The sequence below is a fragment of the Odontesthes bonariensis genome, chromosome 11, assembly GCF_027942865.1.
Source record: "Odontesthes bonariensis isolate fOdoBon6 chromosome 11, fOdoBon6.hap1, whole genome shotgun sequence".
NCBI classification, from domain to species: Eukaryota; Metazoa; Chordata; class Actinopteri; order Atheriniformes; family Atherinopsidae; genus Odontesthes; species Odontesthes bonariensis.
In genome coordinates this window covers 15412948-15537786 of record NC_134516.1, presented here as the reverse complement: position 1 = coordinate 15537786, position 124839 = coordinate 15412948, and the positions used below count along the sequence as shown (strand labels likewise).

The 124839-nt window shown below is 43.6% G+C and overlaps 2 protein-coding genes across 3 annotated transcripts in view; both read left to right on the top strand.

The window, feature by feature from the left end:
* Positions 1 to 13127: 13127 nt before the first annotated feature.
* On the top strand, positions 13128 to 81223 carry xirp2a (xin actin binding repeat containing 2a). 2 transcript variants are annotated; one of them, XM_075477668.1, is made up of 10 exons: positions 13128 to 13346; positions 35643 to 35748; positions 48201 to 48358; positions 66928 to 67065; positions 68950 to 69030; positions 69205 to 69274; positions 69647 to 69750; positions 70322 to 79529; positions 80908 to 81041; positions 81134 to 81223. In XM_075477668.1, exons 1-9 carry the CDS (start codon positions 13143 to 13145, stop codon positions 81000 to 81002), a joined length of 10164 nt encoding a protein of 3387 aa, XP_075333783.1. In that variant the 5' UTR covers positions 13128 to 13142; the 3' UTR covers positions 81003 to 81041; positions 81134 to 81223. The 2 variants fall into 2 exon arrangements, with proteins under 2 accessions (XP_075333783.1, XP_075333784.1); XM_075477669.1 differs by lacking the exons at positions 13128 to 13346; positions 35643 to 35748 and adding an exon at positions 43980 to 44192.
* A 6353-nt stretch (positions 81224 to 87576) lies between these two features.
* Positions 87577 to 124839, top strand: part of LOC142391371 (beta-1,3-galactosyltransferase 1-like) — a 115589-nt gene continuing 78326 nt past the window's right edge. The window contains exon 1 of the mRNA XM_075477142.1: positions 87577 to 87682. The gene's annotated coding sequence lies outside the window, so the exon portion shown is untranslated. The remainder of the gene's footprint in view (positions 87683 to 124839) is intronic.

The following is a 124839-nucleotide window of genomic DNA, read 5'->3' as shown; positions in this document are numbered from 1 at the left end:
GCTTAAGGAAGGGGAAATATGGTAGAACTGTGAAGTGGGGTTCACTGGAAAGTTAATCGTCCCAGGTGTATTACATCTGGTCCATTTGGTTGACTGCTGTGACAATATTGTGAAATCTTACAAAGAGGCCTGTTGGATATCTTTGAAGACTGTGTCATTATCAATCGTGTTGTTTTGAATTTCTAAAAGTCTCATCGGGTTACTGGCCAACAACATTTTCATGATTGCGCTCTGTTGTTCTTGTGGAAATATGGATTTCCTTCCTACTTGGCGTTCTTGACCCTCAAACCTGTGTAGACTGGACTAAATATATCAAACATATAGTAAAATCCCACAGGAATGGGTAGAACCAAAATCAGCTCATGAAATGAACACAGTAAGCTACTGAGTTAGACAGAAGACATGTTTGTGGTTTATTACCTGGTCGACTGGTGGAGCACAAATGTCATTTGATAAATTTCTTCCCATTCTTCTTAGCACTTGTCCTCCCCCTCTTGCAGGTCTTCCTCTGCCTTAACCGTGTCCTTGGCTTCTCCCCCCTTCTCCTCCTCGACGGACTCCCCCTTTCATTCTCTCTCCCTCTTCCTCTGATGCTTTCCATTTTTCGCTGATGACAGGTTCAGTTAAATTCATTTGCTCATCCCTCCCCGGGGACAACTTATTAAGATGCTGTGGTATGAATTATTATTAAAGATGTGCTGTTGTTGTAGATGGATAATTACTGATTAGATCACCTAAAACTCATCTATCTGACAAACATTTAGAAAGTTGACACTAAAGACATTCATCTAGACCCATCATCCAGCTTTGAAAGCTTTGATTTTCCACAATTTCAATGTTTACATGTACTCTTAAAGCATAGTTTTGGCCTCAATAACAAAACAAGCAGTTCTTTTTCAAGTGTCATGCGAACTTGCTCTGTGTCTAAGGTATTCTGCAAAGAGTTTAAGGCTCGGCTTTCAGTCATGTGCTACTTGGACCTCTGCAGCCACTGCCATTCATCTGTTTCAGATCATTCAGAAACTTGCTTTCTGTGGTACTGGCATGTAGCTTTTAAATCAAACATGCCTCAAACACATATTGCAGTAAGACTGGCCATTTTTGTTTGAACTCAGATCTCCTGATTGCTTGTGCATCTTTCTTCTGAGGACATTGTTTTAGAAAGCAGAAATAGATGTGCACATATTCTCCAATTCGAGATAAACTACTTATTGTTTGTGTGTACATATCGAGCCGAGCAGAACGTAAGGAAAATTAGGCAGGACAGATGCGTACATATTTTTTAAGAGAACTGCATGAAGCGATAGTGAGCGCCATCAGTTTAATTGGACACCATGCCAGTGACCAGTGGGGGGAGATCTTGATCAGTGACGCCATCTTTTTTTTTTTTTTTTTAACACTGGAAGTTTTTGCTTAGGTTAAAGCAAGGAGCCCATCCTTAACTTCCAATCCCTGTCCAACTCCGCTGTCTGGCCGGGTGTAATTGTTTCCCCAGGGACTCAGACAAATGGCTCAGCTGTCTATCTGCACCGGGACCCACAGAGCCGTGTGTGTGGGGGGGGGTGTTTTTGTGTGTCAGAGGGAGAGGAACAGAGCTCAAGATTTCTTTTAACCTGAGGTCAGAGAAAAGAAAAGAAAAAGAATAGATAATCTTGGATACATCTTTGCAATTTTCTACTTCTTTAAAGAGGTGTTTCCAAAAAGTGTTTAATGTGCAGATTTCCTATTAATGTCGGTAAAGGGTGATATTAAAGGGATTTTGAGATGGAAATCTGTTGAACGCCATGTGTATAAGTGTATTTTGCCACTTGTATTCGTGCCATGCAGACATCCTCTCATGTTATTCGTCTCAGCTGTGAACAATGATTCATTGTCCTCCTTTTGGCAACGCGTAAGGAGCAATAATGAGATGTTAAACCAAACAAAACTGAGCCAAATGTTACCAATTTTTTCTTTTTTCTTTTCAGAATGATTGTCAAGGCAGTAAAAATCGTGTGCAGCTGAAACTACAAACCAACGGGATTTTTAGAAATGTATTTTTAGTAGAGTCTGCAGGGCACAAGTAGGTTTCTGCAGTTACAAGCATCACAATCCTGTTGATGTGGGGTTGCTGAGCCACAGAAAGACTTGTTTACAAGCAGAAATTTAAAGATGATTTCTGAGTGACACATAATCAGCGTGAGGTTTGCAGAACTTCTGTGACTGGTCAGTTTTGATGTTCAAACGTTTCAGAAATTGAGCTTGTTACACCACATAAAAGAAAACAAGTTGGCAGATCTGATCATAATGGAGGGGGTAATACATGGAGTTCAACTAAAACCTAACTAACCGAGCTTAAATGTATGATACATGAGCAGCTGATATGAAAAACACGTCTCTGTGGGAATGGTGATTTTAATCATAACACATTTCATTACAAGTAAACTCAATTTGCTGAACAAACTAACTTTTCAAACCTTTCGAGATATTTTTTGCAAAAGGTAAAAGAGTGACTGTTTAGGTCAATGACAAATATTCTGCTCATGTCTTTGATTGGTTCTAACACATTTCTGGAAGATCAAAGAAGAATGTAATCAGAACCGTTTGGCATGTCTGAACAGAAGTCAGATCGTCAGAAGAAAATTATCAATTCAAATGGGATTTTATGATGATGCCAAACAGGACCGCCTTGGGTTTGGCTCATTAATCAAAGACTCAAAAAAAATCTTTTTTTTTTTTTTCAGAAGGAACCATATCACCTTCAGCTAAAAGATTGCATGATGTACTTCTTGTAAGTGAACAGCAGAGGGCAGACTTGGCATTGCTAACAAATCGCAAGCTTGTCACCACAGTTCAAGCCTCCGGATAGACGGGCAAAGAACCTCACGTCAACCTCAAGTCCAGGAAGCCATGTACAGTTCATATGGAGGGCATTTTTTTCAATGTTTTTTATTTATTTATGATAAAATGAATAAATTCACATTTCTGTTCAAATAGTGTCGTGAAGGCACAGAATTTGCTTATTATTTATTGAGTTTTGCAAGAGGCCGCAAAGTACCCGTCTAAAGGATCCACATCTGGCTGTTGAAGCTCTGTAAAAGCTTGCTGTACATGTTGCACATAGTTTTATCTGAAATGGAATATGTTTCACCATCGAAGAGACAAGTTAAATGAGAACATACGCAGCACAGAACACTGTAAACCAGACTAGAAGTCCCGCAACCAGCTGTGATGAATGTGACCAAGCGAAGGCAGTCAGTTTTTCCAAGAAGAGGAAAAGAAAGAGGAGGCTGAGAGCTGGTCAGTGGAGCAGATGGCATCTCCGTCTGCCTGGTCTGTTTTTAAAAAAGCACCGCAGGCAAAGCCCCAAGTTAACAGAAGCCAGCTCCATGGCCCAGTATGATCTCAGAGCTTCCACTAAAGCTATGCACTCTGAAGCCATCAAGACTGGCTCTATTCTCTTTACTCCAAATCACCACCAATTTAAGTGTAACCCACCCTAACAAACATTCCAGGAATCGACTGATTTGTCCCACAAATTTGATCTGTTCATTTGTCGGTAAACCAGCGTATGCTCAAGCTGCATGCATGTGTCCAACATAGGAGCTGTTTCTAACAATTAAAGTGTTTAACTTTACATGTAGGCCTTTGATATTCCATGTTGCGACCCTCTGGTTCTATCAGCTGCTCTGCTGTGCTCTAATGAAGGTGAAACATGAGGTTTAAACCTCTGTAACTTGAGCAGTGTTGCTGTCATCTGATCCTGGCTGTTTGCATCCATATCCTAAAGAGTTAATAGAGGGTATTACAGTCTGGACAGTAAGAAGTGGGATGTACAGTATTCCAGGAATTCTGTCTTAAGAAAGTGGAAACAATTTACAGGCTTTCAAATGCTGACGGCTGAAATGTGGTCAAGTGAAGCTGTTCTGAGATATGAGGATGTTACTCTTTAATGACTCGGTAAAACATTTCATGTTTGTATTGTGGCATTTGATGGGGAGAATTATCGTCAGCGATGCTCTGATAATTAGAAAAATAAATGGTAGTACATTCTTAGTCTTCCATTAACAATCTAAATAAGACGAAAAAAAAGGGCCGACATCTTTGTGTCATGTCCATGGGGTTTTCCCCATGTTTTGAGTTCTTAGTTTTGTGTTTTATCATGTTTTAGTTGATTTCATGCCTTAGTTGTCTTAGTTCAGGTCTTGTATTTAGTTTTGCCATTCTTTTCCCCACAGCTTCTGTTTTCTCAGTCCCCATGTTCAGGTTATTAGTTCATTCACTTCACCTGTTGATTTTCTCAGCTGCATCCAGTCACTCATCAGTTCCCACAGTATTGAGGCTCTCTGGTTTCTCAAAGTCAGGTGTGAGATCCTTTCACCATACTCCCTTCACCATGTTCACAGCCAAGCTAAGTATTGTCATGTTTTTCCAAGTCATGTTCTTTGTTTTGTCTTGGTCATGTTGTGTTTTCATAGTTCAGTTTTTGTCATCCGGCTCAGCCGCGCTTTATCTTGACCTTGTTTTGAAATAAATAATTAAGTCTTGTTTTTGAAAGTCTGCATCCGTGTCCTTCCACGCCTCGCATACACGAGTCGTAACACCATGTAAAAAAAAAAAAAAAATTTGGTTTCTTATTGGTTGCAGTTACAGTCCTTTAACAATGACAAAGATCTATGAGAAAAATCTGCATCATGTTTCCATTACCTTATAATAAGACATTTATGTCCATTTTTCCTTCGACATGGTGGAGCTGCTACATTACCTCCATAAAAGGCACGTAGGAGAAGAGTGTACTGTTTAGAGGGTGGCAAAGAAAATGAGAGCATGAAATTCACAGTTAGAGATGCTGATTTGTGAGATTTTCACATATACATCGTCGAAATGGAGGATCATACTTACCACGGTTTATATGAACAACAGGCAGAACGTGCATTTCAATTTCAGGACAATTGCAGGCAAAAATCAAGAATAAACATTTTATTGGGAAAAGCCACTAATGACCAATAACTGTTACTGATTCTTTTTGCTGCACAATAATTTTCTCATTTGGGATCAATAATGTATCATTCAGTTCAATTAGAATCTCTGACAAAGAGCTTCTGAGTGATGCGAAAGCCAAAAAGAGGTAAATTAGCCGACCGATGTAGATTAAATTGACTGGGTGGATGGTTATCTCCAACTTGACCGATAGATTTCAGTAATTGTTATTCTTCTGACATTTTCTGGCTTGAGATAATGATGCTATTGATTGCTGCAGAAAATTTACCTGCAACAACAATCATTTTGAATGATACCACTTCCCAGTCATGGAGTTGGTAAAAGAAATATATAATTCCTTATGAAAGAAAATGAATGAATAAGTCACTCAATTCTATAAATGATTAAAATAAACGATTGGCATCAGTTGAAATTTTTGCATTGGCCCAAAATGACAGGCAAAGAATCTCAAATAAAAAATATCAAATTTATTTGAGATATATACATTATATTTGCAAATGGGCAGAATGAGAAATTGACTCAAATCCTTTATTGTAACTGGTATTCTCAAGGTTTATTCAATTATTGCTGATATGCAGATGCAAAACAGTGGACATTTAAGATGAATGCACTCCACAAACAAACTGAGAAATACACTCTGAGCTTTCTGCACAGAATCAATGGCCGTTGTAAATGTATTGTTCAATCAATTTTTATGTATGTGGTTGATTGTGGAGACGATCTGAAGTGTCACACTACACCTTCTTTATTCCTGCAGTCCAATCTTCTTTATCCACTTTATTACAAAGTGGACACTTTATATTGTTCTTGTGATTGATTAAGATATGACCAATTTAATTAATTAGCTTACATTCTACTGCATATCTTTTGTGTTCACTAATGTTTTTAAACGTGGACCATGCGAATGCAGCTCACCGACGTTGATGTACAATTTTTACATTATTGAGGAGAAGTTTTAACATGGTTTGTTTTTAACGTAAAGTATTACAATGATTATCATGAAAAATGTCTTCTTACGCACAAACAATTGACAAATAAATAAGAATTACAGAGAGGTTACGAAAGATTAAACATGAAAACATTTGTATTAACATCTGTGCTGTGTTGAAAGCTTGTAAAGCACTTTGTGGAACCTACACAAGGTTGAAAAGGTGCTAAATATGGGACCACTTTGCATCTTATCCACGGCAACGCATGAAAAGATATGTGTGAAAAAGTTTACGAACTGACAACTTGTGTCAATAATTGTTTGCTGATTGTTAGCAGAAACCTCTTACATCTGGAAACGGGCTAAATGGTGGGGAAAAAACTGCATGAAGATGCCAAATCCAAACAGCTGAAAGATGCTAAAAACTCTCTAAATTAATCCATATTGGAGTTTAAAGATCAGCTCACCAAAGCATGAGTTAAGTTAGCTAGTTGCTAGCTTTGCTAGTCTGCTGTTTGATGCTGGGCTGTAAGTGTTAAGTGAGCTTTATCAGGTTAAACTTCAATATGTTTTTGTGTGCAAAAAGCTGTATGACAGAACAAAAACATTTTAAAGGCAAAAATCAGAGCGGTCGTCTGAAGTCTAGAACACTCAGCAGAGTAAAGAGGGCAACCTCAGGTGATGGTTCTCTTTAGGGTTTCTTGCACAAGTGTTTGACACCACAGCAGTCTTTTGATGCACCGGGGATGTAACTGTGTGCAGTTTCAAGTTCCAGTCTGAAAAAGTCAGATCTATGGGGAGAAATGAAATGTATTCTGTGGTATTCATAACTATGTATAAGTGGCTGGCATGTCTGCCATGTTACTACTGAAGCCCAAAACTAACAAACCAAATTGTCTGAGGAGTGAGACCCTTGGTTTTTTCACAGCCACTGACGTTTCTCCCTCCCACTTGGAAGAGGTTGTTAAAGTGAGGAATGTTCAGTTGGATGCAATTTGTAACTTGGTCCCCACATCCTGAATCGTGTTTTTTAGGGATCTAACCAGGAGATTAAAGACGCATTTTGATGGGCCGAGCTTCTAAAAGGCCAAAGTGGACTAAAGAACTTCTCTCATCATCGTCTCAAACAAGAAATCCCATCATGTCACCCACTGTAATATCAACAAATCAACATGAGGGAAAGATGTGCTGTGAGCTGTGAGGTTTTCCTGGCAGGGAGCTGCATCAGGACTGGGAGATGTTGATATATTTTCTCTGTATTTCCAGATGTTTTCCTGGGAACCAGACAAGCTCTTTGGCTCAGTAAGTACACATCATGTTCAATTATGTTAAGTGGGGATAGTTAGTGACAGCATCTTTCAGTGGTTGGAAAATTTGACATCTGTGTACTCTTTGGCACCGTCCCAAAAATTAAAACAAGTGTTATTTCTGCGTTCTTATCATATCAGAGGGACCATACTTTTATTTAAAGTCCTAGTCTAGTAACTGGAAGATACACAGAACCTGCTTTACCCTCTTGAATCTTCACCAGAACGTCTCTGTAACCTCTTTAACTCTGAAATATTGTCCTGTTGTATTATTAAGGAGTAGAGGCCCCAGAGATTGGGTTTGGGAGGCTTTGTGCTTACTCATGCCTAATTTCATTCAGCCCTGCACTTCAAACTGCGAATACAGTGTGTGCATGTGTGTGTAGGTGCTTTCCCTAAGCTACAAATCAACATGCATATCGCAGAAAATCGTTATTATTCCATTAGCCAATGTCCTTAGCAGCCTATTTCCACTCAAGATTGACCTTCTTCAGTGGCTGAAAAGAATCAGCTCTGGAAAAAGTTAATAAGCATTCAAAGTGCCATAATCTGATCTAAAACTCCTCTTGTGTTTTCTTTTTCTTTAATTCTTCTTTGTTCGAGAGAATAAGTGCTGTAAGCTGAGTGGCCTCAGTTGACACAGGATCCAGCTGAAAGTGACACACATACCTCTGGCCCTCTCTGAATAATGTATCTGTGGCTGCTATGAATGGAGCGATACCGTGTCTGCCACATCCTCTAAAGCACTATCAGACGTATATATCATTACCATTCATTACCACAACAGTTCATTAACACTAGATTTAGTATGCTTTTGCGTCTGCTTTCTCTTGGTCCCAGTTTAGTCATGTCTCTGTTGCTGCATTGTGACTGCTGTTTTTACTCGACGGAGCTAAGCTGCCAGTAATTCTTGGCTGCCTCTGTCATCCTCTCTTATTTTTACTCTCCATCATTTGACCCCCCCCTCCCTGCTCCTCTTTGTAATGCACATGACTGGCGAAGGCCCTGACTCCACCTTCACCCCCTGTTCTCTTTTCCAAAGAGTTGACATGTGGCATGAAATGGAGAGAATCACACTTTGACCTGTGACAGGATGAGCCAGCTTAAATGTGAGTCACGCAGGAAATTGAGTAAACGTGTTAATTCATCTTTTTCTGGCCAAGACTCGTTACAGGAAAACACTCCCTCAGAAGGGCTGTGTACGGCTGGTGACAAATGAACAATATATTACCCATTATGGCTGCTGCACAGGCCACTGGGGTTAGTTGTCGGGAGCCTTTCCTTGATTTGTTTGGGAATAATACACTTTCCTACCCATCCCAGACTGGGTGTTATAGAAAGGATGGGTGAGGCAAAAAGCTGTTAACCCATTTCCTGGAGGCCTGCTGAGGTTCACATGTGACCAGTTGCACTCCCACAGTCTATTTATGCATTTATGATCAATGCAAAATTAATCAATTGTCCTGCCACTTGCTTCCTTTACTCTTCACTAATCAAAGAATTGTGCAGAAATTACTGGGGTGGAAACACTCACTTTTGCCTTAAACCTACACATTTAATGGTGGATTTGACATAAAGTATTAAGTTCTGTGGCCATGTTTTACAGTTATTTTTGGCATGTCGTTAGGCACTAAATGGAGTCGCCGCATACGGCTGACATGGTTTCATAAAATAAATGAATACACGGCAACAGAACTCCATGAACCTGGAGACTGGAAAGAAACTGGAGGGGGGGGCGACCTCCTGCAGAACCAGACTCAGGGAAGAATGCCGGCCACCTTAACTGGTTGGCGGCAACAAGTCATATATAACCTGAAAAATGGTCATTTATTCAGACCTTTAATTTAAACCTATGGGATGAGCCTTCTAAACTAACCTTTTCTATAAGGCGACAAAAGGTATACATCTCAAAACTAAAATATGATATACTGAGGATGTCCGTTACTCTGCTCAGTCCAACGTGTATGAGCGTTTCCTCATCAATGCAAACAAAACTCTCTTGTGTTTCCATAAACAAGCTGGAAAAAAAAAAAAACTCTGAACCACTTGATGTTGCATGGTCTTCAAACAAGGAGGAAGGAGGACAGTTTTGTTGGTTGTGAGGGGACAGGAATTGTAAAAGATTTACTGAAATGCAAACTTGTCAACGTAGCAAAGTATTACTGACATCAATGACTAATGTAATGACTGAACTTTGACCTTATCTTACTTGTAAGTGGAAAAGGTAACGACTGAGCCACATTATTTCTGTCAGCGTGGTGTAGAAGGGGAGGACACGGATGCGGACTTTCAAAGAAAAGGGTGATTTATTAACAAAAAACAAAGTATCAACATAAAACGCGGCAGAGCCGGAGAAAAACTGAGCTATAACCAAAAACAAAAGAACAAGGACATGGCATGGAATAAATACTTAGCTTTGACGAATATGGCGTGGAAACATGGCGTGGAAACATGGCGTGGAAACTAACAGCAACAGCAGTAACAGTACCAGTGACATCAACAACAACAAAGATCCGGCAAACTGAAAGGGGAGGCAGGAAACTAAATAGGGATTGAGTGATTAAGTGAGTGGGTGCAGCTGGTGGGGAATGAACAGGTGAGGGGAATGAACTAATGGCCTGAGTGAGGGAAGTGAAGGGAAACCTAAACATGGACTGAAAAGAAACATAACCTAAACATGAAAACTAAAAACATGAGTCTCTGGGCGTGACAGAGCCCCCCCCTCAAGGGGTGGATCCCAGACATCCCAAAAAAGTCCAAGGGTGGGAGGGAGGGGCTCGAAGCCGGTCGGGGAACCAGAAACGGGCGTGGTACCGGCTTCGGGCAGCAGGAGGCAGTGGTCTGGCGGACGCCCAGACCACAGACGGCGTAGCCGGAGCAGGCGGTGGTCTGGCGGACGCCCAGACCGCAGACGGCGTAGCCGGAACAGGCGGTGGTCTGGCGGACGCCCAGACCGCAGACGGCGTAGCCGGAACAGGCGGTGGTCTGGCGGACGCCCAGACCGCAGACGGCGTAGCAGGAGACGGCGGTGGTCTGGCGGACGCCCAGACTTCCGTCGGCGTGGCGGCAGGAGACGGCGGTGGTCTGGCGGACGCCCAGACTTCCGTCGGCGTGGCGGCAGGAGACGGCGGTGGTCTGGCGGACGCCCAGACTTCCGTCGGCGTGGCGGCAGGAGACGGCGGTGGTCTGGCGGACGCCCAGACTTCCGTCGGCGTGGCGGCAGGAGACGGCGGTGGTCTGGCGGACGCCCAGACTTCCGTCGGCGTGGCGGCAGGAGACGGCGGTGGTCTGGCGGACGCCCAGACTTCCGTCGGCGTGGCAGCAGGCGGTGGTCTGGCGGGCGGCCAGACATCCCGTGGCGTGGCAGCAGGAAGCGGTGGTCTGGCGGGCGGCCAGACATCCCGTGGCGTGGCAGCAGGAAGCGGTGGTCTGGCGGGCGGCCAGACATCCCGTGGCGTGGCAGCAGGAAGCGGTGGTCTGGCGGGCGGCCAGACATCCCGTGGCGTGGCAGCAGGAAGCGGTGGTCTGGCGGGCGGCCAGACATCCCGTGGCGTGGCAGCAGGAGGTGGTGGTCTGGCGGGCGGCCAGACATCCCGTGGCGTGGCAGCAGGAGGCGAAGACCGTCCCCCGGTCGGACGGACCTCCGACGGGGGGGGAGCCCCCCCTTTAAGGGATGGATCCCAGACATCCCCAAAGTCTGGGGGTGGGAGGGAGGGGCTCGAACCGGTGAGTCCATGTCGGGCTCTGCCGCCTTATGGTCAGGCCCGGAGGCCTCTTGGTCGTGGTCAGGCCCTGTGGCCTCTTGGTCAGGCCCTGTGGCCTCTTGGTCAGGCCCTAAAGCCCCTTGGTCAGGCCCTAAAGCCTCGTGGTCAGGCCCTAAAGCCTCGTGGTCATGGTCAGGCCCTGTGGCCTCTTGGTCATGGTCAGGCCCTGTGGCCTCGTGGTCAGGCCCTGTGGCCTCGTGGTCAGGCCCTGTGGCCTCGTGGTCATGGTCAGGCCCTAAAGCCTCGTGGTCAGGCCCTGAAGCCCCTTGGTCAGGCCCTAAAGCCTCGTGGTCAGGCCCTGTGGCCTCTTGGTCATGGTCAGGCCCTGTGGCCTCTTGGTCAGGCCCTATAGCCTCTTGGTCGTGGTCAGGCTCTAAAGCCTCGTGGTCAGGCTCTAAAGCCTCGTGGTCAGGCTCTAAAGCCTCGTGGTCAGGCCCTGTGGCCTCTTGGTCGTGGTCAGGCTCTAAAGCCTCGGGAACGGCTGGGGCCGGGGCCAGCTCTGGGACGGCTGGGGCCGGGGCCAGCTCTGGGACGGCTGGGGCCGGGGCCAGCTCTGGGACGGCTGGGGCCGGGGCCAGCTCTGGGACGGCTGGGGCCGGGGCCAGCTCTGGGACGGCTGGGGCCGGGGCCAGCTCTGGGACGGCTGGGGCCGGGGCCAGCTCTGGGACGGCTGGGGCCGGGGCCAGCTCTGGGACCGCTGGGGCTGGGGCCTGGGATGCTGGAGTGGTGAGGGAGGGTGTGTACAGCGCGGCTACCTTCTGTGGCTCCATGCCAAAGATATCCAGCATAGCAGCGCGCTGTACACCCCTCACCTCTGCCCAGATGTGCGTCACTCCTGACATGTGCCTGAGAACCTGCTTTCGTACAAAAAAGTCAATTAGTTCATTGGCAGAGTTCAGTTTCTCCCAGGAGGTGCAGCTCGATGAGAGGCAACAGAAGTCCCCAGCCAGCTCCCAGAAGGTTGTGTAGTCCGCCGCGTCCATTTCTGGCCGGATCTTTTTGTCAGCGTGGTGTAGAAGGGGAGGACACGGATGCGGACTTTCAAAGAAAAGGGTGATTTATTAACAAAAAACAAAGTATCAACATAAAACGCGGCAGAGCCGGAGAAAAACTGAGCTATAACCAAAAACAAAAGAACAAGGACATGGCATGGAATAAATACTTAGCTTTGACGAATATGGCGTGGAAACATGGCGTGGAAACATGGCGTGGAAACTAACAGCAACAGCAGTAACAGTACCAGTGACATCAACAACAACAAAGATCCGGCAAACTGAAAGGGGAGGCAGGAAACTAAATAGGGATTGAGTGATTAAGTGAGTGGGTGCAGCTGGTGGGGAATGAACAGGTGAGGGGAATGAACTAATGGCCTGAGTGAGGGAAGTGAAGGGAAACCTAAACATGGACTGAAAAGAAACATAACCTAAACATGAAAACTAAAAACATGAGTCTCTGGGCGTGACAATTTCTGTTCAGACTGCAGGATCTGCAGGTGCAGACCATTCTTACGGATCCTGAAAACCATTTTCTAAACATAGAGTCTAGCATGTTAGATCTGTTACTGTTTTAAGGTGTCTGAAAGGCCTTTTTTTCACTGAACATTATGAGGACAGTCAGACAATGAGTCGAGTAGCATACTTTCTTTTTTCTGGATTTTGAAATGAAATCTGTGAATCATTGTTTGTTAACATGTTATTCTAAAGGTGCAATTAGGCTTCAAGGAAACAGGACACGAGGGCCCACTTCTCTTTCCTCCTTTATTCTTAGGCAGCTCTCTTCCCCTCCTCTCCCTCTCTTATCCTTTCTAGACTGTCGTCACTTCTTTGGGCTGTCTTAAAACTCACATCTCAATTCGCTTTTCTAAGCCCACATGTGAGTTTACATATGCCTCAGTGTATGAGTAATTACAGGGCAGAGGAAAGAGGGAAGAAAAGGGGGAAAAAAAGGAAAAACCCTTTCCCCTGTGAACTTTTTCATTCTCTCCTCCTCTTCTCCCCCCCCCCCCCAAGCCTCTCAGAACCTCCGTACAAGGCCAGAGAGCTTCTCAGATAGAGAAGGACTCCAGCAACATCGCCCCGTCTCTCTGATTCACCTTACATAATAGACTTCCTCTGCAAGCACAGTCTGAAGGGAAAAGCGGGGGTGTACAGTTTCTCTTCAACAATGGAAATTCAATCAGGAAATGGAGAGGAGGTGGCGAGCATGACCTCGGGCTTCGTTTCCTGCGGTCCCTCCAGGCCACAGGTAGGGGCATCAGACGATCCAGTGCTCAGAGAAGACCTGCAGGCTCCTAAGAGGATCGAGCGCTTTGATATCCCACTTAGTAGCCTGAAGAGGATGTTTGAGAAGCCTGCTGTGACAAGCACTGTGAGTACCGCCCTTGTTCATTTTTTGATTTTAGATTTTGAATTGAATTGTACAAAGTTCTTCAGCTCTTATGGTAAATGGAGTGCTTTGTGTGGCTTAAATGGATGGCTTTAGAAAAAATTAAGCAACCCTCAAAGACTTAAAAGCCAACAGTGGTGGCCGTGATTCTGAGGTTGTCCCTGAAGAAATATAGATCTAGTTTAGAAGTAGTGAAACTTTACATTCTGTAGATTTCCCTGTTGCAACGTAGGTCAGAGACCCCAGTCTTTCAGGTGACTTGTGTTTGGATAGAAAAGGGAAAACCGAAAGCACAAGTCTGAAACAAAGATGGCAAAGATATTATTCACTTGCCTTGAGTCGGGGTTTTTCCATCATTTTGTTAATTCCAAAAAGTGCTTACAGGACACGTTTCCTTTCCGTAGAGGAGAGTGGCCTTCTCTCTCCTGCTTTGTGTTTTTTCCATCCCAGCTGGCTTCTATGAGAGGAAAATCTAAGTCTTTTGGAACCGAAGCGTTCCGTTACAAAACAACTACACATTTGTCCAACGTCTGTCATATGAGGAGACGTATGACCTACTTTTTGCTCCGTACATGGTTAGAGCATCAAATCAAACCCCTCTGAATCTTTCAAGGATTATGAGCCCTATTCAGGTGCATGGGAACCTCTCAGCTCATAGCATAGCACCTCAAGATCCAATGAATTATGGGGAATGTAGTTGTAAGTATGTGTCTGTGCCAACTGGTGGCAGAGATGCAGAGGGTTTGCGGACACTTGACACCCTGTTATTTAAGACCTATTTTGGGGGGCTTTATGGTTAAGCAGGACTTCAAAAATAAACCTGTAATTGCTATGCTGGCTGCTGGAAGCAGCGAGAAGCTTCTGTGTCAGACTAGATACTCGGTAGAGAGAGACGTGGCTCCGTCACAAGCACATCTGGCTCCAGAGATGAAAACATTTGATGAATTACTGCGGTTAATGAAGCACATCACTGAGGCCTGGATTAAATGTCTGCTTCTTTTGATGTTTGCTTTGGCTTTTTGCTCCAGCTTTTAAGGTTAATTCATGCAGTGTCTTATCAGACATGTGACTGGGCTACAGCGGAATGACCCAGAACAAGCTCAAGGGATAACATCTCTGCTTTGCTTATGTTGTGGCTGCTCCACTGAAGGTTGGGTATTTTTAAAACTTGTTAGACAGATTTAGACTGCAGTCTTGAAAATTTCACCGGCTTCTTCGTAAGCACAGGATCACTGAGACGTGTGTTTTGTTGTGACCTGTTACCAGTCTATCGTCTAGTAACTGTCTCACTGGCATCATTTCTAGCCGTGGCGGGCAATCTTTTTCTGTGAAAAAGCTCTCAAAGTCACTACTTTCTCAGGGATCAAACAGCACAGAGGTAAACTCCATCCCAGTTTCCCAGGAAAAGGTGTGTTTAATGTTTTTGTGCACAAAGGAATTGTGACAAATTAATATAAAAACGTGTAAGCTGAAACATGTAGACCTTTGTAAATGTCTAACCATGAGTCTCAGCCCAGCGGCCCCCTGCACAAAAGTGTACAGAAGGTCACAAAGGTCTGGATTAGCACCTCCTGTCCTTCCCTGCTTCCTTTATAGAGCATTTTGACCAAGTACACACTAGTAAGACCTGGAAAGTTGACTTATTATGTAGAAACAGGAACAGAGACGCAGGAAGTCAAGATGCTACTGAATGGAGACTTAAGCCGTGTCTGTGTAGAGAACTAAACAAGGTAAACGTAGTAATTGTCCAACTTTTGACGCTTTGTTGTGAAAACGCATCATTTTGTGCCGTGGATCGCTGTAGCTATTTCACATTCCGATATGAGATCAGGTTGAAGACGAGTGCAAACCAGCATGTAGCTGGAGCCCAGAAAACAAACTCCAAATGATTGTTCAAGATCTGCCTCATATTATGAATGTGTAGCCTACAGCAGTAGATTAGAAGTTTAGCTAACATGAAAACGTGCTAAACTTAGGAGGTTTCTTTAAATTTCCATCAGTATGAGGCACATATGTATATTAAAGTTATGGTTTCAGTAACTCAGTAACCAATCCACCCTGATCTCTGTGGACAAAGAGTAGATATTTAATTTATTTTCTTTAAAAAAAATAATAAGTTGTCCAGCTGGCCACCATGTCTGTGTTTCACAAGGCAACAACACATGCTGTGTCTTGGCGTTGTTTCATAAGTGCTTCATTAATCTTTGCTTGAAAAACTTTCGTAATCAGTGTCAACAGAGCATACAGGCAACGTTCCCAGACTCCCAGAGACAGAAGAGGACAGGCTCTCTGCATCTTACTGGTTATAAAACCTGACCTTGCTGCCAACTCATCTGTATTGCTGAGCTTAATATGTGATGACGCATGGTATTTTTTTGTCCGTGCTCCATTTAGTTTATCTAAACAGGACAATGTTATTGGACGGCCAGCCATAACAATGACTGATGGAGTCCCTGGTGGTTGCTCAGCTGAGGCCAAAATCCTAAGTGTGAGCGGTCTGGGGGGGGGGGCAGTCTGAGTTTCTCAATCGCTGAGAGGAGAAGCAATATATTATGAGCAAAAAGCATGCCTTTTTTCCCCACTCGTGTAAGTCGAATGCTCCTCAAGGGACGCTGGCTTGTGTTTAGAGCATCTGTCTGACCTTCTGGTCAACATTGAGAACACAGGAAGGAATGCACACATGGGGAAGCACACGGCTGAGACAGATGACAATGTAATTTCTTATCATGCAAGAGCCAAACACTCAGAATGAACACAGAAAAGATGAACTGATTCAGAGTCAGTGATGTTTTTTTTAATTACATTTCCTGCTTTTTAGGTATTTTGGCCTTACCTGGCTCACCTTCATTATGTGATGGTACCCATTGGCCAGTGGGTGGCAGTATAAGATCTATTGGACTAACATGATATCAAAACATATCACTGAACAACTGACTATATGAAAAGGCATCTAAATGATATATCTTTATCATAGTGAGACAACTGCTTCTTCTCCATGCCAGAAAGAATTTTAAAATGGCCTTTTAGAGTTCTTCAGGACTGACATTATTCGTAAGGCATTAAAATTCTGACATTTTGGAGAAATGTAAAACGCAGCAGAAAATATTTGAACAGGATGTCATACGGTGGGATAATGTGAGTATCACCTGAGTAACAGGATAACATGCCACGGTTTAAAATGGAGACAGGGGCTTTTTTTAGGCGGAGCACTCATGCTCTCTCGTTTCTGACCGACTGAGGCGTCTACATAAACTCGAGTAGCAGCACAAGAGGTCTGGAATGTTCCCTCAGTTTATTTTCATGATATGAATCATCACCTCAACTAGTGGACTCGTGTCCACTTGAATGGATTGGGGCGATAGGTGTCAATATTTCCTCCAAAGAGCCTTTGTGAAACGATCTCAAAGCATGGTCTTCTGATCCAAATGGCAGTGAATGAAGCAATGCTTCAGGCTTTTCATACAGTTCATTTCCGTGGCATTTTAAAGTCACCCTTCTCTAGCTTTTAAGCAAGCGAGTGTTGTCACTCTGCCACTTTGAATGATCTCACTTTAAAGTGTCAAATTTATTAGATAAACGTAAGCCCTGTGGCTAAGTGTAAACCCTTTTCCCCTAAGTTAAAAAAAAAAGAGGAAATCAATATTAAACACTGTATCCAAATCAAGTCAATTAAATGTTAAATAAACTAAAAGCCACAATATGTCTGCTAGACATTGATTTAGACTACATGAGGGCACCAGTGTCCTCATTAAGTCTATTGAGCTTGTAAAAATTCCATTAACTCTTCCCTGTAGTCTCAGTTTCACACATTAATGGAGCTGGCAGCAGATGCACGTTTACGTTGCTCATCTGCTGTTTGATGCTGACCTGTTGCTCGCTTGGAAATAATAAGAGTTACACTGTTGTTTGTTTTGGCAGAGAAACACAGCAATGACACACACCTGCGTCGTTTGCTAACTCTAATTTGCCTATCTGCCCTTTGTTTACAGATAAAAGCATATGTGGGAAACAAATCTGTTTTTCCCAGAGGTATTGGGTAGCACGCGCTTCTTCGCTCCAACGAAAAATAATCTATTCCCATAGCAGAGTGATGAATGCATATCTCTGGGCCTCAGATGGTCTTTTCTCTAATGCAGGTCGACACCCACCGTCCCACAAGAGCATATGTGTTCTACAATTAGCCAAAGACTCCAAAGGCTGTTTCAGTCATTCATTATGACATTATGTCATTGCGGGGTACCTCCACGCCATCTCTCATCTCTGCCACTCATCGCTGCGATAACGGAGAAATAAGAGGAAGGAGTCTTGGGGAAAATGGGCACAGTGGCTGTAAATCTTTCGACTGGAGCTGAGAAAGTTGAGAGGTCGTATGCTGTGCTTACACAGTGTTGCTTTGAGTTAAAAAAGAAAACTGAGCTCACAGCGGCAATACTGAGTATTAGTTTTACTTGCTACATAGAATTCACAAGCAATCCCTTAGCAAAGTCAAAGTCACATGTACAAGACGTACAGAAAGAACCAAAATAATGTTTCCGTCAGCCTTTGCGGTGTAACAAACAAGCTGTGTCGTGTATTAGGGGTGTTTTTGCACAACATCCTTGGCAGAACTTAATCCACATTTCTTCACAACCTGCAACAGTTAGAAACACAGGAAAACAGTCATACTCATGAGTAGAAGCAAATCTAGTTTATAACGGGGACAAAAATGCTGACGTGAGTTTAAAAGCGGGAGGTAATTCGACGGTAATTATTAGCTAAGAAGGGCGTTGAGACTAATAAAGGAAACTGGATTTATATCTACAACGAGGGCAGGTAACGCCACATCCCTGGAGAAATATAGGCCGTCTGCATTGGGCTTTGTTGAGAGTCCGTTCAACATACAGTATTAGCAAGTTCGCTCACCTGCATGAGCTTGTATTACACACTCACATAATTATAGACTAAAAATCCCCACAATATGAACTAGGTATGCAGTATGCCAGCTGATGTCAGTTCTATGGCTTGGTGTATATATTTGGAGAGGCTGAAAACAGAGCCGCAGGAGCAGTCACTTTAGAGTCGTCATGTAAAAATAGTAGTGCCTGGTGATGTTGGCATTGCTCAGTGAACATTTAGAGGGAAGGAGGCCTGATGAAAGAGACTGAAATATAATTTATATTCAGCCAGCACAGGACTTTATTGTGAAAGAGAGTTCTGAGAGTGAACGGGAGGGAAAGGCTGATGGCAGTGAAGACGAAGACAGATAAGAAGTGATAGAGATTCAGAGTGAATGAAGGGGGAAGATGGAAGGGTGGTGCTTATAAGAAAATCAACGTGAGGCGGTGTAGGTGGTAGGCTGATAAAGAAATGATATTGGTTTGTCCTTGGGCATGTGCAGAACAGATGAAACGGTGCTTAATGAAAATTAAAAGAAAAACCCACGGGAGCAGAAAATCACAAGCAAAAATGTTTGCGTTAAAGTTTGCATTTCTGTTGCAATTATACTCTGCTTTGCAGAGACAAACTCACAGGGCAAGCTCTATAATTGGTAAACTGATCTCTTGTCCCACAGGTAAAGCAGACCTTCTCTTTCCTGAGTGAACGGTGTGCAGTCATCTAAAGATGAAACAATTCAGAGCGTTTGATCTATGTCAGAGCATTCCATGTTGGTTCACCGCCGTTTGTGTCGCAGTTATGCAAAAATGTTGTGGGCATTCAAACAACAAGCAATTACAAAGATAGAAATCAGCTTTGAGCAATGCCCTTGCTTTCAACAAACGTAAACGTGCTTGACATCGACCTTTTATCTTCATTTTCTTTGAGCTATGAAGAAAAAGAGCAGTGGGAGTGTAAAACCATCAGTCACTCCCACTTTACTCAAAGCTTTACTCGGGTAGAATTTGATGATTTGTTCAAGTCTAAAGCAAATGTGTTGCTTAAGTAAAAGTATGTACTTAAGAATGAAATGTATTCACAAGGGAAAAGAAGCTCCGGTGACTATTGCGCTACCAAGAGTTATTTACCGCACAATGAATAAAAACATATAGGCTATCTTAACTCCAACTATTTCATATCAGCGAGATCTGCTTATTGTTATCACATAATTATCACATAGTTTGCTTTGTCCAAACCTCTGACTGAACAAATTTACTGAAAACAGCTAATTGACTTAAAAGACTTTATATTGTTTATGCTGTAAAATTATGTAAATGATAAGCTGTGCAACAGAATTATCTTCTAGGTAAAGGATTCCCCGGGAATCCCTCATAGCTTTCAGGTCCGCAGTTATAAATTTCATAGGCTGCTTCAATCATCAGCTACTTTAGATATTCAGCATATTCTATTTTTATTTATTGCATAGCAAGTTCACATACTTGTCCTCACCCTCTTAAAATACATGATTTAGTCGTCTTGCAGTATTTTATCATACTGCCTTTAAATAAACATTCTATAAGTGTGTGACAAATGCCAAGTGTCTATATCTGACATCTGGTGTAAAGACATAAATGTCTTATATCGGTTGGTACAGACGACCAAGTGAAAGTGCTGATTGAACCTCCCATTCCAGCACCAGTGGCCTGATATCGTTCCCTTTAGTTTTCAGTGGTCAGTACACACAGGGTTTTTTTTTAGCAGTCAAGCTTCGAAACGGAGAGTCACTGGACATCTGTCAAGCTTAAAATTTTCTGCTGCTGGGTCAAGATCTGGGTCAAATTTGTCATTTGCAAATTGACTTAGTTGGGCCAGCTTAATCACTCCCCTCCCCTATCAAAACTTCCATCCAACAGTGTCCCTGAGCAAGGCACTTAACGCTGTACAAATTCAGCGTGAAGTGTTGAGAGACGTGCACCTGAATGAATGTGCAATTCCAACTTGATTCATGTTTATACATTAGACATAAAGGAATTTTTCAGTCAGCAGTCCAGGAAATACTTTTGCTAATCTTGTAATGCCACTAAGGGGCCTTTCTGTATATAGCAGTTTGTGCTCTATCTACTTTTCCTTGTGGCAGTGTGTGTGTGTCAGGGGTGGGGGCGGGGACGACGACAACTCTAGGCTGACCCACCGCAAAGTGTTTAAAATCTTTGCCATCTGGACAACTTTCAGCATAGCCATCACAGCCACATTTTATCCAAATGTGGGCTACTTTTGGAGGTTTTGGCTCAGTTGCAGCACTAACATTTTGCAGCTGCAGAAGATAGATGTGGTGCAGAGCTCATAAACTGGGTTTAAATGTGTCATGGCAAGTATTGTGAGAGTCAGGCCAAAAGAGGAGGCCAAAAGAGGATGTAGATTTGGGAAATGTCCAGCGGATAAGCTTTGGAAGTCATACTTGCCCTGAGTTAATGCCGGCTCACTTCAGATACGGGCCATGTTTAGGGAACACAAACAATCTTTGATATGTCAGAGCACAGGACACATTGGCTGAGTGTTGCAGCAGACTCAGGACTCCGCTGCTCTTATCCGAAAATACTAACTGTAAAACAGTTGCAATAAATTTGTGTGAAATTCACAGTGTGAAATTCCCTAAAGCTGTCTCTTCTGTGGCCCCAATCGGAGCAGCTCTAAGCTTTAGCTGTCCCATCAAAATTCTTTGATCGTTCTCTAAACTGAGTTCACTCTGATCATTGACTAGACAGGTAAAACACGAGCAAACCCCACTAAAAAGAAAATCCCTTCTGAGTGAGGCAGGAATCACCAAAAAAAGAGTCCAAGCTAAGCTAACAAGCTAATGAGTTCACTTTACCAACACAGCAGTTTGCGCACTGATGAAACGAAAAAACATAGCCAACAGTGGACGGTGAATAGAGGTGTTGCCCAATGTTACAATATAATGCTATGAAAGCCCAGAAGAACATTAGAAAAACTTAGAAATAGGCACCTATTTTCTGTCATGGTTTCCTCATCACACAAAGCAACAGTGGGCATGTGCGAAGAAAGCCCAAAATGCCCAAAACCTCCATTGGTCCACACGGACTTATGTGTCCAGAGACAAAGTGCTCTTTATGATAATATCAACCTAGGTTTCTATCTCGCTCCATGCTGTGCTGTTTAAAAGAATGACGGATTTAGAATTTACTGCACATCGAGCAGACGCAGGGGAGGAGAATTTTGACAGGACAGAACCACAAATATTGCCAAAGGAAAACTCTTGACTAAATGTTGCATCATGGTCCCATGGTACCACTGCATCCAAACGTAATGTGTCAAAAACCTGCCAAAAGGATGTATGAGGCAGAAGTTGTGACCAGAGGAGCAGCATACACAAATGACTACTTTGCTCATATATCAAGACAGGTTTTTGTACAGGTGAGTTCTGACATGACGGTAGCAGACTTCTTTTCCTTCATAAATGTGAATCACACAATCCAGGTTTTCTTTATTATGTTTGTGTATCCGTCTTACTTTTTGCTGATTTAGCTGCTCTGTTTTGCTGCTCCACAGCTTTTCACTGCAACACTGTCTGCATGTTTGGTCTTTAATTCATCCATTCGGTCGCTGCTGGCCGTGGTAGAAAAACTCTGATCACTACTAAAGACGAAATTCCATCCATCACAATTTTTCTGCTGTTCGTCAGACTTTTTATTCCACCTGCTGTAGTCATTCTCTGTCCATTTACTTTTTCACTTGCTACGTCTCTGTCACCTCCCTCGCTGCTTCTGAACCAAATCTCCTTTGAGCCCATGGGTGTCTCACTGGCCTCTGTTCAGTCATAATGAGAACAGCCGATGGATATTAAATCAAATTTTTTTCATGCTTCCTTTGGATTGCACAAGGAAGCATCAGACGATGCAGAGAGAGGGTTGCATGTACACTGGGATGACCTTCCAATGAACAACGCACACAGTTGCATATCCATTTGCATTGTTCATTAACCTTCAAGAAAGAGGTGATGGAAGATGGTTGCCTTGAGAACCCGATACAGATATTACACGTATCCATTCAATTTTTTTTGATGATGTTGTTTTATGGAGCTACAAACAGCTTAACACCCCAAAAATATACTGAAATAGATCAAATAATCTGTATCAATATTAAGATTCAAATTTAACATCAGACACCTTGAGTATGAAAAATATATATTTGCTTTTAGGGGTCTTTAAGGACACATTTTCCCTACACAAAAAAATCCCAAAAGAAACAAGTGTGATCAACAAGTACACTTAAGATTGTACATGCTGTTATCATTATGACTACAAGAGGTCACTTTTTAACATATAGTAATGATAGGTCATGGTAGACATTTGGACAAACAGCCTATGGCGTTGTTTTTATCCCCTTCCTGGACATTTATCAATGCATCACGTAGCGCTATAACATCACTAATGTCTCACTAACTTAATTTAATTATATTCCTTCTCTCTTTTCTTGAGTGTGTTTTCCACTTACACCTGATGGTAAGTGCAGTAAGTAGGATACAAGTCGGTTCTTTAATTCTAAATCATTAGGGTTGAAGTTTAGGCTTTTTCTCAGTTTTTTTTTTTTTTAGCTATACGCCACAAAAATGGGTAATCACTTACCAAAGTCTTTCTGCAAATGTTCTTAGCCTTGGTGGGTCAGGATATTCTCATTCCGAAATCATCACATTCCGCCGCTTGGTCAAAAGCCCTATATGTCAGATTTCAGTGGACAGAGTACCTTTTTTACTGTCACTTTCAGATATACAAGGAACTGACCAACTGCTCTTTATTGCTAGTCATCCTTCTGTGGTGGTAAGTGATGCATCAGCAGTTAATCGAGACAGGGAAACATCATTATATAGTGCTGGGTTGCCAACAAGTAACACAAATCATCTGGAGGAGAATAAAGTCCTGACTGCTATCTTGAAAATAATCAGTTCAGTTATTTTTTCACTACTGCACTGCACATCAAAAGTACTTTGTTAAGGGTAGAAAACATGGCTTTCAAACATAGATGGGTCTCGGGGTCGGGCCAGAGAGGCATTGGTTCCTGCTGAAATCTGATTGGCCCAGTCCAGTCACTGGTTTCACTTTTTAATCGATGAACAAAAGCTATGTCACTTCTTAGAACTACAGTGATGCGGTTTTTGTATCTTGTGTGAAAAAAAAAAGACATTTTGATAAAAGAAAATCAACTGCAATTTTGTCGTAGACAGTATTTATAAGTTATAAACTTTTAATGAGTGGTAAATCCCAAATGAACCTGAAGGTAGTGTAATGGTGCGTTCCATTTGAAATTAGAGGCAAATTCCAGGCAAATAAGAACTTGCAAATTGTATTCAAAGGTCACCTAAACATACAGCCATCAGCAGACAACGAATGGCTGATGAAATGTATGTAACGTAGTCTAGATCTAATTTGGCCCCTGTATGGGCCCTGACTTTGACAAATCTTAGATCCACTATTGTGCTTGAATGTACAATAAAATTCACTTAATCACAGAAAGCATTGCCAACATAGTTTCCATGGAGACACGTCCTGCAACTGTTTCCGTACCAGATGCACGTCCAAAAGTGATGCTTTGGGGGTACCCTCTGCACTCAAAACAGATGGAGCAGGATCTGACTGTGTCAGAATGTGCCGAGTTGCGCAGGTTGGGTGGTTCTGATTAAGGAAGGTCTCAAATTCCAGGATGGCGTCCAAAAGCTCTATTAATGACAGATGGCACACATTAATTGTTCAACAAATGCCTAAAGGCACCAGAGATGTGATAGCTAGACATCCTTGTGTAAGAGAGTTTTCTAAATGTTGTCAGAATTGAATATTCTCATTCTCATCATCATCATGTTCACTAGTTCCTTCATTCTCTCACATTGGTTGAACAGCGGCTAGTATCAAGGATATAAGTGCAGTCCTGTGTTTTCTTTTTATTGCGAGTATTGAATTCCAGCTGATGACAACAAGCTTGCTTAATGTGTCTATAAAGTCTGAAAAATGAGGCTTGACTGTCATTTGCAAGCACTGAGGCACCGTTTTAATAAAATGATCTGGATTATGTTGTATTTGAATCCGTATGTGGTCTCCAGCACCATCACAGATTTGTGAAGCTACGTACAATACATCAGCAACGAGTTGATGAATTACCCACAAAAGGAAGCATTAGGCTGCACTTTTACAACTAAACTTTGGAAATTTTCTAATTTTGTGACATGTCACTGTCAGCATTACGGAGAGGAGCCCCCACTCCAGAACTAATCACCCAACTTTGTTGGAGGGGAAAGAAAATCCATCCATAGTTCTTTAATTTAAGCCTCTCTTAAGCCTGACTTTTCCGATTTTTCCCTCTGAACTGTATATTTATTGTTGGTGTGTTTGCACAGAATAGCTGCAGGTGCAAGGTTTTATCTCGCAACTGTACAGCACACTCTGGCAGTGACTGATAATCCATCACATTGGGCTTGAAAAAGGGATTTCTATCAGTCAAATGTTATTCTTTTAAATCTTTAGGATTTCATGATGCTCAAATTGGGTATATCCATCCCCAGCTGTCATTGGGCGAGAGGCAGGCTACACCCTGGACAGGGCGCTAGTGCATCACAGGCCCACATAGTGAAAAAACAAGAAAAACAACCATCCACACTCACACTCACTCCCAGGGACAATTTAGAGTAACATTGGGTATATATTTTTCATATAGATACTTATTATCTACAGCTTACCTGAGACCTAGTAGAAGAAATGGAACTGACCCAGGGAGTCTGTAATAGAATTTTTTCGTATTGAAAAAGTTTCTCTCAGAAACGCGCTTTCATATTCGTCGTGTTTTTTGTTTGGACATATTTACTGTGTAAATGGATCTTACTCTCAACATCACTACAGGTTGAATGGGTTGGTGTTTAAAGACAACGGCAAGCATATCTAAGATATGAAGAGCTGTTCGACGAAAGTGGACGAGCTGCAGCATGTAAATTCGTCACTTTATCTTTTTTTTGTGCAAATCAGTCTCTCTTTGCAACAGCTGCGTCTTTCAGGATGACAATTACAGAATTACCTAATGCCCTCACGCAGGTCCTCATTTATTCATTCACCCATCTATTTAGTCGCACAGTCTGAATGACTGAGCCCCACAGGACAAGGCAGCGTGGGCTAAGCAGGTCTCAACATACACCTGCAACCTAACAGAAGCCGGTCTTTGAATTAGGGTGCACGACTCCTGCGTGCTTCAAACAGGGATGCTTCAAGGTGGGGGCAGCAAATCCTGACTTTCAGCATGTAGTAAGTGTTTGTGTTTTTATTCCTGTAATGCAGCACTGACCTATGACATTTCCAAGCATAAAGAACCTCCACCTAATTTAAGAGATGAACCAGTGCTGCGTTCGCACGTTACAGACGTGTTAACGAAGAACCACTTTAAAAGTGGTATTCTTAGATGTTTTTTCAGGGCAGCCTTTTGAAAGCACACAATTTTTTTTAACCTATGAAAAATGCCAAAGATAACACAGTTTGACAGAAATGAAACAGTGTTTTTGCACCAACAATGCGATTCCCCGAAGAGCTATTAGGCTGTTAGATTGGCATATCTCTGGATGTCCTTAAAAAAAACTGAGGAAACTGGACATAATAAGAATAGAAAAAAAAAACTCCCCTAAAAGTGTCAGTCCTAAACAAATCTATGTCTAGTATCTGAAGGTGATTAATCATGAGCCAAATAAAAAGTAAAATAAAAAATTAGTTGACAAACTTTCGGAAAACTAAGGTGTAGCACAGAAGGAGGTTTGGCTGTAAAAGCACCATGAATGGACAGGGGTGTTCTTTTTGTAGTTTGGCAGCTACTTAGCTGAAGATGTCACACACATCGGCAGGTAACACAGGGGAACTCTCTTGGTGGATGAAATAGACAGAAACTCATACCGAACAGTTAAACATCTGATATGTTGAAATGCACCTTCTCAATTACATGTCCAGGACTACATCATCTGTTGTTAACAAGCACTGCAGTACATCCTCCTCTACTGCTACCAAGATTTTTCTTAGGGTTCTTCTTAAGAAGAGAATATAGAATATAATTGTATAAAATCATACTTTAAGCTCCTCCTAAGCTACGTACATTAAGTTACGGTCATTAAAGTTAAGTACACATATCAAAAGATTAGGAAAGCAGGGCAAAGGTTACTGACATATTGAATGTCCAAATATATATATATATATATATTTGATCTAATTCCACCTCTTTTCTTTTTCATATTCAACTGCTAGCTAATTCACATTAAATATGAACTACCTGTGCAGTTGCATAGTTGCACATATCTACATGAAAGATTTACAATCTACTAATCGGTTGCTATGAAGAGGTTTTGGTACATCTATAGGGACACTGCTTTTCTTTTCATTGGTTTAGTCTGTAAAGTGCTTTGGTTTACACCACGATTTTTACACGTATTTAAGTGTACACAAAATATATGAAATGATCAGTATGACAGTTGCTTTTAACTGTATCAACATCAGTATGTAGTTTTGATTAGGGTAAAATTGTTAGGATTTATTTCTATTCAGGCTCCTCGTTATTCCTCCTTTCATCTTATCATTTGATAACTGAATACACTTTTTCTTTTATTGCTTTAGGGGAATGGGAATGTCTAACTAGCAAATGAATGCCCTAGAATAATTCAGCCTGATTGGGTAATATACACCTGTGAATTGCTTTTCTAATATCCTTATGAGCTCTTTAATGAGTAGTAAATGACTTTCGAACATATACCTGAATTCAAATCTCTGGTTACATTTTCATGGCGGTGAAGCAGCTTTATGGCTATTTATGGTTGCTGTTACACTTGCCGCACTGGAATCTATCCACTTGCATAATAGACTCTTCACATAGAAGCCATTTTGTCATGAAAAAGCAGGTATACCCAGAGAGTCTCTATTATGAGATTATAATCTGTAAAAGGGCTGTGGTATACCCCACCGTTGCTAATAGGCTTTACTTCAGATCATGCTGCATTATTCGCACCTTGGAAATTGGGAATCGAATCTCTTTTGCTCCTGTTTAATTTCACCATAAGTCATATAGTTCACCTAACTCAATAATAAACGAGGAAATTAAGCTCTACCAAAACTTTGCTAAGAGCTTCATATCCTGCCAAGGACACGTGACTCGTAACTGGCGTTATGTGATTATTGTACCACTTGAAAGTTAGAAATCCGATTTTTTCTATTTGTCGATGAATGCACCGGAACCGGCAACAGCAATCACAAAAACAAACAAAGACTTTTTGCCCATTAACAGCAACAGTTCCTAATGTTAGCCACTTAAAACACAGAGAAATTGAGCCATAGTGAAGGTCAGAGTTTGTGGAGCCAATATGTGACGGAGGAATAATCACTTTAGTCCTTTTATTTTTTTTTACTCTTTCTGGTCCAATTTGAGCTGTTCATCCCGCGCGACGAGATTATTCCCCAGAGACGTGCCGCAGCCCACCAGCTGTCCATGTGCGAATTACAGACGAAGCAAGTGTGAGTATTTGAGAGTGATATGTGGTCTGAGCTCTCGGGCTGTTTGCTATCTGCTCTCTCATACCAAAACAACATGCCCCAAGGTTATTAATAAGAACTACAAATCTCAAAAAAGCCTGAACCCCGTGGACCATTTGGCCCTAAAATGATAGAGGCATAGATTGATGGACAAAGGAGGTCGTTGCACTTGATGTCACCTTTTTTTTAATAACTCAGTAAATTGGGGCAAGTCTCCTGTAAGAATGTCACAAAAAACCGGCTGCTGCGGCCTACCTATGCTTTGCATAAAGGCTGGGCCAGCAGCTCTCCCTGCTTTTTAAATGCCAGTGACAGCCAAAGTCCACGTCCCCAGTCAAACAAAGGCTTTCTGTGGACAAGTTGTAGTTTCAAATCTCTGTATAGACATAGACACGGAAGCCATTTTTTTTTTCACAGGCTGGGAAGGAATCCCTGCAACTTTTTTTTTTTTTTTTTTTAGTAAAGCAGCTTTCATACCTGACAGGTTTCCTTGCAGTCTCCTTGGTTTTTCACACTTATTATCTTCCTTCAGCCCAGAACTGCCAGCCCAGTTTCATCAGAAAACTTGACAAAGGTGAGTTTGTCCATCACTAAAACATACCTTCGTAGCATCACAAGTTGTGCTTTTAAGAAGTGGGATAGCAGAGTGTCCTCCGGCATCACATCGCGTGATGGAAATGAATAAAATGTGTCGGTCCTAGCCGTGTATTTTGTGGCATCTAAACGTAACCACGTTTTTTTTTTTTAACCCCTGGACATGGCGCAATCATTTCCGGTCATTTATTTCTTAATTTTGGGTACCCCTTTGGCGCGGCACACTTCACTATAGCAGGACATCTCTGTTTGATAAGTCTGCCCAGTACCTGCTTGTGTGAGTAACTCCATGTTTCTGAACGGTTGTCGGAGCAACAAATGGATACGTTTAGTTGTCTCATGAATAAATTTATGAACACAAAGTAATGAAAACCCCCGTAGCTGCTTTTTCACTCAGTGTAACATGTTGCTTATCCTAAAACCAGTTCATACATCTAGTACCAACACAACACAGACCTTTGAAACAGTTTTACTCACAGCTGGCGATTCAGATTGGTGCACTTTTAGTGACGGAGCAGTCCGGACTGTTGGCATCAGTCTCTCTGCAAAGCTACCGTCATACTGGGCTCTGTTCTTGGACCTTTTCTGGGTCTTTTGGGGAAGCTTAAAAAAGCGGCCAACTTGCCCTCACAACTGAAAGCACCATTTTATTGAAGTCACCTCTGAACCAAACTCAAAGTACGGTGCTCTGAAAAATAGTAGCGGATCACTTGTCACTTGTGGTGCGATAACGTGCACGCATCTAGTCAGTATAACAGTGTTCTGCAGAAGCAACCCAGTGTAAGAATCCACAATGCAACTACTTTGGTTTCCAGCTGCATCCAGTCCTATTAAGCAGCTCAAACGGGGTGACCCCACTTTGAATCTTTGGTTTGAACTGTCCAAATTGTAGTGTTTGCAGCTGAGACCACCTACACTGAGGCCGACGTCTGACCGAGCCAAAAAGGGTTTTTAGACTCCCACACGACCAGAAAAACACTAAACGTACAGTCACGTATTTTCTGTTGCATTTATTTAATCACAGATGTACTGTTGGTAGCTGAATTTTATTATGTTTTCAAAACTCATTACACCCCAAACAATTAATTTACATAGAAATAGATGGATAGAAATTAAACTAAAGCAAACGGAAGACTGAAGCTTTTGGACACATTTTTCTCTTCCCTCTCGGTCTCTGTTTCAAATTTGAACTTTCCTCTTAAGACCTTCGGTCCAGTGCTCCATTTGCCTTGGTTAAAGCCAGTGATTTGTTTTCTGTACTCGAGTCTCCAGAGTCATGTTTGAGAGCAGCCACTTGTATGTTATTCCAGCAAACGCATAAGGGAGCTTTCGCTCGAAATCTTGCAATTCAGACGGTGGTGGAAGTAGCCAAACAGTAAGTCACGCGTGTGTGACTTAATTTCTCGGCTCACTATTTGCCGGGCCGCAGAGCAGTGCTACTACAAAGACATGAACGGTTTCGGCTACTTTACATGAAGTATGTCAATTTGGAGGCTTTTATAGATGCAGGAGCATTGGTCCCAGGTGTGACGGCACAAAGCGGCCTGACATTCACCCACAAGACAATCATGATAACAAGCATCCTTCAGACACTCTCAAGCGGATCAGAGAGCTTTTCCCAATACAAAAGGGAAAATGGAGGAAGAAAGGGGGGAGGGGACAAGGTGCAGAGGAAAGGTAATGAGATATGGAAGGGAAAGGAAAGCAGATAGCAAAAGCAGTGTGAGGCGGTGGCAATCGGTTATCAGCTCGCGCAAACGTGGTTTTAACTCCCCATATGATGCGTCTTGTGGTTGATCAAATTAGAGGCCAAATTTTCGAAAGATCATTTCCTTTTTCTGCATGTAATTTCACGGGATCTCAAACACCCACGGTGTCAAAGGTCATCCACCTAGATTACGAGGACGAAAGGTTAATTACAGTTATTGTACATACTGTGTTTACGAGTGGTTGAAGTAATGCAAAGGGCTGCCTTGGCTGAAACGTGGGGTTTCACATACTAGTGAGCAAATGATGTGTAATCCGCAAAGTCCAAAGAAACAGGTCTGTGATTTTTAAAGCCTTAGCTGCAGGCCAAACAATCAGGAGTGGCAGGTTATGGTGCTCGATCAATTAAGCGTTCACTGGCTTTTTTACAGCTTGGCTTGGTAATTAATGCCATTTTGAGGTCATCAGTCAATCATCTAATGGCATCTGTCAGTGATTATTTCCCAAGGCCGGTAAACAAAGAATTTATTCGGACAGTAGTTTTGAATAAATGTTCATTTAACTTGAGCAGTTACGTGTGTCATATGTTATCAACAACCGGTGCATAGGAGCAATCACCCATCCTGCTATCGAAATAATTGGTGCTATTGACGAGCCCATTTTTGTCAGCCACTAGTATGAGATATCATTAGACAGGATTTCGCTGCTCTTGAAGTGTAATTACTCTGCTTGTCATTTCGTCCTTGCTCCCGATGATTGAGAGACAGCAGAATTGGATGAGAGCTTAAAAAAAAAAAAAAAAAATACAAGAAAAAGGCAGCCTAACGCTGTGGCAGCCGTTGCTCAGGGGAAGAACAGGCATCTGCCAATAGGTAGGCCGGAGGTTAAATCCCCAGCTTCCCCCGGATCACATGTCCAAGTGTGTACATGTATGTAACACCGTGTAGACTAAGAAGTGCTTCATCAGTGTGTCCATGTGGGGCTTTTTATTTTACCTGAACCGATGGAGCTTTTTGCAATGAGAAAAATGGCTGCACGCAAAGTGCTGCTTCTAGTGTTCGTATGGGTGAAATGGGGTCCAATTCAGCTACAGACAGTGTAGGCCAACATTGGCATTCTGGGGAAATTGAATTCAATTTGAAAATCAAGAAATTGTATTTTCTATGGAGCATGCTTCATCTAATTAAATCCTTGGTTCAGCAGTACCAAATTATTCCTCGAATTCAATCCATAGTTGATGTGGACGGAGGTCAAGGATAGAGCCTTGAGAAAAAAGAGAAACTAAAAGAAGTGACATGAAATATTGAACTTAATTCTTCAGTAACTGTCCAATTAAGTATGACCCCCCCCCCCCCATTTTTTTTCTTTCTTTTTTTTTTAAAATTTAAACGGAGGATGACAATGGCGGACAGACACGGAGCTGGTGAGGAAAGGGAGGCAATCAGCTCTCCACAGTGACCCTCTGTGTGCCTCGGTGTGTCATTAAAGTGCTGCTTGGAGCACGGCTTGTTAACGGACGTAGATGTCAACAGCTGAGACAATCGGTGAACATGGAAAACATGGATGTGGCTCACAGTTTCCCAGACAGGTCTGTGGGTCTGTGAAACTGACAGCATAGGCCGGCAAAGGTGATATCTCCTTCTAATAGGCACCGGCATGAAGGTGGAGGATGTGACAGCTAGTTTCACCTCTTCCAGCTCGCAGTGCATGTCGTAGGTATTTCCAGTTTCCATGGTTTCACCATCACGGATCTGACCGTCTCCTATGTAGGCGTCTGTCACACATGTCTGTCATAGTCCCAGATGGCCAGAACTGATTGTATTAGCGGAGCTTCTTTTAAGCGAATCCAGTGATTGAAACATTTTTTTCCCATGTTCATGGGGATTATATTTTGTGACAGAGCAGCCAGCAGTGTTGGACAGATTTCACCGACCACTGTCCCTTATTAACTCCGTCGCTCTGTTGGAGATGTGCAGACGTCCCTCCCTGCACCCTCCCACCCACCACTGTTGGCCAGGCTCTCCTTCTCCTTCCTCTGTGGCGGCCTGTGCCAACAGAGCATATGGCAGGGGCTCCGAGCTAAATAACACTTTGTAACATTTGCATGATCTGGAGCTCTGCTGCTGTTCAAGTTGCCGGTTTTTGTATCTCATTAGGCCAAAAATCAATATTTTGAAGAGTTGTTCATGTTTTACAGATTTCAGTTGATTTAGTTTTGTTCTTAAATTAGGCGTAAACATGAGTTTACTGAGGGACTTCGTCTGGCCTTTTCTGTCGGACTTGAGTATTTGTACCCACAGACTATCCACATATGTGTTGCAGGGTCCCCATATATTTCACAGTCCACAAATATATAGTCTTGTATGCACATAAACATATTTGCAAATTGTGCTGTACTTAGCTATTGCAGCAGTTAATGTACATATTCAACTTTCAGAATGACGTTACAGAGCGTTTGGTGACACAGCTGACTTCATACCAGTGTAGCAAAAGGCTGCCACTTCTAGCTTTATATGAAGAGGAGGAAAGAGCGCTAATTAATCGGAAAAAATATCACAATCTCGAGTCGCACACGCATGCGGTCTCATTTCTAATTCCTGGCCGTTCACTTGCATTTATGTGTCGCTGCGATCAAAGCATGCTGCATTCACGTGTTCGCGTAAATAAAGCAATCCCAGACACGTTCTTTGATCTCGGACACACATTGGAAACCAAAAATTCGCCGATCGTGTCAAGGATTGTAACTCCTCATTCCACCATTGCTCATGTAACCATGGCGATAGTTGTGGTTTTTTTTAAGGCTTTGGCCGACAGTAAAGAGCAACTTTTGTACCACCTGGCTGTCATTGTGCATGGAACATAGTGCTTTTGATTGATTTGCTCTTATTTAATTTCATCTCGGGATCAGCTATAATTCTGCTGTCTCCTGCGTTGGAGCTCAGTGTTCTAATTGGCTGAAGAGAGGCAGTTGATTTTGCTGATTAACACATAAGACTGAGTTACGCTACCGTGACTTAATTATCTCATTCCCATCCGTAACTAACCACCGTTGTGAATAACTGCATTCAAATGAGCACGGCCCTATTTTCAGTCAACTTTGAGCTGCACTCTGCTGTTTTTCACTGAAAGATGTGAGGTGAGCACTGGTCACTCTTGCAACCTTGACTAACATTCTTTCTAGCGTCAATGATGGAAATAACACACAGGTATAACTACTGTATATGAAAATAATGCAACCGCATTTGGGCCCACATGACCAGATAATAGCTGTAAAGTTGTTGTATTTTTCCTCAAAGTAAGATGCTTTTTTGGATGAAAATAATCATTTTTAATCTCCTGATGGTAAGTAGTTAAAACATATAAACACAAGGATGTGAATGCATCTGTTCACATGACCGTGGTGCCCATGATCCATACTCCTTTGCACTTTTAGGAGGATAAATGAAGAGAGATCATGAAAGACATGCGAGAATTGATGTGAACTCTTAAATTAACTTTGAACCTGTATTTTGACGCATGAACTGGCATGAGCTCTAGTACTAACCCGCCATGAACCTAAAATATTTCCTTATTTATTTGTATATTTTCTCCAATGTCAACATAGGGATATTCAGCCAACGATACGATTCGAAACGATTTGATACACTTACACCATTTTCTGGGGGGGGGGGGAGGGACAGTGTGATTTGACATGAATCGTCGCTGATTGGACTGGTGGTCCAACCTTTGAACCGGAAGGACAACACAGCCAGACAAACGGAAACAAACGAACATGTCGCAAATGTGAGAGCTGTGCACTTTATACAACATTTTTATGAACTAATTTATCAGTGTTTGGTATAATGTGACCCCCTGGCATTGTATTGTATTACCTTAACGTTCTGTGTTTTCACTAATTGTAACGTCTGACTTTTGAATAGAGTTTGCTATAAAAAAAAAAAAAAAAAATCAATACTCGCGGCTGAAAAAGCGATACTTTATTGGGAAACGAAATATCGATATATATCGCAGTATCGATGAAATTGCTCAGCCCTACTGTAGGCCTACTTAAACCCTGAATGAGAGAAAATACCTCAGGATTCCTCATGATAGTTAATCACACAATTTGGTGCGGTGGTACGTGTCTTCCTTTGTAGCATTGAGCCTATTCCTCAGTGAGAATCAATGTAGCTCCATCTGATGTAACTGAATGGTGCCTTTTAAATATACAGAACGAGTCCTTCATAATGTATTCACACCCACACACCATATGTATTCATAATTCACTACACACACACTGTGGGCAAAGACTAAACAAACCCATCAGACACCCTAAGAAGGATAAATGTTTAAATCCCCGTAATTGTTCTGTCAGTGACTTTGTCTTGTGCTGTAATGAGCTCCCACCACCTCCAACGCATGCTCAGACATTCCTCAAACACTGGCCTTTCAAATACCCTCACCGCTCATGCAGTCAATCATCCACCGAGCCAAAGAAAATACCTGTTCTAGATAAACTACTCGGTTTAATATCAACTGTCAGACGCGAAGCACTGCGGCGCTTTGCTCCAGATTTGAACTTCATTCGATGTGAGTGCTACTACATTCGGAGAGAGTGAGGAGCAGTGACGGAAAGACACAGATTATGTTTACATCCCTGTTTCCCACAGTGTGTACAAGGGTGTGTGTGTGGTGGTGAGTGTGCATATGGCTCTTCATGTCTTTGAGGGATTTGCTAAATGGGATTTTTGAGGATGGCGTTTTGTCCTCTGCTGCATGGTTGACACCATCATCAGAGTAACAGTCACCAAACTAGACAGACGCAGGTCTGCTCTACGCGCACTGTGTGGTTTCGCCGTGTGCAGAGCTGAAAGCTTATTTTTTGTCACTCGTGTTGACACCCAGCTAGACGCTGTCGTAAAGGCAGAACGGGGAAGCATTTGATTTGCAAATTTGGGGGGAAAAACACTGCGCGCACAAACACACAGACTCGCACAGACGGAGGTGTGTTTGTTCCCCGCGCCTATGATTTGCAGCTGAATAGGCTTGTTGTGCTGGCTGAGTTTTGACAGAATGTTTTCAGGGGGGAGGTTTGTGTACGCTCCAAGGACGTTGTTCTTTTTATCAACAGAAGCGAATGAAAACGCTTCTGGTTACGGCCAGCGTGGCTCTGTTAAAATTCAGCCAAGTGCTGTTTACTCTAACTTTCCAGTCAATGCCTAATGCTCACATTGTGCTCAAGGTCGTCTCTCGTTACACTCAGTGTGTGTGTGTGTGTGTGTGTGTGTAGTTGCGGCCATGTGTGCGTGCAAGTCTTGTATGTGCACACCAGGCGACAACAACAAGGTCTCAGTGGATTCCAGGGCTTAAATGCCACGAGATGCTCCACTATATCATTTTTCATAGTCGAGGAATGTCTGGTATAATGTTTATCCTGTTTTTCTATGCATGTGTGTGTGTTGTGTGTTTGTCAGAGAGCGTGCACAGCCAGCTGGTTTTGATGGCCCGTGGCGTCATCTGACCATTCCCTGTTGAAAAAGCACAGGTGTTTCCTCTGATAGCGCTCTGTCCCTCCCTCTCTGACCAGGAAGTGGCAACCGTCCCCTTGTCCAAACGAGTGACGTCCAGTAACCTCACTCAGGCTGATCCGTCAACACGCCACACCATGGCCTCACCTCAGGATGCCACTCTCTGTGAGTACTTTCTCATTCTTTCCGTTTTGGGAATTGCATTTTCAAAAACTGGGTTTGAAAAGTTATCTTGTTTTATTGTTTGTTAGTTTTTTCCCCTGCAAAAGGTTTGATGCAACATCAGATAAGTTGTAACGTGTGAGAGGGGAGCGAGCACTGTGATTTCATCATGCTTACACTGCTCTCTCAGCCAAACAACCAAGGCTGCAGGATGGTTAATGCAATGTTTTTGTTTTCCCATTTGTTCTACGAGATAAACATTTGGCAGAGAGCTGCTTCTGAAAACCAGATTGTTCATTTCCAGATAAGGCTGCTTTTTTCCTGCCAGCTTTTTTTTTTTTAATGGGAAGCTGGAGGCTTGCTAGATACTGGGCTTCCATTACGGCGATAGCAACGCCATGTTGGTTACCTCCACTTTGTTTTCCACCGCCGTTGATAGCATGAGTGCACAAATGGAACTCGCACTGTGAGGTACAGTCCAATTTTTTTCCCCAACTCTGCAAGGATCACAAGGTAACAAAAGAAAGCGGGTTCTCACACAGAAGGTAGGTTATTGAACAAATGCTGCTTTAGTTCATATGTCAGGATGTATATGCAAATAATGTTTGTTTAAAAAAAAAAAACATGTAAAAATAGTGTATGCTCCTACTTATTGTACAAAATAAGATGAGACTAAAGGCCCCATTTTGATGGCACTGATGTAGATGAGCTGCGACATGCAAAGCTACTCAGGAAGGTAGCTGATAAACTGCTAAATGAATAAATAAATAAATCCATAAATGCTCCTGTGACTCAGTAAATTTACATTTATAAAAAAAAAAAAAAAAAAAAAAACATTCGGTACTGGCTGGACTGTTATCACACTTATGAATGTTCTTTAGTGAAAAAAAGTAATCGAGTAATTCCAGTAAATTCTGTCTGCTTTACAGTCGGTGCCTTTTAATAAAAAAGTAAAGAAATGCAGGCTAATCTTGCAGCATTAAACGGGTAGATTTTTCTTTTCCTTTTTAAGATTGCTCCGTAAGACGATGAACTGATTCTTCTTTTGAGCATGAAAATGGTTGAAGTCTCATTAATCTGGCCCCATAGAATCTTTTTGATTTAAATCCTGGGGTCCAAAGGTTCTGGGTGTTGCATTTTTCCATATCAAGTTGTTCTCAGTCTTACCTGTGGCTTAAAAATGTAACCCAACTCTTGAGCCATGCCTTTATGACTCAAGAGTTATGCTTGTTTATCTAGAGCCGCGGTATGTTTGCGATGACATTTATTTGGGGAATGGATGACATCAAGTACGTGACACCATGAAGCATAGATGGTACATTACAGAGTACTATAAATACTGTTTACATGACAACAGCAGTAGTTGTAAATTCTAAATGTCACCGGTAAAATGCATGTTTTTCCTCGTTATTACAATGGATTGATCTCTTGAGCTGTTAAAAAAGGGTGGGGGTGGCTTTCTAAGAGAGCTGCATCACTTTCCAGCCTTTGGTGGTGCAGATGGCGGATATGAGATAACCAGATTAAAGGTTGACAAAGTTGATAGTAGATATTCAGTTCCAAGAGTACAGGAAACTGGTAAACCGCTTTGTGGCCCGGTGTGGGAACAATCACTTCCTCATGACAGGATTTACGATGGTAGGAGTTATCTAAGTTAGCCAAACTATCTTTCTGTCTCGTCATCAAGATGGTGCATTTCTTCTGTTGAGATAGTAAAATGATAGTGTCTTTGCTGCCATTTTGTCAGAGCAACAGCGTCCAAACCTGTGACTCAAGGACACTGGACTAAATGAAAAAGAAGGCTGGCTCAGTGCTGGGGACTGCTCTGGAGCCCCTGGAGCTATTTGTGTAAAGATACTGCAGCCAGCTTCTTTTTTTTTTTTTTTTTTTTTCCTTTTTCCTTTTTCCTTCTGGATGAAATGTCAGACAGAAAACAATCAGAAAAGTCTATTTGTGGGAGTTGGTCAGCCGGAGAGTAAATGTTGGCGGTGACATTGATAATGTGTTGGCGAAAAAGCTCAAACGGACAGTTAGAAATAAAATGAGCTGCAATCCGATTACACAGATCACACAGAAACTGTGGGGATGACCGTCTTCCTGGACCCTCTGAAATTGTCCCCTCGTTTATCCTCAACCAGCCCTGAAACTGGGCTCCCAACATCAGTGTCACTTGTATTAGGCTGTGACTTTCTGACCTGATAGCACTTCGCAGTCCTTGTCCAGGTATTTATCCCCCGAAAACTCATCTGTGTTTGTCAAAACACATCTCAAGCCAATAAAACCTGGGCTCCCCGCCCCAGATCTCTCAGTAAACAGAGGTGCTGCCTGAGTGCAGAAGATTGTTAACAAGCGGGTCTTTTCTCCCAAATAAAGTGAATCCACTTCTTTTTTTCTTTTTTCTTTTGTATAATCTGTAAAGACACCAGTTAAAAATGTTCAGGCTGCTCCATCTTAATGCTGTTGCCTTATTGTCACAGAGTGACATTCGAATTCATTTGAATCAGAGTTCTCTTTGTTTTCGCTTATTTTCGGACCTGACCATCTATTACACTGTGTTATAATCACCATTGTTATTTTCTTGCCTATTATTTAGCGGTATTATTATTGTGCTTGTCACAGCATTATGAAACGATAACAAGAAATAGCAATTCGGTGATTGTTGAGGGAAAGAATCTGAAGTGATGGATGTGTTGATGGACCTCAAACTGGAATGAAGACGCGTGCACTCACGGTCTTAAATTCAGCCACGTATGCAGACACTCGGCATACTCGCACACGTCGACAGAGGTCCGTCCCATCTCCACCTGAGATCCACCAGGCTCTCGTGTGGAGCTGCGAGTCGCTAAATCTCTGCGTTGTGTCTAAACTTGGAGGCTGTTGACGACCCCCGGCGTTGTCCCGACTGAGCGACAGCTTGTGTTTCGGCTGACAAGTCGACAGTGACAACAATGCACGGCCAGGTTTAGTGACTGACAGCAGGAGCAAAGGATGCAACAGGAATCGCTCCCTGCAAAGCCACAGGGTTTAAATAAAGCCCAGGAGTGGAGTAACTGCACTTTAAACAGATGCAAAGCTCACCTCTAAATCTGCACTCTGTGGCATCCCTGTTTACATGTTCCCTTTCGTATTACACCAGTTTCACTGCCATCGAACTGTGGCTTTTTGGTGCAGGCAGTGGTATAAAGTCGATCAGGGTTGTGTACGTAATTTCTAGATAAGACTTGCATCTAAAGTAAAAATACGTAGCTGATTTGAACTCAACCCAAAAATACTCTTTTTGTTTTGATTATTCTGCAAGATAATCCTGCCAAATGATGACGTCTTTTATGATGTGTTGCAGTGAAAGAGGGGAAAAAAAACCTCAAAAAAACCCATCCGAGATTATCTTGCTATTAATTTCAGTTTTGATCCTCTTAGCGACTATTATGGGAAACAAATTATCGCTTAGCGCTCGCATCACGTTTGGGGAAGTGAAAATTGAGGTTTACCATGTTTGACTACGTGTGAGCTCTTGAAAGAATCAGTCCTTCACATCTCCAGCGAGCATCATCGCACAAGTCATTTGTCCCACAGGATTTCAGAGTCTCTAAAATGATGTACATAAAGGACTATAGGCGCTTTGAATAGGAAGGGTATCTAGAAATGAAAAATACAAATCGTAGCTATGGCAATAAACTGAACTACCCCCCCAAGCTATAGTAACCTCGGCACAGGACGAGGAAGGTGACCCATGGCATCTTTTAATATAATGGGCTCATTCCAAAATAAACAAAACGGAACAGTTCTTATCTCCTGTTGTTCTACACTAATAGTTCTTCATGCTTCCCTCTTTGGATCCAGCATTGATTACTGTGACCACCAAAGGGGTTTATCCCAGTGCAACGTGACTGTGGGTCCAGTTAAGCAACAGCTGGCACAGGTGTATATATATATAGCAGCCCGTCTCTGTTTGAAATAACCCCCCAGCTCCACTAAAACTCACTAACTAATGTAATGTTTGTTTAATGTGTCCAAAAAAAATCTATGACTGAGTTAATCTTTTTTTTTTTTTTTTTTTTTAGTCGGAGCTTTGTTGGCACCTAGTGTGTTTGCCACTGTCTATGAAGACATTGGGTTGTTTTCCTCCAAACATTTCCTGGTTTTCCTTTAAAGTTTAAAGGATTCGAGTTATTCTTTAAACTGTTGTGATTGTCCTCGTAACCGTGACGAGGATTTTCATGTCCTTCCACATGAACGTGTATATGTAAATGTAAATGTATTTTATTTATACAGCCCTTTACAAACAATCATTACTATGTACCAAAGTGCTTCACAGTAGGTAATAAATAAAGAAAAGAATAAGTAAAAACAATAAAAGAACAGTGAAAGCAATGAAATACAACAAAAACGAATAAGATAAAATATGAAATGTGTATATGAAAGAAATACCACATTAGCCTGAACATGAGACCTTTCTGATTAGTCCGCACCGCCCCTCTTTCAGATGCCGTTTATCGACAAATATAAACACATTACCAGTTCAGCCAGGTATGTTTTAAAGCTAAGCTGCATTGACATTGTGTTCTCATAAGCCAAAATACCAGGTAACTGCACACGTAATCACTCGTATTGATCAGCCCAATCCTATCCAATCCAACTTACAGTGTGTGTTAGTCTTATGTTTGAACAGAAAATCTATTTATTGGCATCTTACTGTCACAAATTAGAGATGCAAATCTGCAGCCCCTAGATTTTCTGGGGGTTATTCAACTGTGAAAGTTTAGTGAGTGTGGACCGTCTGAATTTCAGTTTGGGGATATACACAGGCCCCCTTCATCAGGTATTCTCTGAGAGTGTTGTTTATTTTCCACTTTAGGAACAGGAAATCTATGTGCAATTTCAGTGGGATTATCAGCAGAGTGCAGCCTCTCATGCCTGATGATCACGCTTTCCTCCAGTCAATGCGCTGCCAGGGGCTCCTCGTAGGGTGGGCTCCTGGAGAACACCTAGTGTTTGTGGGGTGGGGAGACGCTCGTGATCGCAGTGTATTATACAGAGAGAAACGGAATGATTGGTAACGGAATCAGACAGGGGGACCTGTTATTTCTTTGGGTTGAGAAAGAATGAATGAAAAAAAAGAAAGAAAGAAAGGGGGTGAAAAGAAGCAAATGAAAGGGAGAAGATGGTCTTGATAGTTGAAGAGGTTTTTTTTGCTCTGTTCTTTCTGGGCTTTTGCTCAGCAGACGTCGCATTGACATCCCGAGAAGCTGTCTTTGAAAAAGGTTCAAAGATGTCTGGATGGCAAGAAAGGAGGATTTTTTATTTATTTATTTTTTAAGGTGGAACAAAGGTTTCATCCAGAAAGGCACTCGAAAATCACGCTGGCTGAATGTTTTAAATCATTCACCACACTGAAAACATTCAAGGTTAAACAGCTTATGCAAACAATATTCAATGCATCAAGCGTGTGTATCACAGACCTGTATAAAAAGTGGACTTTCAACTAACTGAGCTCAGATCAGGACCTCAGTTATGAAGTACCACCTCTCTAAAAGTAGAGGCAATTTCTTAGCATGTAAGTGATATGAATCAGCAATCAATAATTCACACAGACAGCCAAGGCTTTCTTAGAAAAAGGTATTGTGTTCACACTGAACGTGACCTTAATTCACAAACATCCAATATTATTCAAAAGGTAGAAGGCATTCTTTGAGGTACACACATTGTGAACTGTGTTGTTGCTTTGATGTACCAGCCGTGCCATTTAATGCAGGAGTGGTCCCTTCATCAACGAGCAAAGAAAATTTCTCTCAGGAAGATGTGAGGGGTGGTGACTGAGTAAATTCCTGATCGTTCTTGAGTTCCATGTGAGATCGTTGTTTTTTTTTTTCTTCTTGCTCTCATTGCTCTCAATTCCTGTTTGATAACCATTCGTCAGCCAAAACTTGGTTAGGTTTAGGAACTAAAACTAGGTTGGGGATGCAGAAAAGTTATGGCTTGGCTCAGAATTCGCCCTTTCACATGTATGTAGGTATGTAACGAGATGAGAGTGAGACGAGGCTCCAACAAAGAATTATCAGTTACGTCATGACGCATTGCACCCTGGGTATTTCTGCTTTATTTAAGGAAACATCCTTGTTTACACTGCCTTCTGCTTTTTCTTTTCTCGTGGATGTCTCCAGCAGATTATGCTTTAGAACTGCTTCTTCTACTGAATTACAACCACTTCCACAGTTGCCTGTACCGCCACCCTGTGGCAACACTCAACAGCCAATTATATTCCCTTCAGTCCAGTTAATGGAAACCTGTCATACTCAAATTTCTGTTTTGCAGCCTCTGAAAAGCTCACTTCATATTTACCTCAACAGGGAGTGGAAGCCCAGCGAGAGACGATGATTGCATGTCAACAGAGAAAAGTAACAATAGAAAGCATGGAAGGGCTTTCTCACGATAATTCAGCAAGTTGATGATTTTACACGGGCTATGTAAAAGCCACAGCTGCTGAACTAGTTAGTGTGTTTTCATTGATCCTCAGTCAGCCAGTGTGAGTGCCCACCTTTTCATTGTGTTTTCTGAACTTGAAAGACAAAAACGTCACTGGAAGGGTTAACTCCAGAGCTATTATTACACATTCCACCCCAGATCTGGTGTCCTGAAATTTTCAATTAGGCTTACGTCGCAATTACATTCTTATAATAATTAGATTCTCCAGCTAAGAGTCAGATAAAAACATCAATGCCAGTAATGCCAGTCGTGTGTGTGTGTGTGTGTGTGTGTGTTAAATGTGAAACTAGAGCTACTTATCAGATTAGCTTAGCGTATTGGAGCATAAAGTCTAGTCTAGTTTATTCTCGGGTTCTGAAGTACACATACAAGCACATCTTAGCGTTGTCAGGTTGTCACTTAATTTTAACAGAGATTGTAAACTTCATGCAATTCCTGAAGAACAGAAGCTACAATTTCCTGTGCCCTTTATTAAGAAATGATGATTAATGGACTGTAGACTAGGGCTGGGTATCACCGCCAAGTTCCTGGATCGATTCGATTTCGATTCTTAGGGCTTTAAATCGATTAATCACGATTCGATTCGATTCGATTCGATCCGAATCGGTTCCATCTGCTTCTCTTGGCGCCAGGATTTAACCTCAAAATGTTGCATTTTGACATCAATATTTCAAAGGGCTGTGGCTTGACAGTGTTAACAGATTGTTACATTATATTAGTAACACCTGAAGCCACCCAGTGGAAAGAAGTATTAGCAAGATTTTACACTATATTCAACGTGACAGCCTACTTAATTAAATACATTTGTAGGAGCCATTTTAGTCTCACCTATAGGTAGGTTTTAGTGTAGTTTTAGATTTAGCCACTTGGGGGAGCACTTCTTTTATGGTAGCTAACTTAGTTCTAGGTATAATTACAGGTGCCCAGAATTAGTGGGTTGATGACTGCTTGGACTGGGGAACACATGGTTCTTACCGTAGCCGTGTGGATTGGAACCAGTAACTTCATGAAAAAAAATCATTCATGAAAAAAAAAAAAAAATAATTAAAAAAAAAAAAAAAAAAAAAAAAAAAAAAAAAAAAATCGATCTCATGCCCTACAAATCGATTATGCAAATTTTAAATGAAATCGATCCAAAATCGATTTAATCGATTTTTTTACCCAGCCCTACTGTAGACAGTTCCTCTATTGGTAGGTCGCAGCACAAGCGGTTGTTATTTTGTGTAGCAAGCCGTTTTAGATGCTCCGGAGTGTATATTTAACTCTTTTCTTCAACTGATCTCTTCAAAACATGAGTGTAGTGTAGTCTTCCCATGTAATAAGCTGAGAGCGAAAACACGGGCTGTTTCTCAGACGGTGTGATGTTGGAACCGATTCTTCTCATTTTGATTGGTTTGAGCCCTGCAACTTTTTTCAGCGTTGTGCGTGTGTATATGTGCATATGCTTCAAAGAGCAGCGCGTATGTGCTCAGAATGTACTCGGTCTTGAAATGCCACGATACTTAGCTTGCTAACAAGAAATTACTGCAAATGCCAAATATATCACCAGTGTAAATGAAAGATGCAGGTGTGTGTGTGCTTTTCTGACTCACTGTGCAGGACATCTGTCCATAAGACTACTGTGACATAAGGTTGAGGGAATGTAGGGTACCTCTATACTTGATGCTAAAAAAAGCCCGCCCACCTCCGCTTACCCTCTCCCCGAAGTCCACCCCATTTTTTATGAAGGGGCCTTCTAAAATAAAATCAGCTGTCACTGGATGCCTGGGCCTCACTTAGCTGTACAGAGCACTGCTGGAGCTGGTCTCCAAGCCTCACTGTCTATCCTGGACTGGCTTTCCTTGTTGAGCTGAAGTAGGGGTGACTAAAAGCTTTTCTTTTACTGGAAGTTCCAAGGCCCCCTTTTTTCTTTTGTTCCACTGGATTCTATTATCGTTTTACTTAAAGAACGACCTACACAGAAGGTAAGCAATGTTTATAGAGTTATCAGCACGCCAAGGCTGATTCTGTTATCAACAAAAGCCCACTCTTAGAAAAGCTTCTAAAGGGATTTTCCACTGCAGCGCAATTGGAAGGAGGCAGATTGGACACGGTAGAATATATTTTGGGACATAATGAATCAGTTTGATGTACTCTGGCGGCGCAACATGAGTCATCTTTGGTGGAAAATCAGAAATAAGATGAAGTGAGGGGGGCTGCATTGTACTCGGCTGACTGGAGTTTCATAGAGATTAAGACATGATTTCTGTGGTACGTTTCCATGATTCCACAAGGATAGGTTCGTTGTCATAAAACATGCATGGGGCCCTTCCTTTTTTCCTTCCACCGGGTATCACCAGAAGCAGCTCGATCCGGAATATTCTGAAAGCAAGGCAAATCGGAAGCAAAGTGCTTAGCCTAGCATAAGGAAGAGCTCCAGGGCAATCCACTCTCCTTCTAGAGAAGTTATTTTGATAGATTTGACAACTTAATTATTGTGCCTGTTTTACTTTGTCGGTGAGGAAGAAATCGTCCTCCACGGCTGACATTTCAATTAATGTAGCTCGCTTTGGCACTCCTGTCAAACCTCACCAGGCAAATGCCTTGGCCAGTAAGTACTGAACAGAAAATTGGGTGGCTTTAGGCTTCTGTTGAATGGAGAGGGCAGCGAAAAGGGTGACGCCTCTGTGATTAGGGGACGGCCTGTGCCTGACATGGATCTATGGGCCTTGAGTTTTCTTTGAGCGATGAAGACTTACCGCCCTCTCTCACATCCTTTAACCCTGAAATTACTCTCCTGTTCTTCATCTTTCTCCGTTCTCCTCTGTGGTTTGCTGTCTTAATACCCCACCTCGCCTCCCTTCACCTTCTCGCCTCTTCACTATCGCCAGCGGACAGTGCAACACCTCTTCTTTGTTTTCTTTAAAGCAGGCTCAGCTCAATCTAGCCGCTGAGTCGTGTATGCTGCTCCAGCATGGCTTCCCCTGTTGACTTATCCTGACCTCTTCTACTTCCATTACCATTCCCCTTCAGCCAGTATCATCGCTTGTGCATCCAGTGTGGCATGGAAGAGATAAAAATCTAATACTCTGAAATGAGAAAAACGGGCCGTGTGCAGGTAAATACTCCTCTAAGCAGGCCATGTTCCCTGTCAAATAAATAAGAAAAGAAATGACACCAGTTAGAAGTATAATCCTGCAAGGATGTCTGTTCTGATATCAGTTCTGCACTATAAACAAAGACTTTGCCCTCATTATCCCAGGGACATCTTAAGTAAAAATACGGCGTTTGAAAGCTATTATTACTGCTAATTAAACATACGTTAGTGCCATAGATAATTAGTTGCAGCATAGGGAGATGGTGAAGACTTTCAAACCTTTGAAAATATCTTATTTAGAAGTTCTTAAATTTTGAGTCCCCCCCCCCCGCCGCCTTTACATTTTCCTCCTACACACGGATATGCTCCCGCTCCCACTTCTACTCCATTAAGCTCGCTGTTACGAGGGAACATGACGCTGCAGATAGAGCTGGTTTATAAAAAGGCTTGGGGGGTTTATTTTTTTCCTCCAGTGACCCCCCCCCCCCCCCCCCCCCAACAGAAGCCCACTTACCTCAGCTCCGCGCTATGGCAGCTTCGCATATGACTTCTGAAAAGCCTAGAGATATCCGAGGCGCTCTTGTTACCCCACTCAGGCATGACAACTCATGTCACCCTCTGTGACGGCTCCACACCATGACGTTAGCATGTACCTCGGGTGATAAATGAGGGAATTATCCTTGTGTTTCTGTCATCGAGCTGGCATTGAGATGCTCCACAGCCACAGGTGTAGGATTTCTGACCCATATTTATAGGATGTAGCGGATGCTCGGACAGCCTCCCCCTCCTGATGGGTTATTGCTTACATGCCATGCGTAGCAAAAAGCTAAAAGTGGTTGGATGAGGGGATGCTTTTATCACATGGCGCTTGAATTAAGGCCCAGTCACACATCATGCGGCACCTTGAAACTCTTTTTGTGTGTCTTTGGAGGCTTGGGTGATGTAACCGGTGAACTTCTGTGGCTGAACAGTGTGTCGGAATTAGGCACCAGCAAGGAAGAGGAGAAAATTAGACGCCGTTTGCTGTTAGCTCTGTCACTAACAGGAAATTTGATTCCTGCTGTTTTTTCAAAAAGGTGTTTTTGTACCATGGACTGCTGGTTTATTACTGTCTGGAAGGCATTTTTGGACTAGATTACAGCAGAGCTCATATGTATTGATAGCTGCTGCCATTTTGAACTCTCAAAGCTGGTCAGGACTTTCAATATGAATTTCAATAAAGTTGCTCAGGGGAGGAATTATTTGGAGTGCCTGGTTCTGGAAAACATACATTTATTTATTTTTTGCTTAGAGAATATTAGATAAAGTAGAGTTGAAGCAATACTGTCTACCATTCCTTGGTGCTTCTCAGCAATTTCCAGTTACCAAGCTTTAGATATGTGTAAAGGAGGCCCTGAAGCTTAGTGAAAGGTGGCTGTTTTTATCTACATTTTCAAGTAATTTACTTTTTTAAATCTTTTTGGATGAATTCGCTATGGCTGCTATGGCACAGTGACCTCATATTAGTCTTATTTGCACCTCTAAACTGTAACATGAATTTTTTTGGACATAGATTTTAGCCTTTGTGTAAAGAATACAATCTGTAAATAACACCATAGTGAAATGATTTGCACTTTCAATATACTTATATTTCATCCACAATAGAACCCTTAAAACATATTAAATGGGGAAAGTGAGATATAGAAAGAGCACCTTAGAGAGGAAGAGTCTCATAAGTGATGATGGGCCGAGGTTCAGCACTCCACAAAAGACTGCAAATTGTGTTGCGATATTCAGGCCCTCGGGCGGCACTGCATTAAAAACAGGCTCAATTCTGTTATAGAAATCACTGCATGGGCTCAGGAACACCTCCAGAAATCATTGGCTGTAAACACAGTTCGCCACGCCACCCACAAAGGCAGGTCAAGGCTCCATCATGCAAAGAAGAAGCCGTATGTCAACACTGCTTGCGTCTCTCGGCTGACTTAGAATGGACGGAGGCAAAGTGGAGAACTCATTTGACCCTTGTTTTTCCTTTTCTAAATCGGGATTGTATTTCAGATGCGTGCTAAGATTCAAAGAAGAAATGAGCATGACAAAAGATGGAGCATATGGACTCCACCCGAACAAGAAGTAGAGCTCACTAACTTTTAGTCAAAGCCAAACCAATACTGGAACACTTGGATGTCGACAAATATGTAAGAGTTCAGTGCAAAAAACAGAACAAACTAAAGGATTTGAAAATGTTAAAGGTTGCAGCATGAGCGCATTATAAAAGGGAATCATTTCTATTTAGGGTCCTCTTTCATCCCACAGTGTTGTTTTCCCAGGAAGAGAAAACATGCCAAGGGCCGAAAAGGTCCAGTGTGGGCGAGTGTCGAGCCTTAACAGCTTTCTGTTATCTAATGATGCTTTTTTGCACGGAAAAGTCAAACATGAAATCAATGCTCCTCTCTAATTGGGTATCCACCGGGACGTACTTAACAATATGAAGAAACATCAAGTTGTTTTTAGTGATTGATGCCAGTTTTTGTTGTGCTTAATTTGCTTTGGGCACCTTTGTGGCAAAACTATGTGCGGTATCTGGAACTATACAGATCCGTTCATTATTTTTCCATGTAAATTTCAGACATCTCTGTTTGTATTTGTGATATTTTAGTACTGTTAGTTTGCTGTTGCGTCAAACAGAGAATTTGCTGGATTGATTCAGCCTGTTTCATCGATAATAAAATAAGCATTTTGTACAAAACTGTCTCTGCGGATGTGCCAGAAGAGGAATAAGTAGGTGGCAAATATCAGCACATCTCTGGAGGAGACATACCTAGCAATCACATGAAGCCCTGCTGTGCTTTTGATGCATCGGTGAAGGGCATTCGTATCCTTAAAGTCATATCTATTTCTGTGTTTGTGTGTCAAGCTGCAGGCGGTGCAAGTAGATCTGGGTCCGGACGTCCCGAGGAGAAGACCCCAAGCGGCGAGGACCAGGAGGCGGAGCCGGTGCCGTTGAAGGAGAGGCTGGCGATGTATCAGGCTGCTGTGTCCAACAAAGAAGGCAGCAGTCCCTCCTCTGCTGCGGTAAGATGATGCTTCCACGTGCGTGTAAGGGGAGACGGAGGTGAGGATGTGCAGAGCAGCCGGGGGAGACGGCACACGGTCCCAGTCGTGGGTCACTTTGTTGTTGGGATAAGGCGGATGGCACTGACCTCTGGTGGGATGCTTGGCTGGGAGGGATGACATTGTTTATTGTTTGTTGGTGACTCATAGGACTCACGAACAAGCAGACAAGATGAACTACGAGTTCTTCTTGTTCAGTACAGCTCGCCTACATTTCTGCCACAAGCGCAGCTTTGATGGCTCTTCTCTAATTTTCATTTTTGGTGACTTTGCAGCTCATTTTGAAGTCAACTGTAGCACTCATGAGTATTGAGAAAGCACCTCGAGTAGAGATTCTCAATTATTCAGAAACTTCCCAAATATTTTCTAAACGATGTCCTTTTAAACCAGGGGTGTCAAACTGGTCCATGAAAGGGGCCGTGTGGGTGCAGGTTTTTGTTCCAACCCTGCGACAGCACAGTTGACTTGTTTCATTCAATCAACTGCACTGAAGGTCTTACCAGTTCAGTTGATTGAAGGAAACAAGTCAGCTGTGCTGTCGCAGGGTTGGAACAAAAACCTGCACCCACACGGCCCTTTCATGGACCAGTTTGACACCCCTGTTTTAAACAAAGGATTCTGGGTGAAAAATGCATTAAAATGGCTAAACTAAATTAGTTCTCTGTGAAAACGTACGAAGCTTTTAAGGTCTTTTTTTTTTTTTTTTCCCCACACTCTTTCTGGCTTGTTACTTGTTACACCTGATTCAGACGACAGAAAATGCGCTTGACACAAAAATACTCGTTCCGCCTTCTTTCGACCCGTATCTCAATTTCCAAAGCTGGTCGATAACATTAGGCCTCAGAAGATCAGAGGGGCTGTCGTTACCTGATGCGAGCCGTTGCCCGATGTGAGTGGTGCATGCTCAGAATATGAGTCCCGCTGGCGCTGTAGTAAACTAATCCTTAAAGCCATTTCTTTCTCTTACAGCCACTGTCACAAAAAACACTTGCCTCTGAGTGGCCTCGTTAAGAGCTTGAAAGACGGCGAACCTATCACTGGTCAGGGACCAGTAAAGATAGTCTGTTGTAGTGACCATCTTATCTGGCAACAAGTATTGAGTCATTTGAGTGTTTAGTTGCGCCCTTTGTTACATTTTTAGACGCGTTTAGGTTAGCAGTTCCATCAAAGAGACATTTCTCCTATAAAATTGGTTTCATCTCTCATTTTTCTTTCTTGAATGTACTGTGGAGTCGAGCACTGATTGTGGACCTTACTATAGTGCCTACTCATAATTGTTACCTAGGTAAAAAAGACAAAAAAACAAAGCAGAACATGAAAATACACACATAGTCCTTTGGGATGGCTTTGCCTCTTTTGTACCGTTCAACTCTCTACGTATACTTTTCTGTTTTTTTTCCCCCATCACATGACTTATTCATGTTTATCCAGAGAATGGTGACATTTCTCAGGACTCACGGTAAGTGTATGCAGTGGCTCCACACAGGCAGGCACTGCTACAGACATGCACGATGTTACAACATATGGTAGCACACAAAACCATCAATAATGAAGCAGGGCATCACCAGGAGGACCCTCACAAAATATTTTCCTTTAAATTAACCCACAAGAAGAAGAAGAAGAAGAAGAAGAAGAAGAAGATTTTTTTTTTTTTTTGATTTTTAACAAAACGTTTATTAACACAACTTTTTACATAAATTTTACACAATCACAGCAAAAGAAAACACAAAACCAATAAATATTCACATTAGTATTTCAGTATAAGTGAGTTCTCCTTGTTTTGAAATGGTGCACAATACATTTTTAAAACCCCACAGTTGTAAAAAACTTTTTAAATCGCCAGTGGCTCTGTGGAATAAAAACTCTAACCTCAACCTTGCCTTAATATTGCATTTCCACAGACACACAGCGTCGCGTTGAGGTCCAGCCTGCAGCCTGTCTCTGCGAGTCATGTAGATGGCCATTTTTGCCTCTGCAATTAAATAATTTAAAAGCCGTGCTTTAACGCTGGCGGCTCTGCTGTAATGCACACTGTTGATAAAAGTTGCATTGGTAAAAACTACGCCAAAAAGGCTAAAAATTCTCATTAAAAAGGCTAAAAACCCAGTCAAACGGACACACTCTATAAACACATGAAAAACACTCTCTGGCAGACTACAAAAAGGACACTCGTTTAAAACCCCAGGACTGATGATCGATAAAAACGCGTTTGTAGCGATGGCGCCGTGGAGAACCCTCCACTGAAGGTCACCAGTCCGTTTTTTTGTCGGGGGCTTGTACAGAGTCCGCCACTGTGGTATCCGCTGTCCAAGTTTGTCGTACCAGACACTGCAAGGTCTGCTGTGGAGCGTTCGTTTATTCAGGACTTTTGTGCACTGTTTGTATAGTGCTTTTGTACCGGTCTTACATAACTCCATTCTCGGGTCTGTAGAAGGCAGCAGAGGACCACTTTCCCCCTGAAGATCCACCTCCAGGAAAACGTCCGGGAACGGGTCAGTCGCGTCCGGCTGGCACCTTCCTGCGGCGTGCTGCTGCAGGAGCCATCTCTCCCGAGCCGTCAGCCGCTCCCTCACCCTCTCCAGGAATCGCCCCACCAGTCTGGCGGACCGGACCCCGAGCAGCAAGCCGACCTCCTGGACGTTAGCGAAGTCCGGTCCGGCCGCCCGCACCAGCCGCCGCAGGGTCACCGTCCCGGATCCAGCCAAGGCCCCATGCAGGCCTGGGACACTGTTGTCGATCACATCGAGCCTGGCCCCACACACCAAAGGTTCTTCTAAAAGCCAATGCAGAGAAATGTGCGTTGTTGCTCTCTGCAACTTAAAAAGAGCACAGGATTTAAAAACACCCTGATAAAACTGGGGCAACCCTTTTACCTTTAAAAGACTCAAATCAGTTAAAAACAGAGCAGCATCCAGCCCCAGAAAATGAACACGTCTGAGAATACAGCTGGCCACGTCTCTCCACACCGGAGTTCCATTCAGATATTTCTGTAGGAACTGTAACCTTAAAGTTGCAGTCTTACTGGCCAGGTGGACGAGGCCCTGGCCTCCCTCCTCTCTTGGTAAAAACAGTACAGACTGTGGCACCCATTGTAGACCGTTCCAGAAGAAGTTCACCATGTCTGACTGTATCTTCACGAGCAGGCCAGATGGAGGGTCCAGAACGGCGAGTTTGTGCCACAGCTGCGATGCGATCAAGTTGTTTAAAACCAGCACCCTGCCCCGATAGGACATTTGGGATTGTAGCCACTTCCATTTCGATAATTTATTTGTAAGTTTCTGCTCCACGTTTGCCCAGTTTTTGTTCACAATGGTTTGACTACCTAAAAACACACCAAGATATTTAAAACCGTCTCTTTTCCATACCAGGCTGCGAGGGAGAACCGGGAGCCCCGCAGACCACTCGCCAACAGCCAGGGCTTCGCTTTTCTCCCAGTTCACCCTCGCAGCAGACAGGGCAGAGAACTTTTCTGTGATTTCAGTTAAAACGTTGACATCCTGCTGATCTTTTATAAAAACAACGAGATCATCAGCGTAGGCAGATAAAACCATATTGTTACTAAAACCAGGTAAAACCAGACCACAAACACTCGAGCGTATCTTCTGGAGGAGGGGTTCCAGGGAGAGTGCGTAGAGCATCCCAGAGAGCGCGCAGCCCTGCCGGACGCCTCTACGCACCCTAAAAGGAGCACACAGGCTACCGTTGATCTTCAGCACACTCTCAATGTCACTGTACAGTACCTGGATCTTGGCAATAATTCCTTCGCCGAACCCAAACCCCCTCATGATTTTCCAGAGGAAGCCGTGTTCGACGCGGTCAAAAGCCTTTTCTTGATCTAATGAAATCAAGCCAGTTTGTAAACCCAATGAACCGGAGACCTCCAAAACATCTCGAATTAGGCAGATGTTATCTACCATGGACCTGCTGGGGACGCAATAGGTCTGGTCCCGGTGGATGACCTGCTCCATAGCTCTTCCCAGCCTAGTGGCCAGAGCCTTGGAGAGAATCTTGTAATCGGTACAGAGGAGGGACACAGGGCGCCAGTTCTTTATGTCCTGCAGGTTTCCCTGTTTGGGGAGCAGGGCGACGACCGCTCTGCGACAGGACAAGGGGAGTGAACCAGTGTGCAGACTCTCATTATACACGTCGAGCAGGTCCGTTGCCAGAATGTCCCAGTAGGCCCTGTAGAACTCGACCGTGAGTCCATCAACGCCCGGGGACCTCTGGCCCTGCATGCCGAGGAGAGCTGTGTGGAGCTCCTGAAGCCCAAGAGGGCGCTCCAGCTCGACATTTGTCTCCTCTGAGACTCGGGGTAGTTCACTGCAGAACTCATTGAACTTTTCCTCGTTCTCGTCGTACTCGCTCTGAAACAGTGACCCGTAGAACTCCACAGCCCTCCTCCTGATCTGGCCTGGTTCACTCAGCTGCAGCCCTGTGTCCGATAGCAAGGAGTGGATCAGCTTCCTCTGCCCGTGCTTCCTCTCCAAGCTGAAGAAGAAAGCAGATGGAGCATCCATCTCTGTGATGTTCTGTATCCGGGACCTGACCAGTACGCCTTGAACTTTGCTTTCCAGCAGGTTTGCTAATGTTAGCCTTTTCGATTTGAGAGCTTCAATGTGCTCTCGATTTCCTGTGGATTCACTAAGTCGTTCTAGTTCCACTATATTCATCTCCAGATCTCTAATAGATCCGGTAATGCCACGGGTGACGTTCAGAGTGTGCTGTTGACTCAGCAGTTTTATTTGTACTTTCCCATAGTCCCACCACTGTCTCAGACAGGTAAAATCTGACTTCCTCTTCCTAAAACCAGCCCAAAAATAACTTAAAGTCTCTTTAAAACCTTTATCGTAATTTAGAGCTGAGTTAAAATGCCAGTACGCACTTCTAGGTAAAATGTTTCTAATAAAAACACTCCCTAAAAGCAACGAGTGATCCGTAAAAGCCACCGGTAAAATCTGGCATGTTTTAATTACGTTAAAATGGTGTTTAAAGCAATAAAAACGATCAAGGCGGGCTAAAGAGATGCGGTTTTCCTTAATGTGGGACCATGTGTACTGCCTGGAGCCTGCATGCATCCTCCTCCATACGTCCACCAGGCCATGAGACGAGACCAGCTGTCGCAGAACGTGTTGGGCTGCTGGATGCGGCTCCGCATGATTGCGATCTAAAACCTCATTTTCAGTACAATTAAAATCCCCACCTATTAAAACATAGTCCTCAGACCCACAATCACCCAACCTTTCCCCAATTTCCTCAAAGAAACGCCTTTTCTCTGCATTGGTGATCGGAGCATAAATATTGATAAAAACTATACTAAAATGATCAAACTGAGTCTTGACTAAAAGACACCTCCCCTGGATGACATGTTCAATTTCCGTATTATTCGGGGTGAAAGCTCTAGAAAAAAGGAAGCCCACCCCTCCACTCTTGGAGGTGCCGTGACTTAGAATGACCTCTCCTCTCCACTCTCTGGCCCAGTCTGTCTCAATTGTGCTATCACTATGAGTTTCCTGTAGGTAGACCACATCAATTTTCTTTTGCGTCATAGTTTGATAAATTAATGCCCGTTTTTCTGACGCCCTCGCCCCGTTAAGGTTTAAAGATGCTATTGTAAAGGAATCCATAATGGGTAAGAGGCTGAAAAACAAAAAATAAAGGATTATGAAAAATAACAAAAAGCTATTGTACATTATTGAAATCATAAAGGAAATCCTTTTCGAACTTTAGTCAGCATTTTCTTCAACCTATAAACTTCCGAGTCTGCAAAACCAGATGAGTCGTTGTTCCTGATATAATATTTAGCTGACACATAAAAAAGTTTCAGATCTGGAAAAAAGCTTTCTATTTTCACCCCACGGAATCCTTTAGTGTCGTTTAAAAAAGTTTTAAAACTCTCTACAGGGTATCTAGGTTCTTTTTTATTCATTTGAGACACAGATATCTCACTGCTGTCAGAGAACCAGCTCTCATCGTCGCTTTTGTCTGACACCTCCTTCCTCTCTGCAGACAGCTTACCGGCCTTCTTGCCGGCCTGCACCTCAGCCACCACATTCTTCCTTTTGCTTCGCTTCTTCAACTGGGCAGAAGCCTCTAGCTCCATCACCTCTTCCGTGTCACCTGTCTGTCTCTCCACCTCAGCTCCAAAAACCAACTCTTCACTGTTCTGTCCTTCATCCTGTCCATCCACCTGCACTTCTCCCTGATCTCTACACACTAAATGCTCCTCATCACCTCTCACCCCCACCTGCTCTCCACCTCTCTCCACCATCTTCTCTTCAATTACACCATCATTCCCCCCATCACCACCATCATCATTCACCCCATCACCACCATCATTCATCCCATCATTCACCCCATCACCACCATCATTCATCCCATCATTCACCCCTTCGCCACCATCATTCACCCCATCACCACCATCATTCACCCCATCACCACCATCATTCACCCCATCACCACCCAACACCGTGCTCTCATCCCTTCCCACACATACACTCGTTTTCACTGTTTGCTCACTTTCCACTACCATCACCTCAGCACTACCTTCTGCCTGCTCCTCTGCAACAGGCTCCTCCACCACCACCGTGGGTTCTGCCGCAGCACCTGTGGGTTCCCCTACAGCCGCCGCACGTTCCTGCGCAGCGGGAGCCGCGGCAGCCTTTCCGCCCTGCTCAGCAGCGGCAAGCTGCTCATGTCCCGCACTCGCCGGGGCTGGCCCGGCCCTATCAGGACACATTTTTACAACGTGCCCTTCCTTACCACATCCAAAGCACTTCATGTTAGAGGACGTCGCAAACAAGATATAATCAAAGTCATCTACTCTAACATGAAAGCGCAAGTTAAGCTCCTCATTTCGGTTATTTAATATCATAAACACGTGTCTCCTATGGGAGACGACATGTTTCAGCAACGGTGATTTGCACCCCGTCGGTACTTTCTTAACAGGTGACACCACTTTGCCGTGCCGTGACAGCTCATTGATTAGAAACTGATCGCCGATGAACGGCGGAACATTTGACAACGTCACTTTGGTCGCTGGTAACATTAATGGCGACACTTGTAGAAACAAGCCGTCAACAGACACGCCTACCTCCACCAGCTGTTGCGCTTGCTCCACTTTCTCCACAAACAATACTACAGCTCCATTCATCCGCGCTGCTGACTTAATGGAGCCATGGCCGATTAACCCCCCCACAGCCAAACAAACTTGCTCTACGCTGCACGGAGCACCAGCGCCCACCTTGACGCCGTTCCTCCGCGTCAGCGCGGAGAAACTCCCCACACCAACCACCATGGCGTCCGAAGACGCCGACCAGTCAGGGGGAAAACCCCCGACAGTCACACCCGACCAACAAACCCCGAATAAACCACAAATCAACTAATATACTTTGACACCCAGTGAAACAGTTTAGAAAACACCACAAAATAGATAGTTAGAAATTCACACTCTCGCTCTCACTCTTCTCTTCCTCTCATACACCTCTCACTAGAAGAAGAAGAAGAAGAAGAAGAAGAAGAAGAAGATTTTTTTTGATTTTTACAAAAACATTTATTCACATTTTAACATAATACATCACACTGTGTCAATCTGTAAAACAGGATAAATTAGTGCTCAAGAAAAGGTGCAAACTGCAGTTCATTATTAACATCAATGGAACAAAGAATATCGTTAAAACACCAGATGCTTTTAAAACGTTGGAGGTCGTCTGTGAGTTTGTAAAAATAAAACTCCAGCCTCAGTCTGCACCTGAGGTTGCAGCACCACACAGAGGCCGCCTCCTGACCCGCTTTGTCCGTCACTTTGTTCTTTCTAGAAACATAAATAGCCAACTTAGCTTCACCCAAGATAAAATTTAAAAGCTGAAACTTCTGTTTGTCTGTTTTTTTATATCCTGCGCCATAGATAAAACGTGTGATGCTAAAAGACTCATTAAATAGGTTAAACACTGTGGTTAAAAGAGTGAAGAGCACAGTGAGTCTCTGACACTCGCTAAAAACGTGATAAACTGTCTCCCGAAGGAGACAGAAAGGGCACTGGTTAGACACAGCCGGGTTTAAAACAGAGATAAAAGCATTGGAGGCGATGGCACCATGTAAAATCCTCCACTGGAGGTCGGCAGTCCGTTTCTTTATGGGAGGCTTGTAGAGAACTCGCCACTGTGGACCGGCTCCATTGGCTCCCAACCTGCCGGTCCACACGGTGGGCTCCCTGTCGCAGAGCCCCCTCCTGTTGAGCACTGTCACACAGAGGTGGTAGAGAGTCCTCCTTCCAGCCGTGCAGAAGTCGATGCTCCCGGGGTTCCCGAGTAGAGGCCCACTGAGTTCCCCAAGCTGGGGACTCACATTGACCCCAGGAAAAGGGTCCCCAGGGTCCGGCTCCACCCCTCTGCCGTAGTCCAGGAGGAGGCCTCTCTCCTTGCCAGAGAGCCTCCGCCTCCAGAGCTCCAGTACCCGCTCTGCCACCCTGGCGGACCTGATGCCGAGGAGAGAGCCCACGGCCTGCGAGTCCGTCAGCGCCGGCCCCGCAGTGTCCACCAGCTGCTGGAACACCACAACCTTTCTCCTGCACAGTGCTGTTCCCAGTCCAGGCGTAGCTCCGCTGGACACGTCCAGACGGGCCCCGTGCACCAGTGGCTCCTGCAGCAGCCAGAACAGGGAGGCAGAGCTTTGTCGCGAGTCAAGTTTAAAAAGGACCCATGACTTAAAAACACTGTGATAAAAAGGAGGCAACCCGTTTAAATTTAATAAAGTGCAATCGGTTAAAAACAGAGCAGCATCCAGTCCCAGATCACCCGCACGTTTAAAAATGCAGCCGGCCACTTCTCTCCACACCAAGTCCGCCGGACCTGTTAAAAACCTTTGGACAAACTGAAGCCTGAAAGTGGAGGCCCTGCTGGCCAGGTGGATGAGGCCCTGGCCCCCCTCCTCTCTCGGTAAAAACAGCACCCCCTGTGGCACCCAATGCCGACCATTCCAAAAAAAGTCGACAATCTTTGCTTGGACCTGAGCCAGTAGACCTGATGGGGGGTCCACGCAGGCCAGGCGGTGCCACAGCAGAGATGCTACCAGGTTGTTCAGCACCAGCACTCTACCCCTGTAAGACATCTGGGGGAGCAGCCATGTCCATTTTTGTAGTCTGCCGACAACCTTTTCTGTGACGCCCTCCCAGTTCCTCCTGGTCATCTCCTCACACCCGAGGAAGACGCCAAGGTATTTCAGCCCCTCTCTGCTCCATTGCAGGTGCTGAGGGAGAACTGGGAGGCCATCACACCATCTGCCCACAGCAAGGGCTTCACTCTTCCTCCAGTTCACCCTCGCTGCGGACAGAGTGTTAAAGGAGGTGGCTAGTTCAACTAAAAGATCTACTTCTCTCTGGGATCCGATCAGAACAATGACGTCATCTGCGTAGGCAGACAACACAATGCTCTGTTTAAAACCAGGTAAAAGCAGGCCATCTATGCGTGTGCGAATCTTACAGAGGAGGGGCTCCAGGGAGAGTGCATAGAGCATCCCAGACAGAGCACAGCCCTGCCGGATGCCTCTATGCACCCTGAAAGGAGCACACAAACTGCCGTTGAACTTCAGCATACTTTCAATGTTACAGTATAACACCCGGATCTTGGCTATAAAACCAGCGCTGAACCCAAACCTCTCCATGGTTTTCCAGAGGAAGTTGTGCTCAACGCGGTCAAAAGCCTTTTCCTGGTCTAACGAAATGAGACCAGTATCAATGCCCAATGAGCTGGAGACCTCCAAAACATCCCGAATCAGGTAGACATTGTCTACCATAGACCTGCCAGGTACACAATAGGTCTGATCCCGGTGGATGACCTGCTCCATAGCATTCCTCAGCCTGTTCGCCAAGGCCTTGGACAGGATTTTATAATCTGTACACAGGAGCGACACAGGGCGCCAGTTCTTTATCTCCTGAAGGTTGCCTTTCTTTGGCAGGAGGGTGACAGCAGCCCTGCGACAGGACAGCGGCAGGGAACCCGAAGCCAAGCTCTCGTTAAAAACAGCTAAAACGTCGGGTGCTAAAATGTGCCAGAAGGCCTTATAAAACTCGACAGTCAGACCGTCGATGCCGGGAGCCCTCCGTCCCTGCATGCCCTGCAGAGCAGCCTGCAGCTCCAAAAGCTGTAAGGGCTGCTCCAGCTGTGCGCTGGTCTCCTCAGAGACCTGAGGCAGCTCACCACAGAACTCCTCAAACAGTGTATCATTCTCCTCGTATGCACTCGCATAGAGGGATGCGTAAAAATCCACAGCTCGCTGTCTGATATCTGCAGTGTCAGTGAGTTCCTGCCCTGTGTCGGAGAGCAGAGAGTGGATTACCTTGGCCTGACCTCGCTTCTTCTCCAGGCCGAAGAAGTAGCTAGAGGGAGCATCCATCTCGGAGATGTTTAGGAACCGGGATCGGACCAGTGCACCCTGCACCTTTGTGTCCAGCAGGTTGGCCAGAGCCATCTTTTTAGATTTGAGGACTTCAATACATCCTCGATTTCCTGTGGAAGTGGCAACTGTCTCCAGTTCCACGATCGCAGTCTCCAGGTCCTGTATAGATCGACAGGCATCCCGTGTAACATTGAGAGTGTACTGCTGGCACAAGAGTTTTATTTCAGTCTTACCATGGTCCCACCACTGCCTGAGACACGTAAAATCACCCTTCCTAAGTCTAAAAATGGCCCAAAAATAACTTAAAGCTTCTTTAAAACCTTTATCAAACGTCAGCGCTGAATTAAAATGCCAGTACGCACTCCTGGGTAAAACATTCTTTAGAACAACATGACATAAAACCAAAGAGTGGTCAGTAAAACCGACTGGCATGATCGTACAGCCCTTAAAAACATTAAAATGATGTTTAAAACAATAAAAGCGATCAAGCCTGGCCGAGGAGATCCTATTGTCTGTCAGGTGGGACCATGTGTACTGCCTGCAGTCTGTGTGCGTCCTTCTCCACACATCCACCAGGCCGTGGGAGCAGACCAGCCGCCTCAGAGCGAGCTGGGAGGCTGGATGAGGCTCTGCATGGTTACGGTCTAAAACCGCGTCTCCAGTACAGTTAAAATCCCCCCCCAAGAATAAAAAATCCTCCGAGCCACAGCAGTTCAGTCTGTCGTTGACTTGATTAAAAAAGCTCTCCCTCCCTGGACCATTGGTCGGAGCATATATATTTACAAAAAACAGTGTGTGGTGTTCAAACTTTGCTTTGATTAAAAGGCACCTCCCTGGTACAATGTGCTCGACCTCCAGAGACAACGGAGTGAATGTTCTGGAGAAGATGAAGCCTACTCCTGCACTCTGAGTGCTGTGATGGCTTAAAAACACTTCACCTTCCCACTCCCTGTTCCAGTCTGCCTCGTTGCTGGCATCGCTGTGGATTTCTTGTAAAAACATCACATCTATCTTTTTTCTCCGTGCTGTGTCAAAAACCAGAGCCCTTTTTCTGGCCTCCCTGGCTCCGTTGACGTTTAACGTCCCCATTTTTAAAATGTTCATAGTAAAGGAGATGTTAAAACCAAAAACAGTAAAATGGAGAAGTAAAACCAGTTCTAAAACCCTCATCATTAAAGTCCGATTTGACTTCTCACTTTGATCATGTGTTTCCTGAGTCTGTAAATTTCCCGATCAGTGAGACCTGAGGAAGCCTTGTGCTGAATAAGGCGTCTCGCTGAGACGTAAAACTTTAGCAGATCTGGAAAACGCTGCTCTAGCCGCAGGCCCTTCATGCCCTTAGTCTGGTGCAGGAAGGTCTGGAACACCTCAGCGGGATACAGGTCACCCTCCTGACTGGCGGTTGTCTGACTGAGAGACAGCTCGCTGCAGTCAGACACACCGCCCTCGCTGTCGCTGCTGCCTGCGTCGCTCACTCCAGCCTCCAGCCGGCCGGTTTTACAGCCCCCCACAACCTTCACCACATTTTTGCGCTTGCTGCGACGTTTTACAGAAACAAAGTTCTCCCCAGACTCACAGGTCTCCATGAGTCCAGCTTCAGCAGCTAAAGCACCTGGACACGCTGCAGGGAGGACACTCACCTCACCTGCAACCTCACCCGTCTCACACACCTTACCCGTCTCACACACCTTACCTGTCTCACACACCTTACCTGCCTCACTTACCTTACCTGTCTCACACACCTTACCTGCCTCACACACCTTACCTGGTTCACTTATTGTACCCGTCTCACTTATCTCACCTGTTGCACTTACCTTACCTGTCTGACACACCTTACCTGTTTCACTTATTGTACCCGTCTCACTTATCTCACCTGCTGCACATACCTTACCTGTCTCACACACCTTACCTGGTTCACTTATTGTACCTGTCTCACTTATCTCACCTGTTGCACTTACCTTACCTGTCTCACACACCTTACCCGTTTCACTTACCTTGCCTCTAACTTCACCCTCCTCCCTTTCCCCCTCGCGGCTCACCCCCCGCTGGCTCTGTGTCTGCCCCCCCGGACGCCCAGCCGCGGCTCCATCAGAGCCGGGGGCAGGACCCTCCCGCCCCGCGGCACCAGGAGCGGGCCGCCCGGCCGCCGCGGCTCCATCAGAGCCGGAGGCGGGAGCATCAGTCCCCCGCCCCGCGGCACCAGGAGCGGGGCGGCCGGGCGCCGCGGCTCCACCAGAGCCGGAGGCGGGAGCATCAGCCCCCCGCCCCGCGGCACCAGGAGCGGGCTGGTCGTCAGCCGCGGCTCCGCTGGAGCCCGCCGGAGCGGCGCGGCTGGGACAGGCTTTAATAAGGTGGCCCTCCATGCCACAGCCAAAGCACTTCATTGTGGAGGAGGTGGCGAACAAAGTATAATCGAACCCCTCCACACGCACAATAAATCTCAGATTTAACTCCCCTGATTTATCGTTCAGTATCATGTGTAGCTGTCTGCGGTGAGACACCACATGCGTTAGCAGTGGGGACTTACAGCCCGACAGCACCTTTCTCAGTGGGGAAACCACCTTCCCGTGCCTGGAGAGTTCCTTAATTAGGAACTCGTCTCTAATAAACGGGGGCACGTTTGACAGAACGATCTTCGAGGCCGGCTGCGTGAGCGGCATCACCGGCTCGAAGATCCCATTAACTGTGACTCCTGTCTCCACTAGCAGTTTAACCTGCTCCACCTTCGCCACAAACAAGACAACAGCTTTGTTCATGCGGGCAGCAGACTTAACAGAGCTGTGCCCGATCACCTGCCCCACGGCCAGCGCCACGTCCTCCACGCTGCACATGGAGCCGGCACCTACCCTGATACCGTGCTGCCTGGACAGCGCGGAGAAGCCGCCCGCCGCCATTGCGGCTTCCCAGCAGTGCTGGGAAGCACGCCCAACAAACGCTACAAAAAGAAAAACTAAACTAAACTCACAAGACAAAACACTCAGAAAGACACAACTAATGAAACATTGAAACAAAGAAAACCAAGAATAGAGAATAAAGATGACAAAAACCACTTTTTCTCTCTCTTTCGCTCCGCTCTTCCTCTCACACACCTCTCACTCGAAGAAGAAGAAGAAGAAGAAGAAGAAGAAGAAGAAGAAGAAGAAGAAGAAGAAGAAGAAGAAGAAGAAGAAGAAGAAGAAGAAGAAGAAGAAGAAGAAGAAGAAGAAGAAGAAGAAGAAGAAGAAGAAGAAGAAGAAGAAGAAGAAGAAGAAGAAGAAGAAGAAGAAGAAGAAGAAGAAGAAGAAGAAGAAGAAGAAGAAGAAGAAGAAGAAGAAGAAGAAGAAGAAGAAGAAGAAGAAGAAGAAGAAGAAGAAGAAGAAGAAGAAGAAGAAGAAATTCTGAAATCACCAAGGACAATAAAGCCTTGGCGGCTTTGAGGAGCCTGCATGTACTTTCTAAAGCCAATTATTCAACTGTCAGCCAAGGCCATCACAGTCAGCCCACTTAGTTCCTAAAATATCTGTTCTTGCCTTCTGAAGTGTACGCTTGAACCACAGCACAAACTACCATCTTTGAGATGAAAATCTCAAACTCAACTCGATGCGGATTGTGGGACGCGAGCTGCAGTGAGGTCACTTAACATGGCGTCTACTTGGACAACACAAATGGAAGGCTTCACGTTTGCTTTGCAACCATCTTGTATCGGTTGCTCTAATGGTGGGAAATAATCAGAGCGCTGCATTCATCAGGCCTGAAAGACCTGTATGTTAACAGAGTGTGAAGAAACAAATTCCTACAAATTACAGCACCAGTGCTAAGTGTCTTTCATTTGCAATAACTTGCATGTTATCTACAGAATAAAATTACATTTCTATCAACATAATGAGGAAATATTAGTTTGGATTTTGGATTTGGACACAATTCTAATTCTTAACCTGTTCACATTCACACGTGCACAACTGAAGCACGGTAACATATTCATGTTAACATGTGTCCCGGCTGCTAAAGTTGAGTATGTGTGTTCACAACTGGCATTAAAATGACTCCCCCCATTTATATGAGTACTCACAGACCAAGGCTGTGTTCAAAACCGCATACTTCTCTTACTACTCCTACTAACTTTTTGAGTTTGCAGGTTTGAGTATGCGAGAAGTTCCCGGATGCATACTAGATTCGCCGAAATGTTGGGTATGCATCATGAGGTTACTACTCATACTCAAACTACCCAAGATGCAACATAAAGTGACGTCGCCGATCGTCATTTCCTGTCAAAACGGCAGTTTCAAGCTAGCTACAATGAGGGTAGCTTCACTTCCTGTTTTCAAAACAAAAGCATCAATTATATCGTAATGGCTTTCACTATGATAAAAGGCAACGGGTATTTTATTTTGTGAAAATAACCGGAAGTGCGTTGCTCACTACGGCTAGTTTTAGTAGCACCGAATTTGTCGGAACAAAATTGTAAATAGCCGGTATTTTGTCAGATTTTCAACACCTTGGGGGTCTAAACGACTACTTTCTCACCTGAAAATGTTTGAAATGTTGCTAAAGTTTACAGAGTTTAGAGCTTAAGTGAAATCAGCTTCAGGCCGGCTGATTTTGGCTCGGGTAGGAGCGAAATGCATTGTGGGTAAACGCTTTGCATACTGTCTGATCGATCAGTATGCAGAATAGAAGTATGCAGTTTGCAAGTATGTAGTATGCGGTTTCAAACGCAGCCTAAGTCAGTGATACTCACTATTTTTTTCACAAGAGCCACATTGGCAGAGGAAAATCAAGGGAAGAGCCAATTTTACGACAACATAGTAAAGTCCCCTTTTGCAAACATGCATTTCTACAGATAAAATCCCACAAAAAAAGAAACAACGCAGCCAATACATTTTCAATTAAGACCACATTTACCTTAATATTGGAATGAGCGGAAGCTGCATGAAGATGCATGTCCTTGACTTTCTTCATGTTGTATTTGTAGTTTGTTGTTTTAATCATAGTGAGACAGTCAAGATGAGCATGGTTTTTGTGCTGGTTTTCGCCCTTTTTTAGTCAAAAACCGATCCATTGTCCCTGTATCTTGCGGTACACCCGACGTTTGCCTGCTCGTCCCCTCTCTGGCGTCTTCATGCTGATTTTCGTTTGGTTTTTGTGCTGGTTTTTGCCCTTTTTTTTAATTAAAAACCGATCCATTTTGCCTTCATCTCGCGCTAGCTAAAGGAGCTAGCGTGCTCTGAGGTCAAGTGTGAGGTGGTTTAAGCGGGCTGCGTTGCCAGGTTTAACAGTCCCCCCTTTAGGAAACAACATTAAGCCTTAATTAATACTTAATAAAAATACTTAATACTACAAAAACGCAAACTTAATAAAAATACCTAATACTGTGCAGTATTTGCTGTATGTTATTTGAAAAAATGTATTGTTATTGTTACCATATTGTTATAAGCAGGGGTGATTTTAGGATCTGGTCTTTAGGGGTGCCCAGCCCCCAGTGCTCACAGAGGCACATTATTTCTCACTAATTGAGGCGAACTAGTACATTTATAAATTTTGGAGCCGTATTAGTTTTGCTTTGAGTAGTGTTTCCCCCTACAACATTCAATTTTGACCTCTTCATTTCAAAAGATTGTGGCTTGACAGGGATAACAGAGAGCCTGAGACAAATATTGAAGATAACTCAACATTTATTTTGGGAGTAAAGAGTTAAAACAAAAACAAAAGCTAGAAAATAAATAAAATGGTCACTAAAATAATGCATCCTTGAGCAAAAAAAATGTGTTTTTGCATAATATAATATTCAAAAAATTTGCTGAGCCAGGGGGTGCCGAGCTATCTCACGGTGGTGCCTTGGCACCACTAAAAATACCCTAGCCTCGCCCCTGGTTATAAGCTACTATGCGAGTGCGAGCCACCAGTTAAAGCTTGAGGAGCCGCATGTGGCTCGCGAGCCGCGCAATGAGTATCTCTGGCCTAAGTCCAGGAATATTCCTGCTTTTTGATCACACGTTCACGTAAGCCACTTGCCCTGTCGTGGCAGCAATTGTTCACATACTTGCCTGTGTGTTACCAGAGGACTCCACTAGGGGGCACAGTAGATGACTCAAACCAGGAAAAAAAAAAACACACCGTTGGCACCGTCCCCACCCTGTTTCTCCAACATTTTCCTCCAAGCTCAGCTGTGCAGCAAATGGGATATAATACATCCATGGACTGTTTACTTCTTGTAATGCACCAAAAAAATCTATCTCCACGCTCAGCTCTGCTTTGTTCCATTTAAACACCAGCGTTTGTTGTGCACCTCATAAACTACTTTATAAGGTTTGGTACTTAGTAATAATTTGGTAATAAAGTATTTTTCTATTCCATTCTATTCTTCTACTAAAACAGCACAGTGAAGGGTATGTTCCATATAACAGAATGACATGGCTAAGGTTAAAAGTAAGAAAACATCATGGATTACATTAAAACAGGAAAACTGAAGTACTACCTACCAGCTTCACATAAAGAAAACTCCTTGAGGACACAAACCCCACGTTCTACTGAAATCAATTCTGAAATTCTTGCTGATTAGTAGCAATTTTGTGAAAGTAATTTATGGTGGAAATGGTTACCAAGTAATCTGTCTCCTAAGCTAACTAAAGTCGTATTAGTTATTGGGACACAAGGCATGTGAACGGTTTCAATTTTTTTTTCATCTTACTCTAAGATTCAAACCACCCCAACTTTAACAAAAAGGTTTTACATGCGTTTACAGTTTATTAATAAAGCAATTCAGTGTTCTCTTTCGAATGAATCACTGTTGAATCTAGTCACTTAGTCTCCATTGATTTAAATTTTTCACACAATGCTAAATAATGAAGTGATCAGAGATTTGATGAATGAATGAAAAGGAGACGTACTGAGTAGGGCTTTTCACGCTGCCCATTCGAAGCAGAACTGTTGCACCTTTATTTCTTTGTATGTGAATGAGGAGGAATGGGGTTATTAAACCTGATGCATCTCTGTACTCCAGAGCTGAATTAACGTGTTTTTAAACAGAAAGCTGAACCTCTGGAACACCCGTCACTGTTGTCCTCTGATACCAGCATTGATATGAAGCTGCTTTGCCTCTATTTGGTCAGCATAAACAAGCAAAGGGAAGCAACAGTGGCACTGCGGGGGCATTTCGTCCGAGGCATGATGAGGCAGTCTTTGTGTGACCAGGGCTGGTGTTTGAGGCATGCTGAGGTGGGCAGTAAGTGGATAGAAGTCACCGTCAATGAAGCTCTTGTGCCAAGAAGCAGTAAAATATTGATAACATGCTGCCCTGCCGTAAAATGCCACTGGACCCAACTCCTGCAGTAAATTGCAAATTTCATAGTATACCCCGCATTTGCATGAAAAAGAAAAGGCGATGAGCCCAGGCCTCAAACACACACTGTCTACAGAATATCAACACACACACGAATGCACACAGTTACAGCAGGAGTTTGATATTCTCATATATATTGTAGTTTCCTTGAAGCAATATGCAAAAGCCCACATATAAATCTTTTATTAGGATTGTAATTGACAATCCCAAAAGGAGATTATTGTATCAAACAGAGTGCATTCTTCCCCGAGTCTCATCGGGCAAAGACTTCATTCTCCATACTGATGAGAGCTATAACGTGTCCTCCCCTCCTCTTTTTCTCCCCCTTTCACACAACCTTTACTATGCAACTACATTTTCCCCTAATGTTTCATTATCTGCTGCAGGAGAGATGTGGATAAAGCGGATCCATTAAAAGCACGAACCCGCCTTTTCTGTTAGAAACTCTTACTGTGTTGTAATTCAGGTCTGGCTCCCTTTCAGTTTGTCGGATCTTGGGTCCTGTTTGTGTTTGATTCATGCTGCGCCTCGCTGTTGTGTCAGATAATGGAACACCGAGGCACGGGACTTTAAAGAAAACTAAAAGAATGTGAACGTGTTCCATGCGCTACTTTTGTCATATCTAAAATAAGCTTCCTGAAAGCATTAACGTGTCTTTGCATTTACTTCTTTCTGTGACTAATGCAAATATGTTTAACATAAAGAGATTAGTTCATAGAGGTTAAATACAATCTCCTAAAGCCCCTTTTAAACCGTCGGCAGCCAGTGCTTTTTAATCTCTGTCTCGGGTTTATTCATGTTATCCGTTTTCTGCTGATAGATGATGGATGAGTCAGAAGCCTGTTCGCTGCCTGGTGGTCTGGCCAGCGTGAAAAGACAGTTTGAGAGCCAGGAGTTCACCTCTTCGTCCTCTCAGTCCAGTGTCACCCAGTTCCACGTCCAGAAGAGATCAGTTCAGGTGAGACTGTTATCATAATTGACACCTTCTTCTCTTGAGCATGAGGGTATGTATATCCAAGAATTGTGCATATTAATTCAAATGGATGAGCTTATGTTCCTTCCAAGGTGAGGCGTTTTATTTTGGTAGACGGACGCCACCTGGTTGTCAGCAAGGCAAAGGGTAGTTTGCTTCGCTTAGCGTGAAGGCTGCAAACGTGCGGGGAAAATATCACAAAATCTTCCTTAACAAGCTTGCAAAATGATACATTATATGTTTATGTTTGTCCCCAAACGGCAAAAATCTAACGTTAACTTTTAAGTTTATGAACGATTGTTCTTCCTGGTTTGCTCTTCAGCACACAGGTGATATTATTGTTTTTAACAGATTTATTGTAAATTTGGTGAATTAGCCTAGAGATTAATGGCCAACTCGCTTAGCAAACATTTAAAGTTAAATAATTACTCAGTTTTGTACAATTTAACACGGCAAACATTAAAGGTTTTGTCTTTAATGATGTTTAAATGCAAGGAGCTAAATATGAAGCTACAGCTCGGAGATGGTTATCGTAGTCCAGCATAATGACCCAAGAGTATCTCACAACAGCTTTCTTTTAACTTGTACAAAGATGCTGTTGTAAATATGAATAATATGATAGAATTTATTCAAAAGTTGTTGAGTTTTTGAGGAGCTGTTCAGCAGATTTTGCAGCTGGTTAGCAGTATTTGCATTATGCTAAGCTAACCCTTTCATAGCTGTTACTCTACTCCTTTTTTTTCTATTTATTCTGTTTTATAAAGATTTGATCTTTCCTAAATGAAGACACCTAAGAGTCATAGAAAATAAAGATTTATGGAATAATTGTAGGGTGATGATGGCAGATGAAATGGAGGTTTTTTTTCCTTCTCTTTAAATCAAACAAAACCCGGAAGACTTCGTAAGTGCCAGGTCTTCCAGGTTCACTCTCTGTAAAGTAAGAAACCTGTGAAAAACACTGAAAGATTCACATTCTACCGCAGCTCTTTATTGCAAAACACTTGGCTCGTGCGGGCGAGGCCTTCCAGCGGGTCATGTCAAAGAGGGGCACCTTGAACTTCGGTTGTCTATGTGAATCTGCCATCCGGTGCGTGAAGAAAATGCCAAACCGCGTTAGTGGCAGCCTGGGACAAGAGTTGAATCTTTGTGAAGTAAGGTCAATTATGCCTCTCCTTGCATTTTCCCCCCATTTGCTCATTCAGGCGGAAAAGCAGAGTGGATTCCTGAAGTGTACGAGAAACTTGCTGAATATCGAATTTTACATGGTGGTTCGAGAGGCGAAACGTCCGAATAAATGGATCGATTTGCTCCTTCACAGCAGCAACGGCAAATAACTGTATTTATTTATCTATTTGTGCACAGGTTTAGATTTACATCAGGACAGATTTTAATTACTGCCAGTGGTTTCAGAAGAATGGAACACCCCCGACAGCCATGTATCTTTCATGTTTACAGCAAAGTGCACAACCTCAAATATCACATTTCTCTTTCATCTCCTTCAAGTTGCATGAATCTCAGTGGAGGGCAATGGCTGATGCAGTTTTGTGCAGTCTTTGTAATCTATTGCTATTCGCTTCAACACTGAAACCCTCCTTCGGCAGAATTCAGACTCCAAAGCTCCCTGGGAAGCGGCGCAGTAATGGAAAAACATTTGTTACCGGCCACAGAAGGGATTTTATTAAGCTTTTCCACAATGTAAAAATTACTTACCCTCTCGCTGTGTCTTACAGCTCGCAGTCATAAGGTGATAAAACCGTGTCCTGTTGTGTGTGCAGCCATTTGTGGGCCGAGCTGAGGGGGTTTATGTCTGCGAATGTGTTGGCACTGTGAGGGGGATTCAGCGTGTCCACATTTCTCTGTGTTTGACAGGAGATGTCAAGCTCCACGGAGGTGACGGTGAGAAGCAGTGCCAGGGAGATGGCTCCCGCAACAAGCCTTTCTCGGCAAGAGGTATTTCTTACCAGAAGCATGGAAGCATCGCCAATTCATGCCGTCGTTGTTATTATTTAATAAGTTGGTGAAATGAGCCCCGTCACGAGCCATTTCCTTCGGACTGATTGAAAACGGTCACGGGGTGCTGCGCAGGTGCCGGTTCGCTCATGATTTGTTGCCGTCTTTTCACAGGTCATCCGCGACCAAAGAGTGCAGCACAGCAACGTGGCCGCCAGTTATGGGAACCATTACAATGAAACAGGTTACTCTTTCTCGTGCCTTTTATATTGTAATTTGCACGTTTTGTTTTTTTTATCACAGCCCTGCTTGCGTCCTGTGTATTAATGATTGTTTCCACCGGGGGCTGAATAAAGAATGAGTTCGAACAAAAAAAAAAAACACGAGTTGGAATGCAGATGCTTGTCTGTTCAGTGCATTGCAGCAAATCTAATCAGGGCAAAGAAGGGAAAGGTAAAATATTGGATGGTGGAAATTGGCCAATCACTGCGGCATGGTTTCAGAAAATGAAACTACTCAGGTTATAATGAAATGATTTATTTCTCCCTCCTGTTCCCCCGAGCTTCCTAACCGCGAATGATTTAATGAGGCAGTCTTCTTCTTGTGTCTAATTCAGTTATGCTCGTCGAAGGAGAGAACCTACCAAAGGTTTCCACTCAGGCTTTGAAGCAGCAGTATGAAAAAAATGTCGAGGAAGCTTCACCAGCCAAGGAAATCAAGGTAACGATGCTGTTTGTTTATCTAAACAGATGACGGTTGTTTTTTTTGTTTTTCTTTTCCACGATCGTATCGGCATGAGGAGGCCACATCATGCACTCGTCAAAGAGAACTGTGCACGCCGTGCTGGGAACTTAATTGGACTGGATAAAAGACCTTGTCATTACTCAGTCATTACTCAGGCTTTTTCTTTCCAACATGTTAAAAGGAAAACCCAGAACAAAGCAAAAAAAAAAAAAAAAAACTTGCATTACTGTCTGCAGTTCTGTGAATATTTCACTCAAGTCCGTAACTGACTTTTAAAAAAGTGAAAAGATGTGTGTATTTGTGCGTTTACCTTCAGATTTTGGGTTTTATTTGAAGCTTTTGCTTTTAGATTTGGAAAAGGAATTTGATTAAGCAACACAAATCATGAAACTTTGTTACAGCTTAATAGTTGTGTCTAAACTTCAAAACTGTCCTTTTTCTGTGTTTTTGATGACAAAAAAAAAAAATGATATCAGTTCTCTAAAAACAAGTCCGTCATCCTTCTACTGTCCTTCTCTCCTAAACTAAAACGACATATAAACCACAGGTTGATGTGGATTTCGACCAGTTTCAGTGGGCACCAGTAAACCAGTCATCCAAAGCGTCTGTTATGACCAGCTATAACGCATCATCCTCGACTGTGAAGAAGGTAGCTGCTTCATCAGTAGCATCTGCCTCATCCATGGCTTACGAGGCCACAGAGCATTTCCCTCCCCCGCCCTCAAACCTGCCACAGGTATCACACGAAATCCCTGAATATGTGCCTTCCCAGCCTCATGAGCCAGCCTCCCAACAGAAGTACAAGGTGGAAAAGCAACAGTACTTTAAACACAAGAGCATGGCTGAGCTGAAGCGCCTCTACAAGCACATTCATCCGGAGGTGCGCAAGAACCTTGAGGAAGACTTCATGAGTCAGCTCACCGAGGAGGAAAAGGCAGCATTTGAAAGCAAGGAAATGGTGGGTGACGTCCAGCAGGCGTGCTTTATGTTTGAAAATGACGGCAACGACTCGAGTGAATGCTCGAGCCCTGACGGGGAATACCTGGAGTGGGAGGAGATCCTGAAAGGTGAGGTGCAGTCAATGCGCTGGATGTTTGAAAACAAGCCGCTGGATGCGATCAAAGATGATTCCCCAGATGGGGAGGAGAGGAACATCGCCCAGCAGGAAATCATTGCCGGCAAAGATGTCAGACACACCGCTTGGATGTTTGAGACTCAGTCCATTGATGCTCTGGGGACAGAGACTGCTGATACGACTGAGGAGACGCAAAAACAGACTGAACTTGCAAGGGGAGACGTCCGCACTGCCACTTGGCTCTTTGAAACGCAGCCTCTAGACTGCCTGAATAAGATCTACCAAGAAGACGAGCAGGAGACGGACGCTGCAGTCACCAAAGACATCGCTGGCGGAGACGTGAAAACCGCCAGGTACCTCTTTGAGACCCAGCATCTGGCCTCCCTGGGTAAAACGGAAACCATTGAGGAGAGCCACTTCCTGAGCTTGAAGTCTGAGCTGGAGGAGATTAAGGGCGACGTGAAGACGACCACCCGTATGTTTGAGACGCAGCCCATGTGTGTCATCCGGGGGGATTCGGGTGAGATGCTGGAAATTACCACCATCCGCAGGGAGGAGACTGAGAAAGGAGACGTGAAGACATCACGCTGGATGTTTGAAACCCAGCCTTTGGATATAATCAACAAAGACCCAGCAAATGTAAAGCTGATATGTGGTATTTCCATGGAGGACAACGCTCAAGGCGGTGTGAACAAAGGTAGGTGGCTTTTTGAGACAAAGACACTGGACACCATTAAGGATGAGGAATGGGAGAGCTCCAGAACGCAAAAGGAAGAAATATTTGGAGCCGATGTCAGGAAGCACTGTCTTGTTTTTGAGACTCAGCCCATGGATACGCTAAAGGATAATGCAAATGCTCGACCTTTGCCCTCTGAGGAGATTGTAGGAGGTGACGTTCGATCAGCCAAACATCTATTCGAAACGGTGCCCATGGAAGATCTGAAAGAACTGCTTGAAGTGGGGAAACTGAAGAAAATGGCTGCATCGGAAGAAGAGAAGGGGGATGTAAGGCATCAAAAGTGGGTGTTTGAAAGTCAGTCGCTGGAGAACATAAGGGAGGAGAAGAAGGAGATTACAAGAACGGTAAACATTGAAGCCCTTGACAAAGGAGATGTGACAAACTATAAAGAAAGGTTTGAAACTATGGATTTAAGCAAATGCGAGGGGGCACAGAAAATCCAAGTCGAAGGTGTCACAAGCGGATCTGTCAAGTCCAACAGAGTGCTGTTTGAGTCCACCCCAATGTACGCTGTGCAAGACAGCTCCGGGCATTACCACGAGGTGAGGACTGTGAGGCGTGAGGAGATTGTCAAGGGAGATGTGCGCAGCTGCAGGTGGATGTTTGAAACGCGCCCCATTGACGAGTTTGATGAGAGCATCAATAAATTCCAGCTCATTAAGGGGATTTCCAAACAGGAGATCGAGTCAGGGGATGTTAAAACGGCCAAGTGGCTCTTTGAAACTCAACCGCTCGACGGCATCAAATATTTCAGTAATTTGGAGGATGAGGAACATAAAGCAAAGGAAAGGCTTGAAATCGAGAGAGGAGATGTGAAAACGTGCAGGTGGCTGTTCGAGACTCAGCCGATGGATGTTCTGTATGAAAAGGGGGAAAAGAGCGTGGCTGACGTAGAGGAGGTGCAAAAAGGCGACGTGAAAACCTGCACTTGGCTTTTTGAGACCCAGACGCTCGACAACATCCGCGACCATTCGGAGTCGGAGACTGAGACCATTCTGAAAACCTGCACTGTAAACCAAGAGGACGTTCAGGGAAAGGACGTGCGGCTGGCTCGCTTCCTCTTTGAAACCGAGAACCTGGAAAACATCACGGGGGAGGACAGCGGCTCGTTCAGGAGGGTCACCGAAATCGATATCCAGTCAGGAGACGTATCCAGGATGAAGTACATCTTTGAGAATCGCTCCACTGACATCATGAGCTCCACCTCGGAGGAAACGATGCAGAGGCTGAAGACGCAGCAGGCCGAAGACATCCAGAGGGGGAACGTGGTTAACTGTACCTGGATGTTTGAGAACCAGCCAATCGATGCCATTTCTGAAGAGAGCCAGGTGACGAAGGAAGCTCGTACCGTGACCGACGTTCAGGGGGGTGACGTCGACAAGGGTCGCTTCATTTTTGAGACGTACTCTCTGGACCAAATAAAAGAGGAGTCCACTGAGACGGACATCTCAAAACTCACCAGCATCTTTAGGCATGACGCGGAGAAGGGAGATGTAAAAAATTACACCATGATGTTTGAAACCCAGCCGCTGTATGCCATCCGTGATAAGGAGGGCCATTATCATGAAGTAACCACAGTTACTAAAGAAGAAATCATGAGAGGAGACGTGGTGGGGGCCAGATGGCTGTTTGAGACAAAGCCCTTGGATTTAATTCGAGATTCCGAGGAGGTCTATGTCATTAAAGCTGTGACTGAGGAAGGCATTAACAAAGGAGACGTCAGCTCTGCCAGGTGGAGGTTTGAAACACAGCCTCTGGACAAAATTGCAGAAGAAATAAAAGAAAGGTCAAAGACAGTCGCCGATATCCAGGGCGGCGACGTGAAGACTAACAAGCAGATGTTTGAGACGGATGAGATGGGTCAAAAGTACATCAGAACAGTGAGCGTGAGTGAAATCCAAAAAGGCGACGTCAGATCTGCCACGTGGATGTTTGAAACCCGCACGATCAATGAGATCCGGGGGGATGGCGGAGAGTATGATGGCATGGAGCGAGTGACAAAAGAGGAAGTCATGAAAGGGGATGTCAAACAGTCAGTGTGGCTCTTTGAGAAGAACCCCCTCGACAGTATCAAAGAGGCCGACGGCACGGAGCCTGTAGTGACAAAGGAAGAAATCCCACAGGCCGATGTCAAGACGACGACATGGCTATTTGAAACTACTCCGTTTCATGAATTTAATGAGAGCAGCATGGAAAAGACAGAGATAATTGGTAAAAGTGTTAAAGAGACACTTGAGGAACTTTACTGTCAGAAAATGGTGGATTCGCAGGGTGTCCTCATCGAAGCGGATGAAATTGGTGACGTGCGCATGGCTAAATATAAACTCTTGAACCAAGAGGCTCCACAAATCCAAAAAGAGGAGATCATTAGAGGAGATCTGAGCAACATAATGATGAACCTCCTGAACCGCAGGGAGGACACCGAAAGGGGCATAACTATCGACATGGAGGAGCGGGGGAACATCAACACCACGGTGAAGCAGCTTTTTAACCAGGAAAGGGGAATCGATGTTGAGAAAGAGATGATTGTCCGTGGAGATATTCAAGAGGCCATGAACAACCTGCTCAAGAAAGAAGGCTCCTCCAAGTGTGGTATTCTGATTCAAGAAGATGAGAAAGGAGACGTGAGGATGACCATCTACTCCCTCTTAAATAAAGGGGAAAGAGCCAGCTTGGAGAAAGAGGATATAGTTCAAGGGAATGTCAGTAAAACTCTTCATCGTCTTCTCTCCAACTCAGGGGAGGAGGACTCTAAAAGGATAAGGGTCGGAGACACTGAAAGGGGCAACGTCAGCTTTTACTCCACATGCATCGAGTCTGGAGCCTTAGACTACCTGAAGCAATTTCAGTCCGAATCAGATGAAACTCAGGAAGAGGTGCAAAAGGAACGCATCATCGGTGGCGACATTGAAGAGACCAAAATACTGCTGCGGAAGAATCAGCAGCAGATTGGTCGCACGGTGGCGGAGGACGACATAGTTCCGGGTGACGTGCACAGCAATGTTAAAGTGTTCATGACGCAGCCCGCTGTCACCTTCAAAAACCTAGAGAAAAAGGATATCGTTAAAGGGGATCTTGGCGCAGCCCTGGATTCACTGACGCAAGCCATCAATCAGAAGGTGTTAATAGAAAAAGAAGAGGTGGTGAAGGGAGATATACCCACCACTTTGAAGTCTCTTGTGGAGGCCCAGCACCAAGCCAAAGAAATGGAAAAGCCCGAAATCATCAGGGGAGACATCAGGGGGGCTCTTGAATCACTGGAGAAATCCGCATGTGCCAAAACAGAAGCAAGCGTCGAAGATTTAGTGCCAGGTGATATCAAAGGGACCCTGAAATGCCTGGAGGAGGCGAAGCAAGCTGTGAAAGGGGTAGAAAAAGAGGAGGTTGTTAGGGGAGACATTCACACTGCCTTGCAAAGTTTGCACGAGGCATCAGGTGAGAAAAAGATTTACCAGCACCAAGTGAGCGAACAAGGGGACGTTAGAGGCACCATTCAGCTTTTGCTTGAGCCGACGACCTCTCCAAGAATGCAGCGCAGGGGGAGCACGGAAGGAGACGTGAGAACCTCCATAAAATCTCTACACGAAGGGCAGGACACGACACAAGTGGAAAAAGAGGAAGTTGTTAAGGGTGACGTTCAGGGGGCAATAAAGAGTCTCATGCAAAGAAAACAGTATTCAAACAAGAAACGTATGCATCCTCCCAAGAAAGCCAAAGTGCCCATGAAAAATCCATCAACTGTAAAGCAAGTGGAGCATGAAAGCTTACATGAGGCTATGAGTGCGAGTGTAGCGCTCGCTCCAGCCCCCACTGTGAAAAACCTCTCTCAGAGCAGTGAGTCACAGAAGCACACACAGAGGCACCATGAAAGCAAATCGCAGAAAATGCAGGTAATAACCCAAGAGGACCACTCTGTAGCTGTAGTCAAAACAGACAATCCTGCTGGGGCTTCTCATCAGAAGAGCACAAAAGAACAGAAAGACAATGTGCCACCCCCACAGAAAATACAAGCTCCGAAGCCTGTTGTGATAAAGCATAAACAAAAGGCTAATAATGATCAAATGGAGACAAAAGCAGTCGACGTGAATGTGATGAAAGAGGTGCAAAACGCATCCCAGACGAATATTTCAAGCAAGCAGACGTGCGAGACAAAGACAGTCAAACAGGTGCAGACGACGGTGACGGAGAAGACGGTCGTGCACAAGCAGAATGTAACCGTGTCGGAGCAAGCGTCGACATCACAGAAGCAGACTGAGAGTAAGGCTCTCACGCAGAAGCACAACTTCAAAAACCTGAAGAGCCTCGACATGAGAGGGAAAGGTGCCATTAAAAAGGTGAAACCGGAGATTCACTTCCCACCTCCTCCCACCTCGCCACCTCCACCCTCTGAGTCCGAGCTCTCCCTCCCTCCACCGCCGTCCCCGGTGACGGAGAGCCCAGCATCACCCACATCCCGGCCTTCTATCATGAGGCAGGACAGCGACCTGCCGCCCCCACCTCCGCCGCCTCCACCTCCCATGGAATGCTTGAAGTCTGAGCCTGATTTCTTCCCACCTCCACCACCTCCTCCGCCTCCATCCGCTGTAGGCGGACAAGATTTTCTCCCCCCACCTCCATCGCAGCAAGAGCTTAACGCAATACCTCAGCCTCCTCCTGCGAAGCTTGGGAAGCCTTTCGGGAAGACTTTATTTAAAATACCCAAGCAGCCGGAACCACAGAAGCAGCCCCTACAAGTTAAACCCAAATGGCAGAAAAAACAACCAACTCCTCCTCCTCCTCCTCCACCACCACCTCAGCTTCTAACTAGTCAAGAAATAGCAGTCCAGAAAGAGGAGGCTAAAGTTCAGGAGGTTAAACGGGAAATAATCCAACAGACTGAAACGAGCAGTCAAATTAAAGCAGCAGCGGCATTGCCGAGAAAAATGCAGAGCGTCCCCGTTGTTAAAGCAGAGCAAAGCCCACAGCCACCAAAGAAAGTGTTTGTCCCTCCCATAAAACTGCCTCCACCTCCAGACCCTGCTCCAGCCCCAAAGCCGAGACCATACGCTCGCAAATTTAAAACCCCTCTCATGCTCGCAGAGGAGAGATTCCGCCTGCAAAAGTCGGAGGAAGAAGAGAGGGTTAAAGTCTCTACTCCCTCGTCACCACCAGTTAATATCCAATTCTCTGCCGCCAGTAAGGAGGTCTCTGCAGCACAGAACGCTGAAAGAGAAGAGGCCATAGAAGTGACACGAGCAAAGAGTGAAGAGGGACTGTTGCCCCGAGACTTGGCTGCAAAGAAAAGCCCGTCCAGCATCCCCTTAAGCAAACCCTCAATCTCAGTGATGAATAAAAAGTCGAGCCCTGCGTCGTCTAATGTGCCCCTCGATAAAAAGAATATTTCCAGCAAGCAGCCCTCTGAGAAAATCCTTCCCTCAGCTGATGTTAATCAGACTATTTCAGTTTCTCAGTCTCATCACGAGGCCTTGGATAAAGAAATGCGGTCAAGCTCGAACGCAGTCACATCTTCAGTCACGGAGCAGCAGCAGATTATCAAGAAATCCAGCACCAGGTCTGTCGCCGCCACACAGAGCGCTGTCCGAGAAAATGGAAATCTTCAAACTCAGGCTGCGGTCACATTGAAAACTGAGGATGTAAAGAATATCAATGTGCCTCTGACGCAGGAGGGGAAAACGAGTCACTCTCAGCCAACTAAAATCCCAAAAGCAGCTCCGAGTTTCAAAGTGAAAACGTTCAAAATGCCAGCAGAGAAGAAAGAGGAGAAGTGCGACGGTTTGGGGCAAAAGGAAACGATGAAAAGTGAAACGCATTCGCAAGAGAAAACTAATGCGTCACAAAGAGTTGAATCAAAAGTGAGTTTGGAGAGCAGCCAGCTGACTTCAGCAAGAATGGAAGTTAAAACTGAAGTGAAGGTAAAAGAGAAGAAAAATCAGGTGAGGCCGCCCGTGAAAGAGGCTGAGTTGGAGGCTCAGGTGAAAAAAGGAAAACCGGTGCAAAAAAATGACGCCGAAGTAAACCTGTCGCCATTGGTTACTGTTTCAAAGCCTAAGGTGGCTAAGATAACATCTGCAGCAACGCGTCAAGGACAAAACCTTGTGTCTGTCTCTCACAGTCAGCAGAGCGTGAAGGCACAGCACATTCAAAGGCACGAGGAAGTTGTCGTGACCGAGAGTGTGGTGCAGCAGAACCTTCAGAGGCAGCAGACCGTTCAGATGCAACAGCAGCAAATGAAGCTACAGGCGACAAATACAATGCAGATAAAGGCGGGAAAGTCCAAAGTCGAACCGAAGGATGTGTCGGTGAAAGATGCAGGGAAAGTGTCCAATAAAGACGAGGCTCGGCCTGAAGAGATCCCCGATTCAGAGAAATGCAGCGCCATGCAGCAGCTAATTGCTCAAATAAAAGAGCTGGAGGGTACACCGAGCAGAATAGACCCCAACACTGTCAGGGTGGTCATAAGCGAGGTCCCTGACTGGGCCATGGGCTCGGATGAGAAAAGGAATTTCTTAGAAATTGCTAAACACCAAAGCAAGAAGAAGCTGAGAGAGATGTTGGCTTATGTGAAGAGCACGATTCAAGCAAAGCTCACGCTGGTGGAGGAAAACCTAACAGCGGAGGGAAAGGAGGTGGGGAAAGAGGGGCCGCCACCGCCGCCGGTGCCACCAAAGCCAGAGAGGAAGGTTTTCAGTGGGGCGACTGCAAAGGTGTCGAAGGTTAACATCGGCTCGGCCAAAACTGAAAAGAAAGCGGAGGAGAAAAGGTCAATCCAAGAGAGCAGAGTGCATCAGGAGATGAGTGAGGTGGTCGATCAGAGAGTGTCCTCCTCGCTGGCGAGCATCCGCACTCCATCGCCTACTTTTATCACTATCGAGTCGAGGAGGGTCGACTCGCCGCTCAGAGTGACTCCTTCTCCTCCACCCTGGACGCCTCCACCCTCTTCTCGCAAATCATTTACACCCACCTCTGCCTTCAACAGGGCTACCCCCTCCCCCACCCTCAGCCGCTCGGAGAAGCTGGTGAAACTGAAGGACACCACCACCAAGCTGTCTCGTGGAATGACCCCGCCGCCTCCCATGCCGGTGCAGGAGTTTTTCGTGGCTGAAGGAGGGCAGTCGTCCCCGTTCGGTGACAGGGAGACTCCCGAAGAGAGAAGCGAGCATGGGATGGAGGACGTGACGGAGATGGTGGATTCCATGATGACTGTCAGGGACAAAAAGTCTTTCTTCGAGGAGGCGCAGAAGGCCGAAGTGAGCAAGACCTACATGCGGAAGGATCCAATCGATATTCCCGAGCGTTTGGGACCCGATAGCGAGGAAGCCACTGGAATCGTTTCCATAGACCTTCTGAAGGAGGATCTTCCAAGAGTTGATTTATCAAAGCTAGTAAACAGATTTGAGTCTTCACAACCCAAAACTTACTCCAGAAAAGAGCCAATTGTAATATCCGAGAGGCTGGGGAGCGACACGGAGGACGCAGAGGCTGACGCGCAGACTCCAAGAAGCGAAGAAGTGCCGACGTTTAACGTCAAAGCAATAAAGGATGTGTTTGAGACCGGAGAGCATAGTTCTCAAGCGGCTCGAGAGCTCAGGGAGCAAATAGAAAGAAGGGAATCCGAGTCGGCGTTTCCCGAACCGGCGGGACACTCTGAAACCACTTCGGTCACCGAGCAGTTCTACAGTGTCGACGACTTCGGAAACATGACAAGTGAGACCAGGAGTGAAATGCACTCTGGGAGCTCCCTGACCCGCGGTAACCCTCCGTCCTACGCAGATGTAGTTCGGGGCAAAGTTCAAGCCCCCGAGGCCTCCGCCGAAGACCTGCTGAAAAGCTTCCAGCAGTCGTGGGCCGAGAGCGAAGGGGTCCTGCAGAACCTGGGTTTCAGCGTCACGGAGCAGAGGACCTCACAGATCGTAACCCACCAGCAGGAGACCTTTGTGACGGGTAAACCGAGCTGTGCAGCATGAGGATACTAAACGGTGTGTTTAACCTGCTTTTGTGTGCGAGCAGTTTGACGCATCGCCTGCACTGTGTGGAAAGACGGGAAGCGGCCCCATTTTTTAATATTCACAGATTAAACGCTTCTGTTTATTTGTGCCCCCGATGTATAATGCTGTTAACGTTGTTTGCACATCGGACTAATATTTCTCACTCCTGAGTGTGCCGTGCTGATTTCTCCGTGAGAGCAGCGAGCTGCTGGAAATCTCCGTCTCTGGCAAGAAGCAAGCATTAGCCTTAATTTATTTTTTTATTTTTTTTATTGTTACGTTTCATTTCCAAAGTGAGCTCTAAAATAGAGGTAATTACATTTCCAGAGCCGCTGCGGTAATCATGAAAATCCCTCTTAGTCCTGTAAAGACGTGTCATTTGTGGGGAAATGTGTTGCTCTTTACAGTGAAACTAATTCCTTCTTTTCATCGAGGCACCTGGAAGCATCGGCGCCGTGTTTGCACACTCACCGTTTGCTCTCGCTCCCTCTAACACAACCTGCAGAAATCTGCAAAAAAAAAAAGTTTCACTGGAAATTTGCTGGAAAGAACTAAATAATGTGTTTTTTTTTTTTTTTTATTAAACAACTCTTCCCTCTGTTTGAAATGTTAAATATGTATGCAACCGTTCAGAAGAATCTGCATATTTTTCTCAGAACACCCACTAAATGTGTGTTTATTTTTGGAAGAGCTAATATCACAGGCTTTGAATGACAAACAGCACGGAGAACCTTTGCTCAATTCTGCAAACAACAGGGTTTTTTTTTTTTAAGAGAGAAATGAGAAGCTAAATTGGCTGTCTTAGTCTATCAGTCAGTAATCCAGAAAAAACATTGAATAATTTGTCAAAGGTCGTCTCCCAAACCTTTCTAATATAGCCCCACTCACACTCGCACGCTATTTATTCTTTACTTCCAAACGCACTCGGCACACTCGTGCTTTCTACTTTCATAGTCTGAAGAAAGTATACAATCAGGAGTAATTTGATTGAATTTTCTGAGCTGTTTAAATTCAGTTCAGTACAATTTCAGTCAGACTTGCGCAAAAAAGTTGTATGAACACCATTCTTTTAAGGATCGTTTCTCTCTAATCTACTACGATTTGAAAAAAAAAAGTCATTTATTTGAATCCGTTCTCTCCAGGTCCATGAAAATCTTTCCAATAACACGATACACTTAGAGCTAATAAATGAAATGAATCTTAACTGGAATTTGGTCATTGAGCAGCTGTAGTTTTTCTACAGTTTGGTTAGAATACGTGGTTCTTCCCAGGAAATTCACCCAGGCAGAATTACCTCAACAGGTGTGACAACAACATTTCCTTCTTCTTCGCAGAAAATTCGAATTCCCGAGTCCGAACTGTGCAGGGTGTGTCGGAAGAGGGTGTACCCCATGGAGCTGCTGATAGCAGACAAACAAAACTTCCATAAAAGCTGCTTTCGCTGCGAGCACTGCAGAGGCAAACTAAGGTGGGGCATCTTCACAGAGCAAAAGCATGGTCGTTGCATGTCTTTCTTTGCCTTTTTTTTTTTTTTTTTCTAAACTCTTTTCTTGTCTTTAGCCTCGGCAACTATGCCTCTCTCCATGGACGAATGTACTGCACGCCACACTACAAGCAGCTGTTCAAGTCCAAAGGAAATTACGACGAGGGATTTGGACAAAAACCACACAAAGAACTTTGGAATAATAAGACTCAGCAGAATTCAGCCACAAAATCCCCATCACCTGAAAAGAAAGATTCCAGATATTCCACCGCTCAGAGAACAGTCATTGCCCAGGAGGATGACCAAAGCAAAGTAGTGGACGAGAACAAAAAGCCCACAAGTAAGATTTCACTAGTGTGGCCTCCACAAGTAGATTCTCCAAAGAAACCCTTCACTATTGAGGAGGAGTTGAAGTTTAATAAGCCACCATGGCCCCCTCAGGAGGACTCAGTTCAGGAAAAAGACCACTTAAATCAGCCTTCATTAAAAGAGACCGGCGCTCCCGTGGTTGAAGAACAAAGTGGACCCCAGGACACTAACAAGGTGCTAAAGAGTGACTGTTCAAGGGAAAGCGGGAAAGAGCTCGAAGAGACGCCAGCGGCCCCTGAGGTTCAGGCCTCCCCCGCAGCTGTGGCCGAGGAACCGGCGACTGTTACTCCCACTCAAGAAAGCAAAGACTCCAACAGTGGCTCTGAGGCTGTGGCGCAACTGGGTTCTGAAATTGACTCTGGAGTGGAAGAGAAGAAGCGGAGAGGAGGGAATGATGCTGGGGACGGGGAAAGGATGAAAGTGAGGGAGACTGATGAAGACAAAAGTGCGGGAAGAGTGGAGGAAGTGGAAGAAACTGGACATGACAGGCAGGTGGATAGTGCATCTTTTAAGGAGAGGCAGGAGGAGATAGAGAGTGGAAATGATGACAGTTTGAACGATGGGGAGACAGTAAAGGTCACGTTAATAGATGAGGAGACAGCTGTGCCACGGGCGCTGAACGAAAATTCCAACAATAACAATAACCAGACTTTATTTGACCAAGACATCCTGGTTCTGTGGCCTAACGAGGCTGAGGAAGAGAAAGAGCAGCCGCTCTCTGAGACAAATGCTACTAAGACAGCAGATTTCCCTCAAACTGATCCCTGCAAAGAAGCAATATGGATGCCAAGTGAATTGCTGCATTTGGCACAGAGGGATAATATTTTTGTGCCAGCGGGTGCCAAACACATTGAAGCCACAGACTGCCATTCAGACGCAAATTTTTTCACAGAGACAGCCGAGGCAACGCTCGCTTTCGAACACGCAGCCACCGAGCCAAAGATTAGCACGTCGAGCTTCCTCGAGGATGTTTTTGCCGGCCTGAGTTCGAGCGGCTCCAGCCTGCTGTCTGATTTCAAATGCGACATCTTCAGTCAATCTGCCGTGGGGAGGCCTCCAGTATCAGCGCTGGATGACCTTTTGGATTTCGGGATGGATGCGAGAGATGTGAGGGGAACGGATGAGGGCAGCGACGGCCCTGCAGCAGATCACAACACGGGCAGGCAGGGCCCGTCTCTTTGGACGGAGGACGACCAAGACCTGACAGTGGAGGAGCAGATTAAGAGGAACAGATGCTACGATAGCGAGGACAGCGATGGCGCTTGAATTCTGCCAACTCAACCAACAATCAGGCAGCGCTGGCGATATATATACTTTCACATCTGTGTCCATGGAGAGATGAACTACTCTGAAATAATTTTGCGTTTTGTACTGTTTTAAAACCTGCTTTCTTAGTTTTTCTTGCTTTGTTTGATGCCGAGTGGAATGCACCTGGTGTGCACCGTGTATGTAACTTAGCCTCTGCATCAGCTTTCTTAGTGTCTTGAATAAAGAGTTTTCCCCCCTTTTCTTTTTTTGGACTTGTTTTTTTCTTCTTCTTGGGGTTGAAATAAAGCTTCAAAAGCGGGAGCAGTAATTGTACTCAGCTGGATCCCTTAAGCATGGCTGGCCGCTGTGCATAGCCTACCTGTATTACCCAGTCCACATTTCTTCATGAGGTAGTTGTTGCCCCCCCCCCCTCACTTCTCAGTTACAGGTTCAGCGTCTTGAGTAATTGGCTGAATAGAGATTATACTGCTGTGTTAATTACGGCACCTTAAAAAAAAAAAAGTGACAGAAAAGTGATGGCCTCAGTTTCTGTGTAGCTCATGCAACGTTGTGCCGCTGACAGATGCTTCCATTGTTGCCAGTTCAATAATTCAGCATCCAGTCCTGAAGTGCTGTTTGGCATCTTTTTAAATAGGGCTTTCCCCTTTATTCAACAGACACAAGTACAAAAGTAATGACTTTTAGTGTTTTCACTGACGAACATCTGCAAATAGAACATTTAAGCTCAAAAAACAGAAAGCAACGCCTTTCTAAAAGATGCTACTGTCTGTACATCACTTGGTGGGAGATAGGGTGTCAGAGTTTGGTATAAAAAGAGCTCCGACGGAAGGCTTAGTCTTTCCAAGCAAGAATGGGTCTTGCTTTTTGTCTCTAAACGTCTCTGCATTTCATTGTCTCCTTTCCAACTACGGATTTGTGTGTTATCAAGCTCTCGAATTGTTCTAATATTTCAAAACACGTGAAGAGATTTTCTGTCAGCCCATGGTTAAAAGATTAACAAATTAACCCACAGATTTAAGTGTTTGTTACCCATCAGAAAAGCTTTGAACGGTTTTCTTTTAACAGCACCTGTTTGTGTCTCCTCTGTGTTTGTGACTTCTTTAGCTTTGTATTCCAAAAGCAATGACACTTTTACAACAATGAAGATCCAAACAGATAAATAAAGTGATTTTGAGCTGCATTGTTTTTCTTTACAAAAATTCTCCCCTCGGAGCGTCCTCTAAGAGCTTATCACGCTATACCTTCAGAGTATACCTGAGGGGAAACAGCTTTGGAGATGCAGAACTGATTTGCATCTACCATAAACAGCTGTTTTTCTGTCTTTGTTCTCTAGTGTTCAATAAAAAGATGAAAGGCAGGAATTCTGCTAAATTTCTTTGTCTACACTTGTGACTTGATCAGATGATATCTTGTGATTTATTATTGCAGAAAATCAGGTAGGTTCCATTCGCTCTGTGAGAGTCATCTCGTATTAATAATGCAGGACATAAAATCAAAAGGCCGGGTGGATCTGATAAAAGTCTTCAAGTGTATCATCTGAAGACGGATCTTCAAAAAGATAAATGAAATCTGGAGGCGTAGAGATGGGAAGAAGTCATCTTATTGGACCTCTAGCCTGCACGCTCATCACGGCTTGTCAGCAGCTTGAGGCTATTTTATCAGCTACTGAAATAATACACCAAAATCTCTGACCTATCTGCACTGTTTGCGTTGCATTGGGAGTATAAAGTTGGGCTTAAACTTGTATGTTTTTTTTTTTAAATGGTTGTTACACATATTCAGGAATAGAATAATCTATCTGTGACTTGCTGCTCTTATAAACCATTTACTAACATTGTCTTCTTTTGTTGAAATTGGTAACTGTGTCTCAGACCAAATGGCTATGACCTGTGGGCTTCCCCAGGGGTCAATCCTGGGACCCCTATAGTTCAATCTGTACATGCTTCCATTAGGCCAGCTAATACGCAGCTATAACGGTGCGTTCAGACCGGACCGCGTTAAAGGCTGATTCATACTCGGCGCAAACGCGCAACTGTTCTGGCTCGAGAACCATTAATGACGTCATCGAAAGCGCCAGCCCCTTCACAGTTCCTTCAGCTCAAAAACGCAGTTTGCGCCGAGAATGCGTCACATTTGCAGTTCTCTCCAGACCAGCGAGCGTCACTGTTGAGGAAACAAGCTGAAAAGCATATGAAGAAAGCATACAAAAGGCCACCTGTGGTGTCACGTCAGCAGAGGCTGGCACATCTGATGAGGAATGAATTTACTCTGGGTGTAGAACTGTATATGTATCTCAGAGCTAAGCGGCTGCGGCAAAAACAGAAGAGAAGGTGGAATGTTTGTCCTTTGCAACAAGACAAACTTTGTCAAACGTTGTCCCAGTGTAACTTCATAGACGTGTCGTACAGATGTTTGTAGAGGCGCACCCTCTCGGTCACCGCGGTCTCTGCAGTGTTCATGTTTCCTTTTTCTTGGTCAGCTGTTTCCGGTTGAGCGCGCGTGAAGTCAGAAAAAAAGTTGTATGCGCGCCCTTGCGCCGCGCGAGGATTTTCTAGCTTGCGAAGGGGGGCGTGGCGGAATTTTGGGACATGTGACCGTTTGCGCCATTTGCGACCAGCTAGTATGAGCGAGGTTGCGCCGAGTATGAATCAGCCTTTACTCGCGCGAGTTTTGCCGCGGGTGTAGTTGAATTTACGCGCGAGTAAACAACGAGCGAATTTTCGCTCAAGGGGCTATCCATTTCATTCTCTCATTGACCATGGCTGATATAAGTACCATCGCGTCCTTGTACCTGCTGTGGCAGTCCGAGATTCGTCGGAAACGCACACGCCGTCGTGTCTGGGTCAGTGACATCATCCGGAGGTGCACTCAGCTCGGATAATTTCACCGCCTTCTCCAGGAGTTGCGTCTGGATGACGGCCGCTTCCAGCGGTATTTCAGGCTCACCAGGACCCAGTTTGATGACCTGTTCGGGAGGATCGGTGCCGTGATCTCTCGGCAGGACACCAACTACAGGCGCACCGCAGCTGAAATGGAGCACCTGTAGTTGCTGAAATACCGCTGGAAGAGGCCGTCATCCAGACGCAAATCCTGGAGAAGGCGGTGAAATTATCCGAGCTGAGTACACCTCCGGATGATGTCACTGACCCAGACACGACTCCATTTCAGCTGCGGAACGCCTGTCCATCTGTCTCCACGTCACTGTCGTCCAGAATCTCAACGCTGATAGGCTGTCGTGATGCGAATATGTCGCAAAAGTTGGATTTTCTGAACTCGCTTGAATTCGCATCTTGTCACTCGCGCGGCAGTGTTCGCGCCGCTGGCTCCAATTCGCGTCTTTGCATTGACTTTGTATGTAATCACGTCGCGCGAAAGATTCCGGTCTGAACGCACTGTAATGTGTCCAACCACAACTATGCAGATGACACTCAGATCTGCATAGAGATGGCAGAAGAACACGGGCCTGTAGATACATTGTGTCGCTGCATTGAACAGATCAGTGTGTGGATGCCAAACAATTTTCTCCAGCTAAACTCAGACAAAACTGAAATCATTGTCTGTGGCCCCACAGAAACAAAGAGAAAGTGTTATCAGTCACCTTGAGACTCTCTCTCTAAAACCTAATTATCAAGTTAGAAATCTTGGGGTAATATTGGACTCAGACCTGAACTTTAACAGCCACATTAAATCAATAACATCAGCAGCTTTTTACCATCTAAAAAACATTGCCAGAATCAAAGGAATAGTGTCTAAACCAGACTTAGAAAGACTGATCCATGCGTTTGTCTCCAGCAGGTTAGACTGCTGTAACGGCCTGCTCACTGGGCTCTCTAAACGGGCTGTAAGACAGCTGCAGTACATCCAGAACGCTGCTGCTCGAGTCCTGACTAGAACCAGGAAATACGACCATATTAGTCCAGTGCTCAGGTCTCTGCACTGGCTTCCTGTCGCTCAGAGAATAGACTTTAAAACAGCTCTGCTTGTGTACAAGTCTCTTCATGGTCAAGCGCCAAAGTACATCTCTGACATGTTAGAGCCATATGAACCAACTCGGGCTCTGAGAACCTCAGGGAGGGGTCTCCTGCTGGGGCCCAGAGTCAGGACTAAACAAGGCGAGGCTGTGTTTCAGTTTGATGCTCCTAACATCTGGAACAGCCTTCCAGAAGATGTGAGACAGGCCTCAACTCTGACAATGTTTAAATCCAGGCTGAACACAGTTCTGTTTAGCTTTGCATATGACACCTGAAAGTATTTTATCTGCACTCTTCACTTTTAAATGAATGAATTAATGATTATTTTTAATGTTGTTTTTTTTTGTTTGTTTTATTGGAATGATTTTATTGCCATCTTGTGATTTTATGTAGCTGTAAAGCACTTTGAATTACCTTGTGTACAAATTGTGCTTGCCCTGCCTTTTATGATTTGGATTCATGTGAATAAAAAAAAAAAAAAAAAATTCACAAGACAAATGACGATGTGACTTGTTCTGAAAACACAGATTGATGATTAATGATTAATCTGACAGCTATTTTCTAATTAAAATGAAGTATTTATATCAAGTTGTAGCTCCAGAGGCATCTTGAAAGCTCAGCCATGCGTTTCAGAGCACAGTTTCCGTCAAACAAAGGAGTCTTTCAGAGTACCAGTGAGGCACTCTGCTGCTGTTTGGTCCTTACCTCCCTCGCAGTTTATCTGGGACGTAGGTGTAGCTTTGCCTAGATGCCATCAGATCACGAGCACTCGCTCTGCCGCTTGAAAGTCTATCTCTCCGTTAATCAAAGCGGCATCACTGCGCTGCGGCCGATTGGCTGCTGTCCCACCCCGTCACTCGTCCGCTGATTGGTCCGCTCTTCTCTCCTCCGCCGGACCGCACGAGCTCAGCGTGCAGCGCGAGCGAGAGACGCCGAGCAGAGGAGGAATCTGCGCCGCGTGGAGTGGACGGAGCCCGGGACAAGTCGGAGGGACACGAGAGTGGGGCAGCATCGCCGGTAGGTGTTTCAGAAACCCTGGGAGCGCTGGCTCCGCGTTTACCCGTGTTTAAACGTTCGCTTTCAAGGCGCTCCCAGTTGATGGAGGGACGCCTCTTCTGAGAGTGAAATTGAGTTGGCAGCCTGCTCAATCCACCAGCTGCTGTTTTGTCCAAGAACGTGCCATTTGACCGTAATTATGTGGCGGCTAATTCTGTACTCTTTTGTGGCTCTTGTAAGCTGACGGCACCGTGGAATTAAAGGAGAAATTGCTGTTTCGGGTTTACTTTTTTTCTTCTTCTTTTTTTCTAATTATGCATTTTAGCTGTTTTTTTTATTTTTTTTTTTGTAATGGTCAGGCTCACGCAGCTGTTTCCAATTGGTTCTTGATGACCATGTCTGGAATCGGCGTAATCCCTTCGTTTTCGGTGCGCGCGGCTGGCTGGCAGGTTGGCTCGTGTCGGGCTGATTGGCGTTTACATTTGTGTCAGAGAAAGAGAAAGCAAAGCGGAGACGGAATAAATCCAGGTGGTCGAAGTGGATGAGAGCGCTAGTGCGTCCCATTCTGCTGCGCACTTTCAAGCCTTATATCAACTTCAGTGATTTATCTGGCTGCTAATCCATGTCACCTAATATAAACTAGTGGAATCCATCAGCCTCTGTTGCATGGCACAGAGGGAGGAGTGTCACCAGGCTGTGCTCCATCACCCTGTCAGACGCCGCCACACTGCTCCAGGGAGAGGTGGGAGAAAAAAAAATAATAGAAAAGGAAAGTGGTGGAAATAGCCAAAGCTTTTGTGACATGCTAATCGATAGAATATAACTTTCCAGTGACAGGATCACAACAGTAATTCGTGTCCAGTCTAGGCTTGCTGTGAACAGTCTGCTTTAAAAGAAAAAAAAAAAAAATCCCTTTCCAGGAATTTATTTGGACTTTGAAGCACGGATCTCGCATCTCCCCCCACTTGATGTGGTCACACCATTACTCCCTCACACTGTTCTGTTGTCCAAGGCTTAGACCGGCGGACTCAAGCCCATCTCCTTTGTACGGGCTGTGGCACAGCCAGGCCACACTCTCTCATTTTCCACCTGTGTGCCCTGAACCCTTAGTGAGGGTGAAAATATGTTTTGTTTAATGTTTCACTTGTCCCAAAGATTAATCTCCCCATGACAAGAAATGCATTGACGTAACTCGAGGAAGATGATGAACTATCCAACTGTTTGCCTCCCATATGTGGGTAAGTTTGGAGTTCTAGTTTGGTGGACGCCAAAAAGATCATATCAGACCAGACTTTTCTAGACCTGGGCACGCAGCCAGACACGTAGCAGCAGCTGCTGGTCCTTTGGAATTTCTAATGATGACTCTGGATCAATACGCTTCTGATGCAGCACTTGAAAAAGACCCTCTGATTCCCCCCCCCCCCCCCCCCCTTCAACAATCAATGATTTCTCCTTTTTGCTGTAGTTTTATTTCCCTATTAAACATTCCTTCCTCTCATCATTGCCCTTTTTTAAAATTTCTGAAAGGCTTGTTTACATCTGCTGTGCTCGGAACTCAATGTCACTGACATCCTGTGAGAGGAATCAGCCCCTAGGTGTGCATCTAATAGGCTTCTTCTAAACTCATTTCACCTTTTTTTTTTTTTATGTGTGTGTGTGTGTGTGTGTGTTGGGGGGGGGGGTTATATGTAAAGGCGTCCTGCCCCTCTTGAGTTGTTGAGATGATTGTGACGGACAGAATTGATCTTTAAAAGTGTTTTGCATTAAATCATTTCATGCCATTCTCACCCTTAGAAAATTGAAGACGTCTTTGGCTGAAATGATTCTGCGGAGAGCCCCTCGGGCGCGACCAGATTGTCTTAATTACATCATATTTTAGTCCGGGAAATGACTGGAATTCGATTTATTGTGCGACACAAGCCCTCCTAGATGAGACAAACTGTATATGACATTGATGAATGGTGTTTGTGAAAGACTGTTATAGAAAAGTGGATTACAACCAGGCTTATTAACTCGTTCGTAGTCTCAGTGTTCCCAGTTCTTTCGACGCTTCTTTTCTTGTCAGCGCCGTTCACGGGGAGAATCTGTCAGTGTGTAGATTGCTGTTTGCTGCAGCATGCGACGACATTTTGGTGCCCTCGGGGGAGCAAACTCCTTTCAACTGTACAGTTCCGCTTGTCAAATGTCAGGGGTGTTTTTTTTTTTTTTTTTTTTTTTTTTTTTTTTTTTTCCTTTGGAAACAGCCACTTTATGAAGGCCATTGGCTTGAATTTGGCTCATTTTCCTTTCATCTGCATTGGTTTTCATTTGTTTTTATGTTTGGAACCCCCGCTTGGCTGTTCATCATCAGGATTTTAGTGTCAGTCACCATTAAGTGGACACTCCCAAGGGGTGAAATGTAAAGCAGCGCGGAAATGCCAAGAACGACAGCTCCTTTAACTGCAATTTGATGTTTTGAAAGGGACCTCTTACTCATAGACCCCCACAGTCGAATTAAGCCTGTCACAATCCTTATGTAATTGCATAATTGTGATTATTTGAGATAATCACAATCATGTTGTGAGGTTGTCATAATCATCTTCACTCTTCTGTGTGAAAACAACCGGGTGAAACAAACAGAAATGTCGCATCTCTCAATAGAATTCTTCTGTTTGACTGATAGAATTTCTCACTTTGAAGGTTTGCCATTTTACTGCAGTCTGTTTGTGCATTTAGCTCAGAAACTTTTCACGAGTTGGCACTGCACAAATATCATTATAATAACGTTCATTGAATCAGGCTTTTAGGAATTAGGCCAATTATGATTGGATCATTTTCCTTTGCAAAAGCTTTGTTAAGTACCAGTTTCAGGGACAAACTGCTGGAGTGGAACCAGTTTTTGGTGAGGCCCACCACCACTTATAAATATAAATACTGTACAAAACCTTCTGATTTTCTCAACATTCTGTTTGACCGTCTCCTTCAAAGAATACAGCCCCTGAATTGGGACACAGCCACAGTGTTGTTTCACTGTTTTAATTCTGTTTTAATAAAACAAAGTCTATAGCAGTTTAAATCTCTTGTACTTGGCATTCGCTCAATGAGTAATGGTTAAATAGTTCAATTTTTTTCACAAGATGAGGAGGCAAACCATTAGAGACAAGCCTCACTGATCTGCCTCTTTACAGGATGCAGAATAGATAGTTTTCTGTACAGCTGCTTATAATGTCATTAGAGTTTGAGCGTCTGGTTTCTGTAATTGCTGATGGAAGGAGGCCGGATCTTACAAGGTTACTGTCTTTTGTAAGATCTGGAGTTTTTTCGTGGCTCTAGAATTCGAGTGTCTCTCCGGTTCTTTTCTTTCTCTGAGCGTTTTACATTGATGCGCTCCGAGCTCTCTCTCCCTGTTCTGCCCTCTCTGCTTCAGCCCTGCTCTCAGTGGAGCAGGCTTTGGAAAGCAACACATGGGGCTACGCTTTTCATCTGTGTCTGTGACCGTCATCCAAAGTTTATTGGATCATTTGATAATCTTGTTGGCTGGAGCCCAGCCACATGTGTTCTTTGCTTCTGAATATGACTGTGCAGGCACAGATGATAGATTCAAATCCAGCAAACACCATGCTGCGATCATACTGATTTTTTTTTTTTTTTTTTTTTCTATCTACCAGTCCTTTCAACAGCACATGCATACAACTATAAACAGCCTGGTTATTTGTTGTCGTATACGTTTAGCAAAGTTGACACAATGGGAAGCATGTCAGTGACATCAAAGTAAAGGGGCTGACAAGAAGAAACGGCATGACATCCGCTCTCATTTTTGTTTACAAATATGAAAAATGATTGCCCAAGACGGTGACTTATTGTTGTCCCTAATGCCCAGTTGGCAGATGTTTCCTGTTGTTTCGCTGCAAACCAGCACAATGCGGGGGGCTTTGCTTGTTTGCCAAACGGGTTGCTGTGACTATTTGTGCCTCCCAGTTCCCCCTCGATCAAGTAGATGATTGGATTTTCATTAGAGTGGTCAAACAGCAGGGTGGTGAAGGGATGAGCGCCACGTCTGTGACACTGTGTACTCGGTATACACTCTGCTCATGTTGATGCCTCGTCAGTCTTTTCTTTATGCGTTTCCGAGCTGAACTTTTGCAGACCCTGCCTATCGGTTCTGAAGCATCCTGAGAAACATCTGAAACAGCATTCATGCTCCAATAAGAAGGCCGTTTTAGAGAAGAAGTCATGGGGTGGTATTATGTTTCTGTTGTATCTTTTCATTTTAAAGGCACATGCTAGGGTCTAAATGAAGGTTGTGGTTTTTGCCTATTTCCCTCCTCCTCACTAATCCTCTTTCTGAAAGCCCCTCATGGTTCCATACTGATATTTATATGTAGCAGGATTTGGGAGGGGGGATGAAAAGTGGAAGGCTTTGGGTTCTTTAGTTGTCCAGCTTGATGAGCTACAGAGGGCAGGTTGCTCCTCACTCACCACAGAGAGACCTTTTTCTCAGAATGTTTTATTTTTTGAGGCTGTGTGTTGTTTATGGTGTAATCCAGTAGGCGATATTAATATCTCTCCGTGTGCACCGTTGATATCAATCTGCATCTGCTCTCAATGAGCGCATCTTTCTCAGTGGACCCAACAAACTCATTTTAATAGTTATGTGTTTGACTCCCAGACCTAATTAGAGTATGTACTATTATGTGTGCACAAACACCATACAGAACATCATTAATCGTCATTTAACAAGCTGCAGCACCAATTATGTAAGAAGTTATCATGCATTTGATGTGTGTTAAAGCATCTTTATCCTTTGAGGCTTTTATTTGAATTTGACATTTGCTGCTGAAAACTGATTTCTACCTAATTGATTTTGAGGGTCGGTAGATGTGGAGCAACCCTCTCTTCGTCATCTCCCAGTTGGTCTTGTTAACTGCCTCCACCTTCAGCTGAAAGGAGAGAAATGTATTTTCACAAGATAGACAGACCAGGATGTTCCTCACAGACCGTCTGGACCAAACAGATTTTTCACGGTCCACATGTTGATCTCGGTCCCTTCTGTCTCGGCGCTACAACAGGTGGTCGCTTTCTGCTCTGTGTCTTTCCTCGTCTCGGCTACTTTTACATCCAGTTCTAAACTGAGAAAGATGTAATTCCAAAGTTTTCTCTCTTTTACCCAGAGCTGCGCTTTGATTCGGTCAAATGTTTCTTGGATGTTTAAGTGCGGTCAATTTCCAGCGCTTCAGGAATTCGCATGTGTCTTCTCACATAAAGGATTTTCGCCCCTCAGCTCTCAGTGTTAATGATTGCTTCAAGGATGAATCGCTGAGCACATAGGAAGGGTTAGAAAGGTAGCCAGAAAGTAGATATTGGATCTCATCATCTTCATTACTTGAAATCAGTGTCTCCCACAGAAATAGACTTTAGATTCGACTGGGGGGGGGGGTCGGGTTGGGTTGTATAGATCGCTCTATGTAGTTGTCTGCAGAGAATTAATGATGACATACACAAACACATGCTGATTTAAAATCTGCTAACCGTAGTGTCTCATTAAACATGGACCACAATCTGAAATGCAACGCCAGATGCAATGTGAGTGGTGATGGTGCTCTCAAAGAAACGGGAAACTGTGATGTCTTTTTCTTTAACCAAGTGCTAGAGCTCAGTCGACCATCGGTGTTGCACCGTTTTCTGTGACCCATTGAATTGATATGCGCTGAACGACAAAGGAAAATCAATAATTGAGCCAAAGGGGTTGCATGAATGTTGGGGTGCGTAAGGTTTTCTGTTCATTTTCTAGTACGGCAGACATGACCTTCACATAGAATCTGAGAGATTCCTTCGCTTTCCTCCAAAATAATTATTCCAGTCAGTTCAGAAACAGTCAATTTTATTTAGAAATCAAACTCGTTTCAAAGCTTACAGACCTTCATTCTTAATTGTGACAGTTTCAAAGAAATGAGTTTACACTTTGTATGATTGTTTCCTCACATCAATGGTTCAAACCTCAGACTATTTTGTATATAAGTACACAGTATATAAGGCAAGAATAGAGTTTGTACAATTCTAACAAGCTTTAAAGCCAAAGCGAGAGAAGTTTTGCAGAACATTTACAGAATACATTAAAAAACAATGATGAAGAGTACGGCCTTGGCAGAAGTGTGTAGCTTCAGTGAATCCATTCCAAATGACATTTTCACAGTAGCTGCAAGGTTCAAGTTTATTAAACAGTAGCTGGATTGATTCTTTTCTTAGTATATGTGAAGCATATCTGCACTCATTTATGAAGAGACGGAACTGGAGTAATGTTTTTGCTGTGTGCTCGGTAGTTTTTTGCCCTTTTTCTTACTTAGGAATAGGGCTGAACGATATATCGTTATTGTATCTATATCGAGATATGAACATTCAAGAAAGTAATTTCGAAAAAGCAACGATATAAACGATATATTTCCCCCGCGCTCGCCCAGCTTATACAGCTCCGGCAGTCACCATAAACATTACTTTTAAGATTGCGCTTGAACGCACCCCACCGCCAGCCAACCACAAAGCTTATTTCACGCTTGCTGTGAATCGACAGCTGAAGCCAACCAATGACAAACATAGGAGGGTGGGAGTGAGGGAGAAGTAGACTGAGACGCACATAGCCACACACATTCACGGGGAATTCGTATCGATATCGAGATATCTGGCATGAATATCGAGATATGAAATTTTGTCCATATCGTTCAGCCCTACTTAGGAACAGCTGTGAAGCAGCCTCAGAAAGTCCAATAACACCAAGTGGAGCCTCTTAAGCCACAAGAGAATTGTCATTAAGCACATATGCAGTAGTTGTAACTTTTTCTTTTAGGTTTCACCCCTACAGTAATTTAGGTGTATCCAAATGTTTCATTTCCTTTACGCAATACAGCAATACGTTTTATCAGCACTCATATGGAGATGAGAATGCATCACAGAGGCTTTCTCCTGCAACCTTTCCAAACGAGCCATACTCGTTTTGTCTTTTTCCCCAGGACGATGGGCCACAACAGTTGCTTCTCTAAGGTCGTCCCTGATGTCTTTCCTTCTTGGCATTGTGTTAACACTCCTGAATGCTCCAGACCAGCAAACTGACAAAACTTCTGTTTTGTTTGAGGTACTCAAAAGCACTCAGTTGCTCCCAGTTAATGAAGTGCCTTTGATTAGCAGCACCCAGATTCTACATAACCTCTTAATCATGATGGAAGCAGTTTTTCACATACTGCCTCTGCATTTTTTGAGTGTTTGGTAGATAATTGACACATGTTGTTGTTCATCTGATGCTGTATTTACCTCATTATAAGACCTGGTAAAAGGTTGATGTTTCTTTTCCGTGCTGATTTGAAGGAGAATTGAAGGAGCTTTTGCTTTGTTTTTCACACGATTTAAATCATTTTGACCGGACTTGCTTGGTCGCTGCTGGTTTTCTTGACCTTTCAGGTATTGCAGACAACTTCATAAACGTCTCTGGAGATGTAGTATGCCACCCTCTCACTTTTTGCCCATTAACTGTCCCACAGTGTCATAAAAAAACGCTTCCCTCAAACATGGTGGAGTAGAAATAGTCCAGTAAAAGATTCTATTGTGTAAAACAAGCTCACGAATCTGAACTATGGCCTGAGGACTCGTCAAACAAACTAATCTAGAACTGCCAGAGGAGATTGGGCACACTAGTACCTGTAGTTTTCCTTTCATATGTTGTACAATACTGTTAAAATGTCCAACATTATTCAGTTTAGTCTGTGCTGAAATAAAATGAAATGCAACACAGGCCAAGCCTGTCCTGTCAGAAATTAACTTGGGAGGTTGTCACCACAGAAACAGTTGAGATTAAATGGCTTTGAAAAAGACGATCACAGATGGGCTGGAATGAAGATGATTTTCTAACATTTTATTGTATTACTGGGAAGATCTACGTTCTGATTTAGTTCTGGATTAAATGGATTATATTTCTTTTTTTTTTTTTTTTTTGCCTGCAGTAGACGACAGTCGCAGTGCTCTCAGTTTTGAGAATCGGGGAGGAATACTGAAGATGGAACAAAGCTAACAGCTTCTCTGTATTTGGACTCAGAGGAGTGAATTTTTACCATCTTAAAACCACTTTTTGAAAAAAAAAATAATAATAAATTAACTAAAGAACATCTGTGCTGCTCCAACTCCTTGCATGCATGGCTGCCTAATGCATCCTGCAGCCTGAACTGCATACAGTACATCTCCTTATGAGATAGCAATCCACATAAAGCTGATAAATACTGCATTCTGTAAATGCAAGAAGTGGGCTGTTTGGTTGAAGAGGATCCTACAGGACAGATCTTTAACACACTCCAGCTCACGCATAAACCAACACACAGGATAATGAAGTCGAAGGTGGCAATATGCTCACTGTGAAATCAGTATCCCACATAACCTGCTCCTAACCAGGTTTTGAAATTAGGTCAATTCAAATAACTAAAAGACGTGACACATTACACTGCGTCATTATGCACACAGTAAAAATGATACCATGATGAAAACTAAGAACACCCAATGATTTAACAGCTTGTAGAACCACCTTCCCCTCTACTGTAGCTGTTTCTGACTGTAACACACAGCTACTTTATCTCTCTCATTGCTTGTGTTTTTAGATGGTTAGTTACAATATTCGTAATAAGTCTTAAAAACACACAACTGAACTAATCAGTACACATCTTTCTGTGTGCACAGCCGATGAAAAGAAGCCTGTTGACGGAGTTTTATTTTTTACTAAACAAAGGTCCACAGCTCTGTGTTTTAGGGCAAGCTGATGATGAATATGAATAATGACTCGCTGGCACTCCGTAGTTATTTTTCAACCCTAGAGAATTAACTTTTGAGATTTAAAATCTTTAAAGTGTCTTGGCCAAGATAGGCAGCAGCAGTGAACACCAAACAACATAGATGTGGATAAAACGCAAGTTAAAACAATAAAAGCTTTAAGGCCTCGGTATGCTACTCCGTCGCTATCCACCAATCCGACTCCGTGGTCACGTAGAGGCTATTAAACCTTTCGAAGTTTTCCGTCGGGATGTTGGATACACAAGGCAATTCACCTCCCGATCAGTAGGCGTCGCTACGCTAGACGACCCAATCTAGCTTTATCGGGAAAGTCGTTGATTTATTTATTTATTTATTTATTTATTTTTTTACTTTCTGGCTCCGTTCCGCTCCTCACAGTGAACGATGGCGAGCGAGAAAGAAAGACTGTTGTTAGAGTTGGAGCTTATTGACATTGAAATTCAAATAATTTTTACCAAATGTTAAACTCAAACAGTAAACTCTTTAAAAAATGGCGGTGTTGTTGTTGTGAGAGGAAGGGGCTAAACCGGAAAAATTATTCCGGAAATGATGTCGTTAGCTGACCAATCACAACCCTTGCGGTCTCCGCGAGTCTCCGTCTCCTTGACGGATAGGAATGTTGGCCGACGCACGCAAGCAACGGAGAGCGTCTCCGTTGCTTCCGACGACGGAGAGGGCTCTCTGTGGCCTTTCCCGGACGACTATAAATCAGGCTTAACACACCAAAACCCGAGAAGACGTAACCACCAAAGTCATTGCTATATGGGGGCAGAATGGTTGATTACAGTATAGACAACCACACGTGTCTGCTTCTAATATGCTTGAATTCATTTAGTGGAACTGGCTCCTAAAGATTTAGGTTATATTGCTTTCTGACGGATTGTATCAAAGCATGTAAGCATTGCAAAGACGCCTGCATGTACGTTACATCACCTTTATGAACCACAGACAGAAAAGGTGCAACAACAAGTCTCTTTGTGGCCTTAAAAGAAAGAGTAGCCTTGATTCTGAAGGGGGAAAAAAACTGTTTTACTTCCAGTTTTTCACAAGTTATTAAATGTGAGGTAGGAAAGTAAGATAATTATCAAGTACGCTTCCTAAGTACTTGTTATAGGGACACTGATTAAATCCGATTGCCCTTAATGATGTATATAGGTGGAAGATGATTTGATTTTGCATTTGAGAAGATTTTGTGTTGCTGGCATTCGAAATAGGTTTGAAATCACACAAAGTTTGCTGGACAGTATTAAAAGCTTGCTGTGGTTGACAGAGAGCCCGATTGAGAGCAGCTGATAGATTACTGTATTGTCAGCTTAAAAAAAAAAAAAGGAATTTTGTTATTTGATGCATTTTCTTTGAGATTGTTTATACAGTGTTTCCCACACATAGACTAATTTGTGGCGGTGCGCCACAGATTCAACACCGGCTGCCACATGTTGCGTTTCGTTATTATTATTTTTTTTTAACGCTATTTAAAAAATACTCGTATTCGTTAAGCTGCATTTCCTTTCCCTGCTCTCCCTCCGTCTCTCTGTCAGTCACGCGTCTCTCTCGCATAGCCTACACACACACACACACACCCTCCCCTCCGTGCTTCCCTGGAAGCGTGGAAGCTTGCTAGCTTCAGCGTCGCGTTAGATTAGCTCAACCGAAAGAAGACGGCTGGGGAAATTCACGAAAGGTTGGCATCACGTGCACCTTTATAAAATCACACATTAAAAAGTCCTATAAAAATATTTTATATTTTGAATACAATGTTGTCCCGTCCCGTCCCGACCCATAGCAAACAAGTGATTACGCCTTCTTTATAAAGTTAACTATTTGCAAGTTTACCATTTAAAAAAAAAAAAAAAAAATGTAGTTGGGTTGTCGAGGTCTAAACACTAGCAGCTGTGAATCAAATAAAGTAATTTTTTTTAAACTCTTACACTGAATGTTTCCTGCTTCAATCCAGATGAGTATTGAAAAATATTTTCCGCGATTGAAAAAGAGACGTGTTGAGGATGAGGATCAGCCTGAACCGGAGGTATCAGTCTGAAACAGCTGAACAGTCCCACCAGTGTAATTAGTTATGTTATTAATTTGTTTACAATGAATATGTGAATATTAATACAATAAAGTTCTGCGTGACCAATTATTAACGAAGGAATTATTTTGAAGAATTTTCATTTTTAACATAAAAATGGTCCCAGAACTGAGCCTTGAGGAACATCCACGGTTACACTGATGTCAATAGAAGTAAAAAAAAAAAATGATTTGCTTTAGTACTGCATGAATCACTATACCAAAAACCTTAACTTAAATTAAAAAAGGTGCTCAGCACAGTGCTGCTTTTTATCTAAAGTTTGAATAGAATAATTTATTACTCTTTGCTGTAGTTGTGCTGCGCCCTTTTTCTTAAACCAGATCGATAGTCTGACTAGATATTTTTAGTATTTACTCTTTAGTTGGCCCCCTAACCTTTAAAAGGACACACAACTTGGAAATAGAAACCTAATTGTTTAGGTCAGAGGGGAATTCTCCTTTTTTTTTTTCTTTTTTTTTTTAAAAAGGGAAGAACAAAGGCAGATATAAACACAGAAGGAATTTGATCTATGAATGATATGAATGAGAGGTTTAAGAGATGGAAGAAGGTGGTGAAACAGAATCAGCTGCTATCTTAAGGTATGGCTTCAGATGATCTGGATCTGCTGCTTTTATCATATAAATTCATGTAAGAGCTTAATGCACCTCAGAAACCATGACTGAACTAAAACCAAAAGGATTACTCACAGAGGGATGATCTGAGCAGACATGAGCAGCGTAACTATGAGCAACAATGAGGGACTCAAACATGGAACCAGATGCAGTGAAATCCTCATTAAAACAGAGGAGCTTTTGAGCTTTATCCGTTCTTTATGATGTTTTGTGAGTCCCTAGCTTTATGAGGCTCCACACCATTGCAATGTCCAGCTAGTGCTTTAATAGTTTTCCAGAATGTAAAAGGATCATTAAGATGATTTGAAGTGTCTCTAAGAGAGTGATTAGCTTCTCCTCTTCTTGCTTTTTTCCCCTGCCAAAATGTGCTCATGAAGCAAACTAAATAAATGAGGAGTGAATGAGATTATCTCAGCTTTTAACTGTTTTGGAGTTTTTTTGCTGGAAAGGAGCATGGTTTAAGTATTTCCAGGCACTGTTCACATAGACAACATGATAAATCTTTTCCCAGACATAGTGAAAAAGGTCACGAAGGAAAACCTTGTTTCTATGAAAATATTTCCCGTCCAGCTTTATATGTTCACCGTCTTGGTCAGTAAAATATATTTCACATATCCCCTGGTCCTTACCGGGTCGTGTACTCTGGGCGTACATGACAAAAGTAACATGCCGAGTATTTCTGTTCTGATCACGTAGAACTCGCAGTCCCGTGTGGTTGAAATATTGACAAATTAGAAACGATGTTGGGAGTTTATCTGAGCAAGTGCACACGTTCAATTCTTCTTTTTTATTTACTGCAGCGACATGCTTTATTTTCCATTCCACTGTGTTCTCACGGTGCCACAGAGGCAGGGAAAAAACAAAACAAAAAAACAACAACACAGCTCTTCCCCTTGAGCACCCAAGAAAACATGGGAATGAAGACAAAATATATTTGAGCTTTGTTTGGTATAATCATTTCCTGGAGCATGTTCAGTCTCAGGCATTCAGGGGGGGTTGTTATTTTTATACCCCAGGCAGGCTTATCTTTCCAGAAAAGCCTGTACACATGTTGTGGATAGATTTGAAGAAAGTGTGTTGCACTCCATTAGCCTTCGACTTTAGATTGCATACATGCTTTACAACGCGAACGCTATGATCTACAAATGATAAATGGCTTCTCTGGAGCCACAGCTCCGAAGATTCTTTTATCTTGTTAGATTACATCAGGAATGTCTGTCTTTTCCAGTTGCCTTTGAAGGAGAAAGGAAAAAAAAAAAAAAAAGATCTAATAGGGCCAGACTAATGTGCTCTGGTGAGATGAACACCACGTCCTATCTAATATGTGAACTCCATGCATTTTTCACAGTCTGGTTGATTACATTCTCTGGATGGTTTTTCATATTTAAGCAGCTGCAGGCAGTGTGGGTTTTACTTGCAAAAGAGTGGCCCGTTATTATTCAGCGCATCAGTATTGGAGTCATGCGTTCCTTTTGTTTGCATTCGCTGCTTCGCATTGACTTTGTTTATGCACTTACGGAGTCATTTCGGTCCTTTCAGTGTAGAAATTTGAAACAATTTCTTGATTATGCAGATTTTGATGACATTACTCTCTCCACCCCTCTTCATTAGCTACGTTATTGTTGATCCTATGATATACATATCGTTGATTATTTTTATATCTGATTACTTGTTGCCATGCGCCTTACTCGTAACTGCGATTGAGCATCTCTGGCTGTACAGTTTTTACTTTACCCAGACGTCTTTTTATTGACACTCATCGTTTGGCTTTTTCATTCATTTTCAGTCCAGTCCTTGTTAGTTTACCTTTTTCAGGGGAATGTGTTTTTTGTTTGTTTTTTTGTCTGTTAAGCTTCTTACCACTGACCTATGAATCATTCTGTGTTATGTCTACACATAACAGATAACTAATAACTTTATACAATTCTTTGGATTCATCTGTGAAAAATGACAAGGTTAACACAGTTTAACAAACATGAAATAGCCATTTTGTTCTTAAAAAAAATTTAAAAAATTGGTTCCCAAGGAGCTATTAACTGAAATGTTGGCATAGCTAACATGGTGTGCTCTTAAAACAACTTTGTGGAAACTCTGAACAAGTGGAAAAAGACTACAGCAGTATCTGAAAAAGGATGAATTTCTATTTGTGAAGCAACCCTTACGCAATCTTTTGCAAAGCTGCCAAAAAAAGGAAAAAGTGACTTGAACACATTCTCATAGGCAGGGTTAAAATGAATAAATTACTTGCATTGTGTCACCAGAGGGTAGCGGTTCCACTGCTAGTGGTAGTTGGTTTGTTGTTTTAACTGGAATCTAGAGCTCTGGAATCTATCCAGAAAAGGAACATGGAGAGAGCTCTTACTTTAGGAATTACACATCTCCGGTAATATCTGAGATGTTATATCGTAAATGGGAAGACCGGTGAGTCACGGTGGTTAGTTTGCAGCCTCAGACCAGACACAGCTGGAGGGTCACATCAATTTAACTATTGCAAAGTCGGGCAAGATTTGTAGTTGTTTCTGTCCCCCCATCAGATTTCCATCAAAGACCTGGAAAAGCCTCATCAGAAATGGTCTCCATGGAAGGGTGGCATCAAGGAGGCCTTATGGAAGGGACACGGGGATAAAAGGCTGAGGTGTTCCAAATGACACGAGAACTGGACTGAAAATAGTTTTTTCTGAGTTGCGCATAAGCAGAAACTGTTGTCATTTCTCTTTACGTGGCTATGCAGTGATTAGATGTTTGTCTGCTCCCCGGCTCAGCAAGGCAGTTTTGCTATTGGAATAATTTTTCATTCATTTATCGCTGCCATCATCCATCTTGTCTGAGAGACGCCGCAGCGTTGGCTCCCTCGCATACACCTGGTGACCTTTTCTAGCAAGAAACTTCTTCTTCAAATTAGTAGCTGAGTCATTTAACTCGCCTGGTGCATCCCCACCATGCAGCTATATCCGTGTGACGATAAACACAAACCCTCGCAATGAAAGACACATTCATCTGTTATAGTAAAGAGACAAAATTGGAAACCATCTGCTGACAGCCTCCCTGCTCACATCAATACAAACAATCTACGTGAAATGAACGGAGGACGATGGTCCTGCTTTTGTGGTTCGTAGGATTGCAGCTCCAACTCCCTGCAGCCCATGCGGTGTCTTTGATGTGCTGTGATGCCAAAAGAAGCCACAGAAGTCCTGCGGGTTCAAAGCTAAACACGTAGCTGTCCCCGTGCCACCGAAAAGCACACACATTTTATGGCAGCAATCCACAGTCGACCAGTTGATGAAAAGCTTTGCCGATAATCCATCATAATAGATAAAGAATTTTTCACCCAGGTCACTGACCCTGAGAGCACCAGATGCAAACCTCCTGTGATGACTCAGTTATTGTTATTTTTCTAGGTGATAGATAGATTTTTTTTTTATTTCGAACATGTATAAAAATGAAAATGTATTTAAGTATTTATACATACAAAAGAAAGAAAAAGAGAAATAAAAAATAAAAAACATAAATCGCATTAAGTGCTCATACAAAACAAAACACCACACATTGTTCGAAAAAAAGGAATTGGAGTCAGGAGCACAGAGGATCATTTCAAGTTCACTGCAACATGGACTGTAACAGTGCAGCTGCACATACACGCTGACAGGTATTTTGGTCATTTCGAAGCATAGCAAATGTTTATAGGAGCCAGTGCAGCAAAAAAAGTCTTTCTTCCTGACTTATCGTGCGTCACACCTGCTTTAGGATAGTCACACAGATGAACTTCCTATCCGTCCTTGGTAAGGTATACCTGGGATTTTACCCTCGACACCCTCACACACAAACCTGAATAAGATGAAGCAGGTGGATAAAAACAGATCAACTCCATGTACCTTACGTTTCCATTATTTCTTCAGTTAAAATGACTGAAGAAAAACAAGAAGCACAAGACCAAAACAAATTGCAAAAGGTATTTCAAAGATTGTCCCCCGGCTCACATTAAAAAGCACTGACTGACAGCTCAGACTCAACAGGGAGAATTCAGATTTATGCACAACCCAAGTGGGAAACGGTTTGGCTCTGCTTTGCGCTCTTCATTTTTCCTGACGGTTTCTCACGTGTTCAGTGAGGGTGTACAGCCATTATGGCAGTTAACCAGCAGGAGTCCTCCGACAGATTTTCTGTTAGGATTTCTTTAGCCGAATGCCAATTATGCCCATTATCTTATCTATTCAAAGGAAGACGTGGGAAACTCTAAAACTGGCTCCCATGACCATTCTGATAGCACTTCTTTTTCATAATCCCCAAAAGAGAAGGAGGAGGAAGAACTAGCGTATTTCTACCTCTGATGGGGCGATAACTGCAACAAAGAAATTTTTTAGCTGCGATGTGGTTTGCTCATATATTCTCTGTCATTTCTGGCTTTCTTTTTGTTTTGTTTTTTATCTGTGAGTCTTTGCAGCTCTTACATTGTCACTACTGAATCTTGCACTCCCTGCTCAGTGAATACATCAGTGTGAAGCATTGAAAGAGTGGATCTGCTGCCCAACATCCCGGCTGTTTAATCTCACCTGGTGAGACGCCATGATGAATTCCAGAATGCTAATACAGTTAGCACTCGCACGAACAACGCTTTAGATGTCGCATCTGTTGTCTGACATGTTGTAGAAGATTTACAACCTCACTGTGGCGGCTGAGAGTGACGGATTTCTTGATGTACGTTAGAGCGGGAGCAAAAGATACCCGCAAGACTGTTTTTCACTGCCAAGTCTGCTCCACGGTGGTGTGTTAGTGAAGAACAAAGTCAATCATCATCTGTCACATGCAGTTTTTCCTGCGAGTACCAAAATGAATCGTAACTCACTGGTCTTATATGGAATGCATATATTTGAAGTTATAGCTAACCAATGCAACAAATGTTCAGAGCTCCATCAGACTGCGTCAAATCTTACTGTAAAAAACAATGTCTGTGTTGTACCATCATACGCTAAATATCTCGATATGTATTGGATTATTTTATAAGTAAGAGACGTACGCCCAGATTATTTACAGCATGAGAACTGAGGCACACAGATAAAGTAAATCAGTGTCAAATAACATTTTCTGCAAGCACTACAATTCATCTCATCAGGTAAATCTATGAGCTTATCGCATTTTATCACCTATTTTAGTGTTTCTGTGATGACAGTTTGCACTCTGTATTATAATCTGCTTTCGCACTGCACAAGTGTCCCATAATGTGGAGTTATTGCTCCTTTCCATCACTGCATCTCTGGCAGTAGGCTTGTGATTTCTCAAGCATTCATCACCATTAAGAGAGCAATCAGCAGCGCTGGAGACCAGCTCAGGCTGCAAGAGGCACCCAGTGTAGATGGCAGCTACGGATTCACCCGCTCATCCTCAATCACCTTAAATCCCCCACCACCACTTTATCGAGTGCTGTGATCTATTGCGGGGAGAAAGCCAGAGCGGTCTTTAAATAAAGGCAATAACTCTGCGGAGAAGGGAATCAAGAGGCGGACGTGTCCCAGCAAGCCAGACAGCCATCTTTCCACAACTCAGCCGTATGTGGACATACGCTGCTCATTCCTCCATTATTTGCCCTCCCTCTCCTGCACTTCATCCTCCTCACTCAAGTTCATCATCAGGTTCTCCCCATAGATGACTTATTGCCTTTCCTACCCTCATCAGTCCGCCTGACTGAAAAAGGCCTCCCAAGAAGAGATTAGCAATCCAATAACTCGTGGAGAACCCAGATCAGCAGCAGGTACCTCCCCAGAGTCAGGACTCTATAATAACATGCTATGCAGCGTCTACTAAAAGCAAACAGTCTCCCACAAGAGTGGACCTGTTGTTGAACCTGTCTTGTTAATCTCTCTGCCATTAAGTGCATTTTATTTTTGAATTGTGCCCAGCTGGAATTTTCCAGATTGGCCGGGTATACGCGTGTTTTGTAGCAGTGATAAATGTCCTCGCTTCAGGTGATCCACACCAGGAGATTTCTCCTTGAATAAGTGTGGCCTCAACACGAATGTAACATACATTTAAGCAGCATGACTGAAGGACAAGCACTGAAATACCAAACTGCTGTTTCATTTCAAAGGAGAACATTAATTATTTACCATAAGGCATGTTCAAAATGATGTTTTTTTAAATAAAAGCAAGAAGCTTGATCATTTTAAGTTGTGTATGAGCATATGATTTATTTTTAAGTATTGCAGTTATAATAAATAAAAGTCAGAATGACTCAGAATGGTCAACTGGAGTCAGGGTTGGAGCAGAAAACTTTGCACAGTGATCTCAAGACATTTTCTCTGACTCTAAAGCCCTATTTGGACGGGACTAGTTTAATGGGGGGACCTGGGGTAATGTAATAATAACCGGGAAATCTAGTCCCGTCTGAACGCGCCATGTCAGTAAAGATAGCGGAGTATGTCGGTAAACTTTGCCGAGAATTCTACCTCCTGTGAAACGGTCCGGAGTATCTACCATAGGTAATACTAATCCCGTGCGAATGCGACCTTCGGTAATAAGTACGGAATATGTCGTCACTTCCTTTTAAAGAGAGAAACAATTAGGTGTGTCTGTTTGCAAACATGGAGGTTCTGGATGAAGCGCTGCTTGCAAGCACGCATGGTCGGCGCCATGTCTGTTACAGATGGGGTTTACGGAAGTGAAATGAAGACGTGCATAGCATCCAGGATGTGACGGTTGTGCGTAACCAACAACTCCTCCCATGTTAGATGAATAGTACAGGGATTTCTTGTCCCGTCCGAATTGGTCATTTCTTCTCCCTGGCGACGTCTGGTTAACCAACATTACCATACGTCCCCCCATTGAACTAGTCCCGTCCAAATAGGGCTTAAGACTCAAAGCTGATTTCTTGGCTGCTGACGTGCTCAAAGCCACTCAAGTATTTCTTCAGCGTGAAACTTTCTGATGGTCCCTCCTTGTTTTCTTTTTAAAGTCACAAAGTTAAATGATTCTACATCGACCGTAAGGTCTCTCATGGAGGCTTTTAACGGGATGGCACATAAAAAAAAAAAAGCAATTGAGCAATTTCACCCGACAGCTGGTAGCTTGAGGTCTGTCCGGTTGTGTGAGGCTAGCATCTGTGGTCTAGTAAAAAAAAACAATAAAGTATCCTAATTATATCAGAAAGGTGTTCTAACCAGAAATTGCGGACGCAGTGCAGGGTGTGTTCCCTTCGTGTTGTCTGAGCTTACAGGCTCGTCCCCTCGCAGGAAGTGGTAGTAACTGAACGGAACACTGCTGGAACATGTATAGCCAGAGGGTAAAAACATTGTTACCGGTAGTGGGAAATTATTTAATTTTCGGGGGGAACCCACATCTACTACTACTAAATACTAATTTCCATGTGAAAAGTGTATTTCACCGTTAACAGCAATGGGTGGGAAATAAAGCATTAAGAGGAAAATCATGGAATTCCTGCTCCAGGAATTCTTTTTTTCAATTCCCTTTTTTAACCTGAAGCATCTGGTTTTACTTGACAAAATAAAATGAGTGCATTTATTTTCAATTTCTGATTTCCTTTCTGTTTGAGATGTGTGATGAAGAGAAATAAGTGAAGGACCTGGTGCATAAAAGGAGTTGTACAGTCATTTCTTTACAGTTAGATTTTAGTATCTTCACTACGATCGCACAGATGAATTTCTCATTAAAACAAAAGTTACAATCGGGCTCTTTTCTGTCAATTATTGTCCTTCGAAAGAAAAATTGGAGCGGGACAAATTCAGAATGAGTGGTTCAGACCTTTTTAAACTGCAATTAGCCAAAAATATTTCAATGGTTGCACATTCACTGCATGAGCGAGAAGTTTTGGGTTTTCCTCTATTTGGTCCGTCACTATCAGGTAGCGAATGCCAGTTAGCTGGCCGTCTGCAGTGGAAGTGGAACCATAAATGGCGTGTTATGACTCAGCTCGACACACTTTAGTTCCCAGTTTTATAAGAGATGACATCTGCAAATCCATGAGACGCTGAAATCATGCACATAGATCACATGTTCATATGCAGGGATTAGGAATCCGTGGCCAGTTGTAACCCATAGTAAGTGTAGTTTTACTTCTCTCAATTTAAGCACTTTTGCACTCTCATAATGCAATGAGATGAGATGCAAATTAGACCACCGAATATGACGGTTTTTATCTCTGTAAAGCAGCACTTTACTAAAACAGTTTTTGTCACTTCCTGGTTGGGTTTCGGCAACAACATCTCTAGGTGTCAAAACGACCTTGTCAATGTCATGAATTTTATCATTTAACATGCTGTCTGAGGCCTATAGAGTTTAAGATGTAGCTCTTAGTTTTTTTGTCATTTCTCAGAGCATTGCACAGTCTGACCTTGAGGTCAACTTGCTGGAACGTTCACATCTGGGAAGGTTGTGGAACGCTGCGCTCCATATTGTTTGGAAATGCCTTTTATTTTTCTCTGTAATATTAGAAAAGGCAACAATTCAAATCTGCTCACTGGCTATCTTTGGGTGCATCTGGTGCTGAACTTTTACTATTCTTACTGAACTGATGGGTATTTGCAGGCCTAAACAGTACATGTGATTTGATGTTCATTGACTTATATTCCAACCAAAAGTAAAAAAGAATACACATCAGGCCTAGAGTGAAAAGTTTGGGTAAGATCAGGCTGGCAAAGTTGGATCATTACACACCTTAAAAAACCCAGAAAATACCACTTTTTTATGGCTTGAAGTTTTTACTTTAGCATGCTTTAATACTTATTGTTATTATAGTTCATTATGTCTTGTTTATGCCTTCTCACAAAGTCCCTGGTTCCAGCTTGCCGCCTGTGGTTTTATGAAGCTGAAATACTTTTTACTGCGGTGCTTTGTTGCTCAGTCTCATAGCCCATGGGAATAATAACTGAACAGTTAATGGCGCCCAACACTGAGGAAATATGGAGAGTTATTGAACACAATAAAAGACCACCTTTCAGGGCACTAATTAAGTTGATAAAACCAGGTATAAAAGTAACGTGACGCATCATGATGCAAACAAGCAATGTGTGAGGTATGATTATCTTCGATGCGTGGAAAGTTCCATAATGCTGCATGTCCTCTGAAGTGTGTGTCTTTAGCACCACTGCCTCGGCTCACTTTGTTTTACCTGCCCGAGATATGAAGCTTTTAGCAATCCACTGCCCAAACACAAGCTCAGCACAAAACAAACTGCGGGTGTGCATTTTCTTTTTATGGGGGAACGCAGAGGGGATTAAACATTCTATTGTGTCGCTGCAAGTCATCTCCCTTGTCCATAAATCCCTCCTGGCTTTCTGCCGCAGGGCGTGCAGTGAATTTACACGCTCTGCTTGTGTTATCTGTACTTTGGGTTTTCTTCAATTTCACGGGGGCTTGTGTTTCATGATAAAGAGTCCGTAGGAGTCAGTTCCTCAAGGCCAACTAAATGCAAGAGGCCACTGTAGTGTTCTTATAACGCGTGGATCACAGTGGAGACGGTGCACGGTGTGATCGGTAAGGCGAAACAGTTCCTTTTCACGCAATTCCATTGAATATGAAATATAGAAATGTCAGTTTGAAAAACGGTTATCGGCAGCAACTCACAATTGAAGATTTTGCTACATCTTTCCTACAGCTTTCAAGCCAATCACCTGCTGTTAGATTCACAGGAAGTGCTGTGCTGGGATCCTGCGTTGTTCCATGTGCTGCAAGAATCAGTCAAAGCATCTATTTTTGATGGCTGTTTACAGATGAAACAGCTGTGAGACGGAGCAAGAGGTAAAAAGAGAGACAATGATAAAAGGATTGCCTTTGCTATGCTGTTGGAGACGTGCCTTCCTCTGTAGTGGAAAGGGCATGCGGTGGCTGGTGAATGTGAGGCACAGGTGCTGCAAAGGATCGCCACTAATTCAGTGATGCACAAGAACCCAAGAAGGGACGGAGCAGGTTCAGAGATGTTGGTTGGGGTGAGCTGAGGTCCCCAACAAATGAAGAGAATCCTCCCCTTTGCTGTTCCCCTGTAATTGCGGTTCGTCTAATCTGTCCCTCAGTTCGCCATCTGTGGGGAAAAAGAAATGTGCCGAGCTCTGAGCGCGATGCTCGTCGGGGATCGTTAGGTCTGCTTGGCATTCAGCAGCCCGCAAGATGAGGAACAAATGAAATCCAAATTACTATGCTGGGAGATTAATGGAGAGAAATAAGAAACCAAGGATTGTACTTTACAGAGGTGGCAGTGTTACAGGTGTCAGGAGAGCAAAGACGAATGTCGGGCTCCAAACGTTTGGCACCAGGAAGCTGCCGTGTGTGCCAGCAAACGATGGGCCTGTGTGGTAATGGAACATGCTGCTGAAAAATGCAGCAACGCTAATTGTGACAGACGTGCCCTCCTCCTTCATCTGCCACCAGTGAAAGCATTCATGCCTAACGAGGAGTTTCATTTGCCCTCGATACATCAGAAATAAACAAAAGCTACAAAAAAAAGAACCGCTGTATACCTGCCAGTTTCTGACAGCGCCAGGCTGCCGTTTTTTTTTCTTCAGTCCTACATCTAATAAAGCTTTATTTAGCTGTTGTCGTCGACGGAATAATGCAGTAATGTTGTCATTATCCACATCCAATTTTCAAAGGAGTCATACCGCTTTGATTTAAATGTCATCTGGTTCAGCTTTATTGACTGTATTCTGCAGCTTTATTTTTTTACTAATCAATAGGAGTCCAACCACAAAGTCCCCTCTGTCTTTTTCAGAAATACTAAGGTATCTTTTAAAATGTCATTAACATTAGATTTACATTTACTCACCAACAGGATTCAAAGCTAGCAATGCATCTTGTAGCCCCTTTGTGTATGTGACCTCAAATCAAACGTCTCAGGCATCCCAGTTTCCCCACAATAAATCAAATAACGCTTATAGAATCTGTTCTGCAATGATCCATCTTCTTTGGAGTATAGATCAGGCCTTTAACAATCAATAACGGCATGGTTGTCGCAACAGATTAGCAGCCTAATCTCCAGTGTATGGCTTCATAATGCTCTTTATGCTGCTACATTCAAAAGCAAAAGAAAGGCCCGGCTTAGCGCGCCCGCAGCTATTGCTCGTCACCATATTGGTTTCCACAGAGCGGCAATGTCGAGTTCATTCCGAAGCCCTTGGTGTCGGTCGCCTGCTTTGAGCGACGTTGTTTTTTTGAAGTGACATTTATGGAGGGATGTGACATTTTGATCAAGCAGATGAAAAAGATAGTTTGACAGCCAAGTTCCCGAATGAAGCAGTCAAAGTTGGACGAGAGGATGAGAGGGGGATGATCAGGCAGTAAAAAAAAGTAAACATCATTTTAATTCCTCACAAACTGCCTCTGTAAGGAAGTCCCTACCCTTCAATCCTCCATAAGTTTTAGAGGCAGGTCACCATCTGTTGTAATCGCACCGTTTGCATTTTTCTCTGCTTATTGAGGTGTGACATGTTGGCATGCAAACTGCATTATTCTCTGAGTGTCTGGCTGATTTCCCAGCCCTTTAAGCTGATGGAGGTGAGCCCACGGCAGCCTCAGCGGAGGAGCGCCTGAGCTCTGTGGGCAACAAGTGTGACAGTAATTATAAGAAAAAGACAGCAGTCAAGTCTGGGTGTGATATCTTCAAATCCGCACTATTTGAGTTTTATATTAATTGAACTGGTGGGAAATTGTTATTTTATGCGAAAAGCTCGCTGAACTGGCAGCCGAGAGTTAAAAAGTGACTCACAGAGAGATGTGTGATCTCGGAACTTGGGTCAGATTCAGTTTTGGTTTCATCAGACCAGTATTCTGTACTGTAAAGTCATTTTTTGTTTCTCCCAGAATGCCCTGAAAGTGAATACTACCACCCTTCCATCACAGTTATGCCACAGCTGGTGTTTATCTCTACTTGTAAACATTTGATATTTAGAAGTATCTCAGCTTACCAGGGTGGCGAAGCAAAATGGTCTTTTTTACATAATAAATCCTAATTATAGGACCTGTACTCGAGAGCGAGGTATACATGTGATTATTTCATGTTTCCGAACCTGTCGCTCTTCACATTCTTGTTGTTGCATGTTTGTCAAATGTCTGTCAGCCACACATTTAGTAACTTTAGTGCTATTAACTTTTGATCTGTGGGGTCTCCTTCAGATGGGCTTTGTGGTGTCCAACTACTGGGCAGTAAAATTATTTCCTATTTCGCTTAGTGTCTGCTTCCAAAAGCTTTGGAATGTATTGCCACAGATGTGTGATTCAGTGTTGGTGCACAGCAGTCAAGTAAATGTAATAATCTTGTTGCCCACTCAAAGTATTTATAGTCTATACAGCTTTTCTTCTTTTTTTTTTTTCTTTTTTTTTGCCTTTGCAGTCCTATTTCTCCAATCATGCACACACTTGTATACCAGTGAACCAACAGGTCAGTGTCAGACTGAGAATCTTGCCCAAGAATGATACATTGGCTATAAGGAAGCATTTAAAAGTGCGTGAGAAATAAGAAGAAAAGTATTGGCTGGTGCTGGTAAAATAACTGCTATGCCTCGAACATGGCAACAACAGACCTAGTTGTTACCAGCAAACAGAGCTGTTGTCCTCAGGTAAAGAGCAGCTTTTAGATATTGTCATGGCTTAATGAGAGTAAATTGAGTTTTTGAAAAAGGGAAAAATGTTGCAGAATAAAGGAGTGAGGTGAGAAGAACTGAATGAATGAGTAAAGAAACGAAATGCTGAATTTAAAAAAAAAAAAAAAAAAAAAAAAAAAAAAAAAAAAAAACCTGTTAAATTGTTGGAAAATTTAAAGGTAGCAGAGAGAGGCAGGGTTGACATGGCCAGAGTTTGCCGTGACTTCATTGGGGGGTGTTGTGTTTGTATCTTGCTGAGCTGATGACATCACACTCTGTGTTGGCAGGCAAGACGTCCTGTAACTCAGGATTACTGCTTCTGATGTTAACAAGCACTGCAATCCCTCCTTCTTACCTGTTCCTGCAGCTGCATGTATTTGTGTTTCAAACACACGGGCCCTCCATGTCCTCATCCATGCTCCAAAGCTCATCCACTTTATTTGCCAGTTAACACACATTCCCGTGGACACTTTAAAGAAAAAGTGGGTTAAACGTCCTCCTCACGGCTTGCTTTTGGTTTTGCTCCTGCTTTACATCCCAAGACATCAGCAGGAAGAATTGGCATCAGTGGTTCTGGAGTTCAACAGACAAAGGGTTTTTTTTCTGTGTGAGATGATTATTGTTTTCTTTTCTTTTATATTCTGACATTATCACCTGTGTAATTCCAACTTAATTGGAATTGTAGGCTTTCCACGGTGTTGATCTGAGAGTGCTCAGTTCCCCAGAAAGACTCTGACTGTTGCGTGTTTAAGTTAAGTGCCCGTGCACACATCGACTCAGGGGGATAGCTTGTTTGTGTTTTTTCTCTGTTGGATAAGAGCAGTGGAGCTCAAACCCTGTTGTGTCACAGGCTTTTTACATCACTTGTACTTTGTACAAACCCCCCCATGTGCAGCAGTGGAAACAGCAGCATACACGTTGGTCTGCCACTGAGATTTGTTTTGTTGATTTTGTGACTGTTTGGGCAGAACTGTCAATACAAAAATGCTAATCAAGAAATTAAAAGAAAGCAACAACAAACTACAGTTCAAGAACTCATACATGCCTGAGCAAAAAAAACATGGCACTCCATACGGCACATGCCCAAGTGGAATTAAATCCCTCTTTGGTAATTTAATGAAATTCAAATGTCTTTTCACAACTCTCCTCCTAATTAGAACTGAAAAACTGTGAACACAAGGGTGGAAAATTATTAAAAGAACAGTTGGGTGTAAATGGAAATTACTGAGCGCCTTTTCCGTCTCGCTTGCCTTTGAAAAGGGAATGTCAGCCGAACTTTGTTAGCAAAAGTTAACACGGTCATTTGAATTCAACCCCCGGCACCTCTAATTTATTCCCAAAGCGGCCTCGTTCTTTTATGGATCCGCTCCATATTTAGGGTGAAGGCGGCATCGAGAGATCCGTCGCAGAATGCAATCTGGAACAACACACGTATGAGACTCTTCACTCTGTGTTTTTATTGTTAACACAGACATGTCCACAGCAGCGCACGCTCTTGCCCACAACATTTAAGGAAATCAGTATGACTTGAATAAAACCTACTGTAAAGATATTCAAGTGGCCTAAATGAAATTGCATGTCGCGGCCCGGTCAACAGTTTTCTGTCTGTATTTAAATAAAACATGGAAACAACACTCGTCAGCCTTGTGCACGTCTTAGGAAAATACATAGGCATTTTGCAGCGCCTACGTCTCTCTCACTGATTAATAGCAAGAGGTGGAGGACCCATGTCGCGGCTTTGATGAGGCAATTTGTGTAGTTCTGCAAGAAAACAATGGTAGTTCATTTTATTGCAATGCGTCTCCAGGGATACATCAGCATGGCTTCCACTCCGTGCAGCGTGGAGCTTGGCCCGATAATAAATCAAAAGATGCTGGTGTGCCAGTGAGGGGCGGTGTTACAGCTCACTCTTTAATGGCTCATGTGTTGTTTTGTGGCTCTATTTGGATGCAGAGTTTGAAGCCTGCGTCTCGTGTTCAGTTATGAATGCAAAGCCACATACCGTCGGCGCTGTTGCGTCTGAAGCCTCCGTCTGGGCGTAAGCAAAACCAGCAGCGGATCATTGAGCCATTGTGAGCCAAACGTCACATTTTGCAGATGAACAAAACGGTGACAAAGGCCTGGAGTTGAAATTACAGCAGTGCACGCAGACACATTGATGGACATCAATAACAGGACGTTATCGATGAGACCCCACTGTGTGGATCCCAGTGTCCGTTATTCAGCGTGTTACTCCCTGAGAAAAGCAGCTGAGACAAGGTGCTCGATACTGTGTTCGTGTCAATACTTCAGGTACCTGAACCCATCCACCATAGTGACCAGGGAGTGGAAAGCAACCTGCAGGCACAATGATTGGCAGGAACTGTTCGAGGAGTTGCTGCTACGCCTGTACATTGTCTGACCTTCCACTGCGGTGGAAAAATCTCCTAAAGACGTCAGAGCGCTGGTGGAAATGTGCATGATGGCACCCTAACTACAGAGGTTGTGTTGCTTTGAAGAAACTAAGCAAACGCATATAAAGAAAAGCTAACCCTTTGGTGCAGCGCGTCTCCTTTCATGTGGCAGTTCCGGGTCATCTTTGAGTTCCCTTTAGTCACTTTACAGTAATGTAGCTCAGCAGCCGATAACGTCCTCCTCTGTGTTATTCCAAATGAATTTACAGGAATGGAGACCGGCCTGTCCCTTCGCTCGCCCTCGTCTCCAGTTGGTGTTATACCACACCAGTCCAACTCCTTTCAAAAGTTAATTGGCAGAGCATCGTGAAAGCAAATCACTGAGTGTGAATCCTTTAGATAATCCAATAATATTCACGTTTCTTTGCTCTGTAAGGGAAACTCCCGATAAGCACACGCACCAGAATGAGACTAAGTTCCCACTTCAATCCGTCTCTTTATGTCTTAACTACAATTTTTACTCGGTCAATTCCCTGAATGTTGACGTTTTTCCTTTAGATCTCAATAAATTTAGTTTCTAGGATGGGGACAACTTAGAGCTGTTATTTACTTTGGAAAATGTAAATGATATGTTCTACAGCTCATAGCAGATCTCCGAGGGCCCTTTTTCATTTGCCGTGAGATGTGAGCGGCATGTAAGCAGTGCTGCCTCCATCTGTATATCAGCAAAACAGAACTGCTGAGAGGAGAGTGTTTGAACAGCCTGTCCTCACTAGACCGGCAAAAGCTGGATAAAAATAGTTTTCACGAAAGCTTAGCAGGATAAAAAGTTTTATTTTACGATCAGCTATATTGATTTGTATTGATCCCCCCCCAGAATACAACAGAGATGTGGGAAAAGAGGAAAAAGCTCTGAGCCAATGAAGAGTTTGCCAGAGGAAATAAATGGATGAATGATGTGAGGATTAAATGATCACATTTGACAACTTGATAACTTCCAAAAAAATGACACCTTGTTTTCTTTTTGTCGTATCTTTCAGGCAACAGAACTAAAACCAGAAAGAACACGTTGTGCTGGAAGTCGATCGTGCAAAGTCATGCCTAACTTAACTTAAATGTGACTTACATAGAGATTAATAGATTTCACAAACCTGCCTCAACACTTGGCACAAATGAAGCTTTACTGATGCCGGTTATTGAATGAACTACGGTGACATCAGAAGATGTGCATGGATGTAGCCACGCTGAGGTCATTATCGAATTGACTCGGTCACTGCTTGGAATCCATCGTCTGTAGCATGACGAGTATCGATTGTGTAAAAGCTGCTAACCAGCAGCATTTAATTTGATTACATTTCTGCTCAAAATGAGACGTGAAATGCTAGTTAGTTACTTATTATCTCTGCAACACGCGTCATCAGCAGATGTGGAGCTTGTATAACCTCCTATGAGTTAATTTCCTAAATGCGTGTTGTGCGACAGGTTCAGCTGCTTAATGTTTCCGTGTTAACAGATGTGGCAGGAAGTGAGCGTTCAGGCTGGTGCCAGGGCCGTCATAACTGTGTCAGCGCCGGACATATGGGCGGCAGCACGACCGCTATGCAGCAATCAGCTCAGAGTAGCGCACGTCCACTTGACTGACCTCATGGAGTTTCCCATTTGTGGGCGCTGTATGCCCTGCAGAAATGAGCAGCTGCCCACAGTTCCCTCTTCTCTAATTGTAACTTTGAGAAGAAAAGAGAGACAAAAGAAAAGACTGCATCTGAAACGGTGCAGTTTTCATATATGGTGTTTTTCACATACATTTCAGAGCTGGTCGGTTCTCATTAAAGGTCCAGTATGGAGAATTTACTGATTTCCAGTGGCAAAGTTGCAGGTTCCAACCAAATGCAGCAAACTCCTCCATCGTTATTCCCTGACAGTCATGGCAGGATATTTTATACTGCTTAGCCGTGCAACAGAGGAACCTAAATGTGGTTGTTGCATTGTCATCAGCCACAGAGCATTCTATTATATAAAGAATCCCAACACTGCCGAGCAGTAAGATGAACCGTATTTAAATTTCATATTTTAAGTTTCATACCTCAAACACTTGAAGTAAATAAAAAATCAATATGAGCAGTTGGTCATTATTAATGAAATTTCAGATAATCACATTTATTTATGATGAATGTGTCTATCAACTTCGAGGGGCACTCGCAACCACTGCCAGCAAAGTGTTCTGCGGCATTTAATCGGTTCTTTCTTTGCCCTCACTCCACATCTCTCCATCAAGCTTCATTAAATTCAGTTTGATATTTTTTATGCAATCGTGTAGGAAGATGTATGGACAGGCAGTCGAGCTCTGCCTCAGATCAGAAAAAGAAATGGGCCTTAAATTCAGGAGTTTTTCTGTGGAGTTCTGACCATGGGACCACAGTGTATCCCGACTACAGGCAGTTGCTTTATTTCATGCAATGTTTCTAAAAAACCAAGATACCTTTGTTATCATAACTGGTTTGATAGTCATTATTCGGATCAAGGACTGACCTACCAATTCCATGCTTCTTTCTAAGAACTTTAATCAAAATTGTTTATTTAATTTAAAGGAGAACTCCGGGGCATTTGAAGCGCATTTCCATTGCTAGAGGTTGTCAAATACTGATAGTAGGACACAGACGGGTGCAAATCGGCGCTCCCTGTGCGGAGATCGCGCTGTTTGCGCAGCCTGTCATGCGAGGCTAATACGTGGTGGCTAGGGGCAAGCGCTAACCCTTCCACGTAAAACAACAACTTGCACACTGCAGAAACGTCACACCACTTTATAAACCATCCGACAATAAAGTCACAAGCCTTACCATCAAAACCATATGCATGGTTCTCACATTACTGGCATGGGGACGTTACAAAACAACTTTATAAACAGCATGTCACTCACCGGTTAGTTGTTCGCTCGCGCATGTGAAAGCCCAAAAGAGTCGATGGACGATAATCCCATATACAAAACAATTATATTCTCTAGAAAAACTGCGTTCAAGTATTTAAAACATTACAACAATACATGCCCAGTAATATTGTTGTAATGTTTTAAATACTTGAACGCAGTTTTTCTAGAGAAGATAATTGTTTTGTATATGGGATTATCCTCCATCGACTCTTTTGGGCTTTCACATGCGCGAGCCTACAACCAGCCGGTGAGTGACATGCTGTTTATAAAGTTGTTTTGTAACGTCCCCATGCCAGTAATGTGAGAACCATGCATATGGTTTTGATGGTAAGGCTTGTGACTTTATTCTCGGATGGTTTATAAAGTGGTGTGATGTTTCTGCAGTGTGCAAGTTGTTGTTTTACGTGGAAGGGTTAGCACTTGCCCCTTAGCCACCACGTATTAGCCTCGCATGACAGGGTGTGCGAACAGAGTGATCTCCACACAGGGAGCGCCGATTTGCACCCGTCTGTGTCCTACTATCACTATTTGACAACCTCTAGCAATGGAAATGCGCTTCAAATGTCCCGGAGTTCCCCTTTAACATCGAACGTGACTAACGTTGGCATTTTCTCGCAAACTGCATCAAGATACAGTATCTCACTGTAAATCACTGTAAACATTAATGGACTAAAAATCTGATTTTTTTTTTTTTTTTTTTTTTTTTTTTCAGTGCAGTGCTCGTGAATCAGTCAGAGGCTTAAGAAAAGGAAAATTAATTAGAAGGGGAGGGTGTTCATGTTTAGGCTGGTTGTCCTTTTCACAGAACAAATGAGTCCAATAATTGAGCCGAGAGGAAGATGAGGCTGAAAGCCAAAAATGATGCTGTGTAGTGCACTCAGATATTTTGCTCCCTTGCGCAGTCATTGAGTTATTTTCAGTGAGGCTGTTCCTCCTCAGAGGGTGGACACACGGCAGCGTTGAACCTCCAGAAACCACAACTTACTCCCTTTGTTTGAAATTCAGGACAAAATGGGAATTTGTTACAGCACATGCACATGTTGCTCCAGAAGGAATTACAACTTTGGAGACAGGCGAGAGCAAATAGTGAAGGGGTGAATGCTGAAGGGCGGATATATAGAGACTGTATCTCCTCACTCATCCTCCACTGTCGCTATCTGTATTTGATGGCAGTGTGAAATCAGTGCAGCTCAGAAGTAGTCTTGGCACAAGATGTTGCTGCTAATCAGTCCCCTCAGCCACCGTCCCCAGCTGCACACAAACCCCCTCACACACGCACGTCTCCATGTGTCTGGACTGAACAATCACTTCGCCTGATATTTCCTTTTGCAATTTCTTTTCTCGATTCATTCCGCACCCACACAATTCCAGTGGCGACACGTTCTGTGGAGCTTATTACAGAATACAGACGCTATATGCAGGTTTGCATATTGACAGCGCTGGCTGAGTATTATTCTTCCCCAGCGTAACATCTTACATATCGGGAATCAGCAGTGCTTTAATTTGGCTCTTTATGCTGTCTGCCAGAATCTAATCAGCGTTGTCAACAGGAGCTGCTCGATCAACAACAGTGGAAAGTAGAAAAAAAAAAAAAACTAAATCTGTCACTATATTAAAAATGAAAAATCTGTGGCGTTTCCTGAGAGAATGTTTTAGGAAGAATAATAAAGGTGACAGAGAGCACTCGGGGGAATTTCCTGCGGATAACGCAATTTATTCTGCTTCATAAATTGTGATGTTGCTTACCAAGTAGTTGCGGGCTTAAGTGTGTACATATGCTTTAAGAAAACTATGCATAAATAACACTGTAAATGCGGAAATGGAGCATAAATAGACCTGTCAAAGCTGTCCATGCTCGTTTTAATGCAAATGTATCAGTAAATTACCATGGACGGCAACAAAGTAAATGGAAAAACCGCCCCATCACAACAGAATGTGTCTGCGCACAGAGATTTTCGGTGAAAAACCCATTCCAGGCTTGTATTGTAAGTGTAAAACAACACGCTCCGTGTTAGCTGTCTACATCTTGTCAGCTGCCTTGTCGTTTCTGCCGTTAATTAGAAACCCAAAGTGCTGACACGCAGCAGACCCGATACCCAACTACCAAAAAGGACCTCACTTTCTCTCTCGCCTGCCTTGTCTCTTCCTTCATCTTAACCATTGCTCGTCAAGTGAGATGACCCACGAATATACCTGCCGTTCCAAACCGAGGCGAAGGAGAAGAAGCCCTCTCCAGATGTCACTTCTGAATAGCAGAGCAAAGCTGGAAAGTTATTTCTGTTTCATTGCAGGTAGCTAGTATGTTGAGCTAGAAGAGATCACCCAGGAAGAATGACTTTTTAACAAAAATAAAAATAACATATTCAAGAAGACGAGCTCGTTGGAGTTTAATGGTGGAGTAGGTCGGTAAAAATGATCATTCGGGACAATCCCGCAAGTTTCTTGGAGCTAATCTTGACAGCGAGCAAACATAAACAGCCTCCCAACAAAATACTTTATTAAACAGAAACAGATTTAGAAACTTACGGCATGTTTAATCATGCACACACCCAGTGCCGTTTATGTGGAAGAACCTCAAGTCTGTAAAAAATCAATGCGTGAATCAGAACTTGCCAACTAGTAAACAGACGCTCTCCATCCTGCTCTTTGTGCATGACTAGATGATTCTGCTGAGCCTTCTCGATTTAAAGGAACAGTGAAGTTTACAGACAGTTTGGAAGTGTTAATAATTTACTATCGCACATGAATCACTCCATATGAGGGGTTGTTGGAAGAAGAAACTATAAAGCCATCTGCCTCTGCTCTTCTGCTCATGGTGTTTTTTAACAGATTCTCTGAACTGTTTGTAAAGATTTGCCCCCATCAAGCCCCTGGAGCATTATTGTAGGTCCAATCGCATGTCCACGACCACGTGGTTGAACAGCTGCTCTGTTGAGGCGGTGCTGTGACGAAATGACACTGCAGCTCAGCATCAGTTGGTCACCTTGTCAGGTGTCGATGGAAAGGATAAAACGAGAGGAACTGGATGATGGACGATGAAGAACTGAGCTCAACTCCTGCTCGATGTGCCTGCTTGGGTGAAGGCCAGTCAGGTTCTTCAAGGTCAAACGGGGAGTTTGAAAAGACCCAAAACACGCATCCAGACAGTTTTCATTCTGTGAATAACACAGAGAACTAATCTGACATGGAAAAGATCAGCAGAACAAAGGATTCTGCCTTTAGGGTATAATTATTGCATAACTGGGCCTTTTACTGTTATGGTGACTGAGGAAAGAGAAACTGTGGGGAAAACAATGGCAAAACTAAACATGAGCGAGAAAACGAAAGACTAAACACCAAAGCATGAGAAACTAAAACATGATAAAACACAAAACTAAAAACATGGCGCCAAACCCCATGTTCATGACATTTACTCCTCAACAACTCGAACGCAGCAATGCTTACATGTCTCTATTTTAATATAGGTTAGATACTTTTTCACGTAACACAGTTTTCCTCAATACCTGAAGAGCAGTAAAGCAGTCAGCTGGAATGTGAGTATTTACTCGTGTACAGAAGGCCTTTTAACGCATTCGTTAAATATATTTGATGTTTCCACTGATTTAATTTATATGATTTATCAAATATTATTTACCAATTGGTTAATTGAGCCATTCGTATTCTGCTGCCTATCCAGTTGCTTAATTATTGTTTTATACAACTGGGAAGGATGTGACATAAATATGATAAATGGGTAGATGAATTCATCCAAACAGGCTGCAGTTCTGGCTCCTGTTCACGTCCTCAGTGTTTTGGCCGCTGTCATGCTCATAAAGGTATTAGCAGTATTTCTTAGGCCAGTTTAATACGCCCACCTAAGCCCCCTGAATGCTTGACTGTAGTTTCCCCTCTTTTAACTGGATGAAGAAACATACGTTTTCTGTTTCTTCCGGCGACTGTCATATTTGATAAAAAATGTGTGATCAGCCGAACAGTTGACCACCATGTGGGCACAACTAATATGAAGCATTTAAAGAGCCGCCTGTGTGTTTGAATGATGCTTTCCAGGCAAATGTGGATTGAAATGCATTATAGATGATTTGTGATGATTAAGCGGCCCGGAGTGATGGAAGAGCAGAAGGGAGGGCGAGACGGGATGACACGTTTTCATTCATTCACGCCTCTTTATTAGTGGCTCAACACATCAAATGAGTTATTAGACAGTTCTGCTGTGGGTTGTCTTGGGTTTGATAAAGACTAAGTATGTGTATTCTTTGGCCACTGTTTTGACTGCACAACCCCCCCCCGTCCTCCGCTCCCTCGGCAGCCATCAGTCTATGAACACATGTTCAGTTTTCAATGCAGCAGTGCATCAACCACCTGGAGGGGGAAATGCCTGGGTGGTGTTTTGACACACTGTTTGCAGCTGACGGGTTCAGGATAATCGCTTCAAGACTCCCGTGAAATTTCCTAATAAGCTGTTCGCTGAATGTCAATCCGGCTTTACCTGTGCGAGGCGTGACTGTGAATTCGCAGGGAGTTTTTTTTTTTTTTTTTTATCCCCTCCCTCCCTCCCTCCTCATCCGTCCTCTGCCTCCATTCCCTCTCCTCTTTCTCCCATGCACCTCGCTCACTGATTTGACAGCTGTTGTTCTTAATTTTCTCCCTGGCTGTTTCCAGAGGATCCATCTGGTGCTGCTTAGGGTGAGGGACTGATGGGAGCGGTGTTTGACATCAAATACTTGAAAACCCATCTGGAAAAAAAAAGAATATCCATTTCTCCATACGGATACATCAAGTCTTACATACTGAAAATAGGCACCCGAAAATGAAGCAATGAACAGAGAGAATTTGTTCTTCTGCGTACACAACACATTGGTTTCTGCATTTCTCTTCACTTCTGGGAGTTTGTGTGCAAGGAAAGTACAAATAAAGGAGAGTGCAGCATGCACACTGCTCTGTAATTTACCTCCAAGCTGTAAGTCTTAAGGTGCCTCCTCCTTTGTGGACATAATGAGCTGAAAGCAGCTCAAACTGGATTTGATGGTAGATTTCGACTTATGTAGGTGCTCCTAAAAGTAACCAATTCTTACCGAGAAGACACGGATGTCTCTCTCTCTCCATCTCTGCACATGTCGAAGCACGTTTCTCTTTCTCTGTAAAATGAGAGCTGACCACGAGCTGACCACTATCCATCTGTGATGTTTATATTTCAGCTCCAACTATTGTCTTTTCCAGCTTTTTTTTTTTTTTTTTGCTCAATAACAGGCCATGGGCAGTTTGCTTTTTGTAAGCTTTGAAGTGCAGATTATTCCTTGTTGGAATAATGTTTATTTTTATTGTGCACAGTACTGACACAGCTGCTCCTCTTGCACCCTGCCTCAGACTGTGCTTTACTCGCCTTTACCGGTTCGCTTTGGTTCTTTCACCTCAGAAGGGTTAAACGACATCTCTAATCCTATCGATCCAGAGGCCCGATCTCTCCTAATCCTGTAACTTGGAAGGTGGACATTGTGATGTGCAGCACATCACAGAGGAGCCAGTAGCAGCATCTTAATAAACTCTAAGTCACCTCCCTGAGCCCGCCATAAGTGTTCATTTCCAACTCGGGAGGAGTCGAGCCCCGCACCTCAACTAAAAAGCCGGAGGTGCCTTTTTCTTTTTCTCTGTTGAAAGGTTGGCGCGGTCTTCCTCAACGTGGTGTTATTGTAGACTGTAAACGGAACACAAAAAAGCATTTTCAGATAAGCCTCCAGAAATGAGTCAGCCTGACTTCACTCACCTGCCTTTCTTTCAGCTTTCCAGTCTGACTCTCACTCTTTCACCTTGTTTTGTTGGTTCTTGTGCTCCATACATCTTGAGTGCCCTGGCACTTATTCCACCTTTACAGTCTACGAGCTCCTCTCCATCCCTCCTATTTGTTTTGCTATCTTCCCCACTGTGCATTGCTTTTTCGTTGCTTTCTTGCCTTCCCTCCCTCCCACTGTCTTTGCCTTAAGCCTTGCGCTACGTACAGCTGGGTGATGCCAAAGGACTGTGACAATGAGCTGCCACGACTAACACTCATCCATGCCAGTTAATGACACTTTCAGGCATCCCACAATGCACATCACCGTGGCTGGCAGGCTGAGTGCCGGCTGAATCAGCGGCAAAAAGTCTCACTTTGGCAGCGCTCCCAGCGCACGGCGCAGTGTAGGTGACATCAGCGACTCTGGCTGGCACCGTTCTGGCAGCATCTGCCTCCCACACTCCGTCACTATCATCGATTTTCACAGTGAATGTTGTGAGAGAGGGGGAGGATGGGAGATGGAGGATTCAGAAATTTAAGACGTAAACTGAATGAACTTGGCAGTGCAGTCAAAGTAGTCACGAAGGTGGAAGTATAGCCTTTCTTGAGAAAACCTTTTTTCGCACTGAAAAGATTTACTTTAACCTTCCACTCTCCAAGGAGAGCATTTATATATTTTTTGTATGGGTTTGAATGTGTGCTGCAATCTTTAAAGAAGAAAAATATGTAGTTTATAGTATTCATCCAAAGAAAAGCTACATTCACAGACCTCTACCCTCATCATACAGCAGCCTTATTCTGTATGGTCATAAAAAGTGAATTACCCAGTTAAATTTCTTCCTCCACTGAGGTTGAAGATAAGCTGCTTTTACAGATATAAGGATGATGGTGCAGTGCACAAAGCGTTGAACTGAGGATGAGGGCTGTCGCCTTTTCAAGTTATAAAGTCCGAACGAAACGGACAATTTTATTCGGAATTCTGAATTTCGCATTCAGACGGCACCGAACACCCAACATTGACTGGCTTATACGCGGTGCCTCCACTGCTTCAGTCTTCCAAAATACCAAACATTAAAGTTTTCAGATTATTCGGCGTCTCGACTGTCTTCTTAGGACAGCTTTGCATGCTAGTTTCCTCCGTTTTTGTGGAAATGTAGTGAACCTAACATTAACTCTTTAACTCTGCTGGATCACAAGGCAGTTAACTGTCTGATGCATGACTCTATACAGCTTATCATGTGAAGATCTATAGAATGCAGTTTTTTTATTTATTTAGTTGGGTTACTAATGTTCACATTTTCCCCTCTTTAGAACTGATGTTTGCGTGTTGACGTGTGTTCCAAGTTCCCAGGAGGAAAACTCAGCTGGAATGCACCCGAAGCTGGATTTCTGATTCGAAAAGTTGTACGGTCAACCTGCGTGTGACATCGTTCTCAGCTCCAAATTCTGAGGAAATGTGCAGCTTGTGCAAATGTAAGACAAATATGCAATGAAAAATAATGTCCCATTTAATCCCAGAGCCTTCCATAAAGGCAGACTTTGATTTATTATCAGGTCAGAGATGGACCTGTCGCTGGTCTGGGTGTGAAAAAGCAATTCAAGTTTGACAAGTTTGTGAGCTGCTCAAAACGTTTTGCACATTTTAAGCCAGCGATCATTTTGGACTCAAACAAGTCCTTTTCATGAGGAGTGCAAGCTGTTCTCGCTGCTCTGAGGGTTCCTAAGGCAACTACAGGCTGCCTCCCTTTGTGTGGCAAGGTGTGAGTCATGCTCGGCCAGTTATTTCCACAGTGTTTACAAAATATGATAAAATGGTCCCAGTGCGCTGATCGACTGTTATTGCAAAAGATTTTCTTCATGACCTGGTTGCACTTCCTTCGTCACTTCTTTGGAAGTTTATCATCACAACAAATGGTATGACGCGTAATAATTTTATGTGGTTTTACCGCAGTGTTAGAAAGCAAAAAGCTCTAAGATTACATGCACTCTGTGAAAACTATTAAAAGATGATA

Excerpts from the sequence above, each read along its gene's own strand:
- xirp2a (XM_075477668.1), top strand. The coding sequence starts at position 13,143 with ATGGAAATTCAATCAGGAAATGGAGAGGAGGTGGCGAGCATGACCTCG. Across the intron at positions 48,359-66,927 it reads GCAGTCCCTCCTCTGCTGCG|ATGATGGATGAGTCAGAAGC; the intron begins GTAAGATGATGC and ends TTCTGCTGATAG. Across the intron at positions 69,031-69,204 it reads CAAGCCTTTCTCGGCAAGAG|GTCATCCGCGACCAAAGAGT; the intron begins GTATTTCTTACC and ends GTCTTTTCACAG.